This window comes from Cannabis sativa, chromosome X, assembly GCF_029168945.1.
Source record: "Cannabis sativa cultivar Pink pepper isolate KNU-18-1 chromosome X, ASM2916894v1, whole genome shotgun sequence".
Classification (NCBI taxonomy): domain Eukaryota; kingdom Viridiplantae; phylum Streptophyta; class Magnoliopsida; order Rosales; family Cannabaceae; genus Cannabis; species Cannabis sativa.
This window is the reverse complement of record NC_083610.1, coordinates 73,094,404-73,238,126: the sequence shown is the minus strand read 5'-3', so window position 1 is coordinate 73,238,126 and position 143,723 is coordinate 73,094,404. Positions and strand designations below refer to the sequence as shown.

At 34.9% G+C, this 143,723-nt stretch overlaps 13 protein-coding genes and 2 long non-coding RNA genes across 16 annotated transcripts in view; 9 read left to right on the top strand and 6 right to left on the bottom strand.

The window, feature by feature from the left end:
• Positions 1-24,027: 24,027 nt before the first annotated feature.
• Positions 24,028-25,314, bottom strand: LOC115697344 (glycine-rich protein A3). The gene is made up of 2 exons (XM_030624307.2): positions 24,689-25,314; positions 24,028-24,567 (listed from the first exon to the last, which is right to left on the bottom strand). Exons 1-2 carry the CDS (start codon positions 24,996-24,998, stop codon positions 24,341-24,343), a joined length of 537 nt encoding a protein of 178 aa, XP_030480167.2. The 5' UTR covers positions 24,999-25,314; the 3' UTR covers positions 24,028-24,340.
• A 6,028-nt stretch (positions 25,315-31,342) lies between these two features.
• Positions 31,343-33,705, top strand: LOC133032724 (uncharacterized). The gene is made up of 2 exons (XR_009685295.1): positions 31,343-32,072; positions 33,459-33,705. It is a non-coding gene; the product is annotated as an uncharacterized LOC133032724 (long non-coding RNA).
• Positions 33,706-45,820: 12,115 nt separating this feature from the next.
• Positions 45,821-49,615, top strand: LOC133032342 (uncharacterized). Its single transcript, XM_061106259.1, has 11 exons — positions 45,821-45,898; positions 46,634-47,509; positions 47,591-47,842; positions 47,952-48,032; positions 48,134-48,226; positions 48,348-48,536; positions 48,642-48,926; positions 49,027-49,092; positions 49,197-49,307; positions 49,404-49,515; positions 49,608-49,615. The coding sequence occupies exons 1-11, from the start codon at positions 45,821-45,823 to the stop codon at positions 49,613-49,615; spliced, it is 2,151 nt and encodes a 716-aa protein (XP_060962242.1).
• Positions 49,194-50,847, top strand: LOC133032723 (uncharacterized). The gene is made up of 3 exons (XM_061106949.1): positions 49,194-49,763; positions 49,855-50,375; positions 50,471-50,847. The coding sequence occupies exons 1-3, from the start codon at positions 49,716-49,718 to the stop codon at positions 50,655-50,657; spliced, it is 756 nt and encodes a 251-aa protein (XP_060962932.1). The 5' UTR covers positions 49,194-49,715; the 3' UTR covers positions 50,658-50,847.
• A 453-nt stretch (positions 50,848-51,300) lies between these two features.
• LOC133032341 (uncharacterized) lies at positions 51,301-52,245 on the bottom strand. The gene is made up of 2 exons (XM_061106258.1): positions 51,844-52,245; positions 51,301-51,756 (listed from the first exon to the last, which is right to left on the bottom strand). The coding sequence occupies exons 1-2, from the start codon at positions 52,243-52,245 to the stop codon at positions 51,301-51,303; spliced, it is 858 nt and encodes a 285-aa protein (XP_060962241.1).
• A 10,413-nt stretch (positions 52,246-62,658) lies between these two features.
• On the top strand, positions 62,659-64,976 carry LOC133031904 (uncharacterized). The gene is made up of 2 exons (XR_009684951.1): positions 62,659-63,348; positions 64,202-64,976. It is a non-coding gene; the product is annotated as an uncharacterized LOC133031904 (long non-coding RNA).
• A 3,041-nt stretch (positions 64,977-68,017) lies between these two features.
• On the top strand, positions 68,018-70,062 carry LOC115697335 (uncharacterized). The gene is made up of 7 exons (XM_030624293.2): positions 68,018-68,276; positions 68,371-68,543; positions 68,756-68,808; positions 68,914-69,028; positions 69,124-69,237; positions 69,348-69,438; positions 69,639-70,062. The coding sequence occupies exons 1-7, from the start codon at positions 68,157-68,159 to the stop codon at positions 69,840-69,842; spliced, it is 870 nt and encodes a 289-aa protein (XP_030480153.1). The 5' UTR covers positions 68,018-68,156; the 3' UTR covers positions 69,843-70,062.
• A 16,319-nt stretch (positions 70,063-86,381) lies between these two features.
• On the top strand, positions 86,382-90,321 carry LOC115697319 (RNA polymerase sigma factor sigB). The gene is made up of 7 exons (XM_030624269.2): positions 86,382-86,771; positions 87,088-87,242; positions 87,373-87,963; positions 88,756-88,986; positions 89,093-89,233; positions 89,463-89,663; positions 89,754-90,321. The coding sequence occupies exons 1-7, from the start codon at positions 86,663-86,665 to the stop codon at positions 90,033-90,035; spliced, it is 1,710 nt and encodes a 569-aa protein (XP_030480129.1). The 5' UTR covers positions 86,382-86,662; the 3' UTR covers positions 90,036-90,321.
• Positions 90,322-90,425: 104 nt separating this feature from the next.
• Positions 90,426-95,758, top strand: LOC115697325 (chromo domain-containing protein LHP1). Its single transcript, XM_030624282.2, has 6 exons — positions 90,426-91,172; positions 91,291-91,316; positions 91,417-91,503; positions 91,602-92,360; positions 93,125-93,185; positions 93,291-95,758. The coding sequence occupies exons 1-6, from the start codon at positions 90,837-90,839 to the stop codon at positions 93,336-93,338; spliced, it is 1,317 nt and encodes a 438-aa protein (XP_030480142.1). The 5' UTR covers positions 90,426-90,836; the 3' UTR covers positions 93,339-95,758.
• On the bottom strand, positions 94,784-95,698 carry LOC115697307 (large ribosomal subunit protein uL3c). The gene has a single exon (XM_030624258.2). It carries the CDS (start codon positions 95,696-95,698, stop codon positions 94,883-94,885), a length of 816 nt encoding a protein of 271 aa, XP_030480118.1. The 3' UTR covers positions 94,784-94,882.
• A 6,239-nt stretch (positions 95,759-101,997) lies between the features above and the next one.
• LOC115697297 (MLO-like protein 1) lies at positions 101,998-106,421 on the bottom strand. The gene is made up of 12 exons (XM_030624246.2): positions 105,733-106,421; positions 105,451-105,567; positions 105,296-105,356; positions 105,108-105,211; positions 104,729-104,803; positions 104,524-104,612; positions 104,342-104,391; positions 103,594-103,634; positions 102,922-103,131; positions 102,754-102,821; positions 102,597-102,657; positions 101,998-102,493 (listed from the first exon to the last, which is right to left on the bottom strand). Exons 1-12 carry the CDS (start codon positions 106,135-106,137, stop codon positions 102,224-102,226), a joined length of 1,551 nt encoding a protein of 516 aa, XP_030480106.1. The 5' UTR covers positions 106,138-106,421; the 3' UTR covers positions 101,998-102,223.
• Positions 106,422-110,406: 3,985 nt separating this feature from the next.
• Positions 110,407-112,744, top strand: LOC133032340 (uncharacterized). Its single transcript, XM_061106257.1, has 2 exons — positions 110,407-112,606; positions 112,695-112,744. Exons 1-2 carry the CDS (start codon positions 110,740-110,742, stop codon positions 112,742-112,744), a joined length of 1,917 nt encoding a protein of 638 aa, XP_060962240.1. The 5' UTR covers positions 110,407-110,739.
• A 7,427-nt stretch (positions 112,745-120,171) lies between these two features.
• LOC133032447 (uncharacterized) lies at positions 120,172-121,951 on the bottom strand. The gene is made up of 2 exons (XM_061106390.1): positions 120,387-121,951; positions 120,172-120,307 (listed from the first exon to the last, which is right to left on the bottom strand). The coding sequence occupies exon 1, from the start codon at positions 121,587-121,589 to the stop codon at positions 121,032-121,034; it is 558 nt and encodes a 185-aa protein (XP_060962373.1). The 5' UTR covers positions 121,590-121,951; the 3' UTR covers positions 120,172-120,307; positions 120,387-121,031.
• A 2,459-nt stretch (positions 121,952-124,410) lies between these two features.
• Positions 124,411-129,238, top strand: LOC115697285 (clathrin interactor EPSIN 1). 2 transcript variants are annotated; one of them, XM_030624228.2, is made up of 13 exons: positions 124,411-124,545; positions 124,672-124,720; positions 124,851-124,902; positions 125,036-125,115; positions 125,243-125,321; positions 125,457-125,540; positions 125,627-125,772; positions 125,861-126,106; positions 126,683-126,774; positions 127,441-127,622; positions 127,740-127,814; positions 128,155-128,545; positions 128,800-129,238. In XM_030624228.2, the coding sequence occupies exons 2-13, from the start codon at positions 124,680-124,682 to the stop codon at positions 129,015-129,017; spliced, it is 1,686 nt and encodes a 561-aa protein (XP_030480088.1). In that variant the 5' UTR covers positions 124,411-124,545; positions 124,672-124,679; the 3' UTR covers positions 129,018-129,238. The 2 variants fall into 2 exon arrangements, with proteins under 2 accessions (XP_030480088.1, XP_030480097.1); XM_030624237.2 differs by having other exon boundaries at positions 124,533-124,720.
• A 12,731-nt stretch (positions 129,239-141,969) lies between these two features.
• Positions 141,970-143,723, bottom strand: part of LOC115697277 (uncharacterized) — a 4,459-nt gene continuing 2,705 nt past the window's right edge. Inside the window, exons 6-10 of the mRNA XM_030624216.2 lie at positions 143,437-143,483; positions 142,865-143,081; positions 142,449-142,578; positions 142,286-142,328; positions 141,970-142,181 (exon numbers count right to left, since the gene is read on the bottom strand). Coding sequence (XP_030480076.1) covers positions 142,107-142,181; positions 142,286-142,328; positions 142,449-142,578; positions 142,865-143,081; positions 143,437-143,483 — 512 coding nt within the window. The 3' untranslated portion in view covers positions 141,970-142,106. The remainder of the gene's footprint in view (positions 142,182-142,285; positions 142,329-142,448; positions 142,579-142,864; positions 143,082-143,436; positions 143,484-143,723) is intronic.

The window sequence follows — 143,723 nt, the reverse complement described above, 5'->3', positions numbered from 1 at the left end:
TGGTACACACAAGCAAAATAATAGGTACAACTCTGCCAGTAAGGCCCTGGCCGGACCTATAGCTAGCCGACCAGGAGTGACAGCTTCCAAGCACTGGGCAGCCTTCAACAGGGCTGATCGACCAAGTGCACAAAAATACTCCAGTACTTGTGTTTTTCTCACAAGCTTTCCAACTTGCCTTCACCATTCGTACGACTTTAGAACATTTCAAATTGCCCACAAAGATAAGGACTCTCTGTAAACAAATAACAACCCTATTCCTTAGGGATTAGTTAATATTTACTTTGTATTTCAAATATACGTTGTAACTTCCCTATTTTCTAGGGATATCTCTATCTATAGCTTGTAAGCTCTACTACTATATAAAGAGCAAGATGCACACTCAGAACCTATGATGAAAGTACGCTCAAAAGCACTATAGTAATAAGTCCTTTCTCTTTTCTCATACTTGTCACCTGCCAAACACATTGTAAGACTGAAGATAGCCTAGCTAGAAATTACAAGGTTTTAGCTTGTAATTTACTTGGTATTATCTCAAAAGTGAATATAACTAAAAGGGGGAGTAGGTCATTACCTAAACAAAAGGGATAAAAATCTCTATAAATCTTGGTGTCTTTACATTTATTACCATTCCACACATGGCAGTCACAAGCAAGATCTAATCCTAATCAGACTCAGTGTCACTTGGCTAAATCCACAGTTAGCAAAGGTGTTTTGTCAATTCAAAGGAAAAGAAGATTCAAGTTCAGTACTTGTTATTACTCTGCGACAAAAATGAACAAGGGTTAGAGTACTGAACAGAAGGAGACATTTATTTCGTTGCCATTATGTAAGTAATCCTAAACTTTAAGGTTTTATTTGATCATTTTATGATTTTTTATATTTTAGGATATTAGATTATTATGTGATAATTAAACATACATGTTAGTAAATTAAGATCATAGTAAAATAAGTTTCAACACTAACCCTAAATCTTGGTCAACCCTTTCTCTTCGAAGGAGTGGGTCTGCTGCGACTTTGTTGTCCCCAAGAGCATCGCGTGTATGCCTTGGCGGATGATCTTTCTTTAAGGTCTCAACCACTTTGGCTTTCCTCTTATCATTTATCGCATTTGAGGTTCCAGCTCTAGGATGATTAAACTTTCTTGTGGCCTCTGGAACTTCAGCATTCACATGCACTTAAGTTTTGGTCCTTGGGAAGTGCATCTAAAGTGAGGCCTCCTGCTCCCATCAAGCTTTGCATAAGGAGGAGGGTCTCTTGTATCTGATGAGTAGCCTCCTAGTCTCGGACCACCTACCTTAGTCGAATTAGCTCTGAATCCTTAGTGTAGTTGGTATACTCTCCTTCTTCATCATAATAACCATCCTTCATGTCCTCCTTGTAGTATTCCTAGTTGTCTTATTCTGTGGGATACTTGTTGATGGGATCTTTCGACTGGTTAACATTACGAGGAGAGTCGTTACCTACTGTTGACACCTCTCCGTCCCCTATGAAAGTTGCCTGAGCATCTGTCGGTGAGGAGGGGGGATGCACAACATCAACAATAGGTTCTTCGCCATTGTTTTGTGGAACTTGACCAGCCGACAAAGCTCTAGTATTTCTTGTGGATACCATTTTTGTAGATGATACAAATGATAAAAGCGTTCTTCAGCTCCCAAAGAAAGCACCAAAATATTTACTGAGTTTTTTAGAAACTGAATTAAATGAAGATTGAGCTAAGTAAAATGTGTTTAATGAATAAATAAGGTGAGATTTTTACGTGAATTGGGTGCTAACGAGCCTTAGTCCACGAGTCAATATTATTAAGCTTATAGCTATGGTGTACTTACTGTTCTTTATATGATTTTTCAGCTCCAAATTAAAATTCTAACCCTTTACATGAAGGTTTTTCGCCATATTTATAGGCAAGGAGCTGGGTTCCCGGGATGAACCAGACCTATTTACAGTTGTTATCATGTTTAAATCTACTGATGGGGTAAATACAATAAAATACTAACATTTTGGGCCCGGTAGGTGAAGCCCAGCGAATAAATAACTATCGTCGCTTACAAAGGGACACATTGGATAGTGGCATTTCTACGGGTATCGAAGGCCTCGTGAAAGAGAATGTTAGTACAAACATACATTTGGGCAAAAAGGTACCTTCATTTTTGCTATGAGCCTCTCTGTGCTCTGATGTAGGGGACAAGCTGCCTATTTTCTCGGAAATTTATCAGAAGTGTGCCACGTGGGTCAGTTTCTGCGACCCTTATCATTGATGGATGCCCATCACATTTCGTATCCAAAAACCTACTGCAAGTATTTTCCCAAAGTTACACTGGATCTTCTAAAAGAAGTCATTGATTCATTCGACTTCAGGTCTCCGAGTCTACTGGTAGATGACATTTCTACTAGCTCTAGCTTCAAGTCTCTGAATTCATCCTCGGATGAAGCGAACCATTTGGAGGCCCACTAAGTGGCCCTACTCTCATATTGGGCCTTGAAGTGGCCCATTTATTAACTATCCTGAAGCACAAATAACACCATCGAAAAACTATTGTGAAGGTGTCAAAAAATGGTCTTTCTTGACCTTGGTACACTACACATCGCAAGAACATCGAGAACGTATGAAAAACTATCGAAAATTAACTGAAGAACGAGAACATGCTAAAAAACCAAAAAACCAAATCTTGCGATTTTAAAGAAAAACAAAACAAAATAAAAGTAAAATAAATAACAATCACACAAATCTACTTGAAATGAACTATATACTTGTAAAATTGTTTAAAAAAAATACTTATTCATTATTTCACGTGGTGGCTCAGTGGTGATTTTTGGAGTTTTGGTTGAAGAGAGATAATTAATTGGGGGGCGGGGTTGGTTTTAAAGGGGTAAAATAAGTATAAAGGAAAAACTTAAAGTATAGGTTGGTATAATATTATTTAGGGGTATTTTTTTATTAAAGGGTTTTCTTTAATGGATGGATATTGAAATTTCCCATTCATTTTAACCAATGTTTGAAGAAGAAATGAGGTAATGTTTGATTTGGTGTAATAAAAATATAATGGTAATGGTAATAGTAATGTAATGGAATAGGAATCGTAATGTAATTAATTACAATGTTTGGTTTGTGGTTGGAATGAGTATTGTAATTAAAATTATTGTATTTGGTTTGGTGTAGGAATGTAATGGAATAATGTATATTGACCAAAATATCCCTATTGCTTTTATTTTTATAATTATAAAATATTTAAATAAAAGGTAAAATAGACTTTTGAAATTTTTTTATTATAATATTATATTAATTTTGTAATGGATTGTAATTGTAATGACCATTACAATGTAATGGATTACAAAATTTTAAAAAATAAATAAATAAATAAAATAATGAACCATATTGATTACCATTACAATTCTCATTCCTATAAACTAGGGTTGTACATTGGTCGGTTTATACTACATATTTTCTAACCCAACGTAAAGTTCGGTTTGTAAAATTCTGCATGCAACCTGCCCAATTAAAAAAAAAATCTTAACCCGACCGACGGTTTGGGCGGTTTGGTCGGGTTAACCCGCCCAAACCGAATTAAGAGGGTTTTTTTTTTTTTTTTTAGTTTCAACTGAAATAAAAATTAATCACGTAAATACACAATATATGTGAGAAAGAATTTTTTTGAGAGGCTGAGAAAGAAATTTAGGATTTGGACTTTTTTTTTTTAATATATATTATATATTATTATATAATATATATATAAAATAAAAAAAAAAAAAGTGAAAATCGGGTTGGGCGGTTTGGGTCAATTTTCAACCCGTCCAATTAACTGATTGGGCGGTTTAGAAGTTTGTCGAGTTATGTCGGTTTGTATTTTTTTATCGGTTTGGTTTGGGCGAGTTATTCGGGTTGGACGGTTTACGAAAATTTTTGTACAGCCCTACTATAAACTAAATGAGCATTGCTATTAGACACTAGTGGTGCCTAGCATCCTTAAGACGTGTCGCCTTACAATTGACTAGCGATACTCCCTAAAAGCTATTATGTTAAAGTATATAGAACCCGATACTATTAGGCCAATAGCGATATTGACATGTAGGAGAATACTTGGCAACACTAGCCCTTTTTAGCATTTCTGAAACTAAATATACCCTGAAGTTAGTTCCACTTGCCATAATTCATATTAATTGACCCCACTTTGGTCGATCAGTGGTGAAAGCAACCCCCCTTGAATTGAAAGCCTAGAAATGTGTGTGGTCTGATCATTCGGCCCATCTCAATCCCCATGTCATGTAGTATAATAAAAAATAATTAAAAAAAAAAAAACGGAATCGATGCCCCTACTTTTAAGTTTTAAGTAAATATTTTTGCTCTCTTTCCCATTAAACACAACTAACAAAATTAATTTATAGTATAAATATTTAAATTTAATTTTTAGTTATAAATAAATAATTAAGTTTAATTTTTTATTAGTATATTTTAATTATTTTTTTAAAAAAATAAAAATTTAATAACTTGAACCAATAAAAAATTAACACGTACTAATACACTTAACACAAAATTCAAATACTTATAAAAATTCTAAAAATATAAATTAAATATTATTAATGCATGTATTTATACCGTAAATTATTACAAAACTACTTTATGTGTCAAAACCTAATACATGTTTCATTACATTGCTATAGCAATATTTCCTTTTTTTTTTTGACTCTTTCTTAATTAGTCTTGTTTAGAAGTTATCAGTATTGTGTATTGTATTGGACATTTGAAGAGGTATGAGAACTTGACAGGGGGCAGTGCCATTGCTACTCTTCTCTATCTACTCCCCACGTATTATTATTATTATTATTATTATTATTATTATTATTATTATTATTATTATTATTATTATTATAAATATAGCTTATAGGAGATTGATATTTCATATCCTATAGATAAGTTTGGCTACGATGATGATTCTCCTTCATAGCAAGTTAATTCATTTCATTCCACTTCAAGTCAAAAAAATGACCTATTTCAAAGTATTTAAATGCAAACACAAAGTGACAAACTTGACTACATGTGCAGGCATGAGAGCATTGGACCCATCTCTTAGCCAATCAGCTACCAAGAACATGCAAGCTTTTACATTTGTTTTCTTGTATTTATTTTATTTATTTATGGATTAAGAAACTTTTTGCCATAAAAATCTTAAATAAAATTGTTATAGTGAGATTTCTCTCACCTAGAAACTCGAGACCAGACCCCTCTTTGAAGGACATGTGTATCCAGACTTCCAGTGAAGGCTGAAATGTCCAGGAGAGGCTTCTCGAAGTGTAGACCTCGCCCAGGATAAAACCAGCGAGGTATCGCGGATGCGACTTAATTCACACCGCATAACCGTAATCCTCATTATACAGGGTAGACCCAACTCGCATATGTCAGAACATGTGCGACTGCCTCCCTCTATACCTCCGCGGTTAGTATAGAGGCCAATGCCCTATGATGCAGTTTTGGTCCCAATGACTACCCTAACGGACCAATGTAAGTTCGCATGTCCAGATGCTACCAACTTCAGCATGCGACGTCTGTAAACGAGCGATCACCTAAGGACGCGAGGCGTTCCAAACGTACGTGCGACCCTACGAACTTAACGGACGGAACACGAACGGCCAACTCGCGGATGCGAAGGGACGCATACGTTGATGAGTTCAAGATCGTCATATACTTATTAATGTTAATGTTGTCGAGTTTAATCATGACAATTTAATGTGTAAATAATGGATTAACAATAAATGTGATCCTCATGTAACCGATCACTGCCGTTTGTATATAAAGGGGTGATCCACCGTGAAAATGCACCTACGAATCCCTTGCTACAGTGGACTAAGCAGAACAAAATCTGACTGAACCACTATATTTCATTGTCTTCTGTATTTTTTCCAGCTTTGTTGTCTGTTCTCGCATTCCTATTTGAGTACTCGCCGTTTTAGGTTGAATACTCGCATTTATCATCTTTCAAATAATTCTATCTTTTACCAACTAAATTACACTTCTTGGTGTTGTGAAATTCTAGTAACAACATTTGGCGCCGTCTGTGGGAACCGATTGTAAGATTTTATTTACCTCAAAGAACATCACTCAACATGGCCGGAAATCACGCTAACCGAGCTAACAATGAATCCATCAACATTGGAACGATGAACGTGCCATTGCTCGGAACCGAGTGCCGCCGTGAACGTCATCAACGGCGGGGTAGGGAGGAGCAACATCGGACCACTCAACCTCGTTTCCCGAAACAAGCTGCTCCTCGGCGGAGGCACATCCACACCGCCGCAACCATGCACTTTCCCCCGTCACCCCGGCGGTCGTGTCCGAAGGAATGGTCCGGCTCACGACCGATCAATACGCCGCAATCCGGGATCGCCGCGAGCCTGCAAGCGAGAGGTAGATGGACGGAGTCGCGCTCGACACCCTCCTCGGGTCCCCGCCGTTCATAATGAAAACCCTCGGGTAACGGTTCTCGACGTCAAACTAACCGTGTACGCAGGAGCGAAGAGGCCGATCCCGAAATCTTGGATTTGAATCACCCGACGTCGAGAGACCAATATGCAAGGGTGCCTAACCGTAGCACGCGAACCGACGAGGATCCCGAGCGCCGGCCCCTCGCAAGCCGTCATCTTCGAGATAACGACGCGAATCGGCTCTTCATCCTCGCATAACCGCACTCCAAGCGGATATACGAGGTCCGGCTCGTGCAAACACGGCGGGGAGGAGGACGCTACCGTGTACACCGAGGTGATCTGCGTGATCATCTCAATGCGCTTTAGGGGCGCGCTCTCGGCGGCCCGCGCAACACGGAGACACTCCATGATCCCCATATGGGCGATCGGGGTGTGTCAACGCGATTGCCAACCCGCCTATCGCGCCGATCGCGACCACGGGGATTAACATCCCTTCAAACCTTGCCGCGGTGGGTCGCGAGCCCCACGTTGTGGCGACTCCACCTCTGCCGACGGGAGGAATCGATCAAAGTATGCTTCGCAAGCTTTGAAAATGCTCGAACGGCGGCGTAAGCCCGTATACAAGCCGCACCCGGCACCTCGCCGTTTACCGCGTGCGACGAACTGACCCAACTTCCAAAGGGATTAGTTTATCCGAATCCTCAAGTATAAAGGTACATCTAACCCGTTAGACTACCTAGAGAAATTTAACACCATAATGGAAGTGGACCGAGTGTGCCGCAACTCGCGAAGTGTCGCATTCTCGCGGCTACGCTTGAAGAGAGAATGCCCATGATTGGTTCACCCAATTGCTGCAGGCATCGATATCGACATGGGAGAACTTCGTCGATCTATTTCTCACACACTTCCGAGCCACGATGACGTATAGGCCACCCTATACGACTTTGGCGAACATCAGCAAGAATCCGGTGAGTCTTTGCAGACTATTTCAAGCGTTTTAACGCCGAGGTAACAAAAGTTGAGAAGGCTCCCGAGTCTTCGCTTGTTTGCATGTTAATAACGGGTGTCCCGCCGAGAACCGACTTCGGAAAGAGCTACGGGCCGAAGGCGTCGAATCCTTGGTAGAATTCTTCGCCATGGCCGAACCTCATAAGAGAATCGAGAACTCCACTGGCGGAGTTGGAAAAGGGCAAGAACAAGAGGCGATCACCCATACCGCGGTCGCGATCCCGCGGTCCACGAGGAAAGAATTCCTGTGGGCCGAAGCCCCCGAGAAGACGCAGTCCACGCAAACCGCGGAGCCCAAAGTTGGCCAAGTCGCCTCCTAAAAGGAGTCCTCGCCCAAAAGAAAAGGAGGACCTCGCTTTGTCAACTATGCGAACTCGCCGTCCCTCGAGACCACATCTATGCGGTTGAGGAAAGGAACGACGTCTTCGAAGAAGCCGCCCCCATCGGGGGAAATCGCGACCGAAGAGACCCCGAAGTTACGTAAGTACCACAAGGATATCGGCCACACACTACCCTTGAATGTTGGGTCTTGCGGGGCAGACGAGATTGAAGAATTAATCAGGACGGGAAAATTCGATAAGTATAGAAGAAACGAGGAAAGTCATCCCCGAGCGGAGGACAAAGGAGAAAATCAGAATGCGAGTGGCTCTAGAGCACCTCGCAATATCTTGACTATAATCGGAGGACCACACATCGCGGGCGACTCTCGCAAATCCCAAGAACGGTATGCCGTAGAAGCCAAGGAAAAGCCGCTTACCAATGTAAACAATCTTGGTGAACGGCGACTCTTCAAGAGAGACCGCGAGGACATTGTCTTCATGGAGAGCGATGCGAGATGGGTCCACCACCCGCATTCGACGCACTTGTGATAATTGCCAATATAGGTGGAGATAACGTCCATCGCATATTGGTCGACAATGGAAGCTCGGTAAATTTGCGAACTTCCAAGCTTTCAAACAAATGGGGCTACAAGAAAAAGATTTGCGGCCCCATGACATCGAGCATTTATGGCTTCACGGGAGATGTCATAGCTATAAAAGGGATGATCAAACTCCCAATCACTTTGGGAATCGTTCGATAACCGCCAAGTCGATGGCCGACTTCGCGTACAATTGATCAATATTCGGCGTACAACGCCGTGATTGAACGGCTAGATTCTAAAGGAGATGAAGATCGTAACTTCGATCTATCATCTAACAATGAAGTTCCCCACTCCTTCCGGAGTAGGATCGGTGAGGGGAGTCCAATCGACTCTCGAGAATGTTACAACGCGTGGTAAAGCTCGCGAAAAAAGGACGGTGAACGTTATCCACCTTTTGGACGCACCACCACCTCGCCGGGGAAATCCTTCGGATCGAAGAGGTACCGCATATAGACAAACCGAGACTTGGATCCGAGAATCCTCGATCACACGGCCGCAAGCGCGGAAGATACAATCGAGGTACCTATAGATCCTATAGACAATAACAAGGTTTTGAAAATTGGTTCTAGATTAAACAAACAATTGCGAGAACAATTAACGACTTTTCTAAAACAAAATCTTGATATTTTTGCCTGGAAACATTCAGATATGGTCGGGATATCTCCACAGGTCATGTGTCATCGCTTGAACATTGACCCCGAAGTGCGAGGTGTCCGACAAAAGCGCCGCAAAATGGACCCCGCGAGGTACCTAGCGCTGAAAGAAGAAGTTGACCGCCTCCTTGCACTCGCGCTTTATACGGAGTCATTTTACCCCCGATTTGGTTAGCCAATCCGGTACTTGTGCCAAAGCCCAATGGCTCATGGCGTACCTGCGTTGACTTTGCTGATTTGAACAAAGCCCGTCCCAAAGACAGCCTTTCCTCTTCCTAGCATTGACCGACCTTGTCGATGCCACCTTTGCGAAGCCACGCACTTTTAAGCTTCATGGATGCATACTCGGGATATAATCAAATCCCGATGTACGAACCAGATCAAGAACATACCTCGTTCATTACTGATCGAGGACTATACTGTTATAAGGTAATGCCCTTTGGTTTAATAAACGCAGGTGCGACTTATCAAAGGTTAGTAAATATGATGTTCGCAGACCTCATTGGAAGGACAATGGAGGTATATGTTGACGATATGCTCGTAAAATCGCAACATGCGAAGGATCATGTCACGCACCTACAAGCCATGTTCGGCATATTGCGAAGATATAAGATGCGTCTAAACCCTTTAAAATGCGTCTTTGGAGTGGGTTCCGGAAAGTTCCTCGGTTTTATGGTAAATCAACGAGGAATAGAAGCCAATCCTGCGAAGATTAAAGCGTTGGTAGAAATGCCATCACCGACTAAGCCAAAGGAGGTTCAGAGCCTCACAGGCAAAGTCGCGGCTCTAAACCGCTTCATATCCAGCATCCTCGACAAGTGTAAAGAGTTTTTTTTCAGATCTTGAAGGGTAACAAGAGGTTCCAATGGGATGAGAAGTGCGAGCAGGCTTTTCAGGCGTTAAAGACGCATCTGGGGCAACCTCCAATTCTATCAAAACCGTTGCCCGGCGAGGTCTTGTCAATTTATTTAGCCGTCTCCGAGTATGCGGTCAGTTCGGTACTTGCCCGCGAGGACCAAGGACATCAGCGCCCTGTGTACTACGTCAGTAAGCGATTACTAGACGCCGAGACACGTTACCCTCAGATGGAGAAACTAGCCTTTGCCTTAATAATATCGTCAAGAAAATTGCGACCTTATTTCCAGGCTCACAGCATTGAAGTTCTGACAAACTTCCCCTTAAGACAAGTTTTAGCGAAGCCAGAGGCGTCGGGGAGAATATTAAAGTGGGCCGTGGAATTGAGTCAGTTCGATATCAGGTATAAACCAAGAACTGCGATCAAGGGGCAAGCCCTCGCGGATTTTATACTTGAGCTACCGAGAACAGAGATAGCGGTTGTAGACGGTGGAAATGACGTCGTCATGATAGGCAAAGACATATGGACATTGTATGTCGATGGGGCCTCAAATAATGAAGGTTCTGGTAGTGGGATATTGTTAATCAGTCCCAATAATTTCAAGGTACACGCTGCTCTACGTTTCGAATTCTCTGCATCTAACAATGAGGCCGAGTATGAGGCTTTAATCGCAGGTCTGAAATTGGCCCTCGAGATGAAAGTCGAATACCTACAAGCATTTAGCGACTCTCAAATCGTGGTATGTCAAGTAAGTGGAGAATACTTAGCGAGAGGCGGAAGATTGGTTAAATACTTAGCCATCGTCCGTGAAATCATGCAGAAATTCAAACATGTAGTTATATCTCGAGTACCGCGTACTCAAAATGCCCATGCGACGCCACTGACCGGCCCGGCCTCCGAGAAGCCGAGTTACTCGACGTAATTCCGGTAGACGTATTGTCACATCCAACCATAGATCGAGAAACAATCATGGAGATCGATGACACTCAGGAAATTACCTGGATGAGTCCTATCATCGCATACCTCGATAAGGGGGTCTTACCTAATGATAAAATAGAAGCAAGGAAATTGCGACAACGAGCAGCCCGCTATGTGATATATGACCAGAGCTTGTATCGCAGAAGTTTTAGTCAACCACTTCGAGTGTATCGTTGGTGAAGATCGGGTTATATACTGCGAGAAGTACATGAGGGGATTTGTGGCAATCACACTGTTGGAGGCAATTCCCTTGCCTTAAAGATCATGCGGCAAGGGTATTACCGGCCAACATTGCGACAAGATGCCCTCACATTTGCAAAAAGGTGTGATAGATGTCAGCGAATAGCCACCCTACACGCACCAGCCTCCGAGTAACCTCCATTCTATCACGAGTCCCTGGCCCTTTGCAATATGGGGAATTGATTTAATTGGCGAGTTACCCAAGGGAAAAGGCGGAGTCAAATACGCTGTAGTCGCAGTTGACTATTTCACAAAGTGGGCTGAAGCAAAAGCACTCGCGACTATCACCGCAATGAAGTTGCGCGAGTTCGTCTACACTTCCATCATCTGCCGCTTCGGCATTCCGCACACGCTCATTTCAGATAATGGAAAACAGTTCGACTGTAAAGAAATGCGGCAGCTATGCGATGATTTGGGGATTAAAAAAGCCTTCTCCGCAGTCGCTTATCCGCAGAGTAATGGACGGGCATCAAGCGATCAACAAAGTAATTAAGCACACCCTAAAGGGAAAATTAGAAGATCGCAAAGGGGCATGGCCGGATGAATTACCGCAAGTCTTATGGTCTTACAACACAACCCCTCGATCTACAACTGGCGAAACACCCTTCTCACTTTCATATGGGTGCGAGGCCATGTTGCCGAGAGGTTGGGGGCTGGATCCTTGCGCAGACGCTTTGGATGTCTCGCGGAACAACGAGAATCGAGTTTGCTTTACCTTGATTTTTTAGAAGAAAAGCGTGATAAAGCACAACTACAAAACGCGGCTTATCAACAACGAATCGCAAGGTACTTTAACTCGAAAGTTAAGATAAAACCTCTGCGAGTAGGGGACCTGGTCCTAAGAAAAGTAATGCCAAACACCAAAGTCCAATCCCACGGAGTCTTCGGAGACAATTGGGAAGGACCGTACATGATCGCAGATCAAATTGGTGATGCCACTTATCGACTCGCAACACTCGATGGGACCGCCATCCCACGAGCATGGAATAGCGAGAGCTTGAAATTCTATTATCAGTAATATTCGCGTCCTTTGATTCGAGTACTTATACTTAGACATTTATTATTCAACATAATTCCTAAGTATAGGGGCATGTATACCCGCATGTATTACTGATTGTTTGAATAAAAGTGCACATCGTTAAGTTTTTTCTACTTTGTTACACCAATTTGTAATTAAAGTCGCATATATATATATATATATATATATATATATATATATATATAATCGCGGTCACACCAAGTTGTGATCAAAGTTAAAAATAAAATCGCAAGTACCCATGTCTTTGCGTAAATATTAAAATGCATACTATCCCCGCGAGGATAGAAATTTGTCCAAAAAGTAAGATAAAATTCTTTAAGTACAAAAAAGTGCGAGTACCGTTCGTGTACCGCATATATAAAAAAAAAAAAAAGAGTGAAACTAAGATAGAAAATAATCAAGCAGCGGGAGTAGTCTCATCAGGAGCAGCCTCATCCACGATCTTGCTCACAACTTCATTCTCGACCTCCTCAGCCTGCACTCCCTCGATTTCATCTGGAAGGTTGCCTTGAGTTCGGGTAGGAGACATCGAGCGAAAGGCTTCAGCCATTTCACAGCCTTCATCTCCAAGCGGCGAAGTCGAAGTCGGGGACCTTGGAGAGAGTAGTATAAATGTAATCGGACACAGCTCGATCATGCGTTTTTTCCCACTCTCTCTCGGCCTCTAAGTCGCGAGCCATCTCGGCGATCGTGTCCCGCGACTTCTTGAGCTCGAGCTCCAACTTCTTTGGCCCCGTTGACTTCCTCGAGCTCCTTGTGAAGTTCCTCCATCTTGGCCACCTCCCGCTTCAGCCTCTTTATGTTTTCCCCGAAAATGAGCGTTCGCGCCTCTTCGCCGAGTCGGTTTCCTTCGAAGGCGTGGCCACGGCCGCTTTCATAAACAAAGCCACGGATTGTGCGGCCGGTTCGCAGATCGAGAAACAAGTTCCTCATAAGGAATCTCGGCCGATGTTCCCGCATGGCCGTGAAGTCGCGAGGCGAACCGGAGAATCAATGACAACCTTCTTCCCCTTATCCCGAGTGGTCTTGGCCAACTTCTTGGAGGAATGCCGAGCGTAGTCATCACATCGCTCTTCCTCTTACGGGCGACGACTGGTGAAGATGCCGGTGTTCCACCCTTTTGTTTGATCTTCAGGACAGGGGCAGACTTCAAGAAAGTCATGTCTACAAGCATAAAAGACAGATAAGTAAAAATCACGACTCTACTCATCACGTTATAGCGAAAGGACGAGTTACCTGAAGTTTCTCGAGGAGTTTGCTTGGAAAGCCGTTTATCTATCCGCTCCTGCTGTCTCTCAGATGGTTCTTTATATACTGGCTCCCGTTGAAGACTCGCGTTCTCGGGGATCCGCTTGTGTTCTCGCAATTTGCGGTCGTACACGGCAATCGCCGGTCGCGATCTTGTACCGAAGACTCCCAAGAATTTCAACTACCCCCTTTTTATGAGCGTTAAGCGTTGGTCGAGCCGGTCTATCCGCGATGACAACAAAAGAACGAGTTAGCAAAAGATCTCGAAAAACGAGTAACAAACTTTATCTAAGTCAACAAATATGCGACATGCGGGTACGCGATTAAAGTCGGTTCGATCCCAGGAACCTTAAAAACGTAAAACCATTTTGACTTCCAGTCACCCATGTTCGAAACCATCCCCTCAACCCCGTTGATTTCAGAAGTCGCCCATTTACTAAAGCAAAAGAAGCCGTTATGAAGGCCCACGCTCTTTATGTCATAAAAATAACTAAATTCCTCTATCGACGGAGCTCTATGGGCGTACTCCATGTACATCGCATAGAAGGCTAGAACGAGTGCGATAACCGTTGGGTGTTAAGGGCCGAAAAGGCGATACGTCATAGCGTCTAAGAATGGCTGCGACGAAAGGATGAAATGGGACTGATACACCACATCGAAGAATAGGTATTGAGATGACCACGTCCTCTGTGGGGATGATCGCAGGGTTGGTGAACGGAAGGTGCGCTCTCTGGGAGGGTTTGGGACTTTGAAACGCAAGCCGCAACAGATTTAACCTCACGAAAGTGGTGAAGTCAGATTTGACGACTCGCGAGACTAGGTCTTCGCATGAGAAAGGCTCGTTCAGTTGGGAGTCGTCAACCGAGTCCGTCCCGCTCCCTTCCGCTTCCTCTTCTTCCCCACCTGACTCGCGGACTGGAGTAGTCCATCCCTCCTCCACCTCCTCGACCTCGATGTCAGGAGCCTGCCTCGTACGGATGAGGTAGTCGCGTGCTGACACTGTGGATTCGCTATCTCGGATCTCGATTGCCCCGGATTCGCAAGCTCCCGTACCATCTTCTCGATCTCCACAAGACATCGGACCTAACTCTATCTCCGCAGCCTCCATTTCGGAGATGTCCGTAGGGAGAAAACTGTCCCTCTCCTGGTCCGATTCCCCGTCAAAGGCGCGACCTCCTGATCCGAGCTGCTGGCTATCCGATAGATCGCTCATCTGAAAGATACAAGATCTTTTCAGCGTGATGAATGTGTGAAAAAATAAAGATAAGTGATCTCACCCGTGGTAAACTATAAAAGTCGCATTCAGCAAGAAAGTCAGACTCTGTGCGAAAACTGACCCTTCTATCGATATGCGAGAAGAAATGTAACTATCTTTGGGCGAGTAATTCACGCATCCTCGGTTGCGCGGTATACCTCCAGAAACGGCTGGGCGTTTCCCAGTGACTCAAGAAGTATGCATTTTCGAGCATAACCCTGAAGTTACTGGGAGACACCCACCGTTTCGAGACAACCTACCAACCAAAAAGTACGATCATTCGAGCATTAACGCACGTCAACAAATGGCTGGGCGTATCACAGTATCTCAAGGGACATATAATCGCGTATATGGCCATTAGAATACTGTGACACACCCACCATTTGAAGTAGCAATTAATACTCCTACCACTCAGCCCGTGACATGTAAAGATCCTAAAAAGTCTAGTCAACAGTGAAGCGGAAATAAGTTTTGGAAATATGCGATTATTCAAGTTGTTCAACCGAATACCCGCGAGCATTCAAATTGTTCATCCGAATGTCCGCGAGCATTCGAAGACGTGAATCAGTAGTGATCAGTTTTTGCGGTTATGTCAATTTACAGGCCCTACACTATGAGTATTACCCAGTATCATTGACCCAAAACACATAAATACCCACTAGCATACCCTCCTAAAAGAGTTTTCCATAAGCACCCAAAACCAGAAAGAAAGCACATTTTCCCCGAAAAAAAAACAGAAACTCGAAAATGCAGGGATTTAGAAGCTAACCTTTAGTTTCGATTCCTGCGGTTGTTCTCGATCACTTCTGAGAATGAAAATTCTGTGGAAAATGACAGAAAAGTTGGAATGAATTTCTTTTTTCTGGGGTGTATATACTGGGGAGGAGTTAAGAGAAAGGAGGGAAAAATGGGATATTTGATTTGTATCAAAGCGTTTAAATACCCATATCCCTTATTTATTGGGATTGTGACACGTGGCAATCAGAATGCCTAAGGTCACCCAATCTAACGGCCAGCTATGGCCACGCCTACACGAAAACCGAAGAGTTTCGTGACGTGGCATCCTAGAGATAATGAAAATTAATCATTACAGCCGTCATTTTTCGAAACCCTCGATGGGACAACCAAAAGGTCACCTCCTCGTGACAACCTTTCACCTGTCTCTCGAGCAGTAGTTTCCCTCAGTGACCGCTCAAGTCACATCGCGAAACTAGGGGCATGTGTTATAGTGAGATTTCTCTCACACAAACCTCGAGACCGAGACCCCTCTTTGAAGGACATGTGTATCCGGACTTCAAAGGAAGGCTGAAATGTCCAGGAGAGGCTTCTCGAAGTGTAGACCTCGCCCAGGATAAAACCAGCGAGGTATCGCGGATGCGACTTAATTCACACCGCATAACCGTAATCCTCATTATACAGGGTAGACCCAACTCGCATATGTCAGAACATGTGCGACTGCCTCCCTCTATACCTCCGCGGTTAGTATAGAGGCCAATGCCCTATGATGCAGTTTTGGTCCCAATGACCCAATAGCCCTAACGGACCAATGTAAGTTCGCATGTCCAGATGCTACCAACTTCAGCATGCGACGTCTGTAAACGAGCGATCACCTAAGGACGCAGACGTTCCAAACGTACGTGCGACCCTACGAACTTAACAGACGGAACACGAACGGTCAACTCGCAGATGCGAAGGACGCATACGTTGATGAGTTCAGTAACTGTCATATACTTATTAATGTTAACGTTGTGTGAGTTTAATCATGACAATTTAATGTGTAAATAATGGATTAACAATAAATGTGATCCTCATGTAACCGATTGGGCACCTGCTTTGTATATAAAGGGGTGATCCACCGTGAAAATGCACCTACGAATCCCTTGCTACAGTGGACTAGCGTAACAAAATACGTGACCGAACCACTATATTTCATTGTCTTCTGTATTTTTTCCAGCTTTGTTGTCTGTTCTCGCATTCCTATTTGAGTACTCGCCGTTTTAGGTTGAATACTCGCATTTATCATCTTTCAAATAATTCTATCTTTTACCAACTAAATTACACTTCTTGGTGTTGTGAAATTCTAGTAACAACAAAAATAATGATAAAACAAACGAAGGACCAATATCAAACATAGGTGGGGATGTTTGTGATTCTTGAGCTTCACTTTTCTATGGCTGTGTTTGTGGTGTTGTGTCTACTTTTCTTTTATCTGCTCCCTTATTTTACTGCCTCTTTATTGGATTTTGATGTCCCAAGCGTTAGATGCATTTATCAAATCACATTTTATTTAGATTATTAAATAATACAAAAACATATTTTAATATTGAGCATTGTTTTATTGTGAGTTACTTTAAATTTCCATGAACCCATCTAAATATCGAAGTATGAGTGTATGAGAGTTTATGAAGAGCATTTCTTAACTAAAACCTTACCACATTATCATTCTATAACTTAACACACTTAAATTTCTCATTTTATGCCTAAATAGTAATACCTTAAAAGTTACGTGGACAAATCTATTCGGCTCATAATACAAGCGGAGTATGTCAACCTATAGTTGTTAGAGTGCTACCATGTGCTTCAGATGCATTTAATAAAACCGATCATCCTATTATAATCCTAATTGCATAATCGGCATTATACTATACATATAGTCATCCACATGTGCTAATATTGACACTGTGAGCAACGCTTAATTAGGCAAGTCCATATAAAATATTCTAACATTCTCCCACTTGAACTACATAATTACACCAATATGTACTTACTAAGCAATTGTGTCAACACACATAAATCTCAAGAAACACTAATGTCTATAAGATTAACTATGCACCATATTGTATCGATAAGACACAAATATAATACATAATGAGACATATGAGATTCATAAATCATAATGATAAATATTGATCGGGATCCACTTGAACATAGCACCGAGACTAAGCCACTGGCTTACATCAACAAATGTACACAAACAACATCAAAGAGTTATCCATAATATGACTCCCACTGACCAAATACACATTTGACTTCCAGCAATCCAAACAAGAAATGATTTCTTAGTAGACACATTCAGGTAAATTATGTCAGTGTAGTCATTGACATGTTGTCTGTAAGTGCGTGTTATGATACTAATAGAAGACCCCACAACTTTCTCACTACACATGGAATGGAACATCATATTTATCATATAAGTTCAGTAAGTTCACAATAGAGTCTACTCTTAAAATTGAAATGAATATTACAATTGTAATCTGCAATTAATGTCCTTGTAACACACCACACTATACGTTTACAAATGAGGAAGCTCTAAGTGTCTAAACAACACCTAACCACAGTATAACTCCTCTTACCATTATATTACATGTACGAGAGAGGAAGTTGTAGGTGTTCATTTTGATTTGACACTTTATTATAAAATAGCTCCTCCTAGAATCATGAATGCTTATAAGTAGATTTTATCATCCATGCAGCCAATCCAATTGATATCACTAAAACCAACTACTATATGTCATGATGTTAGTTTGTCGATTGCTAACACATCCTTCGTACCATAAGGATGACAACTCAAGTACCAATCTAGTATGTTTGCAACAAATACTATGATAGGAATGTATATACTTGAGTAAATTATAGGCTTCATTCAATATGCATATATATGGGAAAATTTCAAAAATGATTTCTTGTTATCATCTATACACATGGACTTGAGGTCACAATACATCAAACTTTAGACTTTTTAAAGTTTCTCAAAACATTAATCACAACAATAGTTAGTCAAAACAAACTATGAGAGAACTCAGTCTACCATTAACCTCATCATGAAAAATCTAATTATTTAGACCATATAAGGTTTATCAAGGATTCTTCATCTGACAGAGATTATCAAATAACAATTTACACGTCTCCAGAATAGATCATTATCATAATAACTGAGAAATGTATTATATCAAGTAATAAAATAAATGTATCATTGCTCCCATTAATCTCTCACATAGTATTGACTAATGGTAATATTTCAATAGTTCCACTGAAACTATTTCAAGGCACAAAATAAAACACACTAGTCTCCTGAACTCATCATTATGGAACAAACATAAAAATTTTACTTCAAATACCCTGGGAAGTTCCTAAGCAAATAATCTTCATAAAATTTATCATATAAGGATTGATGGACAGATATATACCTGACACCCATCGCAAAACTCTCACTGAGCATGCAGTAACTTGGCATATTTTATATTCAAATGTGATTTCAAGATTTATCAATTTCGAGACCTTATCTAATTTTCTAATGAGAGATCGATATGAGAAAACATATTATAGTCCCATCCAATAACTAAGCGTTAGAGGTTTTAGAATTGCTTAAAGCTAAAAGAAAATATATTAGAGCAGAGCCACTATGTGAAAATAAAGATTATGCAATTCGCTCATTTTCTTAGCTTTCTCAATAATCTATCAACATAAACTATTATGTCATGCTAAAGTCGTTCAAATAAAATATAGGACTCTTACGTAGGTAAGGACAACTACTTCAAATGTCATAACCAAAATTTAGTTGATCTACTACCAATAGGGTAGAAAAGATTTAGTGGTTCATGACAACTAATAAGTTTCCTTCACCATCTAAGCATCCTAACTAACAATAAAATCATCGATAGGATGACTAAATTGCATGTATAGATTTTAGTATTAATTGTGATTGATACGGGAGAAAAATATTAACATGAATCACAATTTTTGATAATTGACATGTAATAACTTAGAACAGGTAAGTATAACACATTCAATGAATAATTTTAATCTCATAATTATCTAATAAGGCCAATTGTGTATTTTTGAATTTTTAGCAAATTCTATTACCGAAAATATCAATTAAATATTGACAATAATTTTTTTATAATAAATGCGCAAATCATGATCAATATTTTATTACACATTTTCCATAATATATGCCCCAAAAAAATTTGTAATAATAATAACAATGAAATTCACATAAAAATTCTCAAAATCACCAAAGGCATATATATAACAAAATTATAGGATGATAATCAAATGAAAAATGACCTTGTATGAGATTAAATTAATAACAATAAATTTGTCACAATTCTCACTATTTTATGATTAACAAAATTGACATGCTTAGACTCACGATAGGTAAATACATAGACATATCATTACTTATTCACTAACATAATTATATTATCAAAAATATCCACAATTTATCAAATAATTTTATGACTTGAATATTGTTGATGATAAGAACTCGTCAACTAACTCTGTGGTCGTAAAATCAAAATCTAAAGCAAAACTCGAAAATAAGATGAAGATGAAGTAAAATACAAGTTTAAGTGGCTAAGAGATTTCTTGTGTACGTAAGATAATATTTTTTTTTATTACATTCAGTATGTGAGTTACACAATTAATTTTCTAACCCCCTCTCACACTTGTGAATAGAGTATTTATAGGCTTTAATGGCCTAAGTTACATGATGGTCTCAAAGAGATAATCTATCGCTTTTTTAGGCTACAAACTACATGTGCAGGAGGTGGTCTTGTGCCTCGTACCCCTGTCTGTTGTCAGGTGGTCCAGGTCGCAGAGGTGGTGGCTGCAGCGTACCCTTGGTCGGGTGCTTAGCGTACCCATGGTGCATGGGGGCTCGCATGAGAGCCCTTACACACACACACACACAACACACAACACACACAGTATTGTGATTTTACTATAAAATGCTTACAATATTGTGATTTTGAGAGTTTTGCCGCTAAAATTTAAATTTTGAAGATAATTGCTCGCAAAGTTAAACTGTTAAAGTTTTTTTTTCACAATTTATTCTAAAATAGTTTATTTATTGAAACAAGGGGAAGAGGGGGGGGGGGAAGTATTTAATATTTATGCTCACACAGTATTTTTTTTTTAATAAAAAAATATAATAAATTTTAAAAGAATTATTATTAATAATATAAACAATTATGAGGAGAGAATTGTTTTACTTAAAAATTTCTTATGCTCACATAGAATATTTTTGGGGTTTTTTTATTTTTACACTTCAAAATAGTTTTTTTTATGTATTTTTACGGAATTCTACATAGAAACCCCTATTGCAACTAGCGCTGCAATCTAAATTGCAACAAAAAATCGTATAGAAACTCCTATTGCAACTAGCGCTGCAACCACTTTAGAAACCCAAACCGTAAATTTGAAAAAAAAAAAGGTTAAAAAAAAGTTAAAAAAATAGTATATGAGATAGTTCGCCAATAATTTTTTTAAAAAGATAAAGATAAAAGAGCTTAATTTTTTCAAAAATTATTATTATTAATAATAAATAATTATGAGGCGGGAATATTATACTTAACAATTTCTTGTGTAACTGAACATTAATAAATAATAGGTTGTATTAACTTATTTTTATTAGAGATATATTCTAATCAATTTTAAAAATAATATGCATTTGATTATTCCAAAGTGGATTGTGTCTTCTCTTTTCTCCCGTTATGATATCTATGAACACTATTTTATGATTCTCTTTAGGATAAATACTATTTTAAATTTTATATTTTGTAAAAATTATTAATTAGACACTCTGTTTTGTTAAATAATAAAATAAACTCTGTATTTTTCAAAATGATACAAATAGGACACTGAACTGATTTTTTGTCAAAATAAAATTTAATAATAATTTGATTTAAATGTGTTATGACAAAACTGTTTACATTTTTTATATTTGTTCATGTTATGAATTGTCTTCAAATTGATTATTAAAAAAACGTTATCAAAAATTAAGCTCAGGGTCCTATTTTAACCATTTTGAAAAATATATGATCTATTTTTTCATTTAACAAAACCGAGAGTCTAATTAATAATTTTTGTAAAATACAAGATTTAAAATAGTATTGGGTGATTCTACAATGCACCCCCTTAAAAGGGATGTACTGGTGCACCCTTAACTTGTTTCGGCATCCATAAAAAATTTTTAGTCTAATTTTTTTTCATATTCATGTACGTTATAGCTATTTAAGATATCCTACAAAATTTTGAAAAAATCAGAATAATTTACAATATAGAAAATAATGTTCAAACAGTTTATTTTACACGCGTATAAAATAAAATAGTCACGCGTGCAACACACTGTTTGAACATAATTTTTGGCATGTTAAACTTTTCCAAATTTCTTAAAATTTTGCAGGATGTTTGAAATAAGTATAACGTACATGACCATGAGAAAAAATTTGACTAAAAAATTAGTTCGGATGCTAAAACAGATAGGAGTGCATCAATATATCCATTTTAAGGGAGTGCATTGTAGAATTTTCCAATAGTATTAACCCTTCTCTTTATTGTTTTTCTTTTTTTAAGTAAAATAATAAACTAAAAAAAATGAAAAGACGTAAATGTTACTAGTTACCACATTCATATAGATGTTAGGTATTATTATTAGAATAAGTCATTTGTGGGGATTAAGGAAGTTTTCAGTTGGTTGAAATCTCAGAATTATTCCAGAGTAAGGCTGAATCATATAGTCTTGTTATTCAAGCGAATCTTAAACGATAGAAGCTGTCAATTTTGAAGGCAAAGTTCTTTACAGAAATAGTATAGGACCGATAATAAGGTGTCAACTTTGAATAAGTTTGCTTGCAAATTATGTTGAAGATTAATATTATTAATATTATTAATGCCAAAAATCAAATTTACTTGATTTTAGACATCATTTTTGCTAACAATCAAGTTTTCTTGATACTATCGTAAATACATCGTTAAAATATAATTTTTTTGGACGAAAAATCAAGTCTTTTGGATGTCATCACAAATGCATCGTTAAATCATCATACATATCATTTATTTAAATTTTTACTAAAAATCAAGTTTTCGTAACACTATTATTAACGCATCATTAGACATTATTTTAATTAATTAGCTTAGCTAATAATTAAATTTTTATGGCACCATTGCAAATTCATCGTTTTGCGTCGTTTTTTGCAATTTTCAAAGTAACAAATAAAAATAAATAATAAAGAAAGGAATAATTTAAAAAAAAAAAAAAAACACACACAAAAACAACCAAAAGATTACAAAAATACGGTTTGTACGGAGTGTTTAATATTTTTACAGTTTTTTTTTAATTTTATTAACATAAAATACGATCTTTTGGTGTATTTTTATGTTGTATTTTTATTATTTTATTGTTAATTTTTTATTATTTGTATATGATTTTTTATGTTGATTTGTTGTTATTTTGATATTATTTTTTTGTTACTTTTACGTGGTTTTCTTGTATTTTTTAAAATATCATAAAATTATATATAAAAAAAATAAACTTAAAGATGTAAATTTTTTACAAAAATTTGTGTTTCATATAATTATCCTAAAAAAAATCGTTTACAATAGTGTTTGAAATCCATAAATTAGTGTTTATTATTGGGCTGAAGAAAAAAATGAAAACTGTGTAGCACTTTTTAAATGACATCTTTCAGTTTCCTTGGCTTTCAGGGGAGATTTCATTCTCTGGTTGTGCCAGTTGGGCAATGTGGAGGTGGTCGTGTTTGCTGGTTGTCTCTGGGAGATCATGTGGCAGTGAAGGAATGAGATTTTGTTCAAAGGTATTCGATGTGATCTGGCTACCATGGGACGAGAACTGAAGAACTGGGTTGTTGAATTTTCATGTCTGCTACACCATTAAACTGATCCTACTCATTGGGCTGTCGCTGACGAAGGAGCGGGCCTCGAGCATTGGAGCATTGGCTGCAACCTGTGGTATTCAGTTAAACACTGCCCTGGTTTGTGTTTCACGCCATTCTGAGAGTTTTTTGCAGACTCATTGGCCGATTGGTCTAGAGTTTTGGGCACTGTTGTGTCTGGTTGTGTTGGTGAGGTAGCCTCCCATTTGGCTACTGCCTACAATGTAAAAAGAAGGGTGACTTGATCTTTGGTTAAGGCTTAGTTAGACTTAGGAGAGATCTTGGTACAAACTTAACTTCTAAAAAAACTTAACTATGACACCTTTGATAATTTTACATCAAAGCTTACCAATCCAATCTAATCTACAAAGGAATATATTATATTGATATATTGCTGTAATACGGTTTTTTGACACGATTGGATTGTCGTCAACATAATGAGATTAATTGAAAAACACTTAAAAATTTAAAAATTGGGAATTTCATTCTTGGTTAGTCGTTTGGATATAGGTCATACGTAAAGGAATGACATTTCTCAAATATCAACTCTTCCTTGACGAATGGAACTCAATAAAAGGCCTAAAGAAAACAGAGAAAGACATTGTTTAACTTATAAAAACATATCGTAACTCACATTTACATATCAAAATCACACTTTTATACATGTAAAGAGAGTAATTAGTAGGAATGGATGGGAGTAAGAAGAGTAAACATGAATCATTACTAAGGCAATTCATTTTAACACATAAAAGGCTCCTAATATCCAAAATAATCAAATAAAAACCAGTACATAACGTGTCCACATAGTTCTGTGATATCATAAAAAGAAGCTATTTAGCAAAAGCCACACAAATCACACAGTAAATACCATTGATATCTTAGTAGTTAAGTAATAGTGTAGAGAAATAAAACAAGCAACAAACGATGGGTTAACACTTAACAACAATACATCCCTTGTTCTTGCTCTTCTCCTTGTCTTTATTAGAGAAGCAATGGTGAATTTGGTCATATATATATATATATATATATATATATCATTTCACGGATGATCACTTCCATCTCTTGAACTTGCCAAACCCACCATGCTTCCAGCGCTTCCCGAACTTACCATGCTTGAACTTGCCGTGGCCGTGATGGTAACCACCATGGTAGCCCCCATGGTAACCCATGTGCCCATGTGAAAGGCGATGTGCCCCATAAGCGGCCGCTGCAGCCGTCAGACCACCGGCTAACATGGGCCCCATTCCCATACCATGTCCACCGCCGTGGTGATGTCCTGTAGTAATTATCAGAGGAATTCGTCAAAATTAACAATAAAGAATAAACACAGAGTAAGATTACCAGAATTTTCCAAGAAAACTATAAAGAATTTCAAAGAAGAAAGAATGAAGAAATACCTGGTGCAGGATATGGATATGGAGCAGGAGCAGGAGGAGGAGGATGAGGATAAGCGGAAGGAGGGTATCCACCGGGAGGAGTATAGGGCGGTGGGTATGCGGCGTGAGGCGACGGAGGAGGGTATCCAGCAGATGGGTACCCGGGTGGAGGAGGGTAGGCTTGATGATGATGAGGCGGCGGTGGATATGCAGACGGCGGCGGCGGAGGGTAAGATCCAGAGTGGTGCTGCTGGGAATAGTATGCACTACCAAGATGAGAGAAGAGCCCTCTGTCTCTCTCATCGTAATTGTTGTAGTCGTCCTTTCCCATCTAATCAATTTACAGAAAAAACAAACGGATTTTTCGGCAGACAGAGAAACTGATGACGATGATGATGAAGAAAGATAGAAATGATTATATATATGTATATATAGGAATTGGATTAGGATGGATTGTGCATGGAGATGGGCAGGAGATTTTTATGTTGTGATTTTGTAAACAATTGCTCTTTCCGAATAATTTCCCTAAATATTAGTATTAAAATAAAATCTATGGATGCGCCGCGTTGCTTAAACGCCACTTCTTTAATTTGGTAAAGCTCACGCGCTTTTTTATCTTTAGAAAAGTCAGAAGAATCCATCCTCCCTTCCCCCTTTCTATCACGGTCATTTTATTCTAATTCTATTTATTTTACCTTTTCTCTTATTAAAATAATAATGGACGAATAATTTAGGATTACTTGGAGTATAAATGCTTTATGTTTTTAATTTTATATACTTAAATATTTTTTTTACGGATTAAGTATCTTAAAGTTACTATTTACCAATTTCTATCATGACTATTCCGATTACATGTTACACTATTATTTATCCATGACATAATTTATTTTAAAATATCTTATTTAATCATTTTAAATAGAAAAAATTAATTAAATTTTATTTTAATTTATATAAAATTGGAAAATAAAAGATCAATCTGTTAGAGATTTTATTACCATGAAAAAAAAATTAAAATGTATTATAATTCTATTATAAAATAATATAGTGATTAAATAAAAAATTAATTAAATATATATTACTACATACACTATATATATTGTATATACTAGTAAAAAACTACGTGCGAGGCACGTATACTAAATTTATGCTAGTTTTTTTCTATGTTATTTGAAAGTGATACAATTAAAAATTAAAAAAAAAAATTATTAATTATTAAGTGAGATTATTATTATGTGTATCTAAATATTATATTTTATAATGTTGTCAATTAAAAGTGAATACCGAATGCAATATATTAGTGTTTAAGAAAGCTTGATGATTTAAATATGTTCTTAAGTTAATCTAAAAATAAATTAAAAATTGATGTTCCAATACTTAAAGAAATATTACTTAAATGGGTGTAAGATAAAAAGAAAATTAAAAATCAATCTCTAAATTATTGATAATTGAAGATAGCATTTGTCTAAAAATTGTAGATAAGAAAACTAATGATAGTCATTGGTGGATTTCAATCTTCATTTGCTTCGATAGAGACAATAGTGTAATTTTTGTATTTTGCACTTTTCATTCTAGCCGGGTCCGCATATATCTGGATTGTCCATTTTTTCGTTGATAAATTGAATATGGTAGTGTCGACAAAAAGTGAAAATCATGTTTAACAAAAAGTGATAGTATTCTATAACAAAATACTATTAAATTATTTTAAAATACTATATTTTATTAAAATAAAACTCTATACGATTAAAATTTCATATTTATCTTTACTCAAAAAGAAAAAAAAATTGATAAAAAAAAGAAAAAAAATGAAAAGTTTCTATTATTTTATCTCCACTGCCTTTCTAGATGTGAATAATGGTCTCTTCTTTCGTCCATATCCTTCTTTATTTTTTGTATATTGTGTTTGCAACATATATGTAAATTATTACGTAACTTTAAAAAACTTTGCTCCTGGAAACTAATGCATCTGCCGAGCACTTAGAATCATTTATTAGTTGTAAACTTTGTTGGGTTTTTTTCGCCATTGATGCTTGGTTTTGTGAACTTTGATAAAAGTCACGCTTCTTTTTATTATTATTATTATTATTACTTATATATTTTGTTGTTAAGTTGTGAAGAAGAAAAAAGAGAAGTGCGGATTGGAATATTATGTGTGATCCCATGGGAATGTCCAAATTGTAATAGGAAAAGGAATACAATAAATAATTAAAGAAAACCTAATCGTAGATGTACAACAGCAAAAACCCAATCGTATTTTTTTGGATTTAATGAGATTTATTTTATTATATATAAATGAAAAGTGACCCATGAATAAAAATAAAATTAAAAATTAAAAAGAAATACAATGTGTGTAAGATAAAAAGAAAATTAAAAATTAATCTCTAAATTGTTGATAATTGAAGATAACATTTGCTTCGACAGAAACAATAGTATAATTTTTTATTTTGCACTTTTCATTCTAACCGAGTCTGCATATAACTGGATTGTCCATTTTTTTGTGTATAAATCGAATATGGTAGTGTCAACAAAGCGGCGGTGTTCCTGCAAATAGTTATTTATTTTCATTTAAGATGATTAGACACGGTGTGCATAATTAATTTAATTAAAAAAATTTACTTATGAAAGACAAGTAAAGTTATTTTATTTCTTTAAAAGTACACCTCTGCAGTATAATCCATTAATTGGACACCAATACACGAAAATATTTTTTCCTGTGAAAAAAAATAATTAGAAAATCATTTTTTTTTCTTAAGATAAAACGAAATTAGGGTAAGTAATTTTTTTGTTTTGATATTATTTTGATATTATTTTTTAAGATCATCAAAAAAAATTTAAAAAAATATCAGTGTATATTTTTGTAAAGGATAATTTTATGATTTTTTTTGACTCATGTGGACCTAACGCGCATGGATAATTCAGTTTTTTTTTTGTTATTTCATATTAAAGAGAGTGAAAAAAGCTATATATTATTTCAAAAAAAAAAAGCTATATATTATATTTATTAACTATCCTTTCGAAGATAGAAAAGAAAAAGAAGAACTGTATATGAATATACAAATGGCATAGTTTAGTCTCCGTATAACACAACAACGATGTGAGCTCATTAATTTTGATAGAAACAATGCAGATTTGAAAAGATTCAATAAGGAGACAAAAATCCCAAAATGTTAGAAAATGAAAAATTAATCTTAAAAATTGGGAGATGATTTACGAATAAAAAGAAGACCCAATTGGATCAGAACCTGAAATTGGGGGGCGATTTTTTTGAATTTCTCACAGCGAATTTGCGTCAGATCCTCCATTTTTCGCAGATTCATTCATCCATTTAGACGGCAATAAGAATTTGTTTACTCTGTTCATTGAATAGTGGGAGTGGACTGCGATTGAAAAAAAAAATATAAATGAAGATAAATACCTAAAGGAAACCTAAACGATTTGGTAAAAAAAATCCATATATAATTCGTTCTTTTCCTGATCTCTCTCAACAAACTAATTGTATATGCGGTTTAAGGTTCAATTTATTTTATATATATATTTTTAATTTCTAGAGTTATAGTTGTGATTATATATAGAGTTGAAATATGCTAAATATCAGTTCAAATATTAATAGGATTTGTTTTATTATTATTCTATTAATATAAATAATATTTTATTATTTTATTAAATAAAAATAAAAAGTCACCCATGAATTTCTCATAAACCAAGAATTTCAGTTATATAGGCACATTTTATATAGAATAGATATATATGAAAAATAAAAGAAGAATACAACATGCATTATGATATATATATATAACAAAAGAAGAATATATATAAACACTCACTCACAATTAGATTAGTGTAGATTAGTGGAGATATCATGACTTGAACGAGGTATATAATTTTTGTCAAAAAGCTTATTTGTCCCTATCTCTAAGCACTAAGAGAACTCTCATGAAAATAGCTTTGGAAATTATCAAGTCTTATGTTTTTTAGCAAGTGCTTGTTGATAGAAAATTGATTGTTATAAAATGAGCACTTTAGTATTTGAAGATTGCTTTAGAAAGTCAAATTCCCTTCACCTCATAGTTGTTACCAGCACTTTAATAGGTGTTTAATAGGATAAAAATGTTGGGAAAGAAAGTTGGAAACATGCTCAATAAATTCATGCACATTCATAGACGTTATTCTAAAACTAGCTCTAATTAAAATAACCATAAAATAATAGGCTACCAACCTGTTAACCCGGGAACTTTTCCCGGTGACATGGACATCAATGTTTGACACGTGACATGAAGGATGATGTTACAGAGTTGAGTAGACCCGAGTCATAGCAGTCGACCTGGGAGGGACCCTAGCCCTACGCTCAGGTTGACTTCAGGATCTTCGGGATGGAAGTTAGGACTTCAATAACTTGAGTCTAACCCACTATCTTTCAGTATTTTGTATCATGAAGACATGGAGCAACCTAATCATAGCCCTGAGAGCTAAAATTACTTAAACCTGTAACTCGGAAGCTAACTTGGGCACCTAGGATTTCACCCGGCGCCCAAGTTGACATCCTCAACTAGGATTTTAGTTTTTGGGACTGTCTTAGTGCAAAATGGTCAAAACTTGTATTGGACATCAACTAGACATACCACAGACATATTTAAGGCGTCAAAATAAGAATCAGACCAAGTTGATTTTTGAGCACCTGGGGCCTTGAGCACCCACTGCCTAGGTTGACAATCTGTCAATCTAGGCGCCTTCCAAGTATCAAATCAGAGATTCAACTTTTTCATCTTCATCAAAAATTGGGAAATAAGTCCTTTTAAAGGAAAAACAACAATTTTTGGGCACAAAAAACATGGCCTAGCGCCCAGGTTGACACCTGGGGCTAGCCCTGGGCCAATGTTAACATTTTGTCAACCTCGATTATTTAAAATGAAGTTTTTCAAGAATTCTTTTGAGCATCTTCTTCATTTTTAGAAAATATTGAAATTTAACTATTTTTGGTGACCAAACAAAATTTCTAAATGGGAAAAGGGGGACCCAACGCCCAGGTTGACAATTGGGGCTGGGCCTTGCACCCAGGTTGACAATACGATCAAGTTCAACAAAAAGTATTCTGGGCATTTTTTCTGTCATCAGAAATAACAAAGATTCAAGCAAACTCAGAGAGAAAACCACAATCTCGAATACTTGGAAATAGGGCCTTATGCCCAGGTTGACTTAGGGCTGGGCCCAACGCCCAGGTTGACAATCAACCTAGGACACTGCCTTTAATTGCTCAAATACCAAATTTGATGCGACCATTGAATTCAAAATGGTCAAAAACGAGGTAGGAGACCTCGTCCTCAAGTTTAGAAGCCTTGGAAGTATCAAAAACAAAATCTCAGTAGCTCGCGAGTAAGTACCCAATGCCCAGGTTGACAAAAGGTCTAGTGCACTAGACTCTGCTTATTTGAATCTGATGTCGTTTCGACGATGTATCTAGTTTTTCACAATGATAAGGATCTATGAAGTCAGAAAAATTAAATTCACAACTTTATATTTCTCATTTCTAGCTCAACCAGAAATGAAGAGTTTCGAGTCTCTCATTTTCGCAAAACAGTAACATCTCTGAGAATCAGTGACCAGCTTTGCCAAAACATGTAAGTAGACTAAGTGATGTCAAAATATCACTTATGCATCTTAAAGGATACCCCTTGGATGTTTTTACACTTACACAGCGTACAGGTTGACATCATATGTCAACTTAGGCGTTGGGATGTCAACCTGGTTGTTAGATGTCAATCTGGACACTGGGTCATGAACTGCCTTCAGTAAAACAGACATAACTCACTCAATTTTTATTCGATTGACTCAATTCAACTTGAATTTCGAAGCTAATTCAATGCTTTATCAATTCATGTCTCACAATCTAGATGTAATTCTGAAGTTATTGTCATTAAAATTCACCCCATAGGAGTTACAAAAATAAACTTTGAGTTACCCGTAGCGAGATCTGCTAGGCACTAAAAGTTCGCCATCACCACCAAAAGCTAATTTTCACCATAGATCATCATCAATGGTCAAAAACATCTTATTTGTATTTTTTTTCCTATTTTTGTGGCCTCTTTCACCTATAAAAGGAGAGCTCCCTTAGTTTATTTTTCATATTCAGAAAATTACCCACAAGGTCAGAGCTTCTCTCTCTAGAATTCGGAGCTTTTGACACTTAGTCTATTGTTGTAATTACCATCTCGTGAGAAATAAAAACTCAAAGTAGACGTAGCCCCATTACTATTGCGATATAAGAGGTGAACTACTATAAATTTGTTGTGTCTCTCTTATAAATATTTAACTACTTATTCATTCTCGCCAATCTAGCGAGCGGGTGTGGCTTAGAAGAGTCTAGATTTTTAAGTCAATATTTTGGTGCTTTCATTGAGAGCCACAACTCAAGAAAGTTACTAAACAAGATGGTTGCAACACGTTTACAAGTGTTGACAAACAGACTCCAACAACTGGCCGAACAACTGAGGGCATGCCAGTTGATGGAGTTGGAATCGGGACTACTTTTGCACCTTAAGCACCAGGAGCAAGCCTCGGAACCAACTCCTCAACTCTTCTTCCAAGGCCACCACCAACTTCTCTCAGGACTGACACCAATGACCAGATGCCACATGGGGAGCCTCATGTGGAGATAGACGACCCCAAGGAGGTCGATTGTAATACCCTGGAATTAAGGAAATGGATTAGCAAAGCCCTAACTAGTTAATTGAGTATTATTGTAGAATTATATTATATTATAATTTATTATATGCGAATTAATATGAGAAATGACATGTTAAGACCCCGTTGGTGAGTTAGGGGTATTTTAGTAATTTTGACCCGAGAAGGGTAAAACTGTGAATTTAATTTATTTATGTGCTTATGAACTATATTATTATATAGTATATCTGGTGTGTCCTTTTTCATGTGTGTTCTGACAAGTTGGCGCGGTATAGTCACAATCGGGTATTTCGGGCCGAACCGGGTTCGGGGCCGAAATATAATTTTGGGATAAATTATTGGCATTTTATTTATGTGTGAATAATCTGAAATTATTTAAATATGTGTTATAGATGAAATGAATTCAATGCCCTTGATTGTTTGAGTATGTGAGAAATGGCCCTAGGGGCAAAATGGTAAATATGTATTTTGGATTTATTTTCAACTAAAGGCATTCTTTGTAAAAAAATGAAATTCATTTCTGCATTTACCTTAACTCTAAAACAGCCCCCTTCCCCCCCTCTCTCTCTCTCTCTCTCTCTCTCTCTCTCTCTCTCTCTCTCTCTCTCTCTCTCTCTCTCTCTCTCTCTCTCTTTGTATTTGGTTGAAAAATTGGTGATTTGTTTGGTATTCAAGCTTGAAATTGAAGAATTGTTTGAGTTGTGGCTTGATCATTGCATTGAAGCTTGAGGTAGTTTTTCTATTGCTGAAATTTAATGAATTTGCTGCTGTGATTTTATGGTTGAAAAGCATGAAATAGGTTGGGATGGTCTTGAGATGCATGTTAGTGTTTTCTTATTGATTTGAGCATGTTTGTACTTGGATCTTTTGAATTGATGTTGGGTTAGGTTTAGACAGAATTTAAAAGGAATTTTATTGTGTTTTTATTCTCTTATTGAACTTTGAAATTAATTGTTCAAGTTCAAGTTCTTGAGCTTGAAGTTCTTGGTGATTTTGCTTAAGTTGGAGCTTTGAAGTTTATGATGTTTAATCTGAATTTTTGGGATTTTTACCATTGAATTTTTAATGCATGAATTGTGTTTTAAGCTTTTGATTTAATTACTGGAAAATCTATTTAATGGATTTAAGTTTTGGTTGTGAATTGAGTTGAAATGGATGAGTTTTGGGGCTGAAATTCATTGTTGAAGGATGATTTTTAGTTGCTGGTTTTTGGTGTTGTTGGAGAGTGAATTAGGTGTAATTCCTCTCTAATTACTTGGTTTATGTTAGGTGGAAGTTTGGTATGATTATGGGTTGATATAGCATGAAAATTGGTATTTTTGGATGCAATTTCGTGGCTGGAAACTGGGTTTCCTGGGTTTTTAAACCCAGTAGCCGCGGCCATTTTTGGCAGCTTATTGTATTTTTTTCGGGTTTTTGTTTTGGTCATAACTTTTGACTCGGAATTCCGTTTAGGATGTTCTTTATATCATTGGAAAGCTCGTTCCGAGCTCTATCTGAATATTTGGAATTTAAATGCCCAGTTTTTAATTTGTGGAAATAGATTTTGGGATTAACCCTATACTTGTGTATCCCGGAATTGTGACTAGGATTACCGGCACTTGGTCAGGAGCACCCGGGGATTTGGAATCTCCATATTTTTGGGACATCATGTAAGATAGTAGTTAGCACGTAGAGATATGCGCAATGGCGCTTATATGGAATGTGATTTATATGAGAAACTAGAAACCGGGATTAGAGTTATTACTCTAAAGTGAGCGGTTTATTGGCTTAGGGTTATTACCCAAGTGAATTGTTAATATGTAATTGTTATGCCATGATGTATATAGCTGTATATTGAAGTAAAGGGTTATGTGTTCAAGGCATAATCGGGTTGGACTCTGTAACTAGAACCGAGATGAACCGTTCTAAAGCCTTATTGTAATTAGACGTGTGAGCGTAACATGTAGGTCTATGCCACATAGACATAAATAGGCGTGTGAGCGTAACACGCAGGTCTGTGTCATACAGACAAATATGAAATGGCATTATTATTATTTATGTGATGAGTTATATATGATTAACGATATATCTTACTGTCTTGCTGGGCTTGGCTCGTGGGTGCTCTACTGTGCAGGAAAGGGTAAATCTATCTCTGATCAGCCATGAGTATGGGAGTTGGGCGATGTATGTACATGTTCGGGCCACACTAGACCAAGCGGGTTGGGGTCTACCAGCGTTGAAACTTTTGTAACTCTATTTTTGCCGCTTAGGTCGGCTAAGGAGAAAAGACTTGTAATATTTTGTAAAATAATTTTTTTGGGATCCCGAAACATGTAACTTTTGTTTGTAAGGTGAAAATTATTACAAGTTTATTTTCATTCCGTTTTCGTTTAAAGTTTTAATTTCCGCGCTTATTTTAAAACCAATCTCGTTTAGGGGATTAGGGTTTCTTAATCATATTGGGTAGCGTGCCGAAATCTTAGGACGTTATAGTTTGGTATCAGAGCGCCAAGGTTTTTAAACTTCCTGTAGACCGGCCGAACATGTACAATCATCGTCAGAGATAAGCTCGACTCGTGGTGCAGTAAGTGTTGAGAGTAAATACTTTACTGCTTATTTGATCAATTATTTACCGCTTTTCATTTTAGGAAGTATGTAAGCATCTAGAGTATTCATGTGATATATGATGCCATGCTTAAAATGCTATATGTTAAGTGTTTAATTATATGAAGTAAATAGTTGAGTTAGGGTTTAAGGTAATAAGTGCATAAGTGTGGTATTGGTGCTTAACTCGGTAGGGTTGTTGGTTACAGGGGTACTTGTAAAAATGGACCCTCCGCAATTATCTAGACCACAGGGCGAGCAAGTAGAGCATGGTGTAGACCAAACCAATCCACCGGCACCGCCTGCACCTCCACAGAATCCGGGGGATAATGCGGGGGTTGGCAATGCTAATCCTCCTGCTGACTGGCAGCAGATGTTCCATGAAATGCGAGGTATCATACTTCGTCAAGAGGAAGAGTTGCATCGATTAAGGCAACCGGCACCGGCTGCCCCTGTTGAGCAAGTGTTACCACCAGTGCCTGTGCCAGTGGTGGGTAACCAGGGGTTTATGATGCCGCATAGAGATTCCGTGTTTGAGCGGTTTGTGAAGCTGTGATTAAGACTCATATTGGTACATTTTAAGCCTTTATTTATACATATATAATTAATATAAATTAAATATTCTTTAGTTTTTATGGTAAATTTATTTTAATTGGAAATATTTAATTTATATTCATTTTGTGTTATTTTTCCAGAAATTTTATGAGGTGATAAAATTATAAATGAATGAGATCAAGGAAGAAGTCCAATACATGACCTAATCAAGGCCTTCTCTTCATGTCATCATCAATAATATTTGTTGGAAAAATATTGTTCATGTGAGTCCAAGCCCAAGCACCACTCCAAATTTTCTCTTACCAATCAACCAATATCAACCACTCTCATCTAAGGCCTAAACCAAGTACGTGGGACCACTCCCCATCACTGATGCGCACAAGCCACTTCCCCAACAATTCTAACGCACAGGTCTCTCCAACAAAGCCACGTATCCCCCATGTTGCCTTTTGTCTCCTAGTGCTGATTGAAAATTGTTCATTATAGCTATTTTCTCTCAGAATTTTGTGCCACTTTCCCCATTATACTGTACACGAAAATATCAATTTTGGGGAGCATTTTAACTTTATAAATAGGACTAGTTAGGAGAGCAAAAGCATCAGATTTTACCTAGAGTTATTATACCAAAATTGTGTCTTTTCTTTCTTTCTTCTTTATTTTGTTTTATTAATTTTGGTGTAAAGACAATGCCTTTTCTAGGCTAATTTCTTTGGCAAGACTCAAGTGTAAGTTCATGCAATTTTTATTCTTCTAATATATTGATTCTCTTTGTTCTTCATTTTCACATTTGTTATATTAAATTTATCTTCTTCTTAATTACACTTTAAATTTAATAGTACCTTTTATATAAGTTCAGTCATGCTTTTCTTATGTAAGTTAGACTATTAATTATTAGAGTGTTTATTATATTATATGATTTTTACTGCATTCTGCCGGTGGTATTTTGTCGATTTAAATTATATAATATGATAGTATTTTTAGAAGTAGTATTAATTTAATTAGGGAACATATTTTTGTAGTAAGCTTAATCATACACACTTTCCAACTATAATTAATGGTGTAGAATTATAGTTGAGGTTAAAGAATCAATTTTATTAGGAAAATATAATTGCATGTACAAAGCTTGTGTCTTCCATAATCATTTTCTGATCACTTCTCGTTTTAATTACTTGTTTAATTTTTAAAAAACATTTTCTCAATATTCTCATCACATTCAAGGTTCATATTTTATTCTCGTAAAATGACTAACTGTCCTTTTGAGTGTATTTTTCCTCCCTGTGGATACGACATATAGCCCGTTTACTACCGCGACCGCAGTGTAACTAATTGGGCGACATCAATTTTTGGCGCCGTTGCCGGGGAACGAACCCGGGTCACTCGCGTGACAGGCGGGAATACTTACCACTATACTATGCAAGTAGAACTCTTAATAGTGCTCAAATGAACTATTCTACTACTGAGAAAGAGTTGCTTGCCGTAGTATTCGCACTTGACAAGTTTCGTTCCTACCTGATCGGTTCCCCTATCACGGTCTTCACCGACCACTCTGCCCTTAAGTACCTCCTTTCCAAAAAGGATGCTAAGGCATGCTTAATTAGGTGGATCCTTCTGTTACAGGAATTTGACTTGACCATCAAGGATAAGAAAGGAGTTGAAAATGTGGTAGCGGACCACCTATCTCGTCTAGAGTTTTCTGATTCCGCTGATGGCCCTGCTATCCGAGATGACTTCCCTGATGAACATCTCTACACCATCACTAAGTTACCATGGTACGCTCATATTGTTAATCACTTAGTGATTGGTGAGCTTCCTGCTTCCTGGAATGCACAAGATAAACGTAAATTTTTGGTCGAGGTCCGTAACTTTTACTGGGATGATCCATATCTTTTCAAGTACTGCCCCGACCAAATTATGAGACGTTGCATTCCAGATGATGAAATTTTTAGTGTCTTGAACTTTTGCCACAACGAAGCATGTGGTGGTCATTTTTCTATGAAAAAGACTCGCCGCAAAATCTTACGGTGGTCTATACTGGCCCACTTTGTTCAAAGACACTAACAATTTCTGTCGATCTTGTGAAAGGTACCAGAAACTAGGTGCGCTATCCCGCCGACACATGATGCCATTGAACCCAATGCTCATAATAGAAATATTCGACTGTTGGGGAATTGATTTTATGGGACCGTTCCCACCTTCTTCTGGCTACCTTTACATTCTCCTCGCCATAGACTATGTCTCCAAGTGGGTTGAAGCCGTGCCATGTCGAAATGCAGATAACACAACTGTTGTGAAATTCTTAAAAGAAAATGTGTTATCTCGTTTTGGCACACCACGAGCTATCATCAGTGACCAAGGCACCCATTTCTGCAACCACTCTTTTGAGCATTTGATGCAAAAGTATGGTGTACTTCACAAGGTTGCACTGCCTTATCACCCACAGACAAATGGCCAAGCTGAGTTAGCTAATCGTGAAATTAAGCAAATTTTAGAAAAGACGGTTAACCCTGACCGCAAAGATTGGTCCTCCCGACTTCTCGATGCTCTCTGGGCCTACCGCACTGCTTACAAAACTCAGCTAGGCATGTCTCCTTACAGACTAGTCTATGGCAAGGCCTGCCATCTCCCTGTTGAACTGGAACATAAAGCATGCTGGGCTGTAAAAAGCCTAAATTCTGATCTCAACGCGGCAGGCCTTAATCGTAAGCTTCAGTTGTCAGAAGTTGAGGAGTTGCGCAATGATGCTTATGACAACTCAAGGATCTACAAGGCTAAATTAAAAGCGGCTCATGACAAGCAGATCTTGAGGAAAGAATTTGAGCCAAATCAGCGAGTGCATCTTTATGACACTCGCTTGCATCTCCACCCTGGAAGCTGAGATCCCGGTGGATTGGGCCGTATATTGTAAAAACTGTCTTCCCCCATGGTGTTGTTGAGGTCGAAGACCCAACCGATGGGAGAAAATTCAAAGTGAATGGCCAAAGACTGAAACACTACATAGAGAGGGTGCCCCAGCCTGTCGAGGATATCCTCGTGGCTCCGGTTTACCAGCCTTGAGTAGTGCTTTCCCGATCTTGTACACAGGTTTGTTCTCTTTTTCCTTTTATCTTTGTCATCTTATTTTGTTATTTGTTATCATTTTTTTCTTTCAGTTTTTATGTTTTTAGAGGATCAATATCGCTGCTATCCATGGTTGCTTGCTCTCCAGGTGTTCTCTTTCCCTATTCTTTTAATTTTTATATCTTTAGACATTGAGGACACTGTCTTATTTTAGTTGGGGGTGGTGAGCATATTCAAGCATGTTTCTTAATTTTTGTCATATTAATATTTTCATAGTCAAAATTTTCAAAAATTACTCATTTATTCTTGTAAAATGTTATTTTCAAGCCAATTTTTGCTATCTTTGTTACTTAGAATTTTTTTAGAGTTACAAATTGCACATGCCAAACTTTGTGGTAAGATGGTTGTTAGCACATATTTGCTTAGAAAAGCTACCAAGTTTAAGTGTTTATGTTTTAGTGAGTGGCGAGATTTGAGAAAATAGCTTTTGAATTTTTATTGATTCTTAGAAATGATTATAATTATTTTGGACATGGTACTAGGGTTTGATTGGATGTTGCTTTAAGGGATAATTTTTATAGACAAATCTTATTAAGGAGCCTTTTTGTAATTATTTTCTTTATGTGCAAAAAAAAAACAAAAAAAACAAAAAAAAAAAAAACAAGAGCAACATTTCCATCATTATATCCAACATGTTGCCTCTTGTTAAAAAAAAAAACAAGAAAAAAAATTGCAAGAGCAACATTTCTATCCATTTGTCTAACATGTTGCCTCTTGTTTGAAAAAAAATAGAAAAGAAAAAAAAAGTTTGTAGTATTTCATTTTTTTTATTTGTTTTGGCTCTTAGAATAAATGTAAAAGATTGTCTATTTTTGTTTAAAAATCCTGAAAAGCTGGTTTGTGGTACTCTTATGGTGGTTTGTCCAAATAATTCATAATCTATCTTCGTTTCAATATTTATTCAAATGTTTGTCCTAAGTTAATCCTTTTCGAGTGCTCACTTTTCAATTTCCAACTCCATGAGTGAAATCTTTAGCCATGAATAAATATTTTCAATACCTGTGAGGCAAATGGAGTTGAGACTTTTACTTGGTATATTTTTCGAAAGTATTTATGTGCTATGGTTTGTGGTAAGAAGCCTCAGGTTTGGTGCACACACTCACAACTCTAGATTTATTCAAGGTAGTTCTGAAAAGTTTTTATTGGCTTGTTACTAACATTTTGCTTGAATATTTGTGCCATTCTTTTTAGAATTTTTGACCTATAAAAATATCATGTTGACATTATTTTCGCTTTAATTGCTAGAGACTAGCAATAAGCTAGTTGGGGGTTGTGATTAAGACTCATATTGGTACATTTTAAGCCTTTATTTATACATATATAATTAATATAAATTAAATATTCTTTAGTTTTTATGGTAAATTTATTTTAATTGGAAATATTTAATTTATATTCATTTTGTGTTATTTTTCCAGAAATTTTATGAGGTGATAAAATTATAAATGAATGAGATCAAGGAAGAAGTCCAATACATGACCTAATCAAGGCCTTCTCTTCATGTCATCATCAATAATATTTGTTGGAAAAATATTGTTCATGTGAGTCCAAGCCCAAGCACCACTCCAAATTTTCTCTTACCAATCAACCAATATCAACCACTCTCATCTAAGGCCTAAACCAAGTACGTGGGACCACTCCCCATCACTGATGCGCACAAGCCACTTCCCCAACAATTCTAACGCACAGGTCTCTCCAACAAAGCCACGTATCCCCCATGTTGCCTTTTGTCTCCTAGTGCTGATTGAAAATTGTTCATTATAGCTATTTTCTCTCAGAATTTTGTGCCACTTTCCCCATTATACTGTACACGAAAATATCAATTTTGGGGAGCATTTTAACTTTATAAATAGGACTAGTTAGGAGAGCAAAAGCATCAGATTTTACCTAGAGTTATTATACCAAAATTGTGTCTTTTCTTTCTTTCTTCTTTATTTTGTTTTATTAATTTTGGTGTAAAGACAATGCCTTTTCTAGGCTAATTTCTTTGGCAAGACTCAAGTGTAAGTTCATGCAATTTTTATTCTTCTAATATATTGATTCTCTTTGTTCTTCATTTTCACATTTGTTATATTAAATTTATCTTCTTCTTAATTACACTTTAAATTTAATAGTACCTTTTATATAAGTTCAGTCATGCTTTTCTTATGTAAGTTAGACTATTAATTATTAGAGTATTTATTATATTATATGATTTTTACTGCATTCTGCCGGTGGTATTTTGTCGATTTAAATTATATAATATGATAGTATTTTTAGAAGTAGTATTAATTTAATTAGGGAACATATTTTTATAGTAAGCTTAATCATACACACTTTCCAACTATAATTAATGGTGTAGAATTATAGTTGAGGTTAAAGAATCAATTTTATTAGGAAAATATAATTGCATGTACAAAGCTTGTGTCTTCCATAATCATTTTCTGATCACTTCTCGTTTTAATTACTTGTTTAATTTTTAAAAAACATTTTCTCAATATTCTCATCACATTCAAGGTTCATATTTTATTCTCGTAAAATGACTAACTGTCCTTTTGAGTGTATTTTTCCTCCCTGTGGATACGACATATAGCCCGTTTACTACCGCGACCGCAGTGTAACTAATTGGGCGACATCAATTTTTGGCGCCGTTGCCGGGGAACGAACCCGGGTCACTCGCGTGACAGGCGGGAATACTTACCACTATACTATGCAAGTAGAACTCTTAATAGTGCTCAAATGAACTATTCTACTACTGAGAAAGAGTTGCTTGCCGTAGTATTCGCACTTGACAAGTTTCGTTCCTACCTGATCGGTTCCCCTATCACGGTCTTCACCGACCACTCTGCCCTTAAGTACCTCCTTTCCAAAAAGGATGCTAAGGCATGCTTAATTAGGTGGATCCTTCTGTTACAGGAATTTGACTTGACCATCAAGGATAAGAAAGGAGTTGAAAATGTGGTAGCGGACCACCTATCTCGTCTAGAGTTTTCTGATTCCGCTGATGGCCCTGCTATCCGAGATGACTTCCCTGATGAACATCTCTACACCATCACTAAGTTACCATGGTACGCTCATATTGTTAATTACTTAGTGATTGGTGAGCTTCCTGCTTTCTGGAATGCACAAGATAAACGTAAATTTTTGGTCGAGGTCCGTAACTTTTACTGGGATGATTCATATCTTTTCAAGTACTGCCCCGACCAAATTATGAGACGTTGCATTCCAGATGATGAATTTTTTAGTGTCTTGAACTTTTGCCACAACGAAGCATGTGGTGGTCATTTTTCTATGAAAAAGACTGCTGCAAAAATCTTACAGTGTGGTCTATACTGGCCCACTTTGTTCAAAGACACTAACAATTTCTGTCGATCTTGTGAAAGGTGCCAGAAACTAGGTGCGCTATCCCGCCGACACATGATGCCATTGAACCCAATGCTCATAATAGAAATATTCGACTGTTGGGGAATGAATTTTATGGGACCGTTCCCACCTTCTTCTGGCTACCTTTACATTCTCCTTGCCATAGACTATGTCTCCAAGTGGGTTGAAGACGTGCCATGTCGAAATGCAGATAACACAACTGTTGTGAAATTCTTAAAAGAAAATGTGTTATCTCGTTTTGGCACACCACGAGCTATCATCAGTGACCAAGGCACCCATTTCTGCAACCACTCTTTTGAGCATTTGATGCAAAAGTATGGTGTACTTCACAAGGTTGCACTGCCTTATCACCCACAGACAAATGGCCAAGCTGAGTTAGCTAATCGTGAAATTAAGCAAATTTTAGAAAAGACGGTTAACCCTGACCGCAAAGATTGGTCCTCCCGACTTCTCGATGCTCTCTGGGCCTACCGCACTGCTTACAAAACTCAGCTAGGCATGTCTCCTTACAGACTAGTCTATGGCAAGGCCTGCCATCTCCCTGTTGAACTGGAACATAAAGCATACTGGGCTGTAAAAAGCCTAAATTCTGATCTCAACGCGGCAGGCCTTAATCGTAAGCTTCAGTTGTCAGAAATTTAGGAGTTGCGCAATGATGCTTATGACAACTCAAGGATCTACAAGGCTAAATTAAAAGCGGCTCATGACAAGCAGATCTTGAGGAAAGAATTTGAGCCAAATCAGCGAGTGCATCTTTATGACACTCGCTTGCATCTCCACCCTGGGAAGCTGAGATCCCGGTGGATTGGGCCGTATATTGTAAAAACTGTCTTCCCCCATGGTGTTGTTGAGGTCGAAGACCCAACCGATGGGAGAAAATTCAAAGTGAATGGCCAAAGACTGAAACACTACATAGAGAGGGTGCCCCAGCCTGTCGAGGATATCCTCGTGGCTCCAGTTTACCAGCCTTGAGTAGTGCTTTCCCGATCTTGTACACAGGTTTGTTCTCTTTTTCCTTTTATCTTTGTCATCTTATTTTGTTATTTGTTATCATTTTTTTTTCTTTCAGTTTTTATGTTTTTAGAGGATCAATATCGCTGCTATCCATGGTTGCTTGCTCTTCAGGTGTTCTCTTTCCCTATTCTTTTAATTTTTATATCTTTAGACATTGAGGACACTGTCTTATTTTAGTTGAGGGTGGTGAGCATATTCAAGCATGTTTCTTAATTTTTGTCATATTAATATTTTCATGGTCAAAATTTTCAAAAATTACTCATTTATTCTTGTAAAATGTTATTTTCAAGCCAATTTTTGCTATCTTTGTTACTTAGAATTTTTTTAGAGTTACAAATTGCACATGCCAAACTTTGTGGTAAGATGGTTGTTAGCACATATTTGCTTAAAAAAGCTACCAAGTTTAAGTGTTTATGTTTTTGTGAGTGGCGAGATTTGAGAAAATAGCTTTTGAATTTTTATTGATTCTTAGAAATGATTATAATTATTTTGGACATGGTACTAGGGTTTGATTGGATGTTGCTTTAAGGGATAATTTTTATAGACAAATCTTATTAAGGAGCCTTTTTGTAATTATTTTCTTGGGAAATTTACATCCAAGCACATTAATATTGATTTATTTACATAAATATTGTGATCCAAATTAATATAAAAATATTAACGTTTTCCAATACCGTTCACACATTAATTATTTTACTTTAAGTATATATATGACATTAACTGATGAGATATATTTCATACTATTATCGTTTTGCTTTTTTAAAATTTGTTCAGTTATTTGAAGTGAGAGAAAAACATTATTTTCATTTATTTATTTACTTATTTATTTTATAGTTTATAAGAATACCTAATTTACTCGATCTTCTTGTTATTTTTTTTTTTATCTTTCTCTCTTTTTCTTTTCTCTTTTATCTTTAACTTTAAAAAGAATTCATGGCCACATCATAACTCGGTTGAGCTTAAAAAATATATTATTGTAATCTACTTTTCAATGTGGACATTTTAAAATATGGAAAGCATATATTTTTTGCTATTTCTAAAATAAAAAAAAATTATTAGATTGCTCATGATACCAATCATATACTAATTAGTTACTGTTGTTTTTTTAATCTTAATTAATATTTGTTTTAGAATTTAGTTAATTATATTATAGTATACTATGATAACTAATTAGTTTCTACACTAATTTAGATTACCAAAAAATATATATATACATGTTAGGAGTGGGAGGGATATTCTGAATCGGATTCCGTCATAAATATAAAAATTTCTCTATGTAAAATGCATGTTATATATCATTTAGTTTTCAGTTTAAAAAAATCAAAAATATAAATTTTATACACATGGATAACTTGTTTGTTAATTTATTTATGAAGAACTCATTTTTTTTATTCTTAGTTTGATAAAAATCATCATGTTTTATTTTTGTTTCAATATGCAAATAAACTAATAAGTTTATTTGGCATATATGAGTATAGACATATATACCAAATAAACTTATGAACAAGACATTTTATCATATTCAAATCTCTAACAAGTGTATATATTGTTATCCAAGTTTACTATGTAAGACATATTACAGTCATGTACTTTGTATACAACTAGATTTGATGTCTTGACTTAAAAAAATAGACTAATTAGTTTGTTATTTAATAGGCATACATAATGATAGGTTGTGTTTGAAACAAAAACATAAATTATTGTTCCAATATACGAAAAATAAATTAATAGGTTTATTGGCGTATATCATTCTATTTTATTATAGTTTACTATGTATTGAAAAAAAAAAAATGCTGTTCCCACAAACAAAAATTAGTAGGTTTATTGACATATATAATGATAGGCTATATGAAATAAAATGAATTGTAGTTCCAATATACAAAAAGAAACATAAAAATTATTGTAATATGCCAAAATAAACTAATAGATTTATTAGTATATACGATGGTAGACTATACGAAAAGGCTGCTATGTAAACAAATAATAAAAATTTGTTTTAATATATCAAAATAAACTAATAAGTTTATTTGGGATATATGACAAATAAACTTATGAGCAATGCATTTTATGTGAGCAAGATATTTTATCATATTCAAATCTTTAACAAGTGTATAGATTGTTATCCAGGTTTACTGTGTAAGACATGTTATAGTCATGTATTTTGTATACAACTAGATTTGATGTCTCGACCTAAAAAAATAGACTAATTAATTTGTTATTTTATAGGCACACATTGTGTTTGAAACAAAAAATAAATTGTTGTTCCAATATATGAAAAGAAAAATAAAAGTTTGTTTCAAAATGCTAAAATAAACCAATAGATTTATTAACATATACGATAGTAGACTATATGAAAAATGTAAACAAAGAATGGAAATTTGTTTCAATACGCCAAAATAAACTAATAAGTTTATGTGACATATATGAGTATATGCATATCTCATTATAGAATATTTGGTATGATCATCATCTTTTTATTTTACAATTGATGATTTTATCAAAAGTAATTAATTGCTATTAGTCTAAAAAAATATTGTATTTGTAATGATTTAAAAGTTATTTGTAACTTCATTCTTTATTTAACTAATCATAATGTATATATTAATTTATATTTTAAAAATATGAGTGACTTAAATATTTATAATATATATTTTTTAAAAAATAAAATTTACTAAAATAGTAGCTTACTGAATGACAACTTATTATTTTCGAAAATAAACTTAAAAGTTACTCAAGTATATTAACCTAAATAATTAATTGACTATTAAAGTGTATACATCTATATTTTAGAGGTAACTAAAATGTATCTCAAATTATATAATATAAAAATATATATATTTTTTTTTGCGAAAAAGTTACCTGTTGGTTTATTATCAACATCATAAGCAACCAAAAGGTTACTTTTAAAACGCAGAAAAATTTAAAAAAAAAAAAAAAGGATTACGGGATTAGTTTCATTTCAGGTATATTATTTTCAAATTAAGGTATTTTTTAATGACGTGGCAAGATATTATTGTAATTGAGATTTATTAAGTTATTTTTTTAATTACTTTGTATTTAACGTATATTTTTGAAAAAATCCCTTTTTTTATTATGTTTTGTTGTGTATCGTGTTGTAATATTTTTTAGGAAAATTTACATTCCAGTACTTTAATTCCATTCTTTTTACAAAAATATGGTGCTGTCATTTATATATCAAAATGTACCGTTTTTTATACCGTTATCAAATTAATTCATTTTTTTTTTTAAAAAAACTGAATGGGACGTGTGATGTGTGATGACGTCATCACATCACGTCCTGCACGTCTTCCAGTTTGCAGTGTTCAACTGTTCACGCGCCACTTTTTTTTGCATGTGTAATTCAAATTATGGACGGTTTTAGAGGATTGTAATCATTATTTTTTTTTTATTTTTATATTGTATTTTACCATTTTTATGGTTTTTTAAGTGTTTGTATAAATAGGTAAAGTTTGTTTTATAAATATTCATTTTGAGTTTTCGTATCTCTGTTTTCGTTTTATACAGAGTATATGGGTTAGGGTTTCATCCTCTTGGGGTGGTTTATTTTCGTGTTAGCAAGAGAGTTTGAGTGCATCATTTTCGTTTATTGCCTTGTTATTATCATCTGTAAACCTAAAAAATGGTTAAAACTCGTTCTTCAATTTCTCCTTCGCATTCTGTAAAGGTAGCTGCTGATAAGAAGAAAATGGAAGATGTCTCTGATGATGGAGATCGTGATGATTCTGATCGTTCTGGTGGTTCTGGTGGATCATCGGATGGTAGCCGTGGCTCGGCATTGCAAAAGAGAAAAAGAGTTGTTGATAAAGTGAAGAAAGAAGATGTTCGATGAAGCAAGTTGCTGAAGATTTGCCTGAGGATTATGATAGTGAAGACTTGGAGGTTGAAGTTCGTAATGATTTGAAGGTATTTTTATGATTTTTAATTTTTTATTTGGTTGTATTGGGTTTACGATTTTTAGGGATTTAATTTATTTTTAGATTTTATAGTTTATTGTTTTATGTTTTTAAATGTTTTTGATGTTTGTTTGTAATATTTTTTTGGTTTATATGGTAGTCGATTTTTATTTGTGGTTTTTTGGGTGTTGTTTTTGTTTTGTTATTTTTCATGATGTTTGTAATCTATTTTGTTGATTATAGGTTTGATTATTTGTTTTTAGGTTACTGTTTATGTGTTTTTTTGGCTTATTTGTTAATTTGTTTTGATTTTGTTTATTTAGGTTATGTTTAAGTTTATTTTGTTTTATTTCTGTATGTTTATGGTTTATTTTTGTGTTTTAGATTTTTGATGGGTATTTTTCTTGTTTACTATGGAAAGTTTTGGTTTACAAATATATTTTCTGTTTTTGTTTATTATAGGGTTTGATTATTTGTTTTTAGGTTATTGTTATTGGTTTTTTAGTTTATTTGTTAATTTTTTTTCGATTTTGTTTATTTAGGTTTATGTTTAAGTTTACTGGTTTATCTTTGTATGTTTATGGTTTATTATAGTTTTTTAGGTATTGATGTGTATTTTTTTTTGTTTACAGTGGAAAGTTTTGGTTTACAAATTTAAATGATTATTGTATACTGTGAAGTTGTTTATTGACGTTTATTTTTAGTTTAATGTGTGGATTTCTTTGTATATCATTTTTTTTTACAGGAATGGGATTTATATTTCAAGCCTAGTGAAAAGATTCAGGGAAAAGTGATGTTATTCCCTAATCAGGATAACATTGTTGTCAAAAATATTAATTCCAAGTTGACTAAAGATCAACGTAAGTTGTTTCGTGGTACTTGTTTTGGTTATTTTTTGGATAGCCATCCTGTTGGTTTTCAGTCTCAACTAGTTCATAATGCCTTACATAGGGAGGTATATCAGAAAAATGAAAAAGAAATGTGGTTTAAGTTTGGTGATGAGAATTTCAGATTCAGTTTAGCTGAGTTTGCTGTTGTTTCTGGTTTACTGTGTGTTGGTGATGCCGATTTGAGTAAGTATACACACAGAGAAAATGCTTTTGTTGATCGATATTTTTGTGATCAGACAGTGACTGTTAGTGCTGTTGAGCATAGGTTTATGTATATTGATTTCAAGTCAGATGAGTATGCTGTGAAGATGGCTGTTTTGTACTTTGTTACTAATTGTTTGATTAGTAGCGTTTACTCAAAAAAAGTTCCTGTTAAGATTTTGAACATAATTGGGGTTGATGAGTATGGTAGTTTTCCATGGGGTATACCAGTGTTTGAATTAACTTTGCACAATTTAAAGATTGGTCTGAGGGGTGTTATGAAGGGAAAAGGTGTTGCTAAGCCTCTTGCTAAGGTTAAAGGGAAACATTTGGAAAAGGGTCATCGATCTTATAAACTTCCTGGTTTACCTTTTGCATTTTTGGTTTGGTTGTATGAAACCATTCCTTTGTGCTTGAAGGCAAGGTTTTGTTCCTATGATTCTGGTAAACCATATAGGTTTTGTAGATGGAAGAGTATTGGAAATCCAAATTCAAGTGAAGTTGAGAAGAAAGTTCTATCTTCAAATAAGGTATTTTTTATATTTTGTAAATTGTTTATTTGTTGTTTTTATTATATTTTGTAAACTAATTATTTTTTTTTGTTTTGCTAGCTGAAAGGAAAACATATTGTGCCTACTGAAAATGAAAGGAATGGTTTATTGGTCCTTACTGGAATGGAGTTTATTGGCCGAGAAGAGTCAGATGATGACTTTGATGATGTTCCATTCTCAAAGTTTAATGTTGATAGAGTTGGATCTTCTGGTGTACAGAAGGAGTTTACTGGTGGGTTTGATGTCGATGGTGTGATGCGTAAGATGAAGGAGTTTATTTCTAGGCAAAAAAAGACTGATGAGTCTATTGAAGTATTGAATAATGTGTTAGAGGGTAGATTCAAGGAGTTGCAGTTAAGTCTTCAGTCGTATATTGACTCAAAGATCAGTGAAGGCTTGGTTTTTTTTTATGGAATTGAAGTTTAATGAGTTGAAGGAAGCTATTGAAAATGCAAAAATTTCTAAAGATGGAAATGATAGTCCTGATGAGAGCGACGGCAAGGTTTGTTTTTTGATTATGTTTATTTATTAGTTTATTAGATGTTTCTTTGTTTTTTCATATGTTATTTTGATTTTGTTGTTTTTTTTTTTTTTTGTTGCAAGAATGATGATTTAAATGATGTTGAAGTTTTTGATGTGAAAAGTCAAGATGCAATTGAAACTGTTGGACTCGATGAGAATATTCAATATACTCAGGTTATTTTTGTTTTGTAAACTAGTATATTGTTTTTTGTTTATTGAATATTTTTTGTTTTTTGAATATTTTTTCTTTTTGTTATTAATGTTTTTATTGTTTAATGGGGTTTTTTTTTTGTAGGTTTTTAATGATGATGCTCCTTCATTTGATATTATGAGTTTTATTTCTAGTAAACCTGATTGGTTTACTGAAGAAAAAAAGAATACTGATAAATTGAATGATGAAGAACAGGTTGTTGATGATCATGGCCTTTTTAAGGATGTTGTTAAAAAATCTAAGGAGGATGAAGATGATGGTGGAGATGACCAGGCAAGTTTATTTATTTTTTAGGTTTTTCATTATTTAGATGATTTGTTACTATGTTGTTTTTTGTCTCTGTCAAATGTTCTTTATGTTTGTTTTGTATATTTACAGGGTTTGGGGGGTGGTGATGCTGTTAAAGCTATTGGTTCAGATGGGACAAATAAAGACAATGTTGAGGGAAAGAATACTGAAGAAGCAAAAGATGTTGCAGATGGGAGTAATAAAGATAATGTTGAGGGCAGAGCAGTTGATGTAGATGCAAGTGTAAATGATGTTGAAGGTGTTGCTAGTAAGGGAAAGTTGTTTGATAGTCAAGGCACTGAGGATAGTATCACTGTGTCTGCTTTGGAGATTATAAATGAAAAGATTGATGCCTATGAGGGAAGCATTAAAAAGGTTTGTCATTTTTTGTTTACTGTATACTTTTTTTTATTTAGTTTATTTTATATTTTGAATCATTTTGTCATGTTTAATTATTTTTATTTTTTGTTTTTAGGATAAGTCTTTAAATAAATTAGAGGCAACAAATGCTGATGTTTTATCTACCTATGGGTTGGACAAGGTTTGTTTACTTTTTTTTTGTTATTCTTGTTTATGTTCTGAGTATTGATTTTTGGTTTACTATGTTTACATATATTTTGTTTTTTTTTTGCATGATATTTTAAGACTGATGTTGTTGGTGTTGAGAAGAAACATGGTTCTCAAGAAAGCTTTTCTGTATCTACCATGGAGGTTGTTAATGATCATTTGGTTTCCTATGAAGACAGTTTGAAAAAGGTTTCTTTTTATTTTGTTTATGTTATTTGGTAGTTTGTTTTTTTTTTCTTTTCACTTACTTTTTTTTTATTTGTTTGTAATTGTTTTGAATGCTAGGGAAAGTCTATAAAATTGGAGGAAGAAACTCCTACAGTTGGAAATAGAGAGAGGAAACCTAGTTCTGTATACAACAGTCCGTATACCACAGAATTTGGTTCAGGTAGTATTGGTAAACCAAAAGGTGGACGTCCTGGATCATGTGCTTTTGGATTTGGCTTTTTCAATGTGATTGATGATGTGCAAGCTAAATCTTTTGATCAGTGGTTTAAGATTGGGTTTAATGATAAAAACAAAGTGAAGAAGTTTAAAGAATGTCATAGGAAGCTTAAGGTTCCATTGGATTTTGTGGTTTGTCAAATTGATGATAAGATGTGGTTCTATGATTTGCTTACTGTTGGGAAGAACTTGTCATGCTCGGTTAGTGTGTTATTATATATTTTTTTTTGTTTATTGTATACTTTTTCTGTATATTTGTTTATAACTTTGGATTGTTTTATGTTTATTGCAGCATATTGATGTTTGTTTCTACTATTTGAGAAAGAAGTTAAAGTATGACCAGTCTGTGAAAATTTCTGGTAATACTACTGATTGCTTCTTTGCTTCTCAAATTTTTGATTTATATAATGAGTTTGTTGCAAGTGGTGAAAATGTTGATTCGATTAAGAAGGATTCTAAGGCAGCTGCATACATAGCGGGTTTTTATATGTTATGCAATAAACCCTGGGCTGAGCTTGATTTCGTACTAATGCCTGTTAACGTGATTGTTCTTGCTCATTGGATATTGTGTATTCTTGACATTAAGATGAGATGCTTAAAAGTGTTAAATTCTATGAGGTTTGGGAGGTACAAGAACAACTCAGAGAGTTTTGTTCGTGCATTTGCTGTAATAATTCCTATCTTACTGTCACATGTTAATTTCTATGAGGGGAGAAAAGATATTGACAGGAGTAGTAAGCACTGGCAAGGTAAAAAAGATACTGATGCGTTTGATATTGTCGTGGTTGATAATTTGCCACAACAAGAGGATAGGTAACTATCTTTGTTTTTTTCTATATTTATGATTCTATGTTATTGTTTATTTTTTGTTATCTGACAATTGCTATGGGTTTATTTTTGTGATGTAGTGATTGTGGTGTTTTTATCATAAAGTATGCTCATTTCTTTATGCATGGATTGATTGATAAGATTCCTAAGAAGTTGGACATTGCATTCACTCGTAAGAAGTTGTGTGTTGATCTGTTTGTTCATGCAAAGAAGAAGGAGTTGGGTGGGTACGAGTCTACTTCGGAGAATCCAGGAAGGATGCCATAGATTTCTGTAATAGAACAACATGTTGGAAACCTAGTTTACATTTTTTTGAACTTTATGTGTATTTTTATGTCATGTTGTTTTGTTTTTAGGTTTATGTTTGTGTTTGTTTAAGAAACTGTTTGGAACAGTAATATTTTAGGAGACTCTTGCCTATTTTAATTTTGAAGTAACCTTTTGGTTTACTGGCACAGTATGTTTGCAGTTTTTATGTTATGTATTTCTGTGAGACAATATGTTAATTTTTTGGATTTAGAAATTAGTTTTAGTGTTCTGGCTTTTTTTATGTGATTTTTGTTTAATTTTGTTTGATCTTATAAACCAATGACATTTCTGTATACCATTATAAGTGGTATAAACCAATGTGATGGTTTATTAACCTTTAAAATGGTTGTAAATAAATTACAGTTAGTAACTGTACATATATTTGGTAACTTGTTATTTTTAACATATTATTTCATATAGAGGAGGCAAAAAAAAACTTACTTGAATCTAAGCGAATTGTAATCATTTTATTAAAAGTTTGTATTAATACATTGAAAAGCTTTATCAACTAACAATTATCATTGTAAATTGTTTTTGTATACTGTCTATTTAGTAACCATATTTGATGGTTACCAACATTTATTTATTTTACCTCGGGATCTTATGATCTTTTTCTTTTTCTTGGTGGTTTTAGTACTGGGTCATTTTTACATGATCTTTTGTTGTGTCCTCTTTGGCGACATTGACCGCATACCACTTGTGCTTTTGCTTCAAGTCCATTTTTGTATCGTTGTTTCTTTGGTCTTCCGGCAGCTCTCTTATGTTTAGGTGGGAGGACTACAATATTTCTTATTAAATCTGGTATATTCCATGATGTTGCCTCACCTAATGGGAGTATACTGTCTTCATATGTTGCCATAAAAGCTTCTTTCGTGTAGTAGTATGAGCAATATTTGTAGCAAGACAGGTTCCTTTTGCTTAGTACAGCCATTGCATGAGAGCAAGGCATTTCATCATATTCAAATCGTTGGCAGCTGCATGTTTTATTCTCCAAGTTTACTATGTGAGATCTGTTGTTGTCGTGTACTTGGTATACCAGAAGGTTTGCTGTTTCAACCTGTATTAATCAAGTAAACGATTATTAAGTTTACAACAGAGTAAATATGTTTGTAAGCAATTTTTATTTTTCTGTATATATAATTACCTTGTACTTTAAATTCATATCTCTTTGTTTCTTTAATGTTTTTTCAGGTATTTTTGCCAGTGTTGTTGTAGTTTTTTGGGCTCTATTCTTGTTTTCCCAATACCATCTTTGCACCAATGAATGTAGGCATTCTAGTAGAGTTGCGATGGGTAGGTCTCTTACTGCTTTCAAGGCTGCATTGACTGATTCGGCAATATTTGATGTCATTGTTTTGTATCTCCTGTTCATGCCATATAGTCTTGTCCACTTTTCGACACCAATTTCATTCACCAAGTAATCTTTTATTCTTACATCTATATTGTCCAAGTCTTGCATGCTCTTTTCAAAATCTTCTATGTTGTAAGCTTTAGATGCACTATTAAATGCAATCTTGAGCTCATCACCTCCTTTTTTGAATTTCATTTTTATATTCTTCATCAAATGGTAACAACATACCCCATGCATTATATCTGGAAAGGTCTCTTTTACTGCTTTTAGTATACTCTCATGTCTATCTGATACGATGCATTGACCTTCTCTTTCGCCATAAGTTTCCTTTATTTTGTGAAGAAACCATTCCCAAGAGCTGTCATTTTCGGAATCTACTACTGCAAATGCAAGTGGGAATATATGTCTATTTGCATTTTGTGCACTTGCTATCAACAAAGTGCCTCCATGTTGGTTTGTCAAAAAGGTTCCATCTGTGACTATTATTGGTGTACAGTGTTGCCTTTTCTCTAGCTCTCCATGCTTTTTGGTAAGATATAGAGACACAGTAATCATCTGCCACGTCATCCACAATTTCTGTTGGAGTGTAATCTCTTTTTGGGTTTACAAACTTGTTTTTTATAACCTTTCCAACCAGGTTGCTTGTAGCTTGAGGATGGTCTCCAGAAGTGATGTCCAATGAACATGTATGAGTATGCTCTATTTTTCTTATGATAAACATGTCAGTCTTTCCATGTTTTGATGCTAAGAATGTCCAGTTGCAGTTATCATCAATACAGACTAGTTTATAGTCTAGTTTTGATGATCTTTTTACCTTGAAAGGTTGATTGTATCTTATTGAGTGAAGGCTTACTGCTTGTTGGAGGGTTTCCTTGTTTGCAAAAACTTGGCCAATGTGTATTTCAGCAACTTGAGGATTTAAAATTATTTGATTTTCTTCGGAGCTTTCTTCCATCGATTTTTGAGTTTGTTCAATCACATAATCTGCCATCTTTGTTGCATATTCTGTTCTTGTTGGTAGCAGTTGCCTTGTTTGTAAACTAGTTTCCCCATTGTAGGTATAGTTTACTCTATCATTGTGTTCATTGTCGGTTGTGGATGTTGAGATGTTAACACAGATAGGATATTTGGTCTCATCATCATTTTTCCTTCGTATTTGTTCATAAAACTTGCATCCACTATCGTCTTTGATTCTTATTGGTGGTATGCCTTCAGTTACTTGAAATTGAAGATCAATCGTATATTTGTTTCTGTCCAAATTCAAAGCTTCGTATACTATGTGAGAAAGCTCATAATGTGAACAATCTGTTGGAATTAGTATACCTTCGACTTCATAATCAACGTATGTTGTTCTGTCAACCCAAGTTCCATTGTAAAAAAGAATCACTGTTCTAACATCCATATTCCTGCGTGATTTGTTTAGTTTAATCATGTTAAGTATTGTATACAGTAAACATTATGTATATACAAAAATAATAAACATGTAATAGGTGTGATGTTCATAAACTAAATTTTATATTTATTATAGTAAGGTTTATATGCAGTTTTACGAATTAAATGACTATATGTTGAACTATAATGTTGGAGCGATTACAATTACAAAGGTTTATAGTGTACTGTATTTTTTTAAAGTACTTAGTATTGATTAGTTTACTATCAGTTATGATTACAACTGGTAAACTATCTGATTAGTACTGATTAATTGTCAAATAATCATGTTTAACAGAATTAACAAACATGATGGATTTTTAGGTGTTTTCAGGAATTGGAAGGTGTAATGTGTTATAAGCAGTAGTATGTATCGTAATGTATAATAGGTACCTTATTCAGATTTAGTTTTCGATGTTGTAGTTGACGGACTTCTTCTTCTTCCTCGAAGCAACGATTTCTGGTTTTCGTTTTTTGTTTGTTGTGATCAGCTCATAGGTTTATTGATCGATTGAATTGTAGGTCGAATTAGAGAGACGATGATTTGCTTGTTGTATACAGCAACAGTTTTGAGAGATATGATGATCGATTCTCTAATTTTCAGATTCGTCAAGGTCTCTATTTTCCGTCAATGGTGTTTTTTCGTTCAAGGTTGGTTTGGTTTCTGTTTTTCGATTTCGTGTATTATTCCTATGGTATTTATAGCTTTCTGTTTTAAACAGTAGAACCACGCGCAGAGATGGCCGAGAAATATGGAATTGTGGGCGCGTCTCCTTCATCGCCGGTGGTTCCAAAATTATTGAAGCTAATCACGGTAAGCTTGATGACGTGTCACGGCATACCCATGGATTGTTTTTATTTAACGTTTTTTCTGTAATATTAATGTATATAATGTATATATATAAAAATTTCCCTATTTTCTTTATGTGCAAAAAAAAAAAAAAAAAAAAAAAAAAAAAACAAGAGCAACATTTCCATCATTATATTCAACATGTTGCCTCTTGTTAAAAAAAAAAACAAGAAAAAAAATTGCAAGAGCAACATTTCTATCCATTTGTCTAACATGTTGCCTCTTGTTTGAAAAAAAATAGAAAAGAAAAAAAAAGTTTGTAGTATTTCATTTTTTTTATTTGTTTTGGCTCTTAGAATAAATGTAAAAGATTGTCTATTTTTGTTTAAAAATCCCGAAAAGCTGGTTTGTGGTACTCTTATGGTGGTTTGTCCAAATAATTCATAATCTATCTTCGTTTCAATATTTATTCAAATGTTTGTCCTAAATTAATCCCTTTCGAGTGCTCACTTTTCAATTTCCAACTCCATGAGTGAAATCCTTAGCCATGAATAAATATTTTCAATACCTGTGAGGCAAATGGAGTTGAGACTTTTACTTGGTATATTTTTCGAAAGTATTTATGTGCTATGGTTTGTGGTAAGAAGGCTCAGGTTTGGTGCACACACTCACAACTCTAGATTTATTAAAGGTAGTTCTGAAAAGTTTTTATTGGCTTGTTACTAACATTTTGCTTGAATATTTGTGCCATTCTTTTTAGAATTTTTGACCTATAAAAATATCATGTTGACATTATTTTCGCTTGAATTGCTAGAGACTAGCAATAAGCTAGTTGGGGGTTGTGATTAAGACTCATATTGGTACATTTTAAGCCTTTATTTATACATATATAATTAATATAAATTAAATATTCTTTAGTTTTTATGGTAAATTTATTTTAATTGGAAATATTTAATTTATACTCATTTTGTGTTATTTTTCCAGAAATTTTATGAGGTGATAAAATTATAAATGAATGAGATCAAGGAAGAAGTCCAATACATGACCTAATCAAGGCCTTCTCTTCATGTCATCATCAATAATATTTGTTGGAAAAATATTGTTCATGTGAGTCCAAGCCCAAGCACCACTCCAAATTTTCTCTTACCAATCAACCAATATCAACCACTCTCATCTAAGGCCTAAACCAAGTACGTGGGACCACTCCCCATCACTGATGCGCACAAGCCACTTCCCCAACAATTCTAACGCACAGGTCTCTCCAACAAAGCCACGTATCCCCCATGTTGCCTTTTGTCTCCTAGTGCTGATTGAAAATTGTTCATTATAGCTATTTTCTCTCAGAATTTTGTGCCACTTTCCCCATTATACTGTACACGAAAATATCAATTTTGGGGAGCATTTTAACTTTATAAATAGGACTAGTTAGGAGAGCAAAAGCATCAGATTTTACCTAGAGTTATTATACCAAAATTGTGTCTTTTCTTTCTTTCTTCTTTATTTTGTTTTATTAATTTTGGTATAAAGACAATGCCTTTTCTAGGCTAATTTCTTTGGCAAGACTCAAGTGTAAGTTCATGCAATTTTTATTCTTCTAATATATTGATTCTCTTTGTTCTTCATTTTCACATTTGTTATATTAAATTTATCTTCTTCTTAATTACACTTTAAATTTAATAGTAGCTTTTATATAAGTTCAGTCATGCTTTTCTTATGTAAGTTAGACTATTAATTATTAGAGTTTTTATTATATTATATGATTTTTACTGCATTCTGCTGGTGGTATTTTGTCGATTTAAATTATATAATACGATAGTAGTTTTAGAAGTAGTATTAATTTAATTAGGGAACATATTTTTGTAGTAAGCTTAATCATACACACTTTCCAACTATAATTAATGGTGTAGAATTATAGTTGAGGTTAAAGAATCAATTTTATTAGGAAATATAATTGCATGTACAAAGCTTGTGTCTTCCATAATCATTTTCTGATCACTTCTCGTTTTAATTACTTGTTTAATTTTTAAAAAACATTTTCTCAATATTCTCATCACATTCAAGGTTCATATTTTATTCTTGTAAAATTACTAACTGTCCTTTTGAGTGTATTTTTCCTCCCTGTGGATACGACATATAGCCCGTTTACTACCGCGGCCGCAGTGTAACTAATTGGGCGACATCAAGCTGCAACCTCCTACTTTTCTGGAAGGTACTGACATAATTAAAGCTGAGCAATGGATGAGTACAATCACCCGTATCCTTGATAATATGGGAGTGACGGGAACAGAGAGAGTGAATTGTGCAGCTTTCATGTTACAAGATCATGCCTGCGTCTGGTGGGATATTGTGGGACAAACTCGTGATGTCAATGTAATGACTTGGGATGAGTTTAAGAGTTTGTTTGAAGAAAAATTTTATAACATCGCTGTGAGGACTTCACACATGGAAGACTTTGTGAAATTAACTCAGGGGAAGATGTCTGTGGCCGAATACACTCTAGAGTTTGATCGGCTGTCCAAGTTTGCTGGTGATCTGGTGCCCACAGATTTCACCAGGAAACAGAAATATGTGAGAGGACTGAATGCCACAATCAGTCGGAACTTGAAGATTACCACTACTCATGACACTTTGTACAAGAAAGTGGTAGAGCTAGCCTTAATTGCTGAGGAGGCTGAGCATCAGGTAATAAAGGAGCAGACTGCAAAGGATGTTGTCACGGCATCGAACCCTGCTGCTAGTGGTAATATAAGTAAAGGGACCGACATTGGTAACACTGATCACAAACGAAAGGTTGATGCTTCCGGAACATCAGGGGGTAACAGGAAGTTTTGAGGAAACAGAGGTGGCCGCCAGGGCCGCGGATCTTCATTCCGATCTTATCCTGAGTGTCCAAAATGCAAGAAACACCATCAGGGTGAATGTCGGGCCAAGACTTGTTTCCAGTGTGGCATGGTGGGCCACTTCATCAGAGATTGTCCTCAGACTAAGAAAGAGGAGCCTAAGAAGAATGTTACTCAGAACCCGGGACGACTTTTTACCATGACTCAGGCTGATGCTGATGCTAGTCTGTCAGTGGTGACGGGTCGGTTGTCTATAAATGGTTGTTCTTATACTGTATTGTTTGATTCGGGAGCTACCCACTCTTATGTGTCAAGTAGAGTAATTGAAAATTTCGATAAACCATGTGATATTTATGCTTCGGGGTTTGGTACCCTTTTACCTTCGGGAGACCTTATAGTATCCACTAGGTGGATTCGGTCCTTGTCCTTCTAGATAGACGGTTGTGAATTAACCGCCAATCTAATAGAATTGCAACTGTCTGATTTTGATATAATCCTGGGAATGGATTTTCTGTCTAAGTATGGGGCAACGATTGACTGCAAGCGGAAGATGGTGGTGTTTGAGCCTGATAGTGCCAACCCAATAGTGTTTGTGGGTAAAGTTCAGGGGGCACGCATACCAAGAATAACACTTCTGAAAGCTAAGGACCTGATGAGCAGAGGTTGTCTGGGATTCATAGTTACTGCAGTGGATACCAGCCAACCTGTGACATCTGGACCTGAGAGTACAAGATTGGTATGCGAGTTTCTTGACGTCTTTCCAGAAGATCTACCGGGATTGCCACCTACCCGGGAGATTGAATTTGTAATTGAGTTGGTTCCGGGAGCAGAACCAGTATCAAAGGCACCGTATCGAATGGCTCCAGCAGAATTAAAAGAATTGAAGATACAACTACAAGAATTACTGAATCTGGGATTCATTAGGCCAAGTTACTCTCCTTGGGGTGCTCCGGTATTATTTGTGAAGAAGAAAGACGGGTCTCTGCGAATGTGTATTGATTACCGAGAGTTGAATAAGCTTACCATCAAGAACAAATATCCTTTACCTCGAATTGATGATCTTTTTGATCAACTGAAAGGGAAGATGGTCTTCTCCAAGATCGATCTTCGCTCAGGCTATCATCAGCTGAGAATTCGAGAGGAAGATGTCCCGAAAACTGCTTTCCGTACTCGGTATGGACATTATGAATTTCTAGTGATGTCTTTTGGACTCACCAATGCCCCGGCGGCATTCATGGATCTTATGAATCGGGTATTCAAGGATTACCTGGATAGATGTGTGATCGTGTTTATTGATGACATCTTGGTTTATTCTGAATCGGAAGAGGAACATGAGTTGCATCTTAGATCTGTATTGCAACGATTACGAGACCACAAGCTCTATGCTAAATTCAAAAAGTGTGAATTCTGGTTATCTCGTGTCTCTTTCTTGGGGCACATAGTAGATAAAGATGGGATAATGGTGGACCCGGCCAAGATTGAAGCTGTTCGGGATTGGCCAATACCAAAATCGGCTACTGAGGTCAGAAGCTTTTTGGGCTTAGCTGGGTATTATCGTCGATTTGTTGAGGGTTTCTCAAAGATCGCTGTACCCTTAACGGAGTTGACTCGAAAGAATTTGAAGTTTGTTTGGACTGATCGGTGTGAGAAAAGTTTTCTAGAGTTAAAGCAACACTTGATTACCGCTCCAGTGCTAACTCTTCCTTCAGATAAGGAAAAATTTGTTGTTTATTGTGATGCCTCGAGACAAGGTCTCGGCTGTGTTCTTATGCAAGCTGGAAAGGTAATAGCTTATGCTTCTCGGCAGTTAAAGGAGTACGAGCAGAGGTACCCTACTCACGACTTAGAACTCGCGGCAGTAGTATTTGCGCTAAAGATTTGGCGGCATTACTTATATGGCGAGAAATGTGAGATATACACTGATCATAAAAGTCTGAAATACTTCTTTACCCAGAGAGACCTGAATATGAGACAAAGACGCTGGCTAGAACTGGTGAAGGATTATGATTGTGAGATCCTTTATCACCCTGGTAAGGCCAACGTGGTTGCCGATGCCTTGAGTAGAAAGGGGCAGAGTCAGATAAATACTGTGAATCAAATCTCGCAGCAGTTAGCAAATGAGATGACTCGAGCTAAAATCGAGTTGATTATAGGGCAATTGGCTAATATTACCCTGCAAGATACTCTTTTAGCGAATCAGAGAAGCACAATTGTAAGATCCAGAGTTAGTAAAATCTTGAGATAGGGTTTCGCCTGGGAAGACTGGTGACTTTACAATGGATGAAATGGGAATGCTGCGATTCATGAATCGTGTTTGTGTGCCTATGGATGACGGTATTAAAAGAGAGATTATGACTGAGTCTCATACGACTCCTTACTCAGTTCATCCGGGGTCAACGAAGATGTATCAAGACCTCAAGGCCATGTTTTGGTGGCCAAGCATGAAGAATGACATCGCTGAGTTTGTTGCTAAGTGTCTTACCTGTCAGCAAGTGAAGGCTGAACATCAGAGGCCCGGCAGGTTGCTGCAGCCATTGAATATCCCAGAGTGGAAATGGGAAGACATTGCTATGGACTTTGTGGTAGGCTTGCCGAGAACCACGGGACAGTTCGACTCTGTATGGGTCATAGTGGACAGGTTTACAAAGTCAGCGCACTTTTTGCCTGTTCGAACGAACTTCTCCATTGATCAGTATGCTGAGTTATATGTTAGAGAAATTGTTCGTCTTCATGGTGTCCCAAAGTCCATTGTTTCGGATAGAGATCCGAAATTCACATCAAGATTTTGGGAGAGTCTACATCGAGCTATGGGAACTCAGTTAAAGTTTAGCACAGCATTTCATCCTCAGACGGATGGACAATCCGAGAGGACTATTCAGATCTTAGAAGACATGCTACGGGCATGTGTGCTTGACTTTGAAGGATCATGGGTAAAGTACCTTCCCCTGATCGAGTTCTCGTACAACAACAGCTATCAGGCAACAATCAGGATGGCCCCTTATGAGCTTTTATATGGAAGAAAATGTAGATCACCTATTCACTGGGATGAGGTAGGTGAAAGAAAGTTCTTGGGTCCCGAGGCTGTTCAGAGAACAAGTGAGGCAGTTGATAAAATTAGAGCGTGAATGCTCGCGGCTCAGAGCAGATAGAAGAGTTATGCTGATCCAAAGCGACGGTATATTGATTTTCAGATCGGGGACATGGTGTTTCTCTGAATATCACCGATGAAAGGCATCAAGCGCTTTGGTAAGAAAGGAAAACTTAGCCCCAGGTTCATTGGACCTTTTGAAATCCTTGAGAGGATAGGGCAAGTAGCGTACAGGTTGGCTATGCCCCCAGCGCTGGCAACTGTACATGATGTATTCCATGTTTCGATGCTTCGAAAATATGTCTCAGATTCGTCCCATATCCTGAGTTATGAAGCATTAGAACTACAACCAGATTTATCATATGAGGAACAACCGGTGCAAATACTTGACAAAAGGGAGAAAGTCTTGAGAAACAAGACAATTGCACTGGTGAAAGTGTTATGGAGGAACAGTAAAGTAGAAGAGGTAACCTGGGAACTCGAGACGGATATGCAGCAGAAATATCCAGAGTTGTTTAGGTAAATTTCGGGACGAAATTTCTATAAGGAGGGGGTAATTGTAATACCCTGGAATTAAGGAAATGGATTGTTGGAAATTATTTTACCAGGATCTAGATTTACTAACAAGTATGTTGGATTAACAACCTAATATGAATTCTAAAACAATGAAAATAAACACATATAAAGTTAGAAAACCTTACAGTGGGTGCAGCGGAATAATATGACTCCTTCCGTTCAGATCTCTAGCCCTTGATTCCTTTCTGTAGCAGAGCGTCACCAAGATCTGAACCTGGATCTTCTTTTCTCCTTCTTTGATGCAGAAATTCCATAGTCTTCCATACTATGATTGAGATACCACTTGATGTGTGTGGGCACTACTCATCACTCAAGGGAATTCGAAAATACAAAGAAGAAAAGAGAGAGAGAAGGTGGCGTGTGAGGCTTTTTCTGAGAGAAACAAAGTGATCAAAGATGTGTGTCATAGTTTCCTCAAGCCAACACTTTCTATTTATAGAAAACCCTCTAGGTTTAGGTTAGAATTGCATGGCATTAAAATAATGGAAACTACAAATGGAATTTTCTATGCAAGGGCCGGCCATACAAAGGGTATTGGGCCTCACTTTGCAACTTTCCCATTTTGTTATTTTCCATTCCCATTTTCTCAAAAATGCCAATTTTCCAATTTCACCTTTTAAATGCCAATTCTAATTATTTAATAACTTGGAAATAATTATCAAATAATATTGCCATTTAATATATTTATTAATTTAGACATATAAAGTCTCTTAATCAATAAATAAACCTAAAATCTCTTTTCTTTACAATTTCGCCCTTGCTTAGTGAAAATTCATAAAGTAGACATAGTCTAACTTTTAGAATTTTAATTGATTAATTAAAATCAATTAACTGAGTCTTACAAGCAGTATGGCCTCAACTAGTATGGGGACCAGGGGTCTATATAGCAGAAGCTTCCAATAAGTCGAACCGAATTTACCAAGTAAATTCCCTAACTTATTAATTCCTCATTGAATCCACACTTAGAACTTGGAATTGCACTCTCAGTCATATAGAAACGCTCTATATGTTCCACGATATAGACACGTCATCAGTTATCCATTGTTATAACCCTAATGTGATCAATGATCCTCTATATAGATGATTTACACTGTACAGGATTAAATTACCGTAACACCCTACAATGTATTTTATCCTTTAAACACTTAACCCTGTATAAATGATATTTCACCTAAGTGAAATGAGATCTCCACCATTTATCTTCGTTTGGTTAAGCTCGAAGGAAATCATCCTTTACTTCTATTTGCCAAATAGAAGCTATAGATTCCATATTTATGTTAGCGCTCCCCCACTCAATTGTATTACCGTGTTCCCAAAATGTACGTATCACCCTGATACAAAACTAGGCTTAACTAACAAATCAAAGAACACGAATAACACTCTTGAAATTGAGCCTAACCATATCAGGATTTCGATCATGTGATCTAGGATCAACTTATGACATTGAATTGAATAGATGTTTACGGTAAGTTTCAAAATCTAATTCAAAGTTCAATATCATCCATTCCAATGCATACTCCATGCATCCGATACTGGTAAACTTTGCCAATGTCCTGGAAAGGACATAACACTTTTCCAAGGTGTAAGAATACCTATCGCTGATTATACCATGTCAGTCTAAATCCAGTGTTCTGACAAATCAGGGAATCTACTTTTGAACATATAATAAAGATTATATTCCACTGTGCTGACAACACTATAATCTTTAACCAACTCATATGTTCTGGACTTAAAAAGAATTCATACATTATATACATATAATCATGAAATAAATCATGTGAACCATGCAACATAAAAATGTTATTTCTGATCTTTATTAATAAGTAAATCTGATTATATGAAATGAGCTTTATTTAGGGCATAAAACCCAACATGGATTAGCAAAGCCCTAACTAGTTAATTGAGTATTATTGTAGAATTATATTATATTATAATTTATTATATGCGAATTAATATGAGAAATGACATGTTAAGACCCCGTTGGTGAGTTAGGGGCATTTTAGTAATTTTGACCCGAGAAGGGTAAAACTGTGAATTTAATTTATTTATGTGCTTATGAACTATATTATTATATAGTATATCTGGTGTGTCCTTTTTCAGGTGTGTTCTGACAAGTTGGCGCGGTATAGTCACAATTGGGTATTTCGGGCCGAACCGGGTTCGGGGCCGAAATATAATTTTGGGATAAATTATTGGCATTTTATTTATGTGTGAATAATCTGAAATTATTTAAATATGTGTTATAGATGAAATGAATTCAATGCCCTTGATTGTTTGAGTATGTGAGAAATGGCCCTAGGGGCAAAATGGTAAATATGTATTTTGGATTTATTTTCAACTAAAGGCATTCTTTGTAAAAAAATGAAATTCATTTCTGCATTTACCTTAACTCTAAAACAGCCCCCTTCCCTCTCTCTCTCTCTCTCTCTCTCTCTCTCTCTCTCTCTCTCTCTCTCTCTCTCTCTCTCTCTCTCTCTCTTTGTATTTGGTTGAAAAATTGGTGATTTGCTTGGTATTCAAGCTTGAAATTGAAGAATTGTTTGAGTTGTGGCTTGATCATTGCATTGAAGCTTGAGGTAGTTTTTCTATTGCTGAAATTTAATGAATTTGTTGCTGTGATTTTATGGTTGAAAAGCATGAAATAGGTTGGGATGGTCTTGAGATGCATGTTAGTGTTTTCTTGTTGATTTGAGCATGTTTGTACTTGGATCTTTTGAATTGATGTTGGGTTAGGTTTAGACAGAATTTAAAAGGAATTTTATTGTGTTTTTATTCTCTTATTGAACTTTGAAATTAATTGTTCAAGTTCTTGAGCTTGAAGTTCTTGGTGATTTTGCTTAAGTTAAAGCTTTGAAGTTTATGATGTTTAATCTGAATTTTTGGGGTTTTTACCATTGAATTTTTAATGCATGAATTGTGTTTTAAGCTTTTGATTTAATTACTGGAAAATCTATTTAATGGATTTAAGTTTTGGTTGTGAATTGAGTTGAAATGGATGAGTTTTGGGGCTGAAATTCATTGTTGAAGGCTGATTTTTAGTTGCTGGTTTTTGGTGTTGTTGGAGAGTGAATTAGGTGTAATTCCTCTCTAATTACTTGGTTTATGTTAGGTGAAAGTTTGGTATGATTGTGGATTGATATAGCATGAAAATTGGTATTTTTGGATGCATTTTCGTGGCTGGAAACTGGGTTTCCTGGGTTTTTATACCCAGTAGCCGCGGCCATTTTTGGCAGCTTATTGTATTTTTTTCGAGTTTTTGTTTTGGTCATAACTCTTGACTCGGGACTCCGTTTGGGACGTTCTTTATATCGTTGGAAAGCTCGTTCCGAGCTCTATCTGAATATTTGGAATTTAAATGCCCAGTTTTTAATTTGTGGAAATAAATTTTGGGATTAACCCTATACTTGTGTATCCCGGAATTGTGACTAGGATTACCGGCACTTGGTCAGGAGCACCCGGGGATTTGGAATCTCCATATTTGTGGGACATCAGGTAAGACAGTAGTTAGCACGTAGAGATATGCACAATGGCGCTTATATGGAATGTGATTTATATGAGAAACTAGAAACCGGGATTAGAGTTATTACTCTAAAGTGAGCGGTTTATTGGCTTAGGGTTATTACCCAAGTGAATTGTTAATATGTAATTGTTATGCCATGATGTATATAGTTTTATATTGAAGTAAAGGGTTATGTGTTCAAGGCATAATCGGGTTGGACTCGGTAACTAGAACCGAGATGAACCGTTCTAAAGCCTTATTGTAATTAGACGTGTGAGCGTAACATGTAGGTCTATGCCACATAGACATAAATAGGCGTGTGAGCGTAACACGCAGGTCTGTGTCATACAGACAAATATGAAATGGCATTATTATTATTTATGTGATGAGTTATATATGATTAACGATATATCTTACTGTCTTGCTGGGCTTGGCTCACGGGTGCTCTACTGTGGAGGAAAGGGTAAATCTATCTCTGATCAGCCATGAGTATGGGAGTTGGACGATGTATGTACATGTTCGGGCCACACTAGACCAAGCGGGTTGGGGTCTACCAGCGTTGAAACTTTTGTAACTCTATTTTTGCTGTTTAGGTCGGCTAAGGAGAAAAGACTTGTAATATTTTGTAAAATGATTTTTTTTGGGCTCCCGAAACATGTAACTTTTGTTTGTAAGGTTAAAATTATTACAAGTTTATTTTCATTCCGTTTTCGTTTAAAGTTTTAATTTCCGCGCTTATTTTAAAACCAATCCCGTTTAGGGAATTAGGGTTTCTTAATCATATTGGGTAGCGTGCCTAAATCTTAGGGCGTTACATCGATCCTCAGGTCGCTTAGCTCAACCAAACTGTGGCTGACTTGCAACGAGAGCTGCGAGACTCTCTCAATAAGTAACATGAACGATTTCAACACTTGTTCATGCAAAATTGGAAGAACATCGAAAGCTAATGTGTTAAGCAGGAACAACGGAGACTTAACCTGTCTTAGCGGACTAGAGAAGCTTATTGCTCTAATTGCGGAACTACTTCCCAAAGAGGTTTTTTCGAGTTAGTGAGAGAGACACCTCTTTAACCAACTGGTCACATGGGAACTAGTATCCAAAGTGAAACCCTTAATGTTCAGAACACCACTACTACACCTAGTAACTGAGCAGGCACTAGGCAAACATCGGGTGTGGAAACCTCCCAAAAAGAGGTACCTTCGATCAAGAGTTCGAGAGGACTCAAGCTCGAGGCCCCAACCAATGGGCCCTCCACTTGATGTTGAACAATCACGTAACAATGAGAGAACCAACAAGGCTCCTCCACCAAGTCCTCCTCAACGTTCTTAAGAAATCAGGCCTCTAGACCCCGCAAGGGGAAAGGTGTATGGGTTTATGCCCTGAAAAGCCTCTAAAGATATTTCTAATTATTAAATAAAGAGTTAAACATTTGATATATATGTGAATGTTAAGTTATTAATATTTATTATTGAATAATTTATGTTAAATATTAGAAAATTCCTTATTCAAATATGAGGTTGTGGCTTGTAGCTGTACAGAGAACTAAGACCACTTGCTATGAATAAAACAGTCAGCAACAAATTAAAGTTATGAAATCTTTAATTAATGGCTGCTAGTACAGTTCACTGATACTCGTTCTAGGGTGCAAGTAATTTTGGTTTAGATTACTAATGTAGTGAGACATCTAAGTAAAGGTAATGAATATAATGAAGATTATATATGACAAGGACCGATATGAATAAAATTGTCTTTATTAGGGGTGTTCATCTGATCCAATCCGCACATTTTGGTCAAACAACATCCAATCCGCACTAAGTGCATATTTCATATTTTGGATCCAATCCGATCCGCATAACAGTTTAAATCCAATCCAATCCGCAATAGTGCAGATTGGATCGGTTATTTTGGATCAGTTATTTTTTTAATGATAAATTATTAATATTTCATAGAAAAAAAATTAAAAAAAAAAACTATTATTTCTTAATCTCCAATAATAATTTATTTTCATCTTTATTTATATACAAATAAAATCAATACACATATATGTCAATATATATGTACTCATCTTTAGATTTACACTAATATATATGTATCCATTACTAAAATAAATAAGCTAGTATATATATTTAAATTTATGTGTATGTGTCTATGTGAATAAGAATATTTTTTCTTATGTTTTCTATTATAAAATAAATAAAATGCACCAACTCAATATACTACTAAAAAAATTAAAAAATTAGAAGTTTGTGTCCTTTTTTTTTTAATATTACTAGAAAATTAATATATATTACATATTATAATTTTTTTAAAATATATATAATTAAGTGCGGATTGAATTTGATCGGTTACTTTTTAGGGTCAAACAACATCCAATCTGCACAAGTACGAATTTTAAATTTTTCAATCCAATCCAATTCGCAAAAAGCGGATATGGAACTTGTGGATTGGATTGGATCGGATAGTTTATGAACACCCCTAGTCTTTATTAACATGTTGTTTATCATAAAGACCTAATTCATATCATAACGATGATCAATAGTTAATCAACATAAATCCTGAGTTATCATGAACTCTTGTTCATGTTATTAGGTTTTTTGATTCACTTATTAAAGTTTCTCAAAGAAGATGATTATTACAACTTCTGTTTTGGAAATCTAATAATATGGATGGTTGGGAACATGATGTACAATTATAGAATCCTGACTTTCCTAACAGATCGAATGTTGGTTCCCTTTTTAAGTGTTAATTTTGGAAGTGAAATATTGTGCACAAATTCAAATGAGATCTTGAATTAAAATTCTACTAGTGAATTAATGGAACTAAAGGATAAAGAAGTAATTAGAAAGGTAAATGGTATTTTGTCCAAAATTAATTACGAACCAACACATGGAGGGCTAATCACTGAAATTGATTATATCAATGGACACTGCAGTTAAACTTAGTAAATATAATTCCATAATTATTAAGAGTGCAATTTCATATTTTGCGTAATTATGGCATATCTAATTCCATATGTAAGCCTAGAAATTTAAAATTGCCATAAAAAGTGGCCAAATTTAAATATACCATATTTAGGTAACAAACTTTTAAAAATTCGTGTAAATTCTACTACAACATAAGGTTGTTTATCAAGCCGCTCAAACTGCCTGCACCGCAAAAAAAAAACTGTAGTTTGAAATTCTTTGCAATGCGATGACGGTTTGAATTTTTCCTAAACCGCGTGGTGCAGTATGCTTTGCGGTTTTAAATTGTTAATATGCGGTTCAAATCGCACCGAACCGCGTATTATAAAAATACTAATTTTTATATTTATTTAGGTCCAATATGTGAAAGTCCAGCCTAAAGTCCTCTAATTATTGTATTGTTAAAACTTAATTTTTTTTTATATTTATTTTCAAGTCTTATGGTATTTTTGATAAGTGTTGCTCAAGCTTTATTATATTTGTGATAGTTTAATTATTTAGTGATAGTCCAAACCGCAAAAACTGCACGGCACCGCACCATTTTTCGCGATGCGATTTCTGTAGTTTTTTAGTTTCGCGGTACTAGTACAGTTTGAGAAATTAGAAAAACTGCATGCGTGAGTTAGTTTAAAAAAAAAATGGTTAAAAACCGCACCACCGCGAACACCCCTACAAGTACAACATATGTATATTATTGTAAATTTTTGAAAAAAAAAATCAAATAAATGAATATCGTGGGAGTAGTTGGATGTGGATCATATATCATATATATGTATGTTGGTGAGAGTGAGTGAGTGAGTGGTTGGTCCAAATTGAGAGTTGTATTGAGAAATGAGGTAAAAAGACACTTCTTTGTTTCTCTTCTTATCTCTTCTCTTATTTCATTACAGAGAAACCGTAAACCAATAAGTGGCAGCTAGCAATGGCTATTATGGTTTCTTCATCCTCCTGTACCTACTCCTTATTCTCCACTACTTCCTATAATACCATTCGTGGTGAATTTGAATCCTCCTCCAACCACCGCCCTGCCGTTATTCTTCCAGTTAATTACTATTACTCTTTTTTTAGCTCATAGAATTGTGTGTTATTGCCTCATTTGGTTTGACATTAATTAATTGAAAATTGAGTTATTTCAGGGATTGGGGAACAATTCGGGTGATTACCACAAGTTACAGGTGAGTCTGAAACAGCATGGAATACCCAGTGTGGTGGCTAAGGTCTCCAGGCTCGATTGGTTCCGCAATGCAGCTGGTTTGGTCGACCCTAATTACTGGCAAGGAACTCTTCGCCCTCGACCTGTTCTCGATTGGTAATAATTAATAAATACTCTTAATTATGATCTTCATTCCACCATTTGATTTGAAAAAATTCAATATAAACAGAGATATTGTTACCATTGATATTACAATCCCTAAGGGGAGACAGATGTTGAAGAAAAAACTTTCTATATTATTGTCATTATACACAAACAACTAGAAATAGAATCAAGTGCTAGTATTTTTTTCTCATTATACACTGCAGGTACCTGAATAGGATCGACCAAGCTATACAAGAGGCTAAGGAACAGTCACAAGGTATAATTAATTATGAAAGAATATATATATATGTTGTGGTATGTATTATAATTTATAACTATTTCATATTAATTTGTAAATTGTTTATGGTTATAAATGTAATAGGGGAGAGTTTATCATTGATTGGGCACTCAGCAGGAGGATGGCTTGCTCGTGTGTATATGGAAAACTATGGTGTATCCCATATTTCATTGCTCTTGACACTTGGAACTCCTCACCTGTAATTAAGTAACTTCCCCAATTTCTTGCTTAATTAATTACTTTACATTTTTTTTTTCATTTTGTACATTATTCATCATTATTGTTATTCATCAGTCCACCTCCAAAAGGTGTTATAGATCAAACTAGAGGACTCCTCAATTACGTGGAGCAACATTGCTCAAAAGCTGTTTACACTCCACAATTGAAATACGTATGTATTGCTGGCAGGTAAGAACATAATCAAATTACAAACAATACATACATATACTTTAGTATTTATTAATCTCTCTTAATGAAACCTTAGTAAGTAAGCATACTGTATATATTTTTATTATTAGGTATATTGAAGGTGCTCCTTTCTTTGGCAACTCCATGAATGGTGGAAAGGTTAGCTTCAGGTCTCGGTTGGTTGGACAGGGGTACAAGCAGGTAATTAATATAGAGCAGCCTTTTTTTTTGGTGGGTTCAACCAATATTTTATAAGAACATGAATGTGTGTATTCTATATTCTACTTTCTCAAACACATTATAGTATCCTATGGCTATGGACGAGTCTTTACTTATCACTATGGCTATGTGCTGTGTTGAATCTTATTTTGACTAGTGGTTGTTGTGGTTGTGTAAGTAAGGTTTGTGGAAAGGCAGATGTGTGGGGAGATGGAGTGGTACCAGAAGAATCAGCACATTTAGAAGGAGCTCTTAATGTGAGTTTGGAAGGGGTTTACCACTCTCCTGTGGGTTCAGATAATGATTCCAGACCTTGGTATGGTTCTCCTTCAGTCTTACACCAATGGATCCATCACCTTCTTGATCTTCAACAACCTTCATCTTGATTTTTCATCTATTTTACACAAATAGCAATATTACTAAATACTATTGTATTATTACCATTAATGCTTTCTTCTTTTTTATCAATGATCTCAAATTTTGTATAATAATATCTTAGTTAGTTGCTTAAAACAAAATGGATATAAATGATTACAAATTGGTAGGAATTTTGGAACTAAGCTATATATTAGTCCCAATGACAACATCTGTTTTTGTTTATTTTTCCATCATAGATTTATATTGGGGTAAAATGATTAGACTGTGTATCTTAAATATTTTATTTCCATTTAGTAATCCAAATTCTATGACACTTAAAAAACTTCAAATATGTGTCAATTTTTTCCACTTTTTTTTTAAAAAAATTAAAAGTCGTATTATATATCCAATGAAAGTGAAAACCACAATGATAAAACTTTTAGATTTAGATGAATTATTTAATATAAAAGTTTATATATTGGTAGCCTGAATATTTATTATTATTATTATTATTTTAAGTAAATGGACAACAATTCAGTTCTACAGGCTGGCAATCTTAAAAAAATAATAAAAAACAAAGCTGCTCAAATCTTAAAGTAAAAAATTAGAAATGACCACAAAAGGGCAACTAAGCGGAATAAAATAAAATAACCATAGAGTTAAGACAATAATGGGTAACGACTCAAAAAATGATACGAAATAAACAAGTTTTGATGACATGTTTAATAATCGTGTTTTGTTCGTATTTGAGTTTGAGTTTTTTACACGTTTTATAATTGTGTCGTGTCATAATCGTATCAACACAATAATACGAATTAATTGCTATAGGTTTCATATTATTTTTTTTTTTTACATTTCGTCTTTGTCTTCATAATTATAATTGTACCGCGTTCGTGTTTGAATTTTTAACATGCTTAATAATCATGTTGTGTTCGTGTTTATTTTAATCATGTCGTGTTATAATCTGCTGACACAAATACGACACGATAACACAAATTTTCAACCCTATCAATACGACAATAAGTAAGAATTGGTCACGACCCATATATGGATTTACAAAAAGTGTTTTTCCATTAAAATATGTTGCCCCTACTAGAAAAAATAGATTATGCAACAGTTTATAGCTGAAGCTATTGAAATTAGCTTCAATTTGTGAACTGACGTTCCTTATGTCGATGCAATCAACTTTATCACCAGGGGAGTAACCAGGAGTAAAAGTTAGGGGCTAAATTGCTAAAATTTAAATTTAAAATATTTCAAAATAATTTAAATTAAAATAGAGAATGTCTCCCTTACATTGAATCTTTAGTGGCCTGAGAGGTGTTCAAACTAAATAAAATGGTTGATTTAGAAGCATTAATACACTGGCCAGAAGCAGCCTCAAACACTTGTAACAACCGATTAACATTCCTTGCTTCATGTTCTGTAGCTTTGCAATAAATATAGCTATCATCCGCAAAAAAATATGTGAGAAATAACAGGAGCACCATTACACACTCGACACCCATGAAGATCATCCTAAGATTCATATTTCTTAATAAGAGAGGAAAGACCTTCCACACAGATTAGAAATAAATAGGGAGAGAGTGGGTCACCTTGTCTAATACCACGACCAGGAACAAAAGGATCCAATTCACGTCCCCCATGAGTGACCATAAAACTAATCGCGAAAATATAGTGGAAAATCAAATTCACTAAACGACTATGAAAACTTATTTTAAGTAAAATAGCCTGAAGATACTTCCAATCAACTCTATTATAGGCTTTACTCATATTCAGCTTCAGAGTCATGTAACCTTCCTTACCAACATGCTTCCTTTTCAAGTAGTTCATAATTTCAAAAGAAATCGTGATATTATCTAAAATCAAATGATCTGGAATGAAAGCACTTTGATTTTTAAAAAAGACCAAAGAGAGAACTTCTTTCAAACGATTAGCTAACACTTTAGAACAAACTTTATAAATGACATTACAAGGAGTAATAAGCCTCAAATCGCCCATAGTTATCGGGTTCTTCTTTTTTGAAATTAGGACAATATGAGTATTATTCAAATCAGCAGGAAGAATTCTAAAAAGAAAGAAAGACCTGACTTGCTTCACCACATCGGCCCCCACAATATGCCAATACTTTTGATAAAATTTTGAAGTCATCCCATTAAGACACGGGGACTTGTCAGGATGCATTTAAAACAAAACATTTTTTACCTCATCATTTGTAACAAAGCAAAGTTTCATTTTGGACTTAAAAAATCATATTTGGAATCCCATCAATGACTTCAGTTGCAACACAAATAGAGGAAACAAATCCGATAATTCTCATATTCTTATCAAAAATTCAAATCTACAAATAAGATTAAGCTTAGCCTTCTAATTTAATAACCAAGTGCGATTAAGTATATTTCTATTCTAAACAAAAATTAACAAGAAAATTATATTGATTAGATCTAATTTAAATTTTCGTTTTCAAGATTTCCACCTAAATTATTAATTTAATTTTAAAATTAATTAATCTTTGGAAAGTATTAAGCATAAATCAATACAAGTAATGAGTAATCAATTAATTCTTATCTATAAGCATATACAATTCCATTAAATCCCTAGAAAAGTAATTTAGTTCATCTCAAGGCAAAATACCAAACAATAAAAATAATTCATGAGTTCAAAATTCAAATACAAAAGAAAATATGACAAAAAAAAAAGAAAATAAAAAAAAATGAACTAAAAGATTCAAGTTGTAGATCCGTCTTCAATTTTTTAAAATCCAATCAGTACTATAAAAAATAGTTTTTTATATATTATTTTCAAAATTATGAATATATGGATATTTTATTTTTTTTCAAAATATATAATGTATATATTATTTATAAAATAATATTTATTTTAAAAAGTGGTTAGTTGATATTATTTTTGAAACATGGTTATGTTATTCTAATTTTTGTACTATGATGTGACATCTGACTAGGTGACACATGTATCACATTTTATAATTTGGGCAAATGATTCTATTCTAGCAGGCTGTGAAGATTAATATGAAACCCAAAGTCATACATGAATGGTAGGATGTCCGAGCAAGGTCACTAGTGGACATCCGACCAGCTTAATCACATGAGTAACTTGCATGCACCGGCCAGGGGTGCGAGTTAGTAATTTTAGAGATGGACATCGTTATTTCCAAGCATGCATGTCACGGAAACAATCCCTACATTTGTGGGATTAATTCGTATCTCAAAAAAATAAAGGCAAGTAGCTTAGATTTCCTAATCTTTTTTATTGTAATTATGGAAATAAACTAGTTTCTCATTTTATTTCTTATAGGTTAAGGAAAATCATTCTTCATGTAATTAATCTCTATAAATAGTGGTTTAATCTCACTATTCAGGAACACCGAATTAATTTAGAGAGAAAACACTCAAGAGTGAAACCTCGATCTAAGAGTGAACTACTGAGAGATCATTGTAAGAGCTTTGAAGAAAGATTAGAGCGTTCGTGCTCACTTTTCTCACAAGTCAATACAACAAAAAGAGAGTAGGCCATTACCAACTATAAGGGGCTGAATCTCTATAAATCTGGTATTTTCTTTACTTTATTGTCATTGTTATTTAATTATTCTTATCGTTTTAATTAAGATTCACTGTCGTTGGCTATAAGCAAGGCCAATATTTTAGTACTTTCATTGAGAGCAAATACACCCAAGTTTTTTTATCTTAAGTCTTTTACAAGACACATAATGGTTGTGCAAACTCAAAGGGGGAATCAGACTGATACAGTTGATCCAATCATGACAGATCTGAGCGTGCAGACACTTGGAAACCCAAGAGATCCACCTAGGACAGCCCTAGGTAGGTTAATTCTCAGCCACCTACAGGATCACAAACTGTCGGCCACGGAGTGACTACCTCTTTGGCAGGGTTTACTCCAGGCATTCAAGAAACTGGAAACACCAGTACAACAGCTGGGCACACTACTCCTGGAATTGGAATCCCATCCACTTTATATACTTAAGGACCGGTCAGGGATGACACTAAAAAATAGAATTTTGATAGATGTATTAGGGCTAATGAAAGGCCACAATAACACTTTTCACCACGACCGGCAAGATATCCGAGTAGCTACAAATCTTGCTTTTAATGAGCAAAGATGTCAGTTCGAAGAGTGGAGGGATCGTGAGATGGAGATCTTGAGAGCCCAGTACGCAGCTATTTATAATTATTCCAGGCAGGCCACAAAACTGATCCAAAAAGCTTATCAAATCACCGGCCAACAACCATCGACTGATACTAGTATTCTCATAAGGTCACAGATGAGTCAGGAGAATATTTAGCTAATCATACCCCCCAAACTCATGTCGGTGGACCGTCCAATCCAAGGCCACAGATTCAAACTGTGGGCTAAGTGGTAGACGGGCAGATTTTACCAGACTGTCCCTTGGGAGGAAATAGTCAGCTTAACACTCATACTCAGACAGAGATATCAGGCCAACCCCTCGCTCAAACTGGTCAAACACAAAAACCTCTTGGCACATCAGTGTTTGATCGATTAGGTACCATGCACGACCTTAAAAACAATCTGAATCACGAAAGAGGATTGGACAGAAAAGATGTTCCTCCTACCGTCCAGCCAAATAATACAAATAATTATGTCCCCGATCCAGTTCAAAAAGATCTCAATGTGACACAAGTCAGGAGAATGCCTCAAAGTTCACTACATTTACTATCATAACAGAAGACATAGAGACAATCTTTGCAACCACCCAGTCTATGGTGTCATACAAAAAACCTCCTCCCATGAAGAAAGACGTGAGTAAAAGGGATACTAATAAGTTTTATTGTTTTCATACAAATTACGGTCACGATGCAAATGAATACAATAACTTGAAGCAAGAAATATAATTCCTCATTAGAAAAAATAAGAACTTGCAGAAATACGTCAAGATTGATAAAGAATAAAGGGACGCCTAAACAGATTACACTCAAAACCAGTTAATGCCTCTACTAGTGAACAGACATCTTCAGGTTATCATTTAAGGCCCCACCTTACTGGAGACTTGCGCAAATTTAGAGAAAAGTATGCTCGAGTCTTACAATATGAATAAATTGATGCAGTTCTTATCGTAGAAGAGAGGAAGCCTAAGCAACTATGTGTTGGATAACCAGCCATAACTTTCAACGAAGCAGACTCTAACCACGTCATTTATCCATACAGCGACCCTTTGGTCGTTGAAGTGCAAATTGCAAATAAAATGGTAGCTCGAAAAATGGTTGATAATGGAGATTCCTCAAATATCTTGATCCTACCATGCCGACCAGGAAACTCAATGTAACACGCTACTAGATTAGACGTGTTATTGTGATTTCTTAATGTTGTGCATTCCTTTGCTAATCAAAGGGTTTATGGAAAAAGGTTAATAATTAAAATTTTCTTGATTAACCTTTAAAATTAAATAAAAAAAGCTTTACATAATCTAGGATCCCGTTTTCAAAATTTACATCTGTATTACAAAATATTTAACTACTAAAGTTATCATCTAGTGACTACCAAAATAAAACCTACTTTCTCAAAGATTGAATACTCAGGTCTACCCGCCCGATATGTACAACCTTCATCCGCTCGTGCTCATTGTTGTTCAGCTTTACCTTTGCCCTTACCTACACATATAAACAATATCTGTGAGTCGACAGACTCAGTAAGAAAAGCATAATTATAACATAATCATAAACTAGATTATAATTGGGCGCTCGTACACCTAATTATAATCCTATCTCGTGTCCCACACATACTGAGTATAGAACATTCGTACGACAGTACTATTAACCATAATATCAGCCTATACTCGGTACTCTAGTCGTACCAATGTCATAGTGTCAATTAGTACTTTGCCAAACATATATTCGTCGATATTCAATGCTACTCTAGGTGTTGTTCTAACAACATTCAGAAGGTGATCAAAATAGTAAATTTTTTCATGCTAAAGCTTCCTCTTGGCGCTGTTATAACAACATTCAGAAGCTTCAATGCCTAGACAGTAGTTGGGCTGATTGGGATGCGGGGTTATTGGATGTTATGCTGAATTATTTTAATGATTTATCTGCTCCCTCTATTTGTGTTGCAACTGAAGTCATTGATGGATTCCAAAGACGATTACTGATGTCCATAATGAAACTTTGCTTCGGCCTGTTACAAATGATAAGGTAAAAAATACTTTGTTTCAAATGCATCTCGACAAGTCTCCATGTCCTAATGGGATGACTCCAGAATTTTATCAAAAGTGTTGGCATATTGTGGGGGCTGATATTGTGACGCTCTAACAATTAGGCACACTACGACAATCAATATTAAAATCCTAATCCCCCTAAACCGAGATTACTAGAAAGAGAAGACCGGGAAAATTTAAACTTTATTTGCAATGGAATGAAAATATAACATGTAATAATTTTTAACTTTACAAACAAACCAAAAAGATAATATGTCTCGGGATCCCACAAACTTTTCACAAAATATTAAAGTTAATTCACGTGTCGACCTAAGCGACAAAATTCGAGATTACAAAATACATTCACTGGTAGACCCAACCCGCTTGGTCTAGTGTGGCCTGAACATGTACAATCCACCGCCAAGCTCTCGAACTCACGGTTGATTACAAACAGAATTGCCCTTTCCTGCACAGTAGAGCATCCGTGAGCCAAGCCCAATAAAACAGTATAAATATCAATAAACGCAATAAACATTTCTCATATATTTTAATACCATTATACTTATTGTCTATTTGATATAGAATTGCGTGTTACGCTCACATGTCAATTTATGTCTATGTGGCATAGACCCACGTGTTTGTTGGAATTATTTTACCAGGATCTTAGATCATCTACTCACAAGTATGTTGATTAACAACCTAAATATGAACTTCTAAAACGAATATAAGTAAACACATATAAAGTATGAGAAACCTTACATTGGGTGCAGCAGAATAATATGTCTCCTTCCACTCATATCTCTAACCCTTGTATCCTTCCTGTTGCAGAGTATTATCAAGATCTGAGCCCGAATGTCCTTCTTTGTTAAATCTAAATTCTTCACAGTCTTCCTCACTATGATTGAGGTACTACTTGCTGTGTGTGGGCGCTACTCTATCACTTAGAGGTTTCGAAACAGAGAAGAAGAAAGAGAGAGTGAAAGTGGCGGCTTAGGAAAAATTTCAGTGAAAGGAAAAGAATGCAACTACCAGGATGCATTTTCACACTATAGAGTTCATTTGCTAAGATATTAGCTAGGAGTGGATCGGGGTGAGGGTTATTCATATTGTCACTACAACACATCAATAAAACAGAAGTAAGGTTTTGGTTCTATAAATTCATACACAAGTTCAGAAAATAACAAATAATCACATATGTTATAAAAATACTAAATCTAACATAGTTTATTTTCCAAGGTTTCCAACAAACTGATACAGTGTCCCGTTTAGGCGAGAGTCAAAGCATCATCCATTGAATAGAATTGTCAATTCATCTAAAATGATAAACATTCTAGTAACTTTTTATTCGATCAAGATTGGAATCCAGCGTGGTCCCGTTTAGGCGAGAGTCAAGGCTATTCTATCTTATGAGCTTCCACCATTGTTTCATACTCTTGTAAGTCTTATACAGACGTCACCATTAGGGTGATCAATACTAATATAAAAAACTTGCAAGAATACTTATCTTTCGAGATTAAACGGTGCTAACTTGCTAATGAACGTTCCTCCATTAGGGAGGATTACTCACTAAAACAAAAGCTATGTAAAACCAACAATGGAGATCGAATGTCTCTTGATTAAAGCTCATTATTTAAAAATATGTATTTTATTTAATCATTTATTTATTCCATATTTTAATAATGAAAAATTACCAATTAAAGTTGGTTTAGTTAAAAAAAATATTTATATAAAAAAAAATCCAACTTTAATTAAATTTCAAAATATGGAATAAATTTGAAAAAATATCTTATTTAAGTTGTTTAGAAGAATCTAAAATATCCAACTTAAATATTTTTCAAATAATGATTTAATTAAATATTAAAAATTAAGTTGTTACCACTTAATTAAAAATTATTCCATTTTAAGTTTGTCCATATTTAAAAAATATCAACTTAAAAAATATTCAAAGAATCTTAATAACCAATTCCTAAAATTTCTCAACTTAATTTTATAATTGAAAATTCAAAAGTTATTCAAATCTAAGTTGATTTGTTAGAAATAACAAATTTTCAACTTAAATAGGAATATTTAATGAAATAATAAAATTAAGCTTCAGAAAGAATCTAGTTGGTTATAATTCTATATTTAATTAAATACAAGAAAATACATATAGTTTTTCTAGAATATTATTCATCAAACTATGCTTTTCTTAAATTAATTTCAAGAAAAATGAAATTAATTATGTTGCTAATCAATTTTATTAGGTTAAACTAATTTAATTAACCTAGCACAGTTATCCAAATCAGGCAAATGGGCCTTCACAATTTGGGTAGTTCATGTAAGGGGAGACTGGGTTCAGTATGTCGTACCCACTTCTATGGCTCCCATCTCTCACACAAGGCCCAAAATAGAGGAATTTAACCTTAAAATGAATAACTGTTATTAATTGAATAGGTCCAAAAACTAAATGGGCCTAAATAAAATCTATCAAGTTATGCCATTTTATTTAGCAACAACAACCTATATGTGTCTATAGCAAAAGTAAACATATAGGCTCACACAGGCACACAGATTTGGATGAATCCTATCATGTTACTAGGTCATACACAGATAAAAGAAGAATGTAAAATTTACCTGTTGCAAATTATTTACTTGACCTATTGACAATTGAACCATGGGTTAAAATCAGATCATTGGATCTATCAACAAGTTAACCATGGCAATTTAGATCAAGCAATAATAGGTTTTAGAAAAACTTACAAACAATCTAAAACACATACTCCTGCAACAAGTTAAATTAGATAGTTGGATGTAGGATTTATTTAATTTTAATAAAAAAAATTCGAAAATAGTATTAAAAAAAAATAAACCTACAATTTTTGAAAAATTAGGTTTCAACTAACCTAATTATCATTTCAAAAAAAATCCTAACCACCTTTTAAATTTCATGTTATTTTATAAATTAAATGATAAATACATACCCTTTTCTGATTTTATAATTTAATTTAACTAAAAATAACAAAATTTAAAAGTTAGCAAAATTATCTTATTTCCTTTTTTAAAATATCATGATTATAGTAATCTTATTTTAAATCTAAATAAGGTCAAATTACTTAAAATAGAATATTTTATAAAAGTAATTTAATATCTGACCTTAGATTTAAAAATAAGATAAAATAATCAAATTTTAAAAAAATAAGAAAAGAGGTAAGCAAAAATTGATTTTTATCTATTTTCAAAATCAAATTACACTAATATCTAAAATTAATTTTAAAAAATTAAATTAATTTATTTCTGATAATTAGATTTGAAATATGAAAATTAAAAATCAAAATACAAAACTACATAAAAAATCAGAAGTTAATTCCATGAAATAGCATGAAAAATCGAAGAAAACGAAAAAAATGGCAGGTGGTACGGACAGTATGCAAAGCATACTGTCCGCGCGCGCAGGTTGGGGGGAACTGCCGAGAAAACTCGGGGCAAGGGTCCCCTGGCATGATTTCCGCGCGCGTGGGAAGGGTGTTCACCACCCTGATTTTTTCCAATTTTTAAAAATTCATAACTGATTCAAATAAAATCGAAATCGAGTTTTGTAAAAAAGTAAATTGCTTAATTTTTTCCAAACTATCCAATAAAAATAATTCCAGAAACGAAAATTCAATTATTTTTCCCAGAATTTCACAAACATCAATACAACACACAAAACAACATGATACCATCCAAATTACAAACAAATCGTTTTAAGTCCAAATTTCTTGCAAGCAAATCAATTACCATGGCTCTGGTGCCAGTTGTTGGAATTATTTTACCAGGATCTTAGATCTACTCACAAGTATGTTGATTAACAACCTAAATATGAACTTCTAAAACGAATATAAGTAAACACATATAAAGTATGAGAAACCTTACATTGGGTGCAGCGGAATAATATGTCTCATTTCACTCATATCTCTAACCCTTGTATCCTTCCTGTTGCAGAGTATTATCAAGATCTGAGCCCGAATGTCTTTCTTTGTTGAATCTGAATTCTTCACAGTCTTCCTCACTATGATTGAGGTACTACTTGCTGTGTGTGGGCACTACTCTATCACTTAGAGGTTTCGAAACAGAGAAGAAGAAAGAGAGAGTGAAAATGGCGGCTTAGGAAAAATTTCAATGAAAGGAAAAGAATGCAATTGTGTTGTGTGTATTTCTTGAAGCCTTTACCTTCTATTTATAGAATACCACACAGGGTTAGGGTTGAATTACTTGGCATTAAAAAATTGAAAAAATTAAATGATAAATGCGATGATGTGGCCGGCCATGGCAATATGGAAATAGGTCTCACATTTGCAACTTTCCTATTTTATCATTTCTGTTTCCCATTTTCTCAAAAACTGCCAATTTTCACATTCAACCATATAAATGTCAGCTTTAACTATTTAATAACTATAATTAATTATTAAATAATATTGTCATTTATTATATTTATTAATTAAACTAATCAAAGTCTCTTAATTAATAAATATACCCTATAAACTCTCTATTTACAGTTTTGCCCTTAATAAGTGATAAATTCACAAGTAGACATAGTCTAACTTGAAAATTATAATTGATTAATTAAAACCAATTAAATGAGTCTTACAAGTAATATTGTCTCAACTAGTGTGGGGACCATGGGTCTATATATCTGAGCTTCTAATAAGCAAATCAAGAATTTACATCTTAAATTCACTGACTTATTAATTCTTCGTTGAATCCACGCATAGAACTTAGAATTGCACTCTCAGCTATACAGAACGCTCTATATGTTCCACCATATAGATACGTCATTAATTATCCATTGTTATAATCCTAATTTGATCAATGATCCTCTATATAGATGATCTACACTGTAAAGGGATTAAATTACCGTAACACCCTACAATGTATTTTATCCTTAAAACACTTAACCCCGTATAAATGATATTTCAGCTAAGTGAAATGAGTACTCCACCATTTATTTTTGTTTGGTTAAGCTCGAAGGAAATCATCCTTTACTTTCTATTTGCCAGATTGAAGCTATAGATTCCATATTTATGTTAGTGCTCCCACTCAATTGCACTACCGTGTTCCCAAAATGTACGTATCACCCTGACCCAAAAGTAGGCTTAACTAACAAATCAAAGAACACGAATAACACTCTTGAGATTGAACCTAATCATATCAGGATTAAGATCATTTGATCTAGGATCAACTAAGTGATATTGAATTGAATAGATATTACGGTAAGTTTAATAAATCTATATCAAAGTTCAATATCGGTCCATTCCGATGCATACTCCATGCATCTAACCCAAGCTTTACTTTAACCAATGCTCTGGAAAGAACATAACATTTCTCCAAATGCAAGTAAACTCTGTTGTAGATTGTCATATCAATAAAACCCCAGTGTTCTAATAAATCTAGGAATCTTTAATCACATAGTCATGTTTACTTTTCACTGCATTGACAACACAATAAACATGATCAAGTATGTGAAAAGGGTTTGGATGAATTTATAAATCAAATAGACAAATAATTGATAAGGTGAACCAAAACATACACAAATGAATGAAAAATACTTCTGTTTCTTTATTGATATTGAATAATCTGGATTACATTGAAATGGAGTTTTATTTAGGGCATAAAACCCAACAGTGTTATGCTCACGCATCTAATTAGAATAAGGCCTTATAACGGTTTATCTCAGTTCTAATTACTGAGTCTAACCAAATTATACATTGAATACATAATTTTTTACTTCGATATATATAGCATGGCATAGGATTTAAAATCATCTAGTCACTAGGGTAATAATTCTAGGCCATATAACTGCTCACTTTAGGGTAATAACCATAATCCCAGTTCTCAATTAATCATAATTATAATATCAAACATGAGCGCCACTGCGCTTAACTCTACATGCTAACTACTGTCTTACATGATGTCCCGAAAACGTGGAGATTCTAAATCCCTAGGTGCTCCTAACCAAGTACCGGTAATACTAGTCACAATTTCCGAGATTAACAAATAGGGTTAATCCCTAAATCCACTTCCACATAATTATAAAATTTGCATTCACAATACAATAAACATACAGAGCTTAGAACGAGTTTTCAACGATATTCGGAACACCCAAATCTGAGTCCGGATCGAAAAGTTATGCACGAAACAAGATTCGGCACACAAACTGCCCAGAAACCTCAAGGTGGGCCGCGGCACACCCCAAGCGAGTCGCGACACTTGGGTTGAAAAACCCAGAATTTCTAGGGCCGCGGCGCTCATAGCAGAGGCCGCGACACCTGGGTTCCAAACCCTGAAAACCCACTTTTCAGCAACACGAAACCAAGCCCAACACACACCAAACTCAACCAAATAACATGTACAAACTCAAATCCAATATTCATAGATTAAGGCCATCACTAACAAAAAATTAAAATCACAAAATCAAGCTCCATACAACATCAATATATACAATTTAAGCCAAGCTCTTCAAGAATTACCACAATCAACAAACTTACACTCATAATCACAAAGTTTCCACTACACTACTTAACCTCAAATATTCATACACAAGCTCAATGATTCACAACAAACTTCCAGCTCTCAAAAATCAAGATTAAACTTAAATTCACACATTCTAAACTCAATCCGAGCTTTCCAATAATCATAGCATTAACTAGAGATCCTAACTAACAAGAAAACTTAGCTAAAACATCACAAATTCAACCCAATTCACATACATGCATTCAAGAACACAAACAACATCAAAGCATACTTTTTAACTCCAAACTTCAGCAACAAAACTCAAGATAAAGAGGTGGAAAAACTTCCCCAAGCTCCTCACAAATCCAAGCACCAAAATGTCCAAAAACCCAAGCTAAGGTAAATTCCTTTTTTGTTGAAAATAAACTCAAATAGTCAAAAGACCAAAATGCCCCTACGACCAATATACCACATATGCATAAATTAGGGGTGTTCATAAAAACCAATAAACTAAAATCGACCATCAAACCAACCAGACCGTAACCAAATTTTCGGCTCCACGTCATCACCGAATTTGGCAGTTGGTTTCGGTTTTGTTTTTTTTTATATGGCGGTCAGTTTTAGTTTTTGAAATAAAAAATAGTTAAACTAAAAAACCGTCAAAACTGCCAAAAACCGTAATAAACCGCCAAAAACTGCCAAACCAAAAACTGCCAAAAACCGTACAGTTGGTTTTATACGGTTATAATTTCTAAACGGTCGGTTACGGTTTTTGAAAAATAAAAATCGTAATAAAATTGTAAAAACCGACCACAACCGACCGATTTTCACCCCTAGCATAAATCAAGGGAAAAATTATCATTCCATCACACACTAATCTCAAATAAATTTCAAATTATTCAATTACTAATAAAAAGCCAAAATAAAATTCCAAAAATGTATTTTGGGTCCCGAACCTGGCTCGACCCAAAATACCGAGTTTTGATTATACCGCCTCGACTTGTCAGAAAACACTTGCAAAAGGACAAAACAAATATACTATATAATAATATAGTCCATAAGCACGCTATAACATTAAAATTACAGTTTTACCCTCCCCAAGTCAAAATTACAAAAATATCCCTAACTCACCAACGGGATCTTAACATGTCATTTATTGGTATAATTCATAAATATTAAATTATATAATAATATAATTTCACATTAATACATATTTAATTAGTTAGGGTTTGCTAATCTGATTCCTTAATCTTAAGGTATTACAGATATGGTGAAGCAAGTCAGGTCTTTCTTTCTTTTTGGAGTTCTTCCTGCTGGTTTGAATCATACTCACATTGTCCTAATTCCAAAAAAGAAGAACTCAGTAACTATGGGCGATTTGAGGCTTATTGCTCTTTATAATGTCCTTTATAAAGTTTGTTCTAAAGTGTGAGCTAACCATTCGAAAGAGTTCTCTCTTTGGTCATTTCTAAAAAATCAGAGTGATTTCATTCCATGTCATTTGATTTCAGATAATATCATGATTTCTTTTGAGGTTATACACTACTTGAAAAGAAAGCAGGTTGGTAAGGAAGGGTACATGACTCCGAAGCTGGATATGAGTAAAGCCTATGATAGAGTTGATTGAAAGTATCTTCATGCTATTTTACTTGAAATGGATTTTCATAGTCGTTTAGTGAATTTGATTTTCCATTGCATTTCCTCGATTAGTTTTATGGTCACTCATGAGGGACGTGAATTGGGTCCTTTTGTTCCTGGTCGTGGTATTAGACAAGGTGACCCACTCTCTCCCCATTTATTTCTTATCTGTGTGGAAGGTCTTTCCTCTCTTATTAAGAAATATGAATCTTAGGATGATCTTCATAGGTGTCGAGTGTGTAATGGTGCTCCAGTTATTTCTCACATACTTTTTGCGGATGACAACTATATTTATTGCAAAGCTACGGAACGTGAAGCAAGGAATGTTATTCGGTTGTTACAAGTGTTTGAGGCTACTTCTGGTCAGTGTATTAATGCTTCTAAATCAACCATTTTATTTAGTTTGAACACCTTTCTGGCGACTAAAGATTCAATTTGTGGAATTTTGGGTATGATAGAAGCTCCTAAATAGTCTTTATCTTGGTTTGTCTTGTACAATGGGACACAACAAAAAATATTATTCTTGGTTTTCTTAAAGATAAGATGCAAAAAAGAATTCAAAGTTGGGAAGGCAGGTAAGGAAGTTCTATTGAAAATAATGGCTTAAGCTCTTCCTACGTTTGCTATGTCGGTTTTCTTGTTACCATTTGAAACATGTATTAAGTTGGAAGGGATGATGAGTGAATTCTAGTGGGGTTCAAGTTCTCAAAGCCGTGGAGTAAGTTGGATTAGTTGGCACCGATTGAGAGCACATAAATATCATGGAGGCCTCGACTTTCATGATTTGTGAGATTTCAACTTGTCTATGTTAGGTAAGCAGGCTTGGCGTCTTTTAACGAATGACTCTTCTCTTGTTGCTCGTCTTTACAAAGCTCGTTACTACCCTCGGGGCTCCTTCCTTAATGCAACTCTTGGAAGTAATTCATGCTTTATTTGGAAAAGCATTTTTGAAACTCGAGATTTGATTAAAGCTGGAGCATGTTGGTCGGTTGGCTCTGGTTCAAACATGAATGTCCTAAGGGATCTATGGCTTCCTGATGCCTCTTTTTCCTTTATTATCTAATTTTTAATTGGTCTTGATAATTGTTTAGTTTCAGATCTTATGGTGGTAGATTCAAGAACTTGGGTTTCAAAAATCATTGCATATTTGTTTTATGAGAGAGATCAAGAACTCATGTTTTGTGGAAAATTACTTGATTGAAAATTCCTCCTAAAGTCAATCAATTTTTATGGTATGCTCTTAGTGGCTGTTTTGCAACTAAAGTTTAATTAGTGTCTAAACATGTATTAATTGATATGACTTGCCCTATGTGTCATTAAGAGGCTGAATCAATCTTCCACCTGTTGGTAAATTGTCACTTGACAAAATTATGTTGGTCCCGTTCAAGCGTGGATTATGGTAACTTAATTGGACAAGATTTTTGTGACTGATTTGGGAAGATTATGCTACAGCGCTCTGCTTCATCTGGTCTGAAAAAAGAGGCAGCAATGGTGGCTTGGGCGGTGTGGAATGTTCGAACTCGGTGGTTTGGCGGGAGAAGTCTTCTTCTACAAGTCCTTAATCAATAATTATATGCATAATCAAAGAAAAGGGGATCTCTGTTTATTCCTTTGGGATCAGAAAGAGATTTGGAGCATTCAACGAAACCAGTTTCTAATACGATTAAGGTGAATGTCGATGGGGCAATTTTTACTTCAGCTAGGAAGTGTGGTATTGGGTTGGTGGCTCGTGATAGTTCTGGCATGTTGATTGAAGCTCATTCGTTGTGTCATGATGGGTGGGCAAAGCCAGCCTTTGTGGAGACTTAGGGATCAAAGAAGCGCTGAGTTGGATTGATTTGAAAGGTTGGGAAGTTGTACAACTTGAAACTGATTCTTTAGTTTCAGTGCAAGTTTTCTTTAGTTCTTTGAATTTGCCTTCCCCTTTTGGTGTTGTGGTCCAACATTGTAAGCTCCTTTTAGTTTCTCTGAACTTTGTCAATTTATCTTTTGTTAAGTGTTCTGTGAATAAAGTTGTTTATTGTGTTGCTCGTAATTCTTGTTTATACCTAAATTACAGTTTCAGTATAGATGATATCCCTGCTGAATTTTTATTTAATGTAATGGTTGATTCTTGTTAATAAAATTTCCATTCTTTTTCAAAAAAGAAAAAAAAAAAGGTTCCCTATTATAAAAGGCCTAGCTTAAGGTTATTTAATTTTTTATTATAGAATGTAAAACGACGTCGTGTGTTGGGTACAATTGGATATATGTGCGTGTGGGAGACTGACTGGTCCAAATTGAGAGTTGAGGCCTGAGGGGTTCTATTGAGAGAAATGAGATGAGACCACACTGACTACTTCCCTTTTCTTCTTCTTCTTCTTCCTCTTCTTCTTATCCGTTAGACAAGATAACGGTGGAGACCAGAGTCTGGAGACTGATAATTTATCTTCATCACCATCATCTTCTTATTCTTCCTCTTTCCATTTCTATGCATAAACATTACCATTAGAACTTTGGTGGTGGGTTTGCTAAATAGCATTAAGAAGAAGAAGAAGAAGAAGAAGACGAAGCATGTCTTGTTTATTGCCACAGTTCAATTGCAAACCGGATACATTTACCGCCCAAAAGCATGCCTTCAGAACCCACTCTTTCCCCGCTACTCCCAATTCTCATCTCCCTCGTAAGTGTTTTTTTTTGTTTGTTTATTTTTCTTCATTATTGTATGATATCTTTGTAGTACTCACTTTCATACCTCAAGAGATAAGCTTTAATTCAACCCACATAAATATATTTATATTTATCTAATTTTGATTTTGATTTTGGCTAATAATATCCATTCCTTTCTGGGTATTTCTCTTTTTATCTTAGTTACCTCTTACCTGCAAATGCAATACGACTTATTCTCATCATTACTGGCATTTAAGACTGTAAAGATTACTCCTTTTGCAATTTTCATCGTGTTAACTAATTAATCTTGCCATGGTTGCATTATGCAGCAAAAGCTAGAGATCCGGGCTCTTCCTGGCCACAATGTGTTTTATCCACTCCCTCTTCCTCAACCTCTACTGTTCTTAGCATGGACAAACTCAGGTTACCTTCCTTGGAAGCTAACTCTGAATCCACTGCAAATAGACCCTGGACCTATACTGAGGTAAAAATTCTTGTTTTCTGTATTGCCATGTATTTATGTTCACTAAATTGCTCTTCCATTTCTCTTTAGTCTTCACATTTTTATTGCATAGGTTAATGTTGTAATGTTTGAGTAACTTTTGTTTCTGCAGACAAACTTTCAGGCAACTTTAGCCACAGAAACTCTTCTTACCAGCGAGGAGGCTGTAATAGCTGCTGCTGCTGCTGAAGCTGTTACTCTTGCAAAAGCAGCTGTGAGGGTTGCAAAGGATGCTGCTCTGCTAGTGAAAACTTCTGAAAAACATCAAAGTACTTCTGTAGTTACTTTAGAAGCTAGTTATTCGGATTTTAAGGGTGTTCATAATATGAAAACTACACAAGCTGCTGTATTAGGAGATTCTGTGGGAAGTGAGATTGCTCTGATGCAAGATCAGCCCCTGAAATGCGAGTCCGACTTTGAGGGACCAACATGTGAAGAACTTCAAGCACTGCAGGAACAACTCTCTAGTAGCACCGCTGTAAGATCAAATCGCCAAACTGAAAGGAAGGCCAGAAGAGACAGAGCTGCAGAGAAGGCTGCTGCAAATGTTGTGTCTGTGAAATCTGGCTCTAATAGCAGGAAAAAACGTTCTTCTGTACAAGATGTAGATCATTCTGATCCATTGCGTTACTTGAGATCAACTACCAGCTCTTCTAGGCTTCTGACTGGAACTGAGGAGATTGAGCTATCAGAAGGAATACAGGTGTGACTATTTATCAGTTTTTATCTATTTGAGGGTATTGGAATCATAATCATTTTCTTGTTTTCCTTTGGTTCTCCAAAAATATACTTATTAATGAAATTATTTTGTGTAGCTTTTTTTGTTTTTAAAAAAGCAATTATTGTAGTGCAAGGGGCTTGATCTTGTAGTTGTGTATGTTTTTTGTGATAAACATGAAATATGAGGTAATCTAAAGCACCAGAATGCTAATGGTAAATTTGTGATTCTTTGTGAGCTCACAAATAATGTTTTTCCAGCTATTAGCTGGCGAAGCAAGCATCACTGTTATCCTACAGGGAAGTTTTTTGTTCCATATTTTTCAAAGGATAATAGTATTTGGATGTTGTGATTCATTATTTTTGGCCAATTAAAATAGTAGCCATCAGGTATGTGTTCACGATGCGAGTAAAAACATAATTTTGACCTTCTTCTAGAATTGTTTAACGAGAGAAAGGTATTTGTGGTAGTTTGTAGACCAATTCTTTGATTTCCTTTGAGCACTAGAACGAAGCTTTGGGTTGGTAGTTAGTAATGTACATTTTTTAGGAAGCCTTTAAGTTATTCATTAAATCCTACTAGGCTTCTTCTGAATTCTTGGAATATGTGAGTAAATTCTGGAAATATTGTTAGTTTTTGTGAACTTAGTCCTGTTGTTATTAGTGATGGGGAATACTTCTATAATATTTTTGCAAGTTAGAAACCTTAGAATTGTTGACCTCTTTAGAATTAGTTTCTAATGCGTGTATTAATTGTCTCTTTAAAAAACTAATCTAGGTGCTCCTGAAACTGGAGAAGCTCCAGGAAGAGCTTGCTGAACGATGTGGCAGTCAGCCAACGTTTGCACAATGGGCTGCAGCAGCTGGAATTGATCAAAAGACCTTGAGAAGGCGCATAAACTATGGCATTTTATGCAAAGACAAAATGATTAAAAGTAACATACGTCTTGTCATATCAATTGCGAAAAATTATCAGGGAGCTGGGATGAATCTTCAAGATCTTGTTCAGGTATGTAATAATGTGAAAGTAGGGGACAAGTGAATTTTTAAATTAAATGCTTGTCACTTTTTATTACATTTTCTCTTAAATATAAAATTTACTCTTTAATTTGTAGGAAGGATGTAGAGGCCTAGTAAGGGGTGCAGAAAAGTTTGATGCGTCGAAGGGTTTTAAGTTCTCCACTTATGCACACTGGTGGATTAAACAGGCAGTCCGCAAGTCTCTTTCTGATCAGTCCAGAACTATCCGCTTACCAGTCAGTTTTCTTTCCAATGCTGTCTAATTTTGTAGGGATGTTATTTATTGCAATGGTCATCTTGGCCGGTGTTCTTGATAGCAGTTCTTCTATTCCAAACTATGGGATTTTCATTTGTATTAGCATGAAGGAGAAAGTTTAATGCTAAATCCATTGCTATTTTGTTTATATATAAAAGCACAAATGTTTGGTTCTTTTATTGATTCTTTCATGTTATTTGATGCAACAGTTCCACATGGTGGAGGCGACTTATAGAGTTAAGGAGGCAAGAAAGCAACTGTATAGTGAACATGGAAGACACCCTAATGATGAAGAGGTTGCAGAGGCAACTGGGCTGTCAATGAAGCGGCTTGCTGCTGTGTTATTGACTCCAAAAGCTCCTAGATCCTTGGAGCAAAAAATTGGGATCAACCAGAACCTTAAACCTTCGGTGGGGCCTCGTCTTAATTCTAATTAATTTATAGTGAAGTTTTTGGGGTTCAGTATTAATCTCTATTGGGTTCTGTATTCTGTTGTCCAGGAAATAATATCAGATCCTGATGCAGAAACTTCAGAGGATGTGCTGAATAGGCAGTTCATGAAACAGGACTTGGAAAAGGTACTGGATAGTCTCAATCCTAGGGAAAAACAGGTTATAAGATGGAGATTTGGAATGGAGGATGGAAGGATGAAGACATTGCAAGAAATTGGTGAGCTGATGGGAGTGAGTAGGGAGAGAATAAGGCAAATTGAATCATGCGCATTTCGGAAACTGAAGAACAAGAAGAGGACCAAACATTTACAGCAGTATGTGCTTCCATAGCACAGACAAGACTACAATTTGCTTACATAACTGGAGTCTCTTCCCTTTTGATGAAGACATCGTCACAATTTTTTTACTCCTTCATTTTCTGGTGTAGAAATTTAGATTTTACAGTATCAGAGAGCACTTGTGCATAAACTATTTATTTCCCTCCCCCCATCTCCTTTGAAATCAGGCATTTTCTCATATTATTTTTTAATGTATTTTAATGTACTAGTAAAGAGCAGACACTGAGAATGAAAGTTAAAATTGCAATTTATATTTCTAATGAAAACTTTATTGAAAAGAATGGATATGAGAAATGAGGAATGTGTGCTTGATAAACCAAGACCAAGAGGGTTCTGGCTTCTGTACAAGTAAATGTTTCATCCTTTTTCTTATGGATAATGATGGCATAACTAAACTACAAGACATAATTAGATAGAAATAACAACAATCTAGCTCACTCAAACTTCCTTTCATTAAAAAAAAGATCAGAAGAAGAAAAAACTCTCTCAAAGCAAATTAATATGTAATAAGAAGCATATGATTTATTCCTTTCATTTATCTTGATATATCCAGAAAAGGAGAAGACAAGAGAAAAGAAGAGAAAAGAGAAAAAAGGACAGAAGTTGAAAAGGGAGCACCTTTATAAAGTTTAAATTTTTAGTTTTTGCGTAGAGAGAGAAGAAGAGATAAAGATAAAAGAGGAGAAGAGAGAATGAAGGCCCTCACAACATTTCATCGTTTGATTTCAGGTGTTTGGTTTGTGGGTTTTGGGGTTTAGACATTTTTGAGGAGAGAAGAGAAAAAAGAAGAAGAATGAAAGTGAAGGGAGGAGGGAAGAAAAAGGGGAGCTGTGACACAAATTTAGGCGGAGATTCCGACACTAACCCGCCACCCAATGGCTCCTTGTCGTCTCAGCTCGACCCTTCTCTTTTCCCTCTTTCTCTTCAACAACAAGATACCCATCTAAAGCTCCACGATGCCCAGCCCCAGCCCCACCCAGATGTTCATGATGCTGAAAACAACGAAGAGGACGACGATGAAGACGAAGATGACGCTGATAATGATGATGCTAATGAAAACACTGAGCGTCCCAAGCTTGACGACGGCTTCTATGAAATAGAAGCCATTCGCCGTAAAAGGGTCCGCAAGGTTCTTTTTCTCTTACCCTTTCTCTTCAGTACTTTCGTGGGTTTGCTTTACTTTCTTGATTATCCCTAAAAGTTGTTTCCTTTGTTTTGCAAAACCAAAACCAAAACCAAAACTATAGGGTCAGCTTCAGTATCTCATCAAATGGTGCGTATGTCGACCCTTTTACTTAAACTTTGCATTTCTTGTTCTTTTACATTTATGTATCAATTCTAAACTGTTATCTTAACGTTCTTTGCTTTGTAAGGCGTGGTTGGCCAGAGACAGCTAACACATGGGAGCCTTTGGAGAATCTCCAGTCATGTTCTGATGTTATTGAGTTATTTGAAGAGAGGTATTATCTGTTATTTTCCAGAATAAGCTGCGCGCTGTTAAAACTAAAAGGGTCAACATTCCTTTTATATAAATTATTGTTTTTTCTTCCATTTTAAGCTTGCAATCCGGGAAGCATAGGAAGCGAAAGCGTAAGCATGGGACTCCTCATTCTCAACCTAAGAAGAGACAACAACGTCCAACAGGTGCTCACTTTAACGGCACAGCGTTGGAAACCACTGATATGATGGAGAAATCGACTGCAGCCCTTGATAATTTGAGCCTTGCTGAGATTTCTGCTCTCCCACAAGAAGAATATCTTGGGGATGTCATTGTCAACAATGGTGAGACATTCAAGAAGTTCAATGTTGAAAATGGTGTCACGAATGCTTACCCTAAAAAATGTGGGAGGAAAGATGAAAATGAGTATGATCCAAAACTTAGTGAGCTTAAAACAACCTCTACTAGCAATGCAGATAAACTGGGCGTACAGCATCAAGAACCAAAGTCTTCTGAAGGCAATGGCCCCACAGAAGGAATTCCCCAGGTGCACTGTGCTGAAACAGTTCAGAACAATCGCAGTATGGGAGCTAAGAGAAGGAAGTCTGGTTCTGTGAAGAGGTTTAAACAAGAGTTGCCTTTATGTGATGCTCCTGTTATCCAAAATATAACAATTGGAACCAGCATTCTCCCCGGCAGCAGAATTGAACTACTAGGGACAGGAAGTCTCACTGCTGCTGGGGAAAATCCAAGTGACAATAATAGGGCTGATGAATACGAAAATTCATTGTGTATCACCAAGATTATCAAACCAATAGGCTATTCAGCTTCTGTGACAAACAATATTCAGGATGTGTCAGTGACCTTTATGGCCATGAGGTATGTCATTGAATTACTTTAAATTATTTCTATTAACTTTTTACATATAACTGTAAAATGATTGGGTTTGAGAATAATTTGTATACCTTGCATCATTACGTATTATGCATTCTTTATTGGATATCATTGCGCCTCCCATAAAATATGAGTGAAGCCTTGTTGGAACTCCCTTGCTTGCTACCTTAACACACTTACTATTGTCACATTATCTCATCCCTCTGAACTCTGTCTAATTTTCTAAACCCTTTAATGATTGGTCTTGAAGAATTTGAAGTTATTAACAAGGGTCGTGTTATCTAAATGAAATATACCTCTTGTTTAAAATCCTAAGACTATGTTTGGAAGTTTGATATGAAAATTTTCGTTGAATTGAGTGTTTTTCTATACAATTTTCTTTCTATCCCAAATATGATAATTTTTTATTTTTTATTTTCCACTTTTTTTTTACCTACATTTTCCTTACCTTTTTCTTTCCTTGCCGAAATCCAACTTCCAAACATAGCCTTAATGAAATGTACCTCTCGTTAATATGCGAAACAGTGAATTTAACTTTCCTTGGGTTGGGATTTATTATGCTATGTCTAATAGAGTGCTAAAAATTATTATGAACTAATTTTTTGCACTAGTGTCACTTAAAAAAGAAAGGGACCAATGATCATTTTGGGTCACCATGGTATGTGATGCAGTATTAGCACATTTTGCTGCTTGTATTATACTTTATATGCGTATACATGTTTTCCTTAACAATGTTACCTTTTTTACAGGTCGGATGGAAGAGAGGTGATGGTGGATAACAAGTTCCTCAAGGCCAATAACCCACATCTGGTAATTAATGTTATCTATTGTTTTGTGTTGTCAATATGGTTATCATCACTACCTGGCTGTTTTTACTGTTATTATCAATTCTCATTTTCTCTTATTCATCTCCAGTTGATCAACTTTTACGAGCAGCATCTCCGATACACTGCCACATTGTGACTTCATCAGCTATTGTGGTCTTCAACTTGTTTGCTGTTAGCTTTATACAGTTCTTTCCTTCCTAGTATTGTAGTTGCAGGAGTACTGCAGTTCAACAAATGTAGTTATCAGTGTAAAAACTAAGTAATATATGATGAGACTAGGGTTCATACCAGTGTCAATCTGCCCATTATCTCATTTTGGTTTCTCCTCATATGATATGACCAGAGATATTATTGCTATGTATTTTGGATCTTAACATGAGAATGAAAATGATTTAAAAAATCATACTTCACTGTTTCAGAAATTCACTGTACTCTCTACCATAGTTCTTGTAAAGTTGTGAAGGTTCCTCTTTCAAACTTCTTTGTCTTAATAGTATGACGTGTGGGAATTCCATCATTTGTGGAGTCAACATATATTATTGTGATTTTCTTTCATTTTGGCTTCTCCTCATATATATTATTGCGAGAATTTGACTTTTCATGCATATATGGTTTCAATTCAACCCCCAATGATTTGGTTCTATAATTTTCTTTCTTGTTCATCTTCTTTGGTATCCAAAGTCTTAAAAACTTATCTGGTCAGCATTTCTTTTTAATATGATATTAGTCACTTATGTTAAAAAGTCTCGACTAAACAATTTATTTACCTTACACAATTAAATATATTTGAACTGGTCTCGTTTTTCTCAGGTGTGTTATAATGAAATCTTACACTTGTCAAAAGAGTATAATATTAATTAGTACGTAGTAGGAAACTCTTGTTTTTTATGGTTGGCGGCCAGTTTATAACTGACAAATGAAATGTATTAGTGACTAGAGTCGTTGGCGTAGCTCAACTAATCATATTAGATCTCTATAACTATAACTGTTTTTGTTATTAGAGTCATATCAGCTCAAAATTCCAATGGGAGAAAGAGGGCCATCACCATTGATACCATTGCTATTGGTGGGAGTGTTGGCAATGGTTATTTTTGGACCATTCTTACTTTGTCTTTGGGAGACTGTAATAATGCCTCTATTAGAACTGGGATCAATCCTTGCCATACTTATACTTCTTTTAGTTTTACTTGTACACTTGAATTCAACATTGTTCCCCAAACTTGGAGCTGGAATTGGGATGTCTATGTCATCATTCTCCTCTGTCTCTGCTTCCGCGCCTTCGGACGACGATGGCTTTGGGCTTGGGATGGGAAGCTTTCTTTTACTACTGCTATTTTTGCTTCTTTATAGGCTGTTCTGAAGCCAATGCTCCCTCCCTTGGTGATTGTTATAATTGATAGTTGATATATAAATAAGAGACTTTTTAATAAGTGGTAAGAACTTTTGTTTGTGTTGTCTTACGGATAAGTTGAAATCTTAAAAATACAAGTTTGTACATTCATTGTATACGTAGTCATTAGAATCTCTCACAATAGATAGATGTATAACATATGGCATATGAATGTAACACGCAGACAAAAGAAAGCAAAGACTTGATTAATAAACAACAACTATCAACTATGAATTCTCAAAATGTTATACAAACAAAGGAAGAAAAGTGAAAGAAATTAAAAATAAAAATTAGTTCTTGGGAATGTTTACGCCAACAATCTTAGCAGGTGTAATCCTGAGAAGATTACCAGGCTTTCCAGGAAGAGCGCCTTTGATCATAACAACATTGAGTTCTTTATCGATCTTTACAATTTTGAGCTTTCGAATCTTACGCTTAGTCCCTCCCATTCGACCAGGCATCTTCTTCCCCTTGTAAACTCTACCAGGAGTGGTTCCAGCTCCAATGGAACCCAGAGCTCTATGGCTTTTGGACCCATGAGTCATCAGACCCCTCTTGAAGTGATGACGTTTGATACCACCCTGAAACCCTTTCCCAATCGTCGTCCCCGAAACATCGACCAAATCCCCTTCCTTGAAAAGCTCCTCCAACACCAGCTTCTGGTTCGCCTCGAACCCCTCCACCGATTGCAGCCGAAACTCCTGTAGATGGCGCATAGGGATAGCTCCGGCCTTCTCTAGATGACCCATCTCCGGCTTGGTCAGTTTCCGGTCCCTCACACGGCGGTATCCCACCTGAACGGCGTCGTATCCATCCGTGGCCTGGGTCTTGACCTGGGTGACAATGTTGCCTTCCTTGAAGCCGACGACGGTTACGGGAACGACCTTGCCGTCGGACTCGAAGAAACTCATCATGCCTAGCTTGGTGGCCATTAATCCGATGCCGGCCTCGACGCTCATGGTGAATTTTGACGAGGACGGTGTCGTTTTGAGGTGGAGTTTGGGAGGAGGACCGAGGAAGGAGGAGCGCAGGGTGAAATTGGGTTTGGGTTTGTTGAACAGGGTTCCGACTGAGAAGGAAATGGTGGAGGACATAGTTGTTGACATTTTTTTCTTCTTCTTCTTCTTTGTTATGACTCCAAACAAAGACTCAGCTCACCAGAGCATAACATTCACTCTCCTGATTTCCTTTTCTTATCCTATTTCTCTTCTTCTTCTTCTCTCTTCTCTATCTCTATTTTGTGGATTTTGGGCCTCACCAAAGCCCAATATCCTTTCAATCTGGGCTTATATGTTAATAGGATTTGGATTTTTACAAAAATACTGGATTTTAGACAAAAGTATATAATTTTACTACTACGCAGAAACTTTTACAAAAATACTATCTTTTTTATAAAACAACTGTAAAATACTAAATAGAATAATTAAAAATAACAGTTAAAACTTAACATAGTATACAATATTTTTTTTTTAAAACAAAAAAAAAGAAAAAAAAAGGAAAATTTCAGTGTGGTGTAAAAGTCCCTAAATTTTGAGGTTTGAAAAAAAAATTGCATAAAAAAGAAAAGAAAAAGTAAGAAAAGAATTTGAATGGTCTTTAAATAATGAGTATTTTGCGACGTAAATACTTAAGTTTAACTTACTGTTGGATAAATACTTAAGTTTAATTTTTAATAGTAATAATATTTAAGTTATATTCTAGAACATGACCGTTAAGTGTCAAGTCATTATTCACATGTTATTTTTTATTGATATATTTATATAATTTTTAAATAAAAAATAAAAATTTAATGATCTAGACCAATTGGAAACATTTACGTGGCAATTTATTTGACATTTAACGGATAGGTACCTACAGAAGTTTTAGAATTATAACTGCAAAAAATTAAACGTAATTATTTATTTACAACCAGAAATTAAACTTAAATATTTATACTACAAATTACTTTTAAATAAATACTAAAACTTGTATATAAATTCCACAAATCAAAACAAAATACACACATAGCAGCAGCTTATAATTAAAAAATAATTTAGAAGTGTTTCGAGTAAAAGAAAAATTAGAAAATATTTTTTTTTATTTATTTAAATATTTTTTTCCATAGATTTATATACTATGTAATATGTAGCTCCTAGAGTTGGCTAGAGTTCCATTGTTTGCCTCAATTATGTAATTTTAAAGTCGTTATTTGGTTGTGTTAGTTTTGTAGTCGAGATAACTTGTAAAGATTCACATCGTGACCGGAGAATCAATATTGAAAATGGTAATTGACAAATGGAGGGAGTAGTAGAGGCATGCGATACGACACGATAATACGTTTAATAAATACTAATTTTTGAACGTGCGTTGCACGTGTAATCTATAGAGGAAGATTATATTTAAAAAAAAAAAGAAAAGAAAAATCATATGTTATTATTATAAAGATAAAATATTTAAAAAAATATATAAACATCGTAGGTATAATCAAAAAGTTAATTGAAAGTAAATTATGAATATCAATAATTTGTATCATAAATATGTTTGATAATAAAATTTTTAAATAGATGATAATATTTTATGTTATATATATATCGAACATATAATTTTAATACAATATATATATATGTATTAGAAGACATTGAAATAAAAGAAAAAAAAATACATATACTTAGAAAATGACATAATAATAAAGAATTTTAATAAAGTAATACATTTGATTTGTTCAAAAAATTAAAAAATAATACATTTGATACTAAACTTTAAAATGAAATTAGAAAGGGAAATTTGAAATTCTATGCTTAAAATGCCATTTTATTTTTTCCCTAAATGTATAGTTATTAAAATTATTCCTATATACCAACTTTTCTAATTTTCCTAAACTACCCCTCACATTTCAAACAATCATCCTCTCTCTTCCTCTCTCTTCATCTCTCTTAGCCGAACCCCCTCTCTCAAAAACACAGCCAGCCGAACTATCACTCAACGAACCAACCCTCAACCCCGAGCCCGAGCCCGAGCATTCCTTCGTCGAACTGAACCCCGGCCGAACGCTCAACCCCGACTCCTCTGAAATCTGAAGAAAAAAAAAAAAAAAACCACGGCGATGGTCGGACCTTGGGGTCCGACCACCGACCCATCGGACCCCAAGGTCCGACCATCGAGCCTCTATCTTCCTCTCCGAAATCCGAAGAAAAAAAAAAAAAAAAAAAAAAAAAAACCCACACAGCGATGGTCGGACCTTTGGGTCCGATGGGGTCCGACCAATCGGACCCATCGGACCCCAAGGTCCGACCATCGGCCTCTCTTTGAAATGCGAAGAAAAAAAAAAAAAAAAAAAAACCCCACGGCCCATGGTCGGACCTTGGGGTCCGATGGTCGGACCCATCGAACCCCAAGGTCCGACCATCGGCCTCTCTCTCGAAATCCGAAGAAAAAAAAAAAAAAAAAAAACCCCACAGCCCATGGTCGGACCCCAAGGTCCGACCATCGGCCTCTCTCTTCCTCTCTCCGAAATGCGAAGAAAAAAAAAAAAAGAAACCCACACCAGATATTGGTCGGACATTTTTGCAACAAAGTTTCACAAACAAAAAACACATCTAAATCAATCTTTTAACACTTACAAAAAAAAAAAAAGAAAAGAAAAAAAGAAAACCAAACACACCTTCGACATTTTTGCTTCGGGTTCGCCTGAGATTGGTCGCCGTGGTTGGTCGGGGTTGAGCTTCGACGGCGGTGGGTAGGTCGGGTTGAGCGTCGACGGAGATGGGTGGTTGTGAGAGGGATGGGTTGAACAATTTTTGGCTGTGATAGATGGGTATCGTGGGGGAGGGGGTTCGGCTGAGAGAGATGAAGAGAGAGGAAGAGAGAGGCTGATTCAAATGAGGGGGGTAGTTTAGGAAAATGAAAAAAGTTGTCATATAGGAACAATTTTAATAACTATACATTTAGGAAAAAAATAAAATGGCATTTTAAGCATAGAATTTCAAATTTCCCATTAGAAATTACACATACATAAAAATTTGATATAATAATAAAAAGTTCCTTCAATTAAAATTAAATATGGTAGAATACAAAGTTTTTCTAAATAAAATATATAACACAAAAAATTTACTAAATAGCAACTATCAAAAGGGTAATAGCTACCAACATTACCATTTTTTTTTAAACCATCATTACTATGTATAATTCTATTTGAAATTTTTTTATATTTTAAAGAAATTTTTAAGTATGAATTAATTTAAAATATATTAATATCATTTTAATAAATATTATATTAAATTCACATAAGCATATATTAATATTTAGCAAAGATATTTAATATGAAAAACATAATGATAAAGGTAAATTAAAATTAAGCTAATATATATAATTCTATTAGTTATTTTGAAATTTATTACTATAATTAAAATAATTATTAAATTAAATACACATGAGATATAAACAATAAGTAGTATGATATATTATCGAAGAAAGCTATAAATATTAATTAAAAATATGTATTTTTTTTCGTAATAAAATATGCATATCTATGCTAATATATATTGTAATTATTTATAATTTAATTTGTTCTTCAAAATAAAATAATGTTATTAAAAAAAAATTTACTTATGGTCTCTAATTATTAAATTACCATATGCATTTTTTCTAAAAAAAATAACTAATGTGCTCATCTTTAACAGTGTAAATTTAAAAAATGAAGAAAAAAAAAAGAATAAATATATGAAAGAGATGAGATGAGGTAGGGCGTGAAAGTCTAACAGTAATTTTTTTATTGTAACCTATAAATATTAATTAAAAATATGTATGTCATGGTAAAAATATGCGTATATTTAAGTTAATATACACTTCAAAAAAAAAAAATTGGTAACAATTAAATTTGTGATTAAATTTGTAAAGTTAACGTAATTGAGTCGTTGTTGTATAGTTATGGTGCTCTGCTTTTTTCTTTTCTTTTTATGAAAGGAAAAAAATTGGGATAATTACATAAGGTAAAAATGAAAAAGAAAATTACATTTTTTCGTTTAATTTTTTTTATATTTATTTTTACAGTTTTTTATAGAAACAACAAGAAAACTACATAAAAATAACATCAAAACAACAACAAAAAATAACATACAGATAATAAAAAATAAACAACAAATTAACAAGAGTACAACATAAAAAAAATCGTATTTTATATAAATAAAATCAAAAAAATCGTAAAAATATTTAAAATTCCATAAAACCGTATTTTTGTAATTTTTTTGTTGTTTTTTGTGTATTTGTGAAATAATTAAAAAAAAATTAATTGGGTAAAAACTAATAATAATGGGTTTACTTAAGCAACACTAAAAATTGCTCCTATTGTTGATGCTCTTATTTCTAAAAAATCCGTGACTAAAATTATTAATAATATATTGTGAGTAAAATTAAATTAATAACAATTTATATTTAAATATTACTTTTTAGTAACAAGTAATTTTGTTTGGACTATTAGTGAAAATGTTACTAAAAATTGTATTTTTGGTAGTCATATAAACATTATTATTATTTTTTTTTTGTAATTATTTTTAAATTTACTTTCCTCTTTAGAATAAAATTATTTTTATTTAAAGAAATTTATTGTGGTTTCTTATTATTAAATTGCAAAATACATTTTAAAAAAAAAACTAATATAATGATTCCTTCAACAATGTAGATTCATAAATAAGTTAGAAAAAAAAGGGAAGAAAATAGTGATAAAATGTAGAATAGATGAGATAGGAGTATATAATTATGGAAAGTGTAGTAAATTTTTTATTGTTGAATAATTTTATTAATATTTTATTGATATATATAGGTGCATGTAAGGCATAAAAGGTCCAATTCCATCAAACTAATGGTTTTGGTTGACCTTTTTATGAATAGTAGTACTTATTGGCTCTTTTAATATATGTAGGATATCGTGTCACACATTTAAATTTAATACGCTTTATATAAACATGTTAGACAATACGAAATTGACATCGTTAATATAATTATATATAAGAACACAAACAATACTATAGTTTTTCACTTCACATAATATAAAAAATAAAAAACTATTTAAATTATTTTATGCAAGCTATAATTGTGTTATTTTTGGATTAAGCCTCTTAATTCAAAAATGACACGTTTGATAAGCGTATTAAACGTCAACACAATTTATGTGTCATCTAATTTTATTTTTTGTGTTATTTCCAAAATATGTCATTGTATCACGAATTACCAACCCTAATGTATTCTCAGCATTTTTAATTGTCTATTGTTTGTTTATTTTCGGAAAAGTTAATTGATTACCCATCTTAAGAAATAAAATTTACTATTAGAGGAGAATTTAATCCCCCAATATTGTCATTTTGGCATATAAAATTAAAGATTGTACACACTAATTACCCAATGATATGTATTAAATATTAGCCAAGGACTACATTACTTTTAATTGTATAGTTAAAGTTAATTACAAATGTGTCGGAATCATTATTCAAAATAAATGAATAATACTAGATACACATTCAAATTGTTACGCCCTATTCGCATTGCTACGCTTAGAGGTGTTCACTAAGTATCCGATCTAATCCAATCCGCACGATCCAATCCAATCCAATCCACAAAATGTGGATATCTGCACTTGCGCAGATTGGATTGAATTGAAAATTTTAAAATCCGTACTTGTGCGGATTGGATGTTGTCCGATCCAATCCAATCCGCACTTAATTATATATATTTTTAAAAAATTATAATATATATTATAAATTAATTTTCTAGTAATATTAAAAAAAAGACACAAACTTCTAATTTTTTAATTTTTTTTAGTAATATATTGAGTTGGTGTATTTTATTTGTTGTATAATAAAAAATACCAAAAAAATTATTCTTATTCACATACACACACATAAATTTAAATATATATACTCTTATTTATTTTAGTAATGAATACATATATATTTTAGTATAAATCTAAAGATGAGTACATATATATTGACATATATGTATATTGGAGATGAAAATAGATTATTATTGGAGAGTAAGAAACAATAGTCTTTTTTTAATTTTTTTTTTATGAAATATTAAATAACTTATCATTAAAAAAAACAACCGATCCAAAATAACCGATCAAATCCGCACTATTGCAGATTGGATTGGATTTAAACTGTTATGCAGATCAGATTGGATTCAAAATCTAAAATCCGCACTTAGTGCAGACTGGATGTTGTTTAACCAAAAAAGTGCGGATTGGATCGAATGAACACCCCTAAGCTTACAACATAATAATTTGAAAAGTTTGAGCTTTATTTGAGTGAATATGGTGTCCGTATAGGTACTCTTTTAGAATATATCTTTTCCCATGAGACTACACGTATTCACTATTCAGTTACCAAAAGTATGTACCATGATAATAAGAAGAAAGAAGCATGAGAAGATCAGATTTCTTAATTTCTCTTATGTATATATAAGATTATATAATATATTGATCAAAGGCTTGTGTCTTGCCCATAAAAGACTTAGGTACAGTCCCACCACAGCCATAATATATGACAGAAGAATTAAAATTTCTAATCCCAGCACAGCTGGAAAGTGGCAACTAGTAGTAGTATTACCTAAGGGTAGACTTATGTCTTCAGTGTCATGAACACTGACACGTTGAAAAGAGATCACTTAGAGTCATCACTCCGCTCTGGCTTTGATGCTTTGGGCACAAATCTTCCCAGCTGAATTCCCACAGATGCAGAACCAGTATCAGAAATTGGTTGAGCAGGAGTAGAGCCTGATCCCGAGCCTGAGCCTGAGCCTGAGCCTGAGCCAGCACCGGAACCAATGAGGGCTGCTTTAAATCCCTTCTTTTTCTTGACCTTCTGAGCCCAATTAACAATTCCTACTTGCATGCGCTCCTCAAATATGGCTTTCTTGTAAGAAGTTCCCATCTTCAAATCATTCCACAAGATTTTATATGGTCAACATTTTATTCAAGTCCCTACTTTCCTGTTAGAACTTATTAAATTATAGATCAGCATCATATCAACGCACCTGTGTGACAATGGCATAGAGCGGGAGAGTGCTGTAACTACAGAGAACCTGAATGAACACCCTAAAGCACAACATGGTAAAAATAAAATAAAAGTTTCGTACTTGGAAGCGATGATTAAAATTTTTGTAATGAGAATATAAAGACTATTGCTTTTACCCAATGACAAGTCTTGGGACAATGTAACGAACGTGTCCCATTATACAGGAGTTAAATGAATATTGAACCTAGATACACAGAAAAGAAGATAAGTTTGTGTTCATAATAACAATTTGTTCTTTTTTTGGTAGAAGTAGAAGCAGAGTGGTGAGTTAGAAACCAGCTTACCAATATCCAGAAGAAAAACGCAATCTCAAATGAATTTTGGAAAAGGATGAAATGAATCAGGAAGAGGACAATCTGGGGACGATGAAACCAAAAGTGATCATCTGATGGCTGAACTATTAGATCTCCTTCTATTGCTACATGTTTCTCAGCAACTTCATGAGCCAATTGAGTAATGACATGCTCCAGTTTAGTGCCCACGGCAAGTAGAAGCTATTTAAAAGAAAAAACAAGTGGTTACAATTTGTGATATGTATATCACAACAGCAAAAGGCACGCACTCATACTATCATACATATCACCTAAGACTTGGAGATGAGAAGTACCACCTTAAAACCACCTGTCTAGGTGCAAATTTCTACCATGACTCATGACTCTACATTTACAAGTGCATGATGCATGTGTAACTTATCACAAAACAAATTGCACATTATTTACCTAGGTCACGTTGTTCAATTAATTCTAAATTTGGTTTCCTTCTTAGCTGTCCATTTGCCTATTTACAAAATTGTGTTAAACCTTTTTTCAACCTGATTCTCCCTGTGTATTTTATCTCTTTCTCGATCAGTATGATACTTAAAATGTGACATGAACTATTAACACCTTGCAAGAACAATGAAACATGCATGCCAACAATAATCACAAAGTAGATAGCATAATCTCAATACAACTCACAAAGAAAGGAATGAATGCTATCCAAAAATATGTGTGCCAGCCTGCAAAAATAACACATTATTCAGAAGAGCTTAGTTGTCCAATCACAAAACATCAACAACAAAAAAAGACTAATATATTCCATACAACAAAGAAGTTTAAATGACACTGGTCTTTTATAGAGAGGCATTAATAATCAATATAGACATTGTCACATTGTAGTGTAAACAAGGAGTAAGATCCAATTGAATTATCTTAAGGTGTCTACTTATATGTAAAATTATGTTCTACATAGGTTTAATGTAAATTAATTTCAAGCAAAATAAAATAAAAGTAAACTAAATTTCTTGGCAAGAAAAAGAAAAATAAAGAAAGAATTTTTTTTAATCAGAATTCTGGTTTCTTCTGTCATACAATCAGATTATGACCACTTGTTGATTGCATTCTAGTGAAATTAGTAATATATTTTTCCAATTCCTTACACCAACTTGGAGTATAATTTTCTCCACCATAGAAAAGTGGAGGCAGAGTAAGGAATTGGAAAAATATATTACTAATTTCACTAGAAAACGTTGTAACTAAAGATGCTTATTTGAAACTATAATTTGGAAGTCAATTTTAAGTAAAAGCACCAAAGAGATGACACACTTGAAGTTCAAAACAAAGAACCTAGACTGATTACGGGATTCTGCTACAGAAAACAATCCAATATCACTTAGATCTTGAGTTATGGTCATGCAATTATAAACTAGAGACAGAAGCATCTTACCATTAACATTCAGCAACAAGAAGATGACCACAAAAACCCAAAGGTACCAACTGCAGCCAAAAAGCTAAAAGGTCAATCTAGGAGACCGATACAGTAGACTTAAAAGAATTACACATATATATGCACAGAAAAAGAAGCATAAATATCAAATATCAGAAAATAGACTGTCAACCAAGAGTTACCTTATCCCAACAACTTTCTTGAAATCATCTTCGAGAGCACGTATCATATATTTGTGAAAATTAAACTTAAGATTTCCCCTGCAGTGAGTCTAGAATACAAATAAAGAAGCATAAACACCATTTAGTGAAAAGAAAAAAAGAAAGATAATAATTGTCATAACCATTCTAGTAATTTATAAGTAAAAACTCAAGCTCTGATTCTTACCATGATGAATCCTAACCGCATGGTCGCATAATCTGATTTGGTCACAGATGCATAAAATTGCTTAACAAAAGCATGCTGTTCACAAGGGGAAAAAGAATCAAATCATGGTTTAGCGATGTCCTGTTTCCAATGTTAATGTTAGCTAGCTCCTTAACATGTGCACAAAAATGTCCTAGTTTTCATGTGATGGAGAAAATCTCCAAAGGCTCAGTATCAATGGAGTTCTTCTCACGTTTCTTAACTAAGCAACAACGTTCTCAAAATAGAAAGTGGAATAAAAGAAGAATATAATATCAAGAAAATAAGAAAACGGAGACCATAAGAATAATCCTAATTCAGAACTTTGGATACTAAACGTACAAATCAAAGAGTTACTTACCAGCCAGCCTAGTAGAGCTGAGTCTTTACCAAAACCCAAAAAGTGGTCCTTAATGAACGCGTGTTGATGGACGCTTGTTACCTTTTTCTTAGACTTAAGAACAGCTGTTAAGCGATTCATATGTTAGAAGGAATACAGTCAGACAAATTTTCTATAATATTGTCAAAAGTGGTACTGAGAATACTTACCTTGTTCAGTGTCATAACTCTCATTTGCAATAGAATCCTCCCAACGTTTCCATTGACGTATCTAGTTGTGTAGAAATATTTCTCATAAACGAACAAAAACAAAGTAGTAGAGTATAAAAGAGAGAGAAGCATATGAATTTGGAAGATATACTTACCTTTACACCTCCAAACACAACAGTGAGAACACAGAAAGTGACATGGACAATGGCTAGGACGAAGATAAAGATATGCAAATGGTGCAATGCTTCAACGGATAAAAGGGGTACTTTTTTCTACAATAAAGAAAAAAAGTGAAACAAACATATTTGTACTATTACAATTAGATTAAAGCGAATAGTCCCTTTTGGGAAAGTATATTTATAGAAAAAGATTCAAAATTTTGTTTAACCCCTAAAAAAACAACAACAACTAAAGATATGGGTTAGATCAGATCAGACCTTATGAGCGCAATAACCCAAATGAGCAGTGGAAGTTTCTTCAAGAAGGCGTCTGAAAGAGCCGGAGATGTGATGAGAGGTTGAAGAAGACGAATCATTAGCTTCCTGATGAGGGCGCTTACAAGGGAGGAGATTGTCGACCAAAGAAGCAGGTACGCAAAACTTTGAAATTGTGTTCTGCGAAACAGTGAGGAGAAGCGAAATGAAACCCAAAAGCATCAACTCCTCCTTGATCTTCTGCAAGGCCTCGTATAGAGGCTTCTGGTTCTTATTATTCAAAACCTGACCGAGATAGTGGAGAAGACGCTCCGCGGCGAGAGAAATGGCGACGATGACAGAGCAGACGACGGCGACGATCCATGTGGGAGTATACTCCAAGGACTCACCTTCTCCACCGCCACTCATTCCGATTTCGAATTCAGATGGATTATTCTTCTTTAGTTCCTTCTTGCTCTCATTCACTCACTCATCAATGTCACTCCAGCATCTTCTTCTAGTTCCACTCACTGTTTTCTTTTCACTACTTTCTTTCTTTTTGTTTTATTTAGCAAAATTGCAAAGACTTTTATTTATTTATCTCCTTACTAATCCCGAGTTTTACCGACCCTTCATTTTTTTTTTTGTTGACTTTAAGAACCAAATGTGATTGGTCCTTCTCTTGTCCTCATTTATAATCACTGACTCTTGGGATTTTGATGTTAACACTTGTCTAATGCTACCATTTTGTAGAAAGGGATAAGTTAAAAACTAAACTATATTCATTATTATTCAAAGATACTTTTATATTTTATTTTATTAAAATATATTTAATTTTTTTTTTAATGTGTTGTCTATTATATATTCACTCTCTATTTAAATCTACTACATAATTTATATTATTTTAAGAGTCTAATAAAAACATTATCTATAAAAGTGGGTACATCTTCAAGAATATAAAAATAAAAATTAAAATTAAAATTAAAATAAGTAAAATAAAATAAGTATACAATATAATTTCTTATTGTGTAAAGGTGTTAAAATTTTCTACTTTAATAAACATCATCCAAAAGGCGCTCCGTTGCTGAGGGGTCTCCCCGAACTAAGAGGCATCAAAGGCAAAGGGATACGTGGAAGCCTACTTGCAGCAGCTCTTGCTTCCCAAAGAGCGAGATGAAAAGTGTCTCTCTCAGACCCGGAAGGGCTTGGCTAGAAGGATTGTTCAATTGGTTTCCAAATACGCACTAAAAAGGCCTAACGCGAATATCGACCCTCATGAGGAATCGCAGATGTCGACTTTTCTCATACGACAAGTCACAAAAGTGACGGTTATGCTTTTACTGACAGAATCAGATCTTATCCCCTACAATCGAGCATGGTAGTGTACGCATCGCTACCATCTATTTACCAGGCAGACAATGTAGACTTCTACCCATAAAGGAGCCAGCTTTGAGTGACATGTGTCCCTCACTTTTAAAGGTTAAACCTTTGTGTGATACGTGTTCGAGTAGTACAAAATGGTTCCCATTATTCAGTTGTTATAGGCACAGGCATAAGGCGACCCACGGGATCAACCAGTCAGCTCTACATTGCATGTAATTTACTTCAATAGTTGGATTTAAGTAGAAACCTTACGCGGATCATGGGTCTACTCATACTCGCCACTTAACCTATAAATACTCCTTTATTTTCATGCAATTGGGTCAAGCCAAAAATACATAGCTAAACTCTGCTGAAATTGCCCTTAATCTTCTTCTTCTTTGAAAAACTAAAGGTAAAGAGTTAGGGTTTCTTGCAAAATACTGTAAATTCATCAATACTACCCTTAAAGGCTAATGGTTGATTCGTGGACTAAGGTTAATTGACACTTGAACCACGTAAAAATCTTCCTAGTTCAGTTCTTAGATGAACTGACCATAGAACTCACTGCCTATTCGCTCAGAATAGCGGTGGTGCTAAATCTCAAGTTCCGGAGAACCTTGTTGACCTTAAAATTGCTCAAGGAACTATCCGAAAAACCCTCATAAGAAGAACTAACTGTCTAGACTGGACGATGGTCTTTGTAGAGAAGGCTGAATAAGTCTTCACCAATTTGGTTGTCACCTCCCTAAAAGTCGCACAAGTTCATTTATGTAAAAAAAGCAGAGGGAGGTGAACAACCGAACGAATAAAAAGACTTAGACAAAGCACGAGTCAACTGGCCTAAACCTAAGGGTATTAGCCAGACAACCCTAATGTACAAAGCCGTTAATCGACAAAATACAAGATTCAGGTGCAAAAAATTAAATAGACATTGAGTTTTAGGCCACTAATTGGCCGAGATAGATTCTACCTAAGGCATACCATACAAAGTTAATGGATAAGGGTGAAATGGGCTCGAAAAGCCATACAGAGTCTTTATAAAGACTAAGTATTGGCCAGAATCGGCCAAACTCATGACGTTAAACTGCGTGCCATGAACCGGCCAAGTTTTAGGTACAAAACCATGAACCGACTAGGTTTTGGGTACAAAACCATGAACTGACCAGGTTTTAGGTTTAAATTCATGAACTGACTAAGTTTTTGGGCTAGAGTCACGAACCGGCCATGGTCCCAAATTGAAAACACAAATTGGCCAGGGTCATGAACAGACCATGTGTGTCGGCCAGAAGCTCAAAAGAATCAAAGTTCTATTTTTCTAAAATTCAAACAATGTTCTTCGTGACTCAAAGAGTCAAGAATCTAAATAGAGTTCAAAATCTGATCTTTTCTATCAGAAAGCCATGTATTATACGTCCCCAAAGCTATCAAGCGGATTATAATGTAAAAAAGACTACACTACAATGTGAGAATCAAAAATTTCAAAAAGCTTAAAAAAGCTTTAAGTCATCAATAACAGATTCAAGAAAATAATGAGGAAGTGAGATTTTAAGACTTACCCACCGATGAAGACCGATGTAGATACTCAGGGAATGATCGAATCATTGAAAAAAAATTGAAAAACATCAAGGAATGGAGGTGCCAGAGGTATCGGGCTTGAAGAGGAAGATGAAAAGTGTTCCTTTTCTTTTTTTTACAAAGAGAGTACGAAGGAGAGAGAGAGGGGATAAAGTGGAGTGAATCAAAATGAAGCAAAATGAACCTTATATAGGTTCTAAAGTCTTTTCCCCCAAAAAACTTAATGGGTGGTTATTTTTCCACAAAAATAGCCATGTAGATGAGAAGAAGACTAAAATTTCAAAAATAAGAAAGTGTACAACCGTTACACAAATCTCCATAATGATTGGCAATAAAATCATTTTTTGTTATAAAGATAAGTCATCTGAAGAGTCCAGTATCTAACTAGGCAAAGTTGTCCGGTTAAGGCTTTTACAGTTAAGATTATAGTTAAAAAATCCCTAATCGAACAGACGTCCTCATAGGGACTTAGGGGGTAAATATTATTTTAATTTTTACCCACCTGACGTGGCATGTCTACATAGACAAAAATCAAAACCACGTGGAATATGGTCCGTCAACAACCGGAAAAAGTCACCTTGCACGACATGTCAATTGTCAAGGGTTCTAAGGCAATCAAGCAAGATCAAGCAAGGAGAAAATGGCCAGCCAGGGAACCCTGTCCAGACCACACCTGGCTAGCCAATGAAGTCCTATGTGTTGGCCAGGCCCTAAAAACAGGCCTGGTCGGCCAGCATGTGCAGATAGCCTCGAAAAGAGGCTAGATTAATGGTGGGTTCCACAAGCTAAATTTTAGTTACGAAACAACCTTAACTTCCCATGCAAATAGGAATTATTCCTCAAACTAGTATCAACCTATTCTTTAGGAATATTACTTATCTTTTTTGTAATTTAAATATAAGATAGAAAGATATTATTTTCCCTATTTTAGAGGGATATTTACTTGTTTGAGTGATGATCTTTTGTGAGCCCTGAACTGTATAAAGTGCATTAGGCAAGATAGAAAGGGCCCCTGGGCTCTAAGTCTCTCACGCCCATAGCTTCTCTCTGTCACACCCCCCTCATTCACTCACTATACTTATTCTATTTTCTTCACAAAGTCTCACTTGTTCTGAATCTGTAACACTCAATTCTTACTATTGTAACATTGAAAAGAGTCATAGCTAGAATATACAAGATTCAAGCCTGTAATCTGCGTGATATTATCTCAAAAATTAATACAACTAAAAAGGGAGTATGTCATTACCCGCTAATCAAGGGGATCGAACATCTATAAATCCCCATGTCACTTTTATTATTTGTTATTATTAATTAGGAAAATTTGCGGCAAAAGTCCCCAAAAAGTTCACGTTGATGCAGATTAGTCCCCAAGCTCCAAAATAGCGGCAATAGTACCTAAGCTAGACTTTCGTGTTTGTCCGTTCATACCACATCCGTTAGTATGACTAATGGTACACGTGTACGCATAAGATTTAATCGCTTTATTTTTATTATTTCTTTTCAAAATTGAAAAAATAAAATGTTTTTCCAAATTAAAATTTAAACAATTTAATTTTTTTAACTAAATTACAAAATAAAATTAAAAACTCCAACCCCAGAAATCGATTCAACACCAGAAATCGTTAATCCCCCCAAATCGTTAACCCCTAATCTCCAGCCTAATCGAAACCCAAAGATCCAACCCCAGAAATTGATTCAACTGTTTATCACGTTGTTGAATCGTGACCTAAAACCAGTTGCTTCAAGTCGACTGCAAGGGAGGTACCCAGAAATCGATAGGACGATGGACGACGACGATGGAGGAGGTACAATCTCATTTTCACCTTTATTTGATGTTTTAATTATTTTTTGTTGGCATAGTGCTTTTTTGCTATCCTCATTGTTCAGGAATGAAAATGGTATTATTGTTAGATTGTGTTGGTGTGAATGATATTGTGTTAGGTGTACACATTTATTTGATGTGTTCAGATTCTTAGAGAATGGTAGTGGTAGTATTTAAGGCATTTTGATAGATTTTTTGTGGGTTGAATAAGTCAAGTTTCACTTGGTTTTAGTGTGGGGCTATTTTATGTGGGGTAAAGTGTTTTCACTGGCATGTGGGAATATTTGCACATGGTGTTAAAGCATATGACAGACACTTTTATTGGAAAGTTCTATTATTTTACTGTTAAATTTTGTTGTTTTGTTCTTTTCTTGTTGCTAGGTATGTACTTTAGTGTAAATATGCACCATGGGGGTAAATGGTTCATTGACAATGGTTTGAGAAAGTATGAGGGTGGCACTGTCACTGAGTTTGACAAGTGTCACAGTAATATGTTTAATATGATGGAACTAGAAGGGATGATGATGCAAATACAGTGGTGCCATGGTCCTCTGCATTTCTGGTTTAGGCCTAAAGATAAACTGTTGAATGATGGATTTGTGCTTAAGGGTGATAAGGATTTGCTGAGTATGTTTGATGACGTGAGAAGGAAGAGGTATAGGAAAGTTGAGGTTTATGTGGATCTATTTGGGACTTTTGGAGGGGATTGTCTTGAATTGGCAGTTGTTGGTGGCCCTAGTCAGAAGACAACAATAAAACACTCTACAATAGCTGGGCCTAAGTTGAAAAGATGCATAATAGAAGAACTCCCTGATGATGCAGATGTTGTTGTTGATGTTCGAGTAAGTGCCCAACCTGAAGACTATGTTATGAGCAAGGCAGCACTTAAGAATCTTGAGGAGGAACTAGCAGATTATTTAGAAGCTAGTAGTGGTGATTCTGAGCAACATGTTGATGAGTTATTTATGTACATGCCAGATATTGAAGAAGACAGTGAAGACAATAGTGTGGAGAATTTAGACAATGACTCAAGTGGAGACAGTGACTCTAGTGTACAGATATTAGAAAATGTAGAAGAAATTGAAGGTATATTTGGAGAAGTTGGATTCACTGCTGAGGATAACCCAACAGAGGCCCACATAGAAAAGGCCCAATCACCAACCAAAAGTCCAACTCAAACCAGGAAAAGGCCAAGGCAAACCCCAACCCTCAGTCCCCCACAATCCCAAAAAAGGCCAAGGCAAACCCTAACCAACAGTCCACCCCAAACCAGGAAAAGGGTAAGGCAGACCCCAATCAAAAGTTCACCACAAACCAGAAAGAAACAAGCGCCAACAGTTTCTGAAACCCTACCCCAATCAGCCACCCAAACCAGAAAACTACCAACCGAATCCCCAAGTGGAACACCATCCCAAACACCCATCCAAACCAGAAATAGAACACCCCAAACCAGTGACCACTTTGCAACCCAATCAGGCACCAAAACACCAACCAAAAAACCCTACCAAACACCCATCCAAACCAGAAATAGAACACCCCAACCAATGACCACTTTGCAACCCAATCAGGCACCAAAACACCAACTAAAAAACCCTCCCAAACACCCATCCAAACCAGAAATAAAACACCCCAAACCAGGTCCCAATTTGCAACCCAACCAGCCACCAAAACACCCATCCAAACCACCACCAGCACACCCAAAAGCAATCACCATCTTGCTTCCCAATCACCCACCAAAACCCCCACCCAAACCAGAAAAACCCCACCCCAAACCAGAAAAACCCCACCCTAAACCAGATCCCAATTCACTTCCAGATCACCCACCAAAACACCTGCCAAAACCACACCCCAAACCAGATCAACCACACCCCAAACCAGGTCCAAAACTGCATCCTAAACACCTCACCAAACCACCAGTAGTAGTGACCATCTTGCTTCCCAATCACCCACCAAAACACCTGCCAAAACACCCACCCAAACTAAAAAAACCACACCCCAACCCAGTCACCAATTTACTTCCCAATCACCCACCAAAATACCCACCAATTTACATCTGCCTTGTAGCTTGTAAAGCTGGCTTCAAGTTTTGCAGACCAATTATTGGGCTGGATGGGTGCTTCTTGAAAGGCTATTGCAGAGGTATGCTGCTTGTAGCAATTGGAATAGATGCAAACAACAACATGTTTCCTATTGCTTTTGCTGTAACTGAAAAAGAAAACATTGACAGTTGGAGTAAGTGGAACAATCCAGTGGGGAAAAAGATCTTTGACATCCTAGAGAAGAACAAGAAATCGGCACTGAAATGCCAATGCACCAAGTCTGTTGGTGGATTATTCCAGGTCACAGCCCCTTCTGGTGAGGTGGTAGCAACTAATTTGGAGAAGAAGACATGCTCTTGCAGATCATTTGACCTCACAGGTATCCCATGTGGTCATGCAATAGCATGCATATGGTATTCAAGGCTTCAAGTTTATGATTTTGTTGCTGCATGTTACAAGAAAGAATCCTTCTAGGCACTTATGCAGGGGCAATTGCACCTATGCCTAGCCCTGAACACTGGCCTGATAAAGGCAAAAATCCAATCTTCCACCACCAGAAACTGTTTTACCTGGTAGGCCCAAGAAATCTAGAAAAAGAGAAGTGGATGAACCTCCACCTAGTGCAACTAAAATGAGGAGATTTGGGCAGTCCAACAACTGCTCTAATTGCAAACATCCTGGACATACAAAGAAAACTTGCCCCAAACCAGTACAAGAACAGGTATATTCATTTCTTAAGTACTAATAATTTGAATACATTTTCCATGTTTAAGTTTGTAATCTGACAGTAGCACTTGTTTATGAATCAGGAACCTCCACAGAAGAAAAAGATGGGTCGTCCACCCAAAAAGAATTTAGACCCAGAAACTGTAAAGAGAAACATTAGGAGAATGAAGCAAAAGGCAAGAGAAACAAGTTTAAGCCAACCAACCTCTGGACCAAATTAGTTATTGTTCTCAATCTATATTGTATTGTTTTTTGTTGAATTGTCAAGGGTTGTTGTACCCAATTTAGGTACTGCTGTATATGTTCTTTGTAATCTGTTGAATTGTGAAGGATTTTTTGTATGCTGCAGCATGTTTTTTGTTGAATTGTGCAAGGGTTCTTGTACTTATGTAGCTGTTAGTATTGGTTGTTTTTTGTTGAAATGTCTAGGGTTCTAGTATTTATGCAGCTGTTAGTAGTGGTTGTTTTTTGTTGAAATGTCAAGGCCACTTCTTGGACCTAAACATTAATCTATTGTAATTTCATTTAACTATGTTGGTGTCCTGATTTATCTTATGCTATGCAATACATTTACTTGTCATACTTGTTATTAATGCATAATTATATGATCAATTGCCTTAGAAGGTAATAACTTTGATTCATAGAATGCCTATTAATGCTGATATGCAATGGCCTATTACTGCTGATATGATGCAGACATTTTGCTGATAAAATAAGGACAAATCTGAGAAGGCAATAACTTTGATTCATATAAGGCAATATCATTACAAACTGTTTGATTCATAGAAGGCAATGTCATTACAAACTGTTTCATACCAAAAAAGACAATGCCATTGCAAACAATTTGATTCAAAGAAGGCAATGTCATTACAAACTGTTTGATACAAAATAAAGACAATGCCATTACAAACTTAGTGATTAACACTTCTAGTTAAGCATAAAAAATACAAAACCAATAACACAAACAGTAATGAGAATGGTTTTCAAGTTCTTCAACAACCATATATGACCACAATCACATTCCTGAACATTGCTACATCCTTTTGGAATGTCCTTGAATTCTTTCAAATCTTCATTTGACTCATACAACATCAACTGATCTTCAAGCTTACTTATCTTCCTCAGAAGTCCTGGTATTAACTCTCTGCACTTTATACAAGAATCAACATCCACCCATTCAAAAAAACTTACACCCTCTACCATCCTCCCGTGGATAAATTTCAAACTTTTCATCTTGAATAACTTAACATAAACAATAATATTCAAAAACAAAATAAAAGGGAAAAAACAATGGCTTACATATGCTAGCCTGCATTTCCTAAAACAACGTCCTTGGTTTGCTTCCGTCCATGATGTTCTAACGATCCACGGAATGCCACAGTAACAATTTTGAGGATCCCTTCGATAAGCAGAACTAACCACTCCTTTCGACCTTCGACGAGTGGAACTACTGTAAGAACCTTCCCCGTCCATTTTCACCTTCCACGAATGAATCTTTGAAGCTCTCTCTCGATTTACAGAGACCTCCTTTCGATTTCTGGGTACCTCGCCAGAAAGAATCGTGATTAGGGATTTTGGATTCAGGGTGATGGGGTTTTCTTATTTTAGTTTTTTAGTTTCAGTTTTTAATTTTATTTTGTAATTTAGTTAAAAAATTAAATTGTTTAAATTTTTAATTTGGAAAAATATTTCATTTTTTCAATTTTGAAAAGAAATAAATAAAAATAAAGCGATTAAATCTTATGCGTACACGTGTACCGTTAGTCATACTAACGGATGTGGTATGAACAGACAAACACGAAAGTCCAGCTTAGGTACTATTGCCGCTATTTTTGAAACTTGGGGACTAATCTGCATCAACGTGAACTTTTTGGGAACTTTTGCCGCAAATTTCCCTATTATTTACACATAGTGATATTCAACAATAAATAAGGCTCTGCTGTCAGTTAACCATATTCTAAGTCAACAATTTGCTTAGAGTTGTTATTATCTAATTATTAATTTATATAATAATAAAGTTAAATCTAATATAATTTAATTAAAATTTTTAAATATATAAAATTTAATCTAATTTTAAATTTATATTAAAAAAATATATAACTAATTTTATTAACAATAAAATAAATAAATTTAAATATTTTAAATAATATAATTAATAAATTTATTATAAAATATAATTAATTAATTGAATTAACGTGAAATCTAAAGGGAAATTTCAATTTTTGGCCTTAATAATACAAGCCATATCAAAATTTATACCCTTCCTTAATTTGTACAAATTTAGTCCATTAATTACATGAACTTCCCATTTTACCCTCTTTTTTTTTAAAAAAAAAAATGAAATAGCTAAAATCTGAAATTGATCTTTCTCTCTCTCTTCCCTCTTCCCTCTCTCTCGTGCACCACTCTCTCTCTCTAGAAAAAAACTGAAAAATTTATCAAAAAATTTCCCTCTATCCATCCCACTCTCTCGTCACTCTCTTTATTCCCTGTTGAATGGTTGTTTTCTCGGTGGGTGTTGGTGGAAAACCGAAGCACAACTCAATATCACTCAAGAATCTTACACCATTATAATGGGTAAGTTGTATTTTAAGCATTTTGTTTGACTTTATGTAGTTTAAAATTGTTATATGTGTGTTTTTTGTTGGAATCGTCGTTTTTTGGTCTGAAATTGTTGAGATCTGGCAGATCTGGTTTTCAGTCGAATTCTGGGTTTTCCAGTGTTATCGATGATATATCGATACTATGTCGATGGTTTGTCGATGATTACAAAAGGAAAGGTCAGTGACGACCATTATCGACGTTATGTCGACATAATGTCGACATGTTGTCGACATCATGCAACCAACATGGTATTTACTATTTGTCGACATTTTGTCGACAGAATGTCGATAACAAGCATTTTTCTTTTTTTTAGAAGTTGTCGATATTTTGTCGACATCATGTCGACAAAATATCGATGCAAATGAAAAAAAACCGTGAATAAAACATAAACATAACATAACATTAACATTAAATAAAGTTCATTAAAAACATAACATAACATAAAAAACATAAAAAAAAACAGAAAATAAAGTTCATAAAAAAAAAACAAACATTAAATAAAACTCACCACAAGCCATAACATAAGAAATTATTTTTTTTAAAATTCTTTGGCTTGTGGGTGAGCCTTGCAATACTTGCATAATGTTCCAGGCTTCACCAGTTTACCGTTAAAGATGCCTAGTTTGCAACGACGGCATCCTTCGGGGAACCCTGGTGGTGGAGCCGGCCATACACCAGTTTTGCAAAAATGTGCTTCAAGTTGCTCGAACTCGAACTCGTTCCCACATCGTTCTCTTTCGAAAGCTCTTTGGGCGTCAAAAACTTTCTGCATTTCAGGAGTAACTATGCCAACATCAGGCTCCTGCTTCAGCTCTTCAGGAGTTAAGATGGGGAATTTGCCTTTGTTCTTTCTTGGGGCCATATTTAGAACTTAAGAATAAGAGAAATTTTTAAGAGTAAGAGAGAAGTAGTAGACAAGAGCACTTATGAATAAGAAAGGGATTTGCTTTTATAGAGCAGTAAACATGTTGGGAATGTATGAAAATTTAATGGTCATTAAATGCGTAACTGTACAGGTAAAACGCATGAAATAGTGTATTTATCGACTGAATGTCGATACTATGTCGACATCATGTCGACAACATGCCAATTTAGTGTCACTGCTAACACATTTGTCGATGCCATGTCGACGTCATGTCGACAGGTTGTCGATAGGACACGTGTCTGACATGCAACGTGTCAGTTGGGAAGGGTTGTTGGGAACGTAGGTAAAATTTATTAACATTAAATGTGTAACCGTTGTTAATTGTCGATTGAATGTCGACGGTATGTCGATATTATGTCGATGGCGAGCATGCTTGGTGTGGTTGTCGACGGTATGTCGATAGTATGTCGACACAATGTCGACAATCAATGCCCTTATTTCTGCTGTTGTGATTATCGACATTATGTCTATTGATATCGATGGGATGTCGATTTTTATTTTTTTTTGGGTGTTTTTTCCTTTACTCACCTTGTTTTTTTGGTTTGCAATTGCAGGAGACAAAGTGTTCCTTGTTGTATCGTACGATGGTGTTTGGTTATGTGAGAATTATAATTGGATTTACAAAGCAAATAGCAGCTTGACGTTGACAGTTACAACCGAGACAACCCTACAAGAACTGCGACAAATTTTATATGAAGAGTTGGAAGTTGATCCGGTAGCGTATGATTTAAAGTTGGAGATTTGTTCCTTGTACATGAAGGGAAAAATGGTTGCGCCAGAGGTTATTAAGAGAGAACGCCAACTGAGAACGTTTTTAGAGATGAGGGAAACAATGTCAAATACAGAGTTTATGCCATTATTCGTGACCAAGGTGAGAAAAGTTGGGAATTCGGAGCCTACGCCGCCTACTAATCCTCTCCCTCGGAGTGTGGTAGGGTCTTGCGTTCCCGAAACAGATGTTGGGATTGGTGTGAATGAGGAGGTTCCGGCCAATTTAGAGGTTCCGACCAATTTAGAGGTTCCGACCAATGTAGGGCAAGAACAAGAAGCGACAGGATTTCATCAGTTTGAAGAGTTCGATACACCCTTCTACAATAACGATCCTATTGTAGATTTGAATATGGACGATGAACATGATTTAGCAGTCGATGAACCCGTAGCGGGACCATTGTTGAGGTTAGAGTGTGTACCGAGTAACCAAGGTACACAGCGAGAACGACAACCTCGTAGTGAAAATCGCACTACACCTGGAACTAGCAGTAGTCGACCAGGCAGAACTGAAGAACATGCTCGTCATGCAACGTTCTCAACGTTCTCCTCTTTTGAAGTTTGTACCAAGTTCAAAGCTCCCATGTGGACAAAGGAAGATATAATGGAAAATCATGAGCTAACTACTTGTTTACAAAGTAAGGAAGTAGGGGTGATAGAGCTTGGTAATTTTTATGAAAACAAGGAAGAACTGAGACAAGTAGTGGGTAGGTTTGCACTTAATAACAATTTCGAGTGGATGGTGAAGAAGTCATCCCCTGATGTGTTGTACGTTACATGCAAGGCTCCGCATTGTAAATGGAGATTGAGGGGGAGGAAGAAGATGCATTCTGACAACTTTGAGGTCACTGTATTTCACAATGAACACACATGTAACTTGAATGCGAGACGTTCAGATCACCGTCAAGCAGCACCATGGGTAGTTGGCCACCTTATTAAGGGGAAGTACACCCAAGACGGAACTAAGTACAAGGCTAAAGACATACAGAGGGACATGTTTGACAACTACGGTATCAGTATGAGTTATGTGAAGGCGTGGAGGTGCAGGGAGATGGGACTTACGTATGCTAGGGGTACGCCTGAGTTTTCATACATGAAGCTTCCTGGGTACTTGTACATGCTGGAACAGAAGAATCCAGGTACCATTACTGACTTGTACTTAGAGGATGAGCGGTTCAAGTACTGTTTTATATCACTCGGTGCATGTAGAAGGGGCTTTTCTTTTTGTCGTCCTGTTTTGAGTATCGATGGCACCTTCTTGAAGACGAAGTACGACGGTATAATGTTAGTTGCTGTGGCATACGATGCGAACAACCAATTGTTGCCGGTTGCTTATGGTATCGTTGACAGTGAGAATAACGACTCCTGGACGTATTTCTTACAGAAGTTGAGGGTAGCAATTGGCGTGGTTGAGAACTTAGTGTTTGTGTCAGATAGGCATCAAAGCATTGATCATGCTGTTGAACTCGTTTTTTCCGAAGCAGTCCACTGTGCATGCTATCACCACATTGTTATGAACGTGAACGCCAAATTCAAGACTGATGCTTTTCACAACCAAATATATAATGTTGCTTACGCATGGTCAAAGACTGAATGCGATAGAGAGTTCGAGAAGCTTAGAAAGATGAATCCGGCCATTGCTGCATATGTGGAGAGTATAGGGTTTGAGAAGTGGGCTCACCCTTATTGTTTGGGCGATAGATACAACATCATGACGAGCAACGCTGCTGAAAGCTTCAATAGTGTCACAGAAGAGTTCAGGAAATATCCAATAACTACTTTGGTTGAATTTATCAGGTTCACACTCCAATCGTGGTTCGCTGATCGCCTCGAAAATGCTAACAAATGTGCCACCCCTTTGGCCACGCTCTTTGAAAAAAACTTGGCAAAAATTCATGAAAATGCAAAGTACAGGCGCGTCCAACGAAATGGAGCCAATTTGTATAACGTTGGTAGGGGACCTAACGGTGAAAGAGGTGGTGATGTGAATCTAGTTGAAAGAACATGCACCTGCGGCGTGTTCACGTTATTGAAACTCCCTTGCCTTCATGCATGTGCCGCGGCATTGAAAACGAACACAAGTGTGTACACGCTTTGCTCACCTTATTATTCAAAAGAAACGTGGAGGAAGATTTACGATGATACCATCAATCTTGCTGGTGACGAGGATGATTGGGTTCTCCCAGAACACATCAAGAATATGAAAGTTGGGGTACCTGTGGAAAAGAAGCCTGTAGGTTGTCCAAGAAAAAGCAACGCTGGAAGAAGACGGGAGAACCGTTTCCCGTCTGGTGATAAAAAAGGTTCTGTACCACGAAACTACAGCCGCTGTGGCAGTTCAGGCCACAACAGAGCAACATGCAAAGCCCGCATCTGAGGCGTCTTGTACGTATTCGTTGGGAAATTTGATATATTGTAATGATGCATATTTTGTCATAGTTATTTTTGTTGAGGTTGAATATTTTTCAAATATTTTAATTATTTTTAGGTTTAATAGTTATTTTTGTTGAATAATATTGATATTTTATATTTGAAACCACGAATAATTATCAAAATTTGAACGAAAAGAAAATCTATATATACATAACTGTAATGTTAATTACACAAAATATACAATGTCCCAATAATTACACATATAATCAGCCGACATTTTGGTAAAATAAATCAACACACCACCGTTGACGAAACATAGCTATCCGGTCTGGCGTCACATCGGTCAATCCACGCTGCATCATGAGATGCTCCACATACTCAATGCAATAGACGCCACAATCACCACTAAATGCAAAATAAAATGTAAAGTTAGTCTAACGTAAAACATATTTTAATACTATAGTACTTTTTTATCGCTATGTACCTGGTTGCTGACTTCGGAACTAAGTCGTGAGTGGCTCGAGTCGAGTGCATTTTTGGAAGCACCGTGATGTCACAGTTAGCTAACGCCATGATCTGGTTGTTATGTGGAAATTCCCCGGTTGCAAGGATTAGCGAGGGCAGCAGTTCTGCCCAAACCTTCAGGATGGGTTCCAAGGCGGTCCAATGACAGACGCTGGAATCACAGTCGTAGACATTAATTTTCCACAGCTCTATGTCGACTTCAACTGTGACCCAGTGCCTTGCCTCGGGAAGGTTCAGAACGAAGTAAATAAACTCGTTACCCCTCCATCTCTCAAAGACTTGGGACTGTAATTACAGAGAACAACGAAACAATTAACAAACCATAATAATCTTCCCAAACAATTAACATTTAAAATCTTACTAAAACAATACCTTATGAGCCCCGGTGCAGTAGTCCAGGATATAATCCTCCCACACAAAGTTTTTCCTCGGACCCTTGTGGCTCGTCCATGCACTGCTGATCATGGCGGTCACGAATGTGGAGAGAATGATACCCTTCTGAGGAAATGTCAGTGGATAGTCGGTGCGTCGCCTCCTCAGCATATGCATTGCTGCATTTATATGCTGCATATGAAGGGAAATGTCAGTTAGACAAAAAAATATATTAATTGCACATAAAGTTGTAAAGTGAAGTAATATTATAAAATACTTTACTTACGTCATCTGTAAGCCATTCCTTTGGTGTGAGCATTATCCAAAAGAATCCTGGACCGTAATCACCACTTCTCAAATCCCGAAGTCGGTGGTTTGGAATGAGTCCAACACACCACTTTCGGAAAGTGGTTAATAATTTCTCATCCGGTGGCTCCAGGGGATCAAAAGTCGAAGATGGCCTATGTCTCCTCTTCATCTCCGTATAGTCACCGAACCATACAGGAGGCTTTCTCTTCCTCTTCTGACTCTTAACCACTGCAGGTTGTGCCTCTATCGACAGAATCTCACCCTGCGACTCGGTGTCATGTACATGGATAAGAGGTTGTGCCTCGATCGGAGTCGCTGGAGCTCCCTCATAAGGATCGTAATCGTCGGGGAAGACCTCATCCTCTTCTACTGGGGGTGAAGCAGCTGGTGGTGGGGTAGATGGATCTGCTGGGGCCTCCGGTGCTGAAGCTGTCGTTGGCGGACGATTCAACGTGGCCAATATGTCTCTGAGCTGCTTCATAATTACGTTCTGACCACCCTTCAGCTCTACATGGCTGGTCTCGTATGCCTTCTTCAGCTCGACATGAGTAGCATACAGACCCTGAGTGTCAGCCTCGATCCTATCCAACCGAGCCACTAAATCAGTGTACTCGGCACCCCGAACGCCTGATGAAGATGGTGCACTGGCTGAGGTTCTGAACCAGTGGCCTGAAAAAATATATATCAAAAAAATACGGTAAGCATGCGATAATTCCACAATGTAACAAATATCACAAAACAAAAACAATAAAAAATAAAGACATAAAAAAAAAGTTCCAAAAATTGGTACCTGAGTGTCTGTTTCCTGAGTGTCTGGGACCTGAGTCTCTGGTACCTGACTACCTGACTACCTGCCTCAGCCTCTGTGTCATCCACAACATCATCAACCAGGTTCTCCACACCATCGTAAGATATGGTCCTCACAAATGCCTCCTCCTCTGTCCGTGGAAGTAGCCCCTTCACCACTTCAAGATTCTATTTATGGTTCAAAAAATATCAAAATAAAACCATTTAGCATTTATTACAAGCATTTATGTTAAATAATTATTCTGAACATAAGTGAAAATCATACCCGTCTAGAAAATAATGCGCTGACGTCTTTCTTCCCAATATCGCCTTTGCTCGTCCAGCTAAGCATCCTGGGGAACCGAATCCCGTGGTTCGTGCCATACCTCTTCCCAACCTCCAAAATGGCCTCGTACGCCCAATATTGTACTGCAGGTGCGAAGCCATATGCTGTGTATTTGCACTCATGCTGAACATCCGAACTCAGCTTCTTCTCGTAGTTGGCCTTCTGTTTCAACATGTATTTCTGAAGCGAGTGCATGAGTCTGGCGAATGAGTGCTTCCCCCAAGGAATCCGGAAGAAGAACTCGAGGTCTTCCACATATCTAAGTATGTGAGGCGTAATCAGCGCGTTTGCCTCGCGGCCCAGAAGCACTGACTCCACAAACAAGCACAAGCCGAGCTTGTACAAGTCTTCCGGGTTCTGGCAGTTTGTGAACTGAAGTTGGAGTACTTCTGTCTTCACACTATCAGACCGGTTGAAATATCTGTTGATCAATCGGTCTGACCCCGAGCGCGCGACCTGCGCAGCCTTCTCCTCTTCTGTTGGCCCCGAGGAGAAGTCCAGGCCTGTAATGAGTGCAACCGAATCGGACCTCCTTCCGACCAACATAAAACCGCATCCTCAACTCCTCCTGAGCATCCACTTTCATTTTGTGGAGCATCAACTGGTGAAATAACACCGAGGAGAATGTCAAGGGTACGACATTCCAGAAGCTCCCGAAACGGCTTTCCTTCGCCGTGTTATTAAGGTTGAACTCCTCAAACCGAGCTTTGATTTTTGCAAAAATTCCAATGCCCCTATATGTGACGCGGCCAGTAAAATGCTCAGGTGCTGGAATAATGAGTCTGGGAGCCATCTGAAAAATCAAAGACCAAAAAAATTTAAATGTCAAAAAAGTTAAGAAATGTCGACATAACATCGACATCATGTCGACATTCTGTCGACATTGTCAAACATTCAATACTGGTCGACAAATCGTCGACATACAATCGACATGCTATCGACATTATCATAAAAGCAGTGACAAACGATCAACATCGACAACTTGTCGACATACAGTCGACAAATTGTCGACATTCTAACAGTAAACTACCAAAAGATTCAACTGCAACATATAATCGACAAACTATCGACATACAGTCGACAAATTGTCGACATTCTAACAATAAACTACCAAAAGAATCAACTGGAATTTATAATCGACAAACTATCGACATACAGTCGACAAATTGTCGACATTCTAACAGTAAACTACCAAAAGAATCAACTGGAATTTATAATCGACAAACTATCGACATACAGTCGACAAATTGTCGACATTCTAACAGTGAACTACCAAAAGAATGAACTGCAACTTATTATCGACAAACTATCGACATACAGTCGACAAATTGTCGACATTCTAGGGCAAAACTACATAACATCAAACAAAGGTAAACCATCGATATCCTATCGACATTTCATCGATAACTATGTAAAAACACACAAAATACCATTGAAACATATCCAACATATACAACATGCAAGTATTGACATCTAGATTCGCATATACAATCTAAAACACACAAAATCTGAAGCACATACACAAATTCGCATTGAAATTTCTAAAATTTAAACAGAAAAAAACTTACCTTTTCGTGGTTCAGTGGTTCAGTGGTTCAGTGCTTCGTCGTCGTGGTCGTGGATCGCCGTGGGCCGCCGTGGGTGTTCGTCCTCTTCGTCGTCGTCGGTCGCCTTGACTTTCGTGGGGTTCGTGGGTTCTTGGGTTGGTAGGTTCGTGGGTTCGTGGGTTTCGTGGGTTCGTGAGTCTGGGAGCGGGTTGTGGGTTCGTGAGGGGTTGTGGGTTGTGGGTTCGTGCTCGTGAGGAGAACAGAGAGAGAGAGAGAGAGAGAGAGAGAGAGAGAGAGAGAGAGAGAGAGAGAGAGAGAGAGAGAGAGAGAGAGAGAGAGAGAGAGAGAGAGAGAGAGAGAGAGAGAGAGAGAGAGAGAGAGAGAGAGAGAGAACGTCTGGTTTGTGGGTTGTGGGTTCGTGATCGTGAAGAGAGAGAGAGAGGGAGCGTCAGAAAGAGAGAGGGAACGTCTGAGAGAGGGAAAGTTTAATTTAGGGGGTATTTTAGGAATCTTTTAAAATTAGAGGAATAAATTTGTACAAATTATAAAAGGGTATAAATTTTGATATAGGTTATATTATTAAGGGCAAATAATGAAATTTCCCAATCTAAATTTAAATATTTAAAATTAATTTAAGGTTGTTAATTTTTAAAAAACCATTAAACAACGATGTCTTAGAGATGAGAAATGTGCATCTACTGACTGAGGAGCATATCACCGGGCTACATCTGTCACATCTTCCTTTCGCAATCCACACCGTAAGATCTGAGTCCTCTCCCTCTAAATCTACCTCTTAAGATTTTTTTTTTTTACTTCAAAAGAAATCTGTGCTCAGATCCGGCACAATTGTTTCGATTTGAACACACATTTTCTCAATTTTGCAGATCCAACAATGGATTTCATGAAGGTTTTTGACCAGACAGTTCGCGAAATGTCAGCTTTCTCTTCTCACCTTTCCGATTTTTGCAATTATTTTATTTTTATTATTCCCGATGTTCTTTTTAATTTCTCCCAATGTTAGAATCTGAGTTGAATTAAATTTGATTAATTTTGAAATTTGCAGAAAGAGGGAAGTTAATTTGAAGGTCTTGAAGGTTCCGGAGATTGAACAGAAGGTAATTCAGTAAAATACAATCGAATATTCATAGATTATAGTTTAACAGTGGTATTTACTGCTTTTATTTTTCTTTTGGATTGGTTTATGATCTTTTTTGTTTGGTTTAGGTAATATTCTAATTATTGATACAGGTATTGGATGCAACGGACAATGAACCTTGGGGTCCTCATGGCTCTGCACTAGCTGAGATTGCGCAAGCAACTAAGAAGTTGTATGTGTTTCCATTATTTTTTATTGAATTTTTTAATATGAAATCTCTGTACTATTACTGTGTTTTTGAGAAAGGGAAGCTCACACTCTTATCATGGTCTAAATTTGAATGAGCTTTGATGTTCCAGTGCGGAGTGTCAGATGGTTATGAATGTGTTGTGGACAAGATTAGCTGAAACTGGCAAAGATTGGCGCTATGTCTATAAGGTGACTGTATTTGTTATTACATTATTAATAGAACATGAAACAGAAAGTTAGAGTTTTAGTTGTGTGTGGAAAATCTAGTTAAGCACTGAGCCTTTTCATGCTTTCAATGTCTTAAAAATCATTGTTTTGTATTAGGCGTTAACTGTGATCGAGTATTTGGTAGCACATGGTTCTGAACGCGCTGTTGATGACATTATTGAGCACACTTTTCAAATTTCGGTGAGTGATATTTTCTAAGATATTTGAAAAGTATGTTTGTTGTTTTATTTACTTCATTCTCTTATTTTGCACTTTAATTGGTGAAGTCATTATCAAGTTTCGAATATGTTGAGCCAAATGGGAAGGATTCAGGAATAAATGTCAGAAAGAAGGCAGAAACCATCGTTGGCCTTTTGAATAATAAAGATAAAATACAAGAAGTTAGAAACAAAGCTGCTGCAAACCGTGACAAGTAAGAAAGGAGAATTATATGGCTTTGCTTCAATTTGTATAAAATCTATTTGTATTTATTTCAGTTGTTGACTAACTGCTGTTATTAGGTTCATTGGCCTTTCATCTACTGGAATATCTTACAAGTCAAGTTCAACTTCTTACGGTAGTGGCAGCTACCAAAGTAGTGACCGCTATGGAGGTCTTAGCGGAGATAAGTTCAAGGATAGCTATAGAGACAAAGATCAGTATGAAGAAGAAAAGTATGATAAGGATACTTATAGTAGGACACGCCGTGGGTCTACTACTGAGAAACAAGGAAGCACCTTGAAGAAGGGTTCAAAAGAATATGGCAGGTATAGCTTTCGTTACTGATGGTAATAGATGTTTTAATTTCTGAGTTTTCCTTACTAATAAGTGGGACTTGAAGTAAGAATTTCAACTCAAAATGTATTTTGACAGGAAATTAGTGGCTGCAAGCTCCATATTCTAGTTTTACATGTCTCATTTGTAATACTGGCACCGAAGAATAGGCAATCTTTTGATGAATAATATTTCTTTTGGCATGATTATTAAAATGTTTTTTAGTCAATGTATCTTGGTGTCATGGTCTTTTTGCTTCATTAGTTTATGACTCCAGCGGTTGTTTGGGTTTGCATGCTAATTACATTGATGAACATCAAAATGCTACCAAAGTAACATCTTTATTCAGGCTTACCTCTTGAGTCTCATGATATTATTGTTTGGTTTTCATAGCAGATATTTGTATTTCTTTTCCCTTTTCTGATTTCCTTCTATCACTACAGCCACACATGTTGCTCACACAACATACTGTCTGTTTACTTTTACATTTCACCATTTTTAAAATGTTTTTCTAGCAGTAAAGATTAAAATAATGTCAGACACTAAATCAATTATTTTGATAAGCACAGTTCAATTCCTGCAAAAAAAAGCTCAAGCCAGCCTTCAAGCAATGCTGAGGATGATTTTGATGACTTTGATCCACGTGGGACTTCCACTACAAGTAAGTAGTCTAGTCCAAGAGATACAATTTTAATTCAAATTAGTACAGGAAATAACACTTGTTGTAGACTGTCCCTCATTGATAATGGACGCGTAATAAATAGGATTGTTGCACACATTTGTGAAGGTTATGTTATGTGGCATGGCCTCTTTTGTGGATATTATGATTCACTGATAGTGGTCTTGGTTGCTTTATGGTTTTTGTTCATGGAACCATTGTATTGAGAACATTCATTTGGTTATACTAACACCCTTCTCAGTTGATACATATTTCCTTTTCTATTATTAGATTAGACTACTAAGAATTTCTTACCTACATGGTGTTGTATCCAATAGTGTTGTAGAGCACTTTGCAAAATTTTGTTTATATTCCTATATGGTATTAAACTTAATTTTAATTAATTGGCAGTTAAATATTTATTTATGCCCTGCGGTAATTACGTTTTATATCTTGTCATATTAAGTCAATAAATTTTGTTTACGCCAAGATGTTTAAATAACTATTGATATGTTTACACTGATGTAGTGACTGTTTCCGATTGTGTAGAATGTTTTAAATATCTGAGTGATTATGTTATTCATATTAAAGTTGACACTAATGTTTTATTCCTATTAAGTTTTTTTTTCTTCCTGTTGATGGTAATTCATTATATATATAATTTTACAGAGTCTGCTGGAAGCTCTAACCAGGCGGATCTGTTTGGGGACAGTTTGATGGGAGACCTCATAGATGCTCCTACAGCTGCTCCATCAGAAAATTCTGCTATGCATAGCAGTTCATCGGAGGTTGATATGTTTGCTGATGCAACTTTTGTCTCAGCACCAACTAAAGCAAGTTCTCAAACTGAGGTGAGAATATTTGGTTTTCTCCTTTCAGAAATGCAGTTGCTGGCTCCTTATGATTTTTCATTTGAAATTGATTGTTGGCAATTAGCTGGGTCTTTAATATTGTATCATTTTGGTTAGGTTGATCTGTTTGCTGATGCAACCTTTGTATCAGCCCCAATTCAGGCTGAAACTGGAACAACTTCTCAAACTAAGGTGAGTCCAAGGTTTTGAAATGTATATTTCTGGCTTTTACCATTGCATATTGCTTTTAAGAATTTACTTGATATTTCACGTGGCATTATTTAGGATCCTCCTGTCCAAAATTATTGTTTGTATTTAGCTTTATTTCAGGGATGGTGCACAATGGAAATGAGTCCTCTATAGACTATTCACTGCGAATTGTTTTAGTTTAGCCATGATTTGATCAAAATGCAGTGTAGCTAATCTTTTTAAGAAGCTTGTGCTATTATTATTTTTCTGTTTATTTTTTTAATATTATTTGATGTTTAAATTTCCATTTCTGCTCTAATGAACTAGTTTCATTATGGTACAGATCGATGTTGATCTTTTTGGGGCACAACCAACCATGTCTTCTTCAGCTTCTTCCACAGTGGAGAATTTTGCAGCCTTTGACACAGTTCCTCAGCCAGAAACTAAGTCCACTAATGCTGCCCCAACAAAATCAAACATTGTGGATCCTTTTGCTGCAGTTCCTCTTAACAATTTTGATGATTCTGATCCTTTTGGTGCATTCACCTCTCATTCTGATTCAGCACCGTCGGAACCTTCCCAAAATTTTGTCAATAACAGCAGTCAAAGTCAGTTGAGTGGAAATCTTTCATTGGACTCACAGTCATCAGCCAAGAAGAATAATTTCCAAGTGAAATCTGGAATTTGGGCAGACTCACTAAGCCGCGGTTTAATTGATCTTAATATATCTGCTCGTAAGTTTTACCTTTTCCTACTTATTGTGTCACTTTTCCTTTCCTTATCCCTTCTGTCCCTCCAAACTAAATCAACATGTGTACTGGGTTTTTGTCTTAAAATGGCATTAATCGGAATGATGATGGAAATTTGGAGGCCTCCCTTATTAGACAAATGAAACAAAAAGTTCAAGTTTCTGCATTCATTTTATTACATAGATGCTTGCTTTTACATGGGAGAGTGTAATTCTTCTGTTCTATGAATGCATTTGCAGCCAAAAAAGTATCTCTCGTGGACGTCGGTGTCGTGGGTGGATTAGGTGATGGATTCGATGAAATTAACAAAGGACCCTCAACTTCATATAACATGGGCAAAGCTATGGGTTCAGGGTCTGGACGATCTGGGATTTCATCTTCGCAGGCAATAGGAGCTGATGACTTTTTTTCGAGCCTCAGTGGTCAACAGTATCAGTACGGCGGTTTCCAAAAGTAAATAATTTTTTATCTCTCGTCTTGTGTTGTCATATTCTTTTTGCCTATTTGGCCACTTATATATATAGAAAACCCCAGCCTTGTGTTGTGCTTGGTTTCTCTTGTTCACATGTATTTTTACGTCGATTCGTCGATTTGTATTTGAGTGATGTTAATTTTGAGACTTGTTTTCCAGTACATTGCGATGATTATCATTTTTAATTTTGAGACATGTTTCCCAAAGTTTTTTAGTTTTATTTTGTATAACAATTCTGCATCAACTATCAAAGCTTTAGAGGCCTAAGGCAATTAGAAAATGGTTTTTGAAGTTAAAATAGAAGTGTTAACTTTTAAGATGTTACAATCGTGTTAAGACGCTTATCCGAAAATAACATGATTATACACGATTATAACAAAAATCTCTTAAAAAGTTTTTTTTTCTTCTCATTCTCTTTATAAAAAGATTAATACTATGAATCTTAAGTGTAAATATTTTTGTATGTTAATTGTATCAATTTCGTATTTTATTTTAACATGTGTTAAACGTATCAGTGTCAGGTTGTGTCACACAACGAGATTTATTAAATATGTTATCAACGTATCGTGACTTTTCAAAAAATTGTCACACTCGTGTTTAGGATCTAGACACGATTTGATTTATAATTACATCGTGTTTGTGTTTACCATAAAAATATCGTGTCATAAACATATGAACATGAATACGATATGATAACACGAATCGACAACCCTATAAATCACCCAACCATGCTTATTCTCTTCCTAATTGTGTGGTGAAGTGTGATGTTGATTTAAAAGTTTACAAGTGTAGTTCAAACGCACCACACAGCATCTTTATGTGTATATTTTAAAATTTTATTTGCTCATGTTTTTTTTCCTTTTCTCAAATAAATATAAAGAATGACAAAAAAATACCTCCCAAAAAATACAGATTTATAGTTGAATTAATATTTTTATGAACGTAAACTTTGTTTTACAAACTATGAACATTTATTTTGACGTTATTTTAACGTTACTACTATATTATACTATGTTGTTGCAAAGTGAAAAGAAAAATATAAAAAAATATCCATGAACGTATATTAAAAAAAAATCGTAGTAATGTAAAAAATACGATTTTGGGTATTGTATAAAAATCCCTAATTTTATCATGCATACAATATTTTGCGTTGTTTTTTCAATATATTCGTCTAATTTTTGTCGCAGCTACAATCTCGATTAAACGATTGTTTTTCTTATACAATTTATTCATTGGAGGGTCTCCATTTTAGTTCGCAAACACAAAAAACACACCACACTGCAATATGACATGATTCAAAAACACGCTTTCAAAGAAAGTAGCAAGCACAATCATCAAAGGTTTTCTCCAATTTAGTTATTTTATCTGATTTCTATTTACAAATGCAAATATCGTACTACGCTGGAGTGCGATTTAGTTAAATAGTTTCGAACTATATCATCCATGTCTGCACCACAAACACCCTAGGAGTTAGTATAAAAAATTTCCCCTTGTATTATAATCTAAACTTCCAATTCAAAGGCCAAGACATACTATTATTAACTATATGCTTCAATTATTGGCTATTACAGACTATGACAACCCATAATTTAATAAAGCAAATAATCCTTCTCCATTTTAGTTCTTTAGCACCACACTCCAATACGACCAGGGACGGAGGGACTTTAGCCCATGTGTGGGCTAAAGCCCTCACTCAAATATATACATCAAATTTTTTATATGTAGATATATACATATATTAATTCACTTTGCTCAATTTATTAAAGTCCAATTCACAAAAGCCCTCACTCAATATCTTAATCATGATTCATGAGCCTACTCTTTGTTGGGTTTTATGCCCTAAATAAAACTCATTTCAATATAATCAGATTTACTTATTAATATAGATCAGAAATAACATTTAATGTTGCATGGTTCACATGATTTATTTCATGATTATATGTACATAATGTATAAATTCATCTGAAACCCTTTTCACATACTTGATCCTGTTTATTGTGTCGTCAACACATTGGAAAGTAAACATGACTATGTGAATAAAGTTTCCTAGATTTATCAGACATAGGGTTTTACTGATATGATAATCTACAATAAGAGTTTACTTGTATTTGGAGAAATACTATGTTCTTTCCAGAGCATTGGTTAAAGTAAAGCTCAGGTTGGATGCATGGAGTATGCATCGGAAGGGACCGATATTGAACTTTGACTTAGATTTATTAAAACTTACCGTAATATCTATTCAAGTCAATATCGCCTAGTTGATCCTAGATCAAATGATCTTAATCCTGATATGATTAGGCTCAATCTTGAAAGGCTATTCGTGTTCTTTGATTTGTTAGTTAAGCCTACTTTTAGGTCAGGGTGATACGTACATTTTGGGAACACGGTAGTGCAATTGAGTGGGAGCGCTATCATAAACATGGAATCTATAGCTTCTATCTGGCGAATAGTAAGCAAAGGATGATCTCCTTCGAGCTTGACCAAACGAACATAAATGGTGGAGTACTCATTTCACATTAGCTGAAATATCATTTATACGGGGTCAAGTGTTTTAAGGAATAAATACATTGTAGGTGTACCCGTAATTTAATCCCTTTACGTTGCGTATCATTCATATGTAGAGATCATTGATCACATTAGGATTATAACAATGGATAACTAATGATGTGTCTATATGGTGGAACATATAGAGCATTCTATATACTGAGAGTGCAATTCTAAGTTCTATGCGTGGATTCAACGAAGAATTAATAAGTTAGTGAATTTTAGTGCTAAATTCTTGATCTACTTATTGGAAGCTCTGCTATATGTACCCATGGTCCCCCCACTAGTTGAGATAATATTGCTTGTAAGACTCATGTAATTGGTTTTGATTAATCAATTATAATTCACAAGTTAGACTATGTCTATTTGTGAAATTTTCACTAAGTAAGGGCGAAATTGTAAAGAAAGAGGTTATAGGGCATATTTGTTAATTATGATACTTTGTATGGTTCAATTAATAAATATGATAAATGACAATATTATTTAATAATTATTTATAGTTATTAAATAGTTAGAATTGGCATTTAAATGATTGAATTAGGAAATTGGCATTTTTGAGAAAATCGATACAAAAGGTGTTAAAATTGCAAAATTGCAAAGCCCAAGGCCCAATCCATTAAGTGTATGGTCGGCCACCTTTGTAGCTTTTTTAAATGTTTTTTTTCATTATTTTAATGCCATATAATTCAAATCAAACCCTAGAGGAATGCTATAAATAGATAGTGAAGGCTTCAGGAAAAACACACTTTTTGAATCAGAAAAACCTGAGCCTCCACTCTCTTCTCTAGCCGCCACTCTCTCTCTCTTTTCTTCCTCAATATTTCGAACCTCTCTTAGTGATTAGAGTAGTGCCCACACACATCAAGTGATACCTCAATCATAGTGAGGAAGATCGTGAAGAAAGATCATCTCGTAAAGGAGATTCAAAGATCAAAGATTCGTAGAAAGAGATCCGTGTTCGTATATTGATAATGCTCGCTACGTAAAGGAATCAAGGGCTAGATATCTGAACGGAAGGAGTCATTATATTCCGCTGCACCCAATGTAAGGTTTCTTAAACTTTATATGTGTTTATTTCATCGTTTTAGAAAGTTCATATTTAGATGTTAATAAACATACTTGTGAGTAGATCTAAGATCCTGGTAAAATAATTTCCAACAACTGGCCTCAGAGCCATGGTAATTGATTTACTTACATGTAATTTGGACTTTAAAACGATTGTTTGTATGTTCTTTGGATGGTATCATGTTGTATTGAGTGTTATTTGATGATTGATTGATGATTGTGAAATTTTCGTGAAAAATAATTGTTATTTCGGTTCTGGAATTATTTTTATTGGATAGTATGGAAAAAATTAAGCAAGTTAGCCTTTTACAGAACTCAATTTGGATTTTATTTGAATTAGTTATGATTTTTTGAAGATTCGATAAATCGGCCTATTGGAGGCTTTCCTCATGATCGCTTAACTGTCCGTACAGTTTCGGATTTTTTCCTTTTTCTTCAATTTTTCATACTTTTTCATGGAATTAACTTCCAATTTTTCGTGTATTTTTGTATATATACTATTACTATTCCTAATTCAATTCTAATTATCATTTTGAATTAATTTAATTTTTTTTTAAATTAATTCAAGATATTATGTAATTTGAATTCAATGTAATTAGTATTTATCTTTTTGCTTAAAAATCTATCTTATTTTAAAATTTGATTATATCTTATCTTATTTTAAATTTAAAAATAAGATATTTATAATTATGTAATTTTTAAATGATATAAGATATTTTGCTAATTTTTTTTTAAATTTTGTTATTTTATTTATTTAAATTAAATTTAAAATTTGAAAAAGATATTTATTTATCTTTTCTAATTTTTTATTTAATTTTTATTTATAAAATAACATTTAAAATTTAAAAGTAGTTAGCAAATTTTTTTTGAAATGATATTTAGGTTGGTTGAAACCTAATTTTTCAAAAATTGTAGGTTTAATTTTAAATTTTAATTTTTTTAAAAAAAAAAATTTCGAATTTTTTCAAATTTTTTTTAAATTTTTTCGAAAAATTATTTTTTTTTTATTTAATTAATTATTTTCGAAATTAAATATTTAATTTAAAATTAAATAAATCCTACATCCAACTATCCAACTAACTCGTTGTAGAGTATGTGTTTTAGCTTATGTAAGTTTTTAAAACCTATTATTACTTGATCGCAAATAGCCATGGTTACTTTTTGCCAGATCTAATGATCCGATGGCTCCCTCGGTCAAGTTAATAATTTGTAACAGTAAATTTTACAATCTTCTTTCATCTCGTGTATGACCTAGCAACATGATAGACCCATCCAAAGTGCGCCCGTGTGAGCCTATGTGTTTAATTTTATTATAGATGCATATATGGTTAATGTTGCTAAATAAAATGTCATAGTCATTACCGATAGATTTTATTTAGGCCCATTTAGTTTTCGGCTTATTCAATTAATAATGCTTGTTCTTATTAAGGTTAAATTCCTCTCTTTTGGGCCTCAGAGTTGGAGCCATAAGTGGGTACGACATACCGAACTCAAAGACTCCCCTCACACAAACCACCCCAATTGTGAAGGCCCATTTGCCTGATTTGAATGACTGTACTAGGTTAATTACACTAGTTTAACCTAATTAAAATTGATTAGCAACATAATTAATTTCATTTATTTTGAAATTAATTTAAGAAAAATATAGTTTAAAGAATTATTTTTTATTCTAAGCTAAACTATATGTATTTTCTTGTATTTAATTAAATATAGAATTATAACCATCTAGATTCTTTCTGGAACTTAATTTAAATTTTTCATTAAATATTCCTATTTAAGTTGATATTTAGTTATCTTCAACTAACCAACTTAAATCAATATCTTTTGAATTCAAAATTTCAAAATTAAGTTGAGGAATTTTAGGCATTGGTTATTAAGATTCTTTAGATATTTTTTAAGTTAATATCTTTTCGAATATTAACTTAAAATGGAATATTTTCAAATTAAGTGGTTACAACTTAATTTTTGATATTTAATTAAATTTAAATTTGAAAAATATTTAAGTTCTAGATTTTTTCTAGTCAACTTAAATTAGATATTTTTTCAAATTTTGTAAAAGATACTTAGTCAAATAAGATATTTTCGTATAATATTTCTAGACACTACTTATTATTTCTAATATTAAATAGGAAATATTATACATTGTGAAATTAATTATTTATTAATTAATTTTGGTACAATTTACTTTAAGTATATTTTTCCTAGTATTAAACTAGAGATTAATAATTAAGTCTTCTACACTTAATTATTTATTTCTTGAATTTAATACATTTAATTAATTTGAAAATTAAATATCTAAGTTGATTTTTATCATCATACTTAAATATTTCTTTTTCATGACATTTAATTAAATAGAAAATTATTTTTAGTTGAAATTTAATTTTTCAACTAAATTTAAATAATTTTCAAAATATATTTTTTTCTTTATTTTATTAATCAATTTTTTTCGAAATTGCATTTCTTAAATGCTAGAATTTCGAATTTTATCTTGAAAATAGATTAAGTTGTAAATTAATTATTTATTTTAATTAATTTTGGACCAACTTAAATCAATGATTTTTTCATTTATTGATTAATTTAAAATAAATTGAATTAAAGTATATTATTAGAAATTGAATTAATTAGTCAAAGGAAAATCTAGATAGATGATATTTTTGCTTGAAGTATTTTTCTAGTGTATTTAATTAAATAGAAAATTAATATTTAAGTTGATTTTCATCATCATACTTAAATATTTAAATTTTTCTTATATATTTAATTAAATAGGAAAATTATATTTTTTGTTGTAAATTAATTTTATTAATTAACTTAGGCCAACATTAAATTAGAATAATTTTTCCAGATTTATTTTTTATTTTAATATGCATTTTTCGAAAATTGTATTCTTATATACTTTTAATTTTTCGAAATGCAATATATATTTATAGAAAATTAAATTTGAGTTGTAAATTAATTTAAATTAATTTTGTAACAACTTAAATTGAATATTTTTCTAAATATTTATTGGAAATTATTACTAAGATGGAAATAATTCATGTTATTTTCATATCCATCTAAGTAAAATTTATAAATATTAAATTAAAATTTATATTTAGAATTTTTCATTCTAAATTGGAAATTTTAATTAAATAAATATATATTTAAAATAAATAGAATAAATAAGGAGAATCAATAGAAAATACAACTCTTTTCAAATAATGAGCTTTATTATATAGACATTCGATCTCCATTGTGGGTTTTACACCGCGTTTGTTTTAGTGAGTAATCCTCCCTAATGGAGGAACGTTCATTAGCAATTTCGCACCGTTTAACCTCGCATGATAAGTAGTTTGTAAGTGTTTTGTATGGTATGGATCACCCTAATGGTGGCGACCATACTTGACTTGCAAATTATGAAACGATGGTGGAAGCTCATAAGATAGAATTGCCTTGACTCTCGCCTAAACGGACAACGCCGAATTCCACCCGATCGAATAAAAGGTTGCTAGAATGTTTAACATTTTAGACGAGCCGACAACTCTATTCAATGGATGATGCTTTGACTCTCGCCTAAACTAGACACTCGTATCGCCTTTGTTGAAAAACCTTGAAATTATTTAAAGATTGTAAGTTTTAGTATTTTCACTTGTCATTCCTACTTCGCTATATGCTTATAATTTCTGAATTGTGTATGAATTTATATTGAACCATGTTATTTTCTGTTATTAAGTTGTAGTTTAATTTCGAATCTTCATTGTTGGTCTAACTTGGCTTGTTTATCTAATGAGTAAATCCCTAGTGGATTTTCACCATTAGACATACATAATAGTGTTAGATCTCGAAAGATAAATATTGTATATGCGACATCTAGCTGTTCATCAATTGATGACACCTTAGACTAGTATTTTTACGATATGAAACAAGAAGATTGTATAAATAAGATTACTTTGACTTTCGCTAATCGAAGCATCGTTGGATTCTTATTTTAAACGAAATTATCCTAATTCCTCTTAGCTTATTCATTTCGAATTAGCTTTAAAAACATATCATTGGACGAATGGTCTATAAATCATTTCATGTCATTTTATATGACGCATATGATTATAATCCCGAAATTCTATTCCCAATTGATATAAATCCTCAATCTTAGAAATTTCCTACTTGTACGGGCAAATCTACTTAGAGTTTGTATTAGTTAGTGCCGGTCCAAGATAGAATTACTCATTATATTTGGTATAAATTTAAGTCTTTGACTTTAATTTTAGATTCCAAATAGAAATTTTCTTAAATTTCTAATTCCGGTAATACACAATACGCTTACACTTTCTCAAGTGTTTAATATCCATCTTTTATTAATGGATTAAACCGTATGGAATGTGCGTTAGGTATTCTGTGACCAGGATCCACTTGAAGTCTTCTACGAACTCTTCGATGTAACTAAACCTATGTCATCATAGACACTACCACATTTTCTTAATCTATGGCATTTGTATCTTGTTCATAGTGTTTTTGACAAGATCAATCTCTGCAAAGAGTTAATATGCCTATATCCACCGAAAGTAGTTCATCTCATTCGCATGGATGTACATTCGTGGGTGGATATGAGTTTTTCGTTGTATTCTTAAAACGATAACTCTAGATTATACCTTATGCAAAGAAATTTGAAATGTTTGAAAAATTTCATCAATTTCTAAGAATGGTTAAACACCATTAAGGTATGTGGTTAAAGATCTTGCGAACTGATAGGGGTGGAGAAATAGTTAGTAGATATGCAGTTCAAAGATCATTACATTGATTTTTGAATTATATCCAAACTTACCTCCCCAGAAATTTTGATTTGCATATTGATGATTAGTTACTAGTCGTTGCCTAAGTCCTTCTATGGTAATACAATTTCAGAATGATGTAATGGTTGTATACTTAATGTAAATCATTACTAGATTCATGGATGACCTAATCAAAATCTTAAGAAAGGCTAGAACTGTTAACCATGGTTTGTTAGCTTTTCTAAGTGATTAGGGGTGGACCATCCCATTGTCAATAGATAAGAAAGTGTTTGTTCAAACAAATACTACTTTTCTAAGAAAATGACTAAGTCTGAAAACAAGTAGCAAATAAAGGAGATATTTAATTCTTGATTCCAAAAGTGTTCTATCATCTTATATGACATATGATGATCCCAATCGCCTCTCGTTGTCTTGTCACAACCAAAGAGGTTAATACCATTTAGTTTTCTTCGACATAATTCACTAAGTACCTTGTCGTAGTGGGAGAGTTTCTAGAACTCACCTTCTTATGACTTGGGAGATACTAGTGATTAAAATCCATTGTGAGTTTTAACAAGTAATGGATTGTCAAGATGAGAAACTAAGAAGAAAGCCAATAGAACTATGGTTTAATCCATTCACATGGAGTAACTTAAAGTTTTCTATTACAAGGACATAAAAAGGAAATTTTCGTTTATAAGTCCATTCAATGGACTTAACAAACTTCCTGTTCCTAGTATTATAGGTTTGAGTTTATCTAAACCTATGGCTTGTGGTATACCTGGTAATTACTTACTCTAATGCAAGCAACTTACTTTAGTAAGATGTCCGAAGCATTTTCTTTCTAATGGCAATCTATAGAAGCTTCACAACTTCTTAGGTATGGATTTTATTTATCTAAGGAAAAGTCTCAACTATTCCGTAAAAGATAAAGCCATGAAAGAATTTCTTAAATCAACAAGTGAGAGGTCTTAGATATGCTTTCGTATGCCTTAGACCGTACACCTACCGTTGCGAGTGGGGAGTAATGAGTAGGTATCGATTAATCCGTGAGAAGAACATTGGAAGACAATCAAGTAAATCCTAAGATAAAGAAGAGGAACTATATGTTAGTCTATAAGTAGTGTGTTTAAAACTCTTAGACTACACCATATCGATTTTGAAATTTGCCTATGTGCTAAGAATATTTCGATAAGATGGTGATTACTCCTGGGGTGGAATAGTGATTTTGGAGAAGTGTAAAAACCTATCTCGAAGTCTCTAGGTCTACCGCAGAGGGACCGAATGTTAAGGTTGCAGGAAAGGTACTTATTCACTTAAGGAATGTTCTATACATCTTTGGCACCATTCCAAATTGCCTTAAACTACTAGTGTTAATTTCCGATTAACCAAAAGTAGTTGCCAAAGGTATAGAATCCAAAGTATCCCAAGAGAGTAGACATATAGAGAGGAATTTCACATTATCAATGATTTTGTGATTAAAGGAAGAGTAATGGTGGAGAAAAGGTTGTGGTTAATTCAACCTTTCAGATCCTATTACGAGGAGTTTACTACTACTACACTTGATTTGTATATCAAGGTGTCGAGATTATTTGAAACGCACTTTTTTGTTTTATATTAGTGCAAGTGGGAGTTTGTCGGGTTTTATGCCCTAAATAAAACTCATTTCAATATAATCGATTTTACTTATTAATATAGATCGTAAATAACATTTAATGTTGCATGGTTCACATGATTTATTTCATGATTATATGTACATAATGTATAAATTCATCCGAAACCCTTTTCACATACTTGATCCCGTTTATTGTGTCGTCAACACATTGGAAAGTAAACATGACTATGTGAATAAAGTTTCCTAGATTTATCGCACATAGGGTTTTACCGATATGATAATCTACAATAAGAGTTTACTTGTATTTGGAGAAATACTATGTTCTTTCCGCAGCATTGGTTAAAGTAAAGTCGTGTTGGATGCATGGAGTATGCATCTAAGTGACCGATATTGAACTTTGACTTAGATTTATTAAAACTTACCGTAATATCTATTCAAGTCAATATCGCCTAGTTGATCCTAGATCAAATGATCTTAATCCTGATATGATTAGGCTCAATCTTGAAAGGCTATTCGTGTTCTTTGATTTGTTAGTTAAGCCTACTTTTGTAGTCGTGTGATACGTACATTTTGGGAACACTCGTAGTGCAATTGAGTGGGAGCGCTATCATAAACATGGAATCTATACTTCTATCCGGCGAATAGTAAGCAAAGGATGATCTCCTTCGAGCTTGACCAAACGAACATAAATGGTGGAGTACTCATTTCACATTAGCCGAAATATCATTTATACGGGTCAAGTGTTTTAAGGAATAAATACATTGTAGGGTGTAAAATCGTAATTTAATCCCTTTACAAAGGTAGATCATTCATATGTAGGATCATTGATCACATTAGGATTATAACAATGGATAACTAATGATGTGTCTATATGGTGGAACATATAGAAAGCATTCTATATAATCGAGAGTGCAATTCTAAGTTCTATGCGTGGATTCAACGAAGAATTAATAAGTTAGTGAATTTTAGTGCTAAATTCTTCGATCTACTTATTGGAAGCTCTGCTATATGTAGACCCATGGTCCCCCCACTAGCCGAGATAATATTGCTTGTAAGACTCATGTAATTGGTTTTGATTAATCAATTATAATTCACAAGTTAGACTATGTCTATTTGTGAAATTTTCACTAAGTAAGTGGCGAAATTGTAAAGAAAGAGTTTATAAAGTATATTTGTTAATTATGATACTTTGTATGGTTCAATTAATAAATATGATAAATGACAATATTATTTAATAATTATTTATAGTTATTAAATAGTTAGAATTGGCATTTAAATGATTGAATTAGGAAATTGGCATTTTTGAGAAAATCAGATACAAAAGGTGTTAAAATTGCAAAATTGCAAAGCCCAAGGCCCAATCCATTAAGTGTATGGTCGGCCACCTTTGTAGCTTTTTTAAATGTTTTTTTTCATTATTTTAATGCCATATAATTCAAATCAAACCCTAGAGGAATGCTATAAATAGATAGTGAAGGCTTCAGGAAAAACACACTTTTTGAATCAGAAAAACCTGAGCCTCCACTCTCTTCTCTAGCCGCCACTCTCTCTCTCTTTTCTTCCTCAATATTTCGAACCTCTCTTAGTGATTAGAGTAGTGCCCACACACATCAAGTGATACCTCAATCATAGTGAGGAAGATCGTGAAGAAAGATCATCTGCAAAGGAGATTCAGCATCAAAGATTCGGTAGAAAGAGATCCAGTTCGTATATTGATAATGCTCGCTACGTAAAGGAATCAAGTGGCTAGATATCCGAATCCAAGGAGTCATTATATTCCGCTGCACCCAATGTAAGGTTTCTTAAACTTTATATGTGTTTATTTCATCGTTTTAGAAAGTTCATATTTAGGATGTTAATAAACATACTTGTGAGTAGATCTAAGATCCTGGTAAAATAATTTCCAACACTCTTATTCTAATTAAGCCCATTTTAAAAGTAGTCCAATACAAATAATAAAAAAAATAATACTTTATTAAAAAATAAAATAATACCATTGACAATATTTTATTTTATTTTTGTCAACAGTATTATTTTATTTTGTTGAAGATGAAAATTTGAAAGATACATTTATCATTATTTTTATTAGTTTTGACTTAATATTTATTCAAGCCCTCACTCAACTAAATTTCTGGCTTCGTCACTGAATACGACGTGATTCAAAAACATGCTTTCAAAGAAAGTAGCAAGCACAATCATCAAGTTTTCCTCCAATATATCTAATTTCTATTTATAAACGAAAACATCGTACCACGTTGTAGTAGGGGGTGTTCGCAGTGCAAGTAGTGCGGTTTTTGACCATTTTCTCAAACCAACCCGCACATATAGTTTTTCTAATTTCCCAAATCGTACTCGCACCGCAAAACTAAAAAACTATAGAAACCATACTGCAAAAAATAATACGGTGCAATGCAGTTTTTGCAATTTGGACTATCACTAAATAATTAAACTATCACAAATACAACAAAGCTTGAAAAATACTTGTCAAAAATACCATAAGTCTTAAAAATAAATATGAAAAAAAAAATTCAACAATACAATACTTAGTAGGCTTTGGACTAAACATTCACATATTAAACCTAAATAAATATAAAAATTGATATTTTTATAATATGCAATACAGTGTAGTACGGTTTAAACCGCATATAAACAATTCAAAACCACAAACCGCACTGCACAGTTTAGGAAAAATTCAAACCGAACTGCACCGAAAAGAATTTCAAACTGTATTTTTTTTGCGGTGCGGGCAATTTGAGCGGTTGGATGAATACCGTTACGCTGCAGTGCAATTTAGTTAAATAGTTTCAAACTATATTGTCCACGTCTGCACTGCAAACACCCTAGGAATAAGTATAAAAAATTTCCCCTTGTGTTTTATAATCTAAACCTCCAATTCAAAGCTCCAAGACATACTATTATTATCTATATGCTTCAATTATTAGCTATGACACGCCATGACAACCCATAATTTAAGAAAGCAAATAATATCCTTCATTATTTTCCAAAAGTTCCGAAAAGCAAATCAAATTGTCAGAGTTGATAATTCCACCTTATAAAGGGTTAATGTGTATAAAGAAAACACAATAGTTTGTTTTATGTGTTACACTACAGGTCCAGCATCCTTCCTCTTAACATGGCTTCTGCTTTCCTCACTTCCTTTACGGCTCCTATGATGAATACCTAAATGAACCAGATAAATTATGGTTTTGACCATTGAAATAGAAAACATTCCATTCAAAAATGAAAAAAAACTATGAACTTGTTCTTTATAAAAGCGAACAGACCTTGTCAGGTGGACCCCTTGAACCTCCTATAAGAATTTCAGCACTGCAAAAAATACACAATTAAACATAACGAGCTGAATATACTGCAGGAGTGGTGCCTTCTAGAGAGAGAGAGAGAGAGAGAGAGAGAGAGAGAGAGAGAGAGAGAGAGAGAGAGACATACTTGCAGGATTCCTTGATTAACAAAATGGTGGCTCCTCGACGCCCAATAATACATCCCATCTTTCCAGGAGGAACATCGAGAACTGATAGAATTTCTTCCTCGGGGGCCTTACCTTCCACAATCAAGTTATCTACACGAGTAAATCACATCACAATCAGTAATCACAGTAGCAGTGAAGTAAACAAAATTTTAAATTCAAAACCAAAATAACCATTTAAATGGTTGAGTCCAAGTAATTTTTCTTTTCTTCAGAATATTTCTTACTAATCACAAATTCTGTGTGGTAGCAATAATAAAAAATTTCTTCAGAATTCAAGAGCATTGTGTGGTAGCAATAAAAATGAAAATCTTCAATGACTATTTTTAAAAGAAAATAATAGAAGTATTCGTGTAACAGCAGTTTAAATTATAATAACCTGGAACAGGAGGAAGAGATGGCCAATCAGCATAGTTATTATCGTTGACGCAATAGCATCGACAGTAAAGAGCACCACGGAATTGAAGATACCACAAAGTTCGTTCATTCAGTTTCGCCATCATCTTGTGATAGATATAGAGAAGGAAACGGACATCATCTGCTGCAGCACGGACCATCAGCTCAGATAATGGTCTGTATGTCCAAAACTTGGGGTCCTATACAGGTAATGTTATAGACATCAAGATAATTAAATGACAATAATACAGCTACTGCTGAGAGAGAGATTACCTATGTACATCAGATTTTGTATACGACTCAACAACTAGAAATAATATGAAATTATGCTTACTAATCCAACATATCCTATCATAAAAAATATTCCATTGATATATAGTCTGTCAATTGTCATGATTGAACTGTATCACCAAACTCCCAATATAATGCTGTATTCTTTCATGCGCTCAGTGAGACTTTGACATTTACATGAGTTAGCATGTTCTCTTTCATCAAACACATAATTTGGCTACCGAGAGTAATCAAGAACTGTGATGGTTAGGTGTTAAAACTAACCTGCCTTAAAAGAACACGAACTTCTTCTTTCTCGAGATAAGATATCCCTACATTCAAAATGAGCGATAAACAGTTCTGTTGATATAGTGAAATTAAAAGCAAACAACCAAATTCAATAACCCAACACTAGGCTGAAAAAATAACTTATAATCAAAAGGCTACAAGATACAATAATATGGAATGAGTTAAATGGAAGATAAAAAGGAGATCACTGTCAAAAAAATGCACCAAAATTTACAATATCCAGTTACTTTTGGAATACCAACTAGACCAATAGAGGGTTCTGT

Excerpts from the sequence above, each read along its gene's own strand:
- LOC115697307 (XM_030624258.2), bottom strand. The coding sequence starts at position 95,698 with ATGTCAACAACTATGTCCTCCACCATTTCCTTCTCAGTCGGAACCCTG.
- LOC133032341 (XM_061106258.1), bottom strand. The coding sequence starts at position 52,245 with ATGAAATTCAAAAAAGGAGGTGATGAGCTCAAGATTGCATTTAATAGT. Across the intron at positions 51,757-51,843 it reads ATATGAATTTAAAGTACAAG|GTTGAAACAGCAAACCTTCT; the intron begins GTAATTATATAT and ends TGATTAATACAG.
- LOC133032723 (XM_061106949.1), top strand. The coding sequence starts at position 49,716 with ATGTGGTTCTATGATTTGCTTACTGTTGGGAAGAACTTGTCATGCTCG. Across the intron at positions 49,764-49,854 it reads GGAAGAACTTGTCATGCTCG|CATATTGATGTTTGTTTCTA; the intron begins GTTAGTGTGTTA and ends TGTTTATTGCAG. Across the intron at positions 50,376-50,470 it reads TTGCCACAACAAGAGGATAG|TGATTGTGGTGTTTTTATCA; the intron begins GTAACTATCTTT and ends TTTGTGATGTAG.
- LOC115697297 (XM_030624246.2), bottom strand. The coding sequence starts at position 106,137 with ATGAGTGGCGGTGGAGAAGGTGAGTCCTTGGAGTATACTCCCACATGG. Across the intron at positions 104,804-105,107 it reads CAGCTCTACTAGGCTGGCTG|CATGCTTTTGTTAAGCAATT; the intron begins GTAAGTAACTCT and ends CCTTGTGAACAG. Across the intron at positions 102,658-102,753 it reads GTCCCAAGACTTGTCATTGG|GGTGTTCATTCAGGTTCTCT; the intron begins GTAAAAGCAATA and ends GTTGTGCTTTAG.
- LOC133032342 (XM_061106259.1), top strand. The coding sequence starts at position 45,821 with ATGAAGCAAGTTGCTGAAGATTTGCCTGAGGATTATGATAGTGAAGAC. Across the intron at positions 48,033-48,133 it reads CTGATGAGAGCGACGGCAAG|AATGATGATTTAAATGATGT; the intron begins GTTTGTTTTTTG and ends TTTTGTTGCAAG. Across the intron at positions 49,093-49,196 it reads CTACCTATGGGTTGGACAAG|ACTGATGTTGTTGGTGTTGA; the intron begins GTTTGTTTACTT and ends TGATATTTTAAG.
- LOC133032447 (XM_061106390.1), bottom strand. The coding sequence starts at position 121,589 with ATGAAGCAGCTCAGAGACATATTGGCCACGTTGAATCGTCCGCCAACG.
- LOC115697319 (XM_030624269.2), top strand. The coding sequence starts at position 86,663 with ATGTCTTGTTTATTGCCACAGTTCAATTGCAAACCGGATACATTTACC. Across the intron at positions 88,987-89,092 it reads ATCTTCAAGATCTTGTTCAG|GAAGGATGTAGAGGCCTAGT; the intron begins GTATGTAATAAT and ends TTTAATTTGTAG. Across the intron at positions 89,664-89,753 it reads ACCAGAACCTTAAACCTTCG|GAAATAATATCAGATCCTGA; the intron begins GTGGGGCCTCGT and ends TCTGTTGTCCAG.
- LOC115697344 (XM_030624307.2), bottom strand. The coding sequence starts at position 24,998 with ATGGGAAAGGACGACTACAACAATTACGATGAGAGAGACAGAGGGCTC. Across the intron at positions 24,568-24,688 it reads ATATCCATATCCTGCACCAG|GACATCACCACGGCGGTGGA; the intron begins GTATTTCTTCAT and ends TAATTACTACAG.
- LOC133032340 (XM_061106257.1), top strand. The coding sequence starts at position 110,740 with ATGTGGGAATATTTGCACATGGTGTTAAAGCATATGACAGACACTTTT. Across the intron at positions 112,607-112,694 it reads CTTGAAAGGCTATTGCAGAG|TTGGAGTAAGTGGAACAATC; the intron begins GTATGCTGCTTG and ends AAACATTGACAG.
- LOC115697325 (XM_030624282.2), top strand. The coding sequence starts at position 90,837 with ATGAAAGTGAAGGGAGGAGGGAAGAAAAAGGGGAGCTGTGACACAAAT. Across the intron at positions 91,317-91,416 it reads CTTCAGTATCTCATCAAATG|GCGTGGTTGGCCAGAGACAG; the intron begins GTGCGTATGTCG and ends TTGCTTTGTAAG. Across the intron at positions 93,186-93,290 it reads AGGCCAATAACCCACATCTG|TTGATCAACTTTTACGAGCA; the intron begins GTAATTAATGTT and ends ATTCATCTCCAG.
- LOC115697285 (XM_030624228.2), top strand. The coding sequence starts at position 124,680 with ATGGATTTCATGAAGGTTTTTGACCAGACAGTTCGCGAAAT. Across the intron at positions 124,903-125,035 it reads TTCCGGAGATTGAACAGAAG|GTATTGGATGCAACGGACAA; the intron begins GTAATTCAGTAA and ends TTATTGATACAG. Across the intron at positions 128,546-128,799 it reads TGATCTTAATATATCTGCTC|CCAAAAAAGTATCTCTCGTG; the intron begins GTAAGTTTTACC and ends ATGCATTTGCAG.
- LOC115697335 (XM_030624293.2), top strand. The coding sequence starts at position 68,157 with ATGGCTATTATGGTTTCTTCATCCTCCTGTACCTACTCCTTATTCTCC. Across the intron at positions 68,544-68,755 it reads CCTCGACCTGTTCTCGATTG|GTACCTGAATAGGATCGACC; the intron begins GTAATAATTAAT and ends TATACACTGCAG. Across the intron at positions 68,809-68,913 it reads GGCTAAGGAACAGTCACAAG|GGGAGAGTTTATCATTGATT; the intron begins GTATAATTAATT and ends TAAATGTAATAG.